At 40.3% G+C, this 133,582-nt stretch overlaps 10 protein-coding genes, 1 long non-coding RNA gene and 56 other non-coding genes across 70 annotated transcripts; 21 read left to right on the plus strand and 46 right to left on the minus strand.

Moving 5' to 3' along the window:
* Nucleotides 1-180: 180 nt before the first annotated feature.
* Trnav-aac (transfer RNA valine (anticodon AAC)) lies at nucleotides 181-253 on the minus strand. Its single transcript has one exon. It is a non-coding gene; the product is annotated as a tRNA-Val (tRNA).
* A 55-nt stretch (nucleotides 254-308) lies between these two features.
* Nucleotides 309-381, minus strand: Trnan-guu (transfer RNA asparagine (anticodon GUU)). The gene has a single exon. It is a non-coding gene; the product is annotated as a tRNA-Asn (tRNA).
* A 664-nt stretch (nucleotides 382-1,045) lies between these two features.
* On the plus strand, nucleotides 1,046-1,119 carry Trnan-guu (transfer RNA asparagine (anticodon GUU)). The gene has a single exon. It is a non-coding gene; the product is annotated as a tRNA-Asn (tRNA).
* Nucleotides 1,120-1,512: 393 nt separating this feature from the next.
* Nucleotides 1,513-1,585, minus strand: Trnav-aac (transfer RNA valine (anticodon AAC)). The gene has a single exon. It is a non-coding gene; the product is annotated as a tRNA-Val (tRNA).
* Nucleotides 1,586-1,640: 55 nt separating this feature from the next.
* Nucleotides 1,641-1,713, minus strand: Trnan-guu (transfer RNA asparagine (anticodon GUU)). The gene has a single exon. It is a non-coding gene; the product is annotated as a tRNA-Asn (tRNA).
* Nucleotides 1,714-2,377: 664 nt separating this feature from the next.
* On the plus strand, nucleotides 2,378-2,451 carry Trnan-guu (transfer RNA asparagine (anticodon GUU)). Its single transcript has one exon. It is a non-coding gene; the product is annotated as a tRNA-Asn (tRNA).
* A 394-nt stretch (nucleotides 2,452-2,845) lies between these two features.
* Nucleotides 2,846-2,918, minus strand: Trnav-aac (transfer RNA valine (anticodon AAC)). Its single transcript has one exon. It is a non-coding gene; the product is annotated as a tRNA-Val (tRNA).
* A 55-nt stretch (nucleotides 2,919-2,973) lies between these two features.
* Trnan-guu (transfer RNA asparagine (anticodon GUU)) lies at nucleotides 2,974-3,046 on the minus strand. The gene has a single exon. It is a non-coding gene; the product is annotated as a tRNA-Asn (tRNA).
* Nucleotides 3,047-3,710: 664 nt separating this feature from the next.
* Nucleotides 3,711-3,784, plus strand: Trnan-guu (transfer RNA asparagine (anticodon GUU)). Its single transcript has one exon. It is a non-coding gene; the product is annotated as a tRNA-Asn (tRNA).
* A 393-nt stretch (nucleotides 3,785-4,177) lies between these two features.
* On the minus strand, nucleotides 4,178-4,250 carry Trnav-aac (transfer RNA valine (anticodon AAC)). The gene has a single exon. It is a non-coding gene; the product is annotated as a tRNA-Val (tRNA).
* Nucleotides 4,251-4,305: 55 nt separating this feature from the next.
* Nucleotides 4,306-4,378, minus strand: Trnan-guu (transfer RNA asparagine (anticodon GUU)). Its single transcript has one exon. It is a non-coding gene; the product is annotated as a tRNA-Asn (tRNA).
* Nucleotides 4,379-5,042: 664 nt separating this feature from the next.
* Trnan-guu (transfer RNA asparagine (anticodon GUU)) lies at nucleotides 5,043-5,116 on the plus strand. Its single transcript has one exon. It is a non-coding gene; the product is annotated as a tRNA-Asn (tRNA).
* Nucleotides 5,117-5,509: 393 nt separating this feature from the next.
* On the minus strand, nucleotides 5,510-5,582 carry Trnav-aac (transfer RNA valine (anticodon AAC)). Its single transcript has one exon. It is a non-coding gene; the product is annotated as a tRNA-Val (tRNA).
* A 55-nt stretch (nucleotides 5,583-5,637) lies between these two features.
* On the minus strand, nucleotides 5,638-5,710 carry Trnan-guu (transfer RNA asparagine (anticodon GUU)). The gene has a single exon. It is a non-coding gene; the product is annotated as a tRNA-Asn (tRNA).
* A 664-nt stretch (nucleotides 5,711-6,374) lies between these two features.
* Trnan-guu (transfer RNA asparagine (anticodon GUU)) lies at nucleotides 6,375-6,448 on the plus strand. The gene has a single exon. It is a non-coding gene; the product is annotated as a tRNA-Asn (tRNA).
* Nucleotides 6,449-6,842: 394 nt separating this feature from the next.
* On the minus strand, nucleotides 6,843-6,915 carry Trnav-aac (transfer RNA valine (anticodon AAC)). Its single transcript has one exon. It is a non-coding gene; the product is annotated as a tRNA-Val (tRNA).
* Nucleotides 6,916-6,970: 55 nt separating this feature from the next.
* On the minus strand, nucleotides 6,971-7,043 carry Trnan-guu (transfer RNA asparagine (anticodon GUU)). Its single transcript has one exon. It is a non-coding gene; the product is annotated as a tRNA-Asn (tRNA).
* Nucleotides 7,044-8,174: 1,131 nt separating this feature from the next.
* Trnav-aac (transfer RNA valine (anticodon AAC)) lies at nucleotides 8,175-8,247 on the minus strand. Its single transcript has one exon. It is a non-coding gene; the product is annotated as a tRNA-Val (tRNA).
* A 55-nt stretch (nucleotides 8,248-8,302) lies between these two features.
* Nucleotides 8,303-8,375, minus strand: Trnan-guu (transfer RNA asparagine (anticodon GUU)). The gene has a single exon. It is a non-coding gene; the product is annotated as a tRNA-Asn (tRNA).
* A 664-nt stretch (nucleotides 8,376-9,039) lies between these two features.
* Nucleotides 9,040-9,113, plus strand: Trnan-guu (transfer RNA asparagine (anticodon GUU)). The gene has a single exon. It is a non-coding gene; the product is annotated as a tRNA-Asn (tRNA).
* A 392-nt stretch (nucleotides 9,114-9,505) lies between these two features.
* Trnav-aac (transfer RNA valine (anticodon AAC)) lies at nucleotides 9,506-9,578 on the minus strand. The gene has a single exon. It is a non-coding gene; the product is annotated as a tRNA-Val (tRNA).
* Nucleotides 9,579-9,633: 55 nt separating this feature from the next.
* On the minus strand, nucleotides 9,634-9,706 carry Trnan-guu (transfer RNA asparagine (anticodon GUU)). The gene has a single exon. It is a non-coding gene; the product is annotated as a tRNA-Asn (tRNA).
* Nucleotides 9,707-10,370: 664 nt separating this feature from the next.
* Nucleotides 10,371-10,444, plus strand: Trnan-guu (transfer RNA asparagine (anticodon GUU)). The gene has a single exon. It is a non-coding gene; the product is annotated as a tRNA-Asn (tRNA).
* A 393-nt stretch (nucleotides 10,445-10,837) lies between these two features.
* Nucleotides 10,838-10,910, minus strand: Trnav-aac (transfer RNA valine (anticodon AAC)). The gene has a single exon. It is a non-coding gene; the product is annotated as a tRNA-Val (tRNA).
* Nucleotides 10,911-10,965: 55 nt separating this feature from the next.
* Trnan-guu (transfer RNA asparagine (anticodon GUU)) lies at nucleotides 10,966-11,038 on the minus strand. Its single transcript has one exon. It is a non-coding gene; the product is annotated as a tRNA-Asn (tRNA).
* A 664-nt stretch (nucleotides 11,039-11,702) lies between these two features.
* Nucleotides 11,703-11,776, plus strand: Trnan-guu (transfer RNA asparagine (anticodon GUU)). Its single transcript has one exon. It is a non-coding gene; the product is annotated as a tRNA-Asn (tRNA).
* A 393-nt stretch (nucleotides 11,777-12,169) lies between these two features.
* Trnav-aac (transfer RNA valine (anticodon AAC)) lies at nucleotides 12,170-12,242 on the minus strand. The gene has a single exon. It is a non-coding gene; the product is annotated as a tRNA-Val (tRNA).
* Nucleotides 12,243-12,297: 55 nt separating this feature from the next.
* Trnan-guu (transfer RNA asparagine (anticodon GUU)) lies at nucleotides 12,298-12,370 on the minus strand. Its single transcript has one exon. It is a non-coding gene; the product is annotated as a tRNA-Asn (tRNA).
* A 664-nt stretch (nucleotides 12,371-13,034) lies between these two features.
* Trnan-guu (transfer RNA asparagine (anticodon GUU)) lies at nucleotides 13,035-13,108 on the plus strand. Its single transcript has one exon. It is a non-coding gene; the product is annotated as a tRNA-Asn (tRNA).
* Nucleotides 13,109-13,501: 393 nt separating this feature from the next.
* On the minus strand, nucleotides 13,502-13,574 carry Trnav-aac (transfer RNA valine (anticodon AAC)). Its single transcript has one exon. It is a non-coding gene; the product is annotated as a tRNA-Val (tRNA).
* Nucleotides 13,575-13,629: 55 nt separating this feature from the next.
* Trnan-guu (transfer RNA asparagine (anticodon GUU)) lies at nucleotides 13,630-13,702 on the minus strand. The gene has a single exon. It is a non-coding gene; the product is annotated as a tRNA-Asn (tRNA).
* Nucleotides 13,703-14,834: 1,132 nt separating this feature from the next.
* Nucleotides 14,835-14,907, minus strand: Trnav-aac (transfer RNA valine (anticodon AAC)). Its single transcript has one exon. It is a non-coding gene; the product is annotated as a tRNA-Val (tRNA).
* A 55-nt stretch (nucleotides 14,908-14,962) lies between these two features.
* Nucleotides 14,963-15,035, minus strand: Trnan-guu (transfer RNA asparagine (anticodon GUU)). The gene has a single exon. It is a non-coding gene; the product is annotated as a tRNA-Asn (tRNA).
* Nucleotides 15,036-15,699: 664 nt separating this feature from the next.
* Trnan-guu (transfer RNA asparagine (anticodon GUU)) lies at nucleotides 15,700-15,773 on the plus strand. Its single transcript has one exon. It is a non-coding gene; the product is annotated as a tRNA-Asn (tRNA).
* Nucleotides 15,774-16,167: 394 nt separating this feature from the next.
* Trnav-aac (transfer RNA valine (anticodon AAC)) lies at nucleotides 16,168-16,240 on the minus strand. Its single transcript has one exon. It is a non-coding gene; the product is annotated as a tRNA-Val (tRNA).
* A 55-nt stretch (nucleotides 16,241-16,295) lies between these two features.
* On the minus strand, nucleotides 16,296-16,368 carry Trnan-guu (transfer RNA asparagine (anticodon GUU)). The gene has a single exon. It is a non-coding gene; the product is annotated as a tRNA-Asn (tRNA).
* Nucleotides 16,369-17,032: 664 nt separating this feature from the next.
* On the plus strand, nucleotides 17,033-17,106 carry Trnan-guu (transfer RNA asparagine (anticodon GUU)). The gene has a single exon. It is a non-coding gene; the product is annotated as a tRNA-Asn (tRNA).
* Nucleotides 17,107-17,500: 394 nt separating this feature from the next.
* Nucleotides 17,501-17,573, minus strand: Trnav-aac (transfer RNA valine (anticodon AAC)). Its single transcript has one exon. It is a non-coding gene; the product is annotated as a tRNA-Val (tRNA).
* Nucleotides 17,574-17,628: 55 nt separating this feature from the next.
* Nucleotides 17,629-17,701, minus strand: Trnan-guu (transfer RNA asparagine (anticodon GUU)). Its single transcript has one exon. It is a non-coding gene; the product is annotated as a tRNA-Asn (tRNA).
* Nucleotides 17,702-18,833: 1,132 nt separating this feature from the next.
* Trnav-aac (transfer RNA valine (anticodon AAC)) lies at nucleotides 18,834-18,906 on the minus strand. The gene has a single exon. It is a non-coding gene; the product is annotated as a tRNA-Val (tRNA).
* A 55-nt stretch (nucleotides 18,907-18,961) lies between these two features.
* Nucleotides 18,962-19,034, minus strand: Trnan-guu (transfer RNA asparagine (anticodon GUU)). Its single transcript has one exon. It is a non-coding gene; the product is annotated as a tRNA-Asn (tRNA).
* A 663-nt stretch (nucleotides 19,035-19,697) lies between these two features.
* Trnan-guu (transfer RNA asparagine (anticodon GUU)) lies at nucleotides 19,698-19,771 on the plus strand. The gene has a single exon. It is a non-coding gene; the product is annotated as a tRNA-Asn (tRNA).
* Nucleotides 19,772-20,165: 394 nt separating this feature from the next.
* On the minus strand, nucleotides 20,166-20,238 carry Trnav-aac (transfer RNA valine (anticodon AAC)). Its single transcript has one exon. It is a non-coding gene; the product is annotated as a tRNA-Val (tRNA).
* Nucleotides 20,239-20,293: 55 nt separating this feature from the next.
* Nucleotides 20,294-20,366, minus strand: Trnan-guu (transfer RNA asparagine (anticodon GUU)). Its single transcript has one exon. It is a non-coding gene; the product is annotated as a tRNA-Asn (tRNA).
* A 664-nt stretch (nucleotides 20,367-21,030) lies between these two features.
* On the plus strand, nucleotides 21,031-21,104 carry Trnan-guu (transfer RNA asparagine (anticodon GUU)). Its single transcript has one exon. It is a non-coding gene; the product is annotated as a tRNA-Asn (tRNA).
* Nucleotides 21,105-21,497: 393 nt separating this feature from the next.
* On the minus strand, nucleotides 21,498-21,570 carry Trnav-aac (transfer RNA valine (anticodon AAC)). The gene has a single exon. It is a non-coding gene; the product is annotated as a tRNA-Val (tRNA).
* A 55-nt stretch (nucleotides 21,571-21,625) lies between these two features.
* Trnan-guu (transfer RNA asparagine (anticodon GUU)) lies at nucleotides 21,626-21,698 on the minus strand. Its single transcript has one exon. It is a non-coding gene; the product is annotated as a tRNA-Asn (tRNA).
* Nucleotides 21,699-22,360: 662 nt separating this feature from the next.
* Nucleotides 22,361-22,434, plus strand: Trnan-guu (transfer RNA asparagine (anticodon GUU)). Its single transcript has one exon. It is a non-coding gene; the product is annotated as a tRNA-Asn (tRNA).
* Nucleotides 22,435-22,827: 393 nt separating this feature from the next.
* Nucleotides 22,828-22,900, minus strand: Trnav-aac (transfer RNA valine (anticodon AAC)). Its single transcript has one exon. It is a non-coding gene; the product is annotated as a tRNA-Val (tRNA).
* Nucleotides 22,901-22,955: 55 nt separating this feature from the next.
* Nucleotides 22,956-23,028, minus strand: Trnan-guu (transfer RNA asparagine (anticodon GUU)). Its single transcript has one exon. It is a non-coding gene; the product is annotated as a tRNA-Asn (tRNA).
* Nucleotides 23,029-23,692: 664 nt separating this feature from the next.
* Trnan-guu (transfer RNA asparagine (anticodon GUU)) lies at nucleotides 23,693-23,766 on the plus strand. Its single transcript has one exon. It is a non-coding gene; the product is annotated as a tRNA-Asn (tRNA).
* A 393-nt stretch (nucleotides 23,767-24,159) lies between these two features.
* Trnav-aac (transfer RNA valine (anticodon AAC)) lies at nucleotides 24,160-24,232 on the minus strand. Its single transcript has one exon. It is a non-coding gene; the product is annotated as a tRNA-Val (tRNA).
* Nucleotides 24,233-24,287: 55 nt separating this feature from the next.
* On the minus strand, nucleotides 24,288-24,360 carry Trnan-guu (transfer RNA asparagine (anticodon GUU)). The gene has a single exon. It is a non-coding gene; the product is annotated as a tRNA-Asn (tRNA).
* Nucleotides 24,361-25,024: 664 nt separating this feature from the next.
* Trnan-guu (transfer RNA asparagine (anticodon GUU)) lies at nucleotides 25,025-25,098 on the plus strand. The gene has a single exon. It is a non-coding gene; the product is annotated as a tRNA-Asn (tRNA).
* Nucleotides 25,099-25,620: 522 nt separating this feature from the next.
* Nucleotides 25,621-25,693, minus strand: Trnan-guu (transfer RNA asparagine (anticodon GUU)). Its single transcript has one exon. It is a non-coding gene; the product is annotated as a tRNA-Asn (tRNA).
* Nucleotides 25,694-26,952: 1,259 nt separating this feature from the next.
* Trnan-guu (transfer RNA asparagine (anticodon GUU)) lies at nucleotides 26,953-27,025 on the minus strand. The gene has a single exon. It is a non-coding gene; the product is annotated as a tRNA-Asn (tRNA).
* Nucleotides 27,026-28,579: 1,554 nt separating this feature from the next.
* Nucleotides 28,580-36,739, minus strand: LOC130687841 (vitellogenin-1-like). The gene is made up of 30 exons (XM_057511000.1): nucleotides 36,670-36,739; nucleotides 36,468-36,608; nucleotides 36,340-36,363; nucleotides 36,102-36,250; nucleotides 35,862-36,008; nucleotides 35,593-35,775; nucleotides 35,280-35,519; nucleotides 34,541-35,049; nucleotides 34,315-34,483; nucleotides 33,912-34,226; nucleotides 33,720-33,845; nucleotides 33,546-33,644; nucleotides 33,330-33,403; nucleotides 33,034-33,250; nucleotides 32,695-32,977; nucleotides 32,460-32,609; nucleotides 32,274-32,382; nucleotides 31,903-32,212; nucleotides 31,598-31,826; nucleotides 31,373-31,515; nucleotides 31,092-31,280; nucleotides 30,894-31,034; nucleotides 30,646-30,816; nucleotides 30,252-30,549; nucleotides 30,002-30,147; nucleotides 29,757-29,924; nucleotides 29,495-29,578; nucleotides 29,242-29,435; nucleotides 28,951-29,161; nucleotides 28,580-28,848 (listed from the first exon to the last, which is right to left on the minus strand). Exons 1-30 carry the CDS (start codon nucleotides 36,737-36,739, stop codon nucleotides 28,675-28,677), a joined length of 5,463 nt encoding a protein of 1,820 aa, XP_057366983.1. The 3' UTR covers nucleotides 28,580-28,674.
* Nucleotides 36,740-37,363: 624 nt separating this feature from the next.
* On the minus strand, nucleotides 37,364-38,422 carry LOC130687833 (tax1-binding protein 3 homolog). Its single transcript, XM_057510989.1, has 5 exons — nucleotides 38,264-38,422; nucleotides 38,030-38,158; nucleotides 37,915-37,951; nucleotides 37,813-37,853; nucleotides 37,364-37,546 (listed from the first exon to the last, which is right to left on the minus strand). The coding sequence occupies exons 1-5, from the start codon at nucleotides 38,309-38,311 to the stop codon at nucleotides 37,436-37,438; spliced, it is 366 nt and encodes a 121-aa protein (XP_057366972.1). The 5' UTR covers nucleotides 38,312-38,422; the 3' UTR covers nucleotides 37,364-37,435.
* Nucleotides 38,423-38,439: 17 nt separating this feature from the next.
* Nucleotides 38,440-63,630, minus strand: LOC130687834 (dedicator of cytokinesis protein 3-like). The gene is given in 29 exon segments (XM_057510990.2): nucleotides 38,440-40,759; nucleotides 40,860-41,453; nucleotides 41,556-41,755; nucleotides 41,831-41,993; nucleotides 42,092-42,109; nucleotides 42,235-42,320; nucleotides 42,394-42,561; nucleotides 42,654-42,797; nucleotides 42,879-43,157; nucleotides 43,250-43,684; nucleotides 43,759-44,011; nucleotides 44,086-44,186; nucleotides 44,262-44,452; nucleotides 44,548-44,856; nucleotides 44,917-45,079; nucleotides 45,662-45,714; nucleotides 45,717-45,775; nucleotides 45,935-46,067; nucleotides 46,160-46,475; nucleotides 46,592-46,673; nucleotides 46,813-46,970; nucleotides 47,063-47,098; nucleotides 47,192-47,276; nucleotides 57,293-57,441; nucleotides 61,377-61,461; nucleotides 61,663-61,715; nucleotides 61,794-61,834; nucleotides 62,199-62,285; nucleotides 63,406-63,630. Coding segments are annotated over 29 exon segments (6,117 nt in total). The 5' UTR covers nucleotides 63,443-63,630; the 3' UTR covers nucleotides 38,440-39,120.
* LOC130687830 (innexin inx2-like) lies at nucleotides 48,975-50,423 on the plus strand. Its single transcript, XM_057510985.2, has 2 exons — nucleotides 48,975-49,956; nucleotides 50,099-50,423. Exons 1-2 carry the CDS (start codon nucleotides 49,000-49,002, stop codon nucleotides 50,396-50,398), a joined length of 1,257 nt encoding a protein of 418 aa, XP_057366968.1. The 5' UTR covers nucleotides 48,975-48,999; the 3' UTR covers nucleotides 50,399-50,423.
* Nucleotides 50,731-52,177, plus strand: LOC130687832 (innexin inx3-like). The gene is made up of 2 exons (XM_057510988.2): nucleotides 50,731-50,849; nucleotides 51,058-52,177. Exon 2 carries the CDS (start codon nucleotides 51,062-51,064, stop codon nucleotides 52,142-52,144), a length of 1,083 nt encoding a protein of 360 aa, XP_057366971.1. The 5' UTR covers nucleotides 50,731-50,849; nucleotides 51,058-51,061; the 3' UTR covers nucleotides 52,145-52,177.
* Nucleotides 53,291-56,416, plus strand: LOC130687831 (innexin inx3-like). Its single transcript, XM_057510987.2, has 2 exons — nucleotides 53,291-53,478; nucleotides 54,623-56,416. The coding sequence occupies exon 2, from the start codon at nucleotides 54,651-54,653 to the stop codon at nucleotides 55,842-55,844; it is 1,194 nt and encodes a 397-aa protein (XP_057366970.1). The 5' UTR covers nucleotides 53,291-53,478; nucleotides 54,623-54,650; the 3' UTR covers nucleotides 55,845-56,416.
* A 1,582-nt stretch (nucleotides 63,631-65,212) lies between the features above and the next one.
* Nucleotides 65,213-72,855, minus strand: LOC130687829 (uncharacterized). The gene is made up of 4 exons (XM_057510984.2): nucleotides 71,671-72,855; nucleotides 71,191-71,598; nucleotides 65,682-71,101; nucleotides 65,213-65,593 (listed from the first exon to the last, which is right to left on the minus strand). The coding sequence occupies exons 1-3, from the start codon at nucleotides 72,821-72,823 to the stop codon at nucleotides 65,682-65,684; spliced, it is 6,981 nt and encodes a 2,326-aa protein (XP_057366967.1). The 5' UTR covers nucleotides 72,824-72,855; the 3' UTR covers nucleotides 65,213-65,593.
* Nucleotides 72,856-83,973: 11,118 nt separating this feature from the next.
* Nucleotides 83,974-91,556, minus strand: LOC130687808 (uncharacterized). Its single transcript, XM_057510968.2, has 4 exons — nucleotides 91,491-91,556; nucleotides 90,011-91,191; nucleotides 89,521-89,940; nucleotides 83,974-89,417 (listed from the first exon to the last, which is right to left on the minus strand). Exons 2-4 carry the CDS (start codon nucleotides 91,161-91,163, stop codon nucleotides 83,974-83,976), a joined length of 7,017 nt encoding a protein of 2,338 aa, XP_057366951.2. The 5' UTR covers nucleotides 91,164-91,191; nucleotides 91,491-91,556.
* Nucleotides 91,557-98,556: 7,000 nt separating this feature from the next.
* LOC130687810 (uncharacterized) lies at nucleotides 98,557-99,735 on the plus strand. The gene is made up of 2 exons (XM_057510969.1): nucleotides 98,557-99,611; nucleotides 99,672-99,735. Exons 1-2 carry the CDS (start codon nucleotides 98,557-98,559, stop codon nucleotides 99,733-99,735), a joined length of 1,119 nt encoding a protein of 372 aa, XP_057366952.1.
* Nucleotides 99,736-107,838: 8,103 nt separating this feature from the next.
* Nucleotides 107,839-109,905, minus strand: LOC130687825 (uncharacterized). 4 transcript variants are annotated; one of them, XR_009000272.2, is made up of 6 exons: nucleotides 109,686-109,905; nucleotides 109,437-109,581; nucleotides 108,924-109,378; nucleotides 108,652-108,854; nucleotides 108,129-108,593; nucleotides 107,839-108,059 (listed from the first exon to the last, which is right to left on the minus strand). It is a non-coding gene; the product is annotated as an uncharacterized LOC130687825 (long non-coding RNA). The 4 variants fall into 4 exon arrangements; XR_009000274.2 differs by having other exon boundaries at nucleotides 108,924-109,136; nucleotides 109,194-109,378; nucleotides 109,437-109,905; XR_009000273.2 differs by having other exon boundaries at nucleotides 108,924-109,141; nucleotides 109,194-109,378; nucleotides 109,437-109,905.
* Nucleotides 109,906-113,593: 3,688 nt separating this feature from the next.
* On the plus strand, nucleotides 113,594-115,914 carry LOC130687811 (prolyl 4-hydroxylase subunit alpha-1-like). Its single transcript, XM_059494106.1, is given in 11 exon segments — nucleotides 113,594-113,685; nucleotides 113,762-113,913; nucleotides 113,969-114,139; nucleotides 114,198-114,362; nucleotides 114,420-114,561; nucleotides 114,632-114,742; nucleotides 114,804-114,993; nucleotides 115,051-115,161; nucleotides 115,228-115,341; nucleotides 115,416-115,475; nucleotides 115,540-115,914. Coding segments are annotated over 11 exon segments (1,509 nt in total). The 3' UTR covers nucleotides 115,741-115,914.
* Nucleotides 115,915-133,582: the final 17,668 nt, after the last annotated feature.

Consider the following 133,582-nt stretch of genomic DNA (forward strand, 5'->3'; position numbering starts at 1 on the left):
GCCGATGGCGTTCCACTTGGGTAAACCCCGAAGAATCTTCAGCGTGTGAGGCTGACGTGATAACCGCTACACTATGAGGACACGTTTGTCTACCAAAGCACTCATTTCGAAAACAGATTTTAAAGCCATTACGACAAAAAGGTTGCAATTTACGAGCTAGCACGAGGTTTACTAGCGTCTTGTTCCCACCCAGGATCGAACTGAGGACCTTCAGCGTGTTAGGCCGACGTGATAACCACTACACTATGGGAACTGAACCTCGCATATCGTTTTCAATTTATGGGAACAACTTTTATTTAGAACATTGCCGCCCAACGTTGGGCTCGAACCCACGACCCTGAGATTAACAGTCTCATGCTCTACCGACTGAGCTAGCCAGGCACATGTACGTTTTTCAGCAAGACTTGAAACACCTGTTTTCCAATACAAAAAGATGATGCCTCACACCATGAAGTACACCAGGAGCAGTACCGATTTCAAAATCAGCTAGCTACACCTGTTAGTCTCCAGAAATGGCATTGCGGCTCATGAATTTGGATATTTTGAAGGAGAGATGTGCTGATAGTTTGGAAAATAAATAAAGTAAACGAATGTTTTCGTGTAAAATCGGACTGAAAAATAAGCCCGACAAAATAAGCCCGACTTTTCGGGATTGTTTTTTTCTTTCACAGACATATATAAAACAATATGAACTAGATCTCAAATTAAACGAGAAAACACGAAAATCAAATTTACTTTTAGATTGGGCTTATAGTTTTTCAAATAAATGGGAAAAAGGAATGACACATTTTTTGAGGGATGTCTTCAAGAAGCAATACGAAAGGTACGTTTTCTCGGTTTGTTTCCGGTTTCATTTAAACAAACTATTAATAATTGATTTACTTATACATTTTTACTCTGTCCTTGGTAGAAGCCTAATTACAAAGTTGACAAATGGCGTCCAACTGACTTTTCTCACATTATCAAAAGGGTTGAATAATGTTCAAGGACGTTTCTTCCAGTCCTGCATAGCCGTTGAATTACCTTTCCCCCTTGGACATTACATGCCTTTGTGGCGCAATTGGCTAGCGCGTTCGGCTGTTAACCGGAAGGCTGGTGGTTCGATCCCACCCAGGGGCGAAGGCCATGTTTTTAACGATTTTTCGTTTCCAAAGAGATGCTTCCAGTTTTTTAAAAACCTCCCTCGCTTTCAAGTATACGTCTTTGGCTAGTCGTCAGTGGTGAACAAACTTGGTGACTCTTCACAAAAACATATTATGGTACCATTGCTTAGTTTTAATAACTTACTCTACAGTCATTGATAATTAATACAACTAGTGGTTTCACCGACAAGCCGATGGCGTTCCACTTGGGTAAACCCCGAAGAATCTTCAGCGTGTGAGGCTGACGTGATAACCGCTACACTATGAGGACACGTTTGTCTACCAAAGCACTCATTTCGAAAACAGATTTTAAAGCCATTACGACAAAAAGGTTGCAATTTACGAGCTAGCACGAGGTTTACTAGCGTCTTGTTCCCACCCAGGATCGAACTGAGGACCTTCAGCGTGTTAGGCCGACGTGATAACCACTACACTATGGGAACTGAACCTCGCATATCGTTTTCAATTTATGGGAACAACTTTTATTTAGAACATTGCCGCCCAACGTTGGGCTCGAACCCACGACCCTGAGATTAACAGTCTCATGCTCTACCGACTGAGCTAGCCAGGCACATGTACGTTTTTCAGCAAGACTTGAAACACCTGTTTTCCAATACAAAAAGATGATGCCTCACACCATGAAGTACACCAGGAGCAGTACCGATTTCAAAATCAGCTAGCTACACCTGTTAGTCTCCAGAAATGGCATTGCGGCTCATGAATTTGGATATTTTGAAGGAGAGATGTGCTGATAGTTTGGAAAATAAATAAAGTAAACGAATGTTTTCGTGTAAAATCGGACTGAAAAATAAGCCCGACAAAATAAGCCCGACTTTTCGGGATTGTTTTTTTCTTTCACAGACATATATAAAACAATATGAACTAGATCTCAAATTAAACGAGAAAACACGAAAATCAAATTTACTTTTAGATTGGGCTTATAGTTTTTCAAATAAATGGGAAAAAGGAATGACACATTTTTTGAGGGATGTCTTCAAGAAGCAATACGAAAGGTACGTTTTCTCGGTTTGTTTCCGGTTTCATTTAAACAAACTATTAATAATTGATTTACTTATACATTTTTACTCTGTCCTTGGTAGAAGCCTAATTACAAAGTTGACAAATGGCGTCCAACTGACTTTTCTCACATTATCAAAAGGGTTGAATAATGTTCAAGGACGTTTCTTCCAGTCCTGCATAGCCGTTGAATTACCTTTCCCCCTTGGACATTACATGCCTTTGTGGCGCAATTGGCTAGCGCGTTCGGCTGTTAACCGGAAGGCTGGTGGTTCGATCCCACCCAGGGGCGAAGGCCATGTTTTTAACGATTTTTCGTTTCCAAAGAGATGCTTCCAGTTTTTTAAAAATCCTCCCTCGCTTTCAAGTATACGTCTTTGGCTAGTCGTCAGTGGTGAACAAACTTGGTGACTCTTCACAAAAACATATTATGGTACCATTGCTTAGTTTTAATAACTTACTCTACAGTCATTGATAATTAATACAACTAGTGGTTTCACCGACAAGCCGATGGCGTTCCACTTGGGTAAACCCCGAAGAATCTTCAGCGTGTGAGGCTGACGTGATAACCGCTACACTATGAGGACACGTTTGTCTACCAAAGCACTCATTTCGAAAACAGATTTTAAAGCCATTACGACAAAAAGGTTGCAATTTACGAGCTAGCACGAGGTTTACTAGCGTCTTGTTCCCACCCAGGATCGAACTGAGGACCTTCAGCGTGTTAGGCCGACGTGATAACCACTACACTATGGGAACTGAACCTCGCATATCGTTTTCAATTTATGGGAACAACTTTTATTTAGAACATTGCCGCCCAACGTTGGGCTCGAACCCACGACCCTGAGATTAACAGTCTCATGCTCTACCGACTGAGCTAGCCAGGCACATGTACGTTTTTCAGCAAGACTTGAAACACCTGTTTTCCAATACAAAAAGATGATGCCTCACACCATGAAGTACACCAGGAGCAGTACCGATTTCAAAATCAGCTAGCTACACCTGTTAGTCTCCAGAAATGGCATTGCGGCTCATGAATTTGGATATTTTGAAGGAGAGATGTGCTGATAGTTTGGAAAATAAATAAAGTAAACGAATGTTTTCGTGTAAAATCGGACTGAAAAATAAGCCCGACAAAATAAGCCCGACTTTTCGGGATTGTTTTTTTCTTTCACAGACATATATAAAACAATATGAACTAGATCTCAAATTAAACGAGAAAACACGAAAATCAAATTTACTTTTAGATTGGGCTTATAGTTTTTCAAATAAATGGGAAAAAGGAATGACACATTTTTTGAGGGATGTCTTCAAGAAGCAATACGAAAGGTACGTTTTCTCGGTTTGTTTCCGGTTTCATTTAAACAAACTATTAATAATTGATTTACTTATACATTTTTACTCTGTCCTTGGTAGAAGCCTAATTACAAAGTTGACAAATGGCGTCCAACTGACTTTTCTCACATTATCAAAAGGGTTGAATAATGTTCAAGGACGTTTCTTCCAGTCCTGCATAGCCGTTGAATTACCTTTCCCCCTTGGACATTACATGCCTTTGTGGCGCAATTGGCTAGCGCGTTCGGCTGTTAACCGGAAGGCTGGTGGTTCGATCCCACCCAGGGGCGAAGGCCATGTTTTTAACGATTTTTCGTTTCCAAAGAGATGCTTCCAGTTTTTTAAAAACCTCCCTCGCTTTCAAGTATACGTCTTTGGCTAGTCGTCAGTGGTGAACAAACTTGGTGACTCTTCACAAAAACATATTATGGTACCATTGCTTAGTTTTAATAACTTACTCTACAGTCATTGATAATTAATACAACTAGTGGTTTCACCGACAAGCCGATGGCGTTCCACTTGGGTAAACCCCGAAGAATCTTCAGCGTGTGAGGCTGACGTGATAACCGCTACACTATGAGGACACGTTTGTCTACCAAAGCACTCATTTCGAAAACAGATTTTAAAGCCATTACGACAAAAAGGTTGCAATTTACGAGCTAGCACGAGGTTTACTAGCGTCTTGTTCCCACCCAGGATCGAACTGAGGACCTTCAGCGTGTTAGGCCGACGTGATAACCACTACACTATGGGAACTGAACCTCGCATATCGTTTTCAATTTATGGGAACAACTTTTATTTAGAACATTGCCGCCCAACGTTGGGCTCGAACCCACGACCCTGAGATTAACAGTCTCATGCTCTACCGACTGAGCTAGCCAGGCACATGTACGTTTTTCAGCAAGACTTGAAACACCTGTTTTCCAATACAAAAAGATGATGCCTCACACCATGAAGTACACCAGGAGCAGTACCGATTTCAAAATCAGCTAGCTACACCTGTTAGTCTCCAGAAATGGCATTGCGGCTCATGAATTTGGATATTTTGAAGGAGAGATGTGCTGATAGTTTGGAAAATAAATAAAGTAAACGAATGTTTTCGTGTAAAATCGGACTGAAAAATAAGCCCGACAAAATAAGCCCGACTTTTCGGGATTGTTTTTTTCTTTCACAGACATATATAAAACAATATGAACTAGATCTCAAATTAAACGAGAAAACACGAAAATCAAATTTACTTTTAGATTGGGCTTATAGTTTTTCAAATAAATGGGAAAAAGGAATGACACATTTTTTGAGGGATGTCTTCAAGAAGCAATACGAAAGGTACGTTTTCTCGGTTTGTTTCCGGTTTCATTTAAACAAACTATTAATAATTGATTTACTTATACATTTTTACTCTGTCCTTGGTAGAAGCCTAATTACAAAGTTGACAAATGGCGTCCAACTGACTTTTCTCACATTATCAAAAGGGTTGAATAATGTTCAAGGACGTTTCTTCCAGTCCTGCATAGCCGTTGAATTACCTTTCCCCCTTGGACATTACATGCCTTTGTGGCGCAATTGGCTAGCGCGTTCGGCTGTTAACCGGAAGGCTGGTGGTTCGATCCCACCCAGGGGCGAAGGCCATGTTTTTAACGATTTTTCGTTTCCAAAGAGATGCTTCCAGTTTTTTAAAAACCTCCCTCGCTTTCAAGTATACGTCTTTGGCTAGTCGTCAGTGGTGAACAAACTTGGTGACTCTTCACAAAAACATATTATGGTACCATTGCTTAGTTTTAATAACTTACTCTACAGTCATTGATAATTAATACAACTAGTGGTTTCACCGACAAGCCGATGGCGTTCCACTTGGGTAAACCCCGAAGAATCTTCAGCGTGTGAGGCTGACGTGATAACCGCTACACTATGAGGACACGTTTGTCTACCAAAGCACTCATTTCGAAAACAGATTTTAAAGCCATTACGACAAAAAGGTTGCAATTTACGAGCTAGCACGAGGTTTACTAGCGTCTTGTTCCCACCCAGGATCGAACTGAGGACCTTCAGCGTGTTAGGCCGACGTGATAACCACTACACTATGGGAACTGAACCTCGCATATCGTTTTCAATTTATGGGAACAACTTTTATTTAGAACATTGCCGCCCAACGTTGGGCTCGAACCCACGACCCTGAGATTAACAGTCTCATGCTCTACCGACTGAGCTAGCCAGGCACATGTACGTTTTTCAGCAAGACTTGAAACACCTGTTTTCCAATACAAAAAGATGATGCCTCACACCATGAAGTACACCAGGAGCAGTACCGATTTCAAAATCAGCTAGCTACACCTGTTAGTCTCCAGAAATGGCATTGCGGCTCATGAATTTGGATATTTTGAAGGAGAGATGTGCTGATAGTTTGGAAAATAAATAAAGTAAACGAATGTTTTCGTGTAAAATCGGACTGAAAAATAAGCCCGACAAAATAAGCCCGACTTTTCGGGATTGTTTTTTTCTTTCACAGACATATATAAAACAATATGAACTAGATCTCAAATTAAACGAGAAAACACGAAAATCAAATTTACTTTTAGATTGGGCTTATAGTTTTTCAAATAAATGGGAAAAAGGAATGACACATTTTTTGAGGGATGTCTTCAAGAAGCAATACGAAAGGTACGTTTTCTCGGTTTGTTTCCGGTTTCATTTAAACAAACTATTAATAATTGATTTACTTATACATTTTTACTCTGTCCTTGGTAGAAGCCTAATTACAAAGTTGACAAATGGCGTCCAACTGACTTTTCTCACATTATCAAAAGGGTTGAATAATGTTCAAGGACGTTTCTTCCAGTCCTGCATAGCCGTTGAATTACCTTTCCCCCTTGGACATTACATGCCTTTGTGGCGCAATTGGCTAGCGCGTTCGGCTGTTAACCGGAAGGCTGGTGGTTCGATCCCACCCAGGGGCGAAGGCCATGTTTTTAACGATTTTTCGTTTCCAAAGAGATGCTTCCAGTTTTTTAAAAAACCTCCCTCGCTTTCAAGTATACGTCTTTGGCTAGTCGTCAGTGGTGAACAAACTTGGTGACTCTTCACAAAAACATATTATGGTACCATTGCTTAGTTTTAATAACTTACTCTACAGTCATTGATAATTAATACAACTAGTGGTTTCACCGACAAGCCGATGGCGTTCCACTTGGGTAAACCCCGAAGAATCTTCAGCGTGTGAGGCTGACGTGATAACCGCTACACTATGAGGACACGTTTGTCTACCAAAGCACTCATTTCGAAAACAGATTTTAAAGCCATTACGACAAAAAGGTTGCAATTTACGAGCTAGCACGAGGTTTACTAGCGTCTTGTTCCCACCCAGGATCGAACTGAGGACCTTCAGCGTGTTAGGCCGACGTGATAACCACTACACTATGGGAACTGAACCTCGCATATCGTTTTCAATTTATGGGAACAACTTTTATTTAGAACATTGCCGCCCAACGTTGGGCTCGAACCCACGACCCTGAGATTAACAGTCTCATGCTCTACCGACTGAGCTAGCCAGGCACATGTACGTTTTTCAGCAAGACTTGAAACACCTGTTTTCCAATACAAAAAGATGATGCCTCACACCATGAAGTACACCAGGAGCAGTACCGATTTCAAAATCAGCTAGCTACACCTGTTAGTCTCCAGAAATGGCATTGCGGCTCATGAATTTGGATATTTTGAAGGAGAGATGTGCTGATAGTTTGGAAAATAAATAAAGTAAACGAATGTTTTCGTGTAAAATCGGACTGAAAAATAAGCCCGACAAAATAAGCCCGACTTTTCGGGATTGTTTTTTTCTTTCACAGACATATATAAAACAATATGAACTAGATCTCAAATTAAACGAGAAAACACGAAAATCAAATTTACTTTTAGATTGGGCTTATAGTTTTTCAAATAAATGGGAAAAAGGAATGACACATTTTTTGAGGGATGTCTTCAAGAAGCAATACGAAAGGTACGTTTTCTCGGTTTGTTTCCGGTTTCATTTAAACAAACTATTAATAATTGATTTACTTATACATTTTTACTCTGTCCTTGGTAGAAGCCTAATTACAAAGTTGACAAATGGCGTCCAACTGACTTTTCTCACATTATCAAAAGGGTTGAATAATGTTCAAGGACGTTTCTTCCAGTCCTGCATAGCCGTTGAATTACCTTTCCCCCTTGGACATTACATGCCTTTGTGGCGCAATTGGCTAGCGCGTTCGGCTGTTAACCGGAAGGCTGGTGGTTCGAGCCCACCCAGGGGCGAAGGCCATGTTTTTAACGATTTTTCGTTTCCAAAGAGATGCTTCCAGTTTTTTAAAAACCTCCCTCGCTTTCAAGTATACGTCTTTGGCTAGTCGTCAGTGGTGAACAAACTTGGTGACTCTTCACAAAAACATATTATGGTACCATTGCTTAGTTTTAATAACTTACTCTACAGTCATTGATAATTAATACAACTAGTGGTTTCACCGACAAGCCGATGGCGTTCCACTTGGGTAAACCCCGAAGAATCTTCAGCGTGTGAGGCTGACGTGATAACCGCTACACTATGAGGACACGTTTGTCTACCAAAGCACTCATTTCGAAAACAGATTTTAAAGCCATTACGACAAAAAGGTTGCAATTTACGAGCTAGCACGAGGTTTACTAGCGTCTTGTTCCCACCCAGGATCGAACTGAGGACCTTCAGCGTGTTAGGCCGACGTGATAACCACTACACTATGGGAACTGAACCTCGCATATCGTTTTCAATTTATGGGAACAACTTTTATTTAGAACATTGCCGCCCAACGTTGGGCTCGAACCCACGACCCTGAGATTAACAGTCTCATGCTCTACCGACTGAGCTAGCCAGGCACATGTACGTTTTTCAGCAAGACTTGAAACACCTGTTTTCCAATACAAAAAGATGATGCCTCACACCATGAAGTACACCAGGAGCAGTACCGATTTCAAAATCAGCTAGCTACACCTGTTAGTCTCCAGAAATGGCATTGCGGCTCATGAATTTGGATATTTTGAAGGAGAGATGTGCTGATAGTTTGGAAAATAAATAAAGTAAACGAATGTTTTCGTGTAAAATCGGACTGAAAAATAAGCCCGACAAAATAAGCCCGACTTTTCGGGATTGTTTTTTTCTTTCACAGACATATATAAAACAATATGAACTAGATCTCAAATTAAACGAGAAAACACGAAAATCAAATTTACTTTTAGATTGGGCTTATAGTTTTTCAAATAAATGGGAAAAAGGAATGACACATTTTTTGAGGGATGTCTTCAAGAAGCAATACGAAAGGTACGTTTTCTCGGTTTGTTTCCGGTTTCATTTAAACAAACTATTAATAATTGATTTACTTATACATTTTTACTCTGTCCTTGGTAGAAGCCTAATTACAAAGTTGACAAATGGCGTCCAACTGACTTTTCTCACATTATCAAAAGGGTTGAATAATGTTCAAGGACGTTTCTTCCAGTCCTGCATAGCCGTTGAATTACCTTTCCCCCTTGGACATTACATGCCTTTGTGGCGCAATTGGCTAGCGCGTTCGGCTGTTAACCGGAAGGCTGGTGGTTCGATCCCACCCAGGGGCGAAGGCCATGTTTTTAACGATTTTTCGTTTCCAAAGAGATGCTTCCAGTTTTTTAAAAACCTCCTCGCTTTCAAGTATACGTCTTTGGCTAGTCGTCAGTGGTGAACAAACTTGGTGACTCTTCACAAAAACATATTATGGTACCATTGCTTAGTTTTAATAACTTACTCTACAGTCATTGATAATTAATACAACTAGTGGTTTCACCGACAAGCCGATGGCGTTCCACTTGGGTAAACCCCGAAGAATCTTCAGCGTGTGAGGCTGACGTGATAACCGCTACACTATGAGGACACGTTTGTCTACCAAAGCACTCATTTCGAAAACAGATTTTAAAGCCATTACGACAAAAAGGTTGCAATTTACGAGCTAGCACGAGGTTTACTAGCGTCTTGTTCCCACCCAGGATCGAACTGAGGACCTTCAGCGTGTTAGGCCGACGTGATAACCACTACACTATGGGAACTGAACCTCGCATATCGTTTTCAATTTATGGGAACAACTTTTATTTAGAACATTGCCGCCCAACGTTGGGCTCGAACCCACGACCCTGAGATTAACAGTCTCATGCTCTACCGACTGAGCTAGCCAGGCACATGTACGTTTTTCAGCAAGACTTGAAACACCTGTTTTCCAATACAAAAAGATGATGCCTCACACCATGAAGTACACCAGGAGCAGTACCGATTTCAAAATCAGCTAGCTACACCTGTTAGTCTCCAGAAATGGCATTGCGGCTCATGAATTTGGATATTTTGAAGGAGAGATGTGCTGATAGTTTGGAAAATAAATAAAGTAAACGAATGTTTTCGTGTAAAATCGGACTGAAAAATAAGCCCGACAAAATAAGCCCGACTTTTCGGGATTGTTTTTTTCTTTCACAGACATATATAAAACAATATGAACTAGATCTCAAATTAAACGAGAAAACACGAAAATCAAATTTACTTTTAGATTGGGCTTATAGTTTTTCAAATAAATGGGAAAAAGGAATGACACATTTTTTGAGGGATGTCTTCAAGAAGCAATACGAAAGGTACGTTTTCTCGGTTTGTTTCCGGTTTCATTTAAACAAACTATTAATAATTGATTTACTTATACATTTTTACTCTGTCCTTGGTAGAAGCCTAATTACAAAGTTGACAAATGGCGTCCAACTGACTTTTCTCACATTATCAAAAGGGTTGAATAATGTTCAAGGACGTTTCTTCCAGTCCTGCATAGCCGTTGAATTACCTTTCCCCCTTGGACATTACATGCCTTTGTGGCGCAATTGGCTAGCGCGTTCGGCTGTTAACCGGAAGGCTGGTGGTTCGATCCCACCCAGGGGCGAAGGCCATGTTTTTAACGATTTTTCGTTTCCAAAGAGATGCTTCCAGTTTTTTAAAAACCTCCCTCGCTTTCAAGTATACGTCTTTGGCTAGTCGTCAGTGGTGAACAAACTTGGTGACTCTTCACAAAAACATATTATGGTACCATTGCTTAGTTTTAATAACTTACTCTACAGTCATTGATAATTAATACAACTAGTGGTTTCACCGACAAGCCGATGGCGTTCCACTTGGGTAAACCCCGAAGAATCTTCAGCGTGTGAGGCTGACGTGATAACCGCTACACTATGAGGACACGTTTGTCTACCAAAGCACTCATTTCGAAAACAGATTTTAAAGCCATTACGACAAAAAGGTTGCAATTTACGAGCTAGCACGAGGTTTACTAGCGTCTTGTTCCCACCCAGGATCGAACTGAGGACCTTCAGCGTGTTAGGCCGACGTGATAACCACTACACTATGGGAACTGAACCTCGCATATCGTTTTCAATTTATGGGAACAACTTTTATTTAGAACATTGCCGCCCAACGTTGGGCTCGAACCCACGACCCTGAGATTAACAGTCTCATGCTCTACCGACTGAGCTAGCCAGGCACATGTACGTTTTTCAGCAAGACTTGAAACACCTGTTTTCCAATACAAAAAGATGATGCCTCACACCATGAAGTACACCAGGAGCAGTACCGATTTCAAAATCAGCTAGCTACACCTGTTAGTCTCCAGAAATGGCATTGCGGCTCATGAATTTGGATATTTTGAAGGAGAGATGTGCTGATAGTTTGGAAAATAAATAAAGTAAACGAATGTTTTCGTGTAAAATCGGACTGAAAAATAAGCCCGACAAAATAAGCCCGACTTTTCGGGATTGTTTTTTTCTTTCACAGACATATATAAAACAATATGAACTAGATCTCAAATTAAACGAGAAAACACGAAAATCAAATTTACTTTTAGATTGGGCTTATAGTTTTTCAAATAAATGGGAAAAAGGAATGACACATTTTTTGAGGGATGTCTTCAAGAAGCAATACGAAAGGTACGTTTTCTCGGTTTGTTTCCGGTTTCATTTAAACAAACTATTAATAATTGATTTACTTATACATTTTTACTCTGTCCTTGGTAGAAGCCTAATTACAAAGTTGACAAATGGCGTCCAACTGACTTTTCTCACATTATCAAAAGGGTTGAATAATGTTCAAGGACGTTTCTTCCAGTCCTGCATAGCCGTTGAATTACCTTTCCCCCTTGGACATTACATGCCTTTGTGGCGCAATTGGCTAGCGCGTTCGGCTGTTAACCGGAAGGCTGGTGGTTCGATCCCACCCAGGGGCGAAGGCCATGTTTTTAACGATTTTTCGTTTCCAAAGAGATGCTTCCAGTTTTTTAAAAACCTCCCTCGCTTTCAAGTATACGTCTTTGGCTAGTCGTCAGTGGTGAACAAACTTGGTGACTCTTCACAAAAACATATTATGGTACCATTGCTTAGTTTTAATAACTTACTCTACAGTCATTGATAATTAATACAACTAGTGGTTTCACCGACAAGCCGATGGCGTTCCACTTGGGTAAACCCCGAAGAATCTTCAGCGTGTGAGGCTGACGTGATAACCGCTACACTATGAGGACACGTTTGTCTACCAAAGCACTCATTTCGAAAACAGATTTTAAAGCCATTACGACAAAAAGGTTGCAATTTACGAGCTAGCACGAGGTTTACTAGCGTCTTGTTCCCACCCAGGATCGAACTGAGGACCTTCAGCGTGTTAGGCCGACGTGATAACCACTACACTATGGGAACTGAACCTCGCATATCGTTTTCAATTTATGGGAACAACTTTTATTTAGAACATTGCCGCCCAACGTTGGGCTCGAACCCACGACCCTGAGATTAACAGTCTCATGCTCTACCGACTGAGCTAGCCAGGCACATGTACGTTTTTCAGCAAGACTTGAAACACCTGTTTTCCAATACAAAAAGATGATGCCTCACACCATGAAGTACACCAGGAGCAGTACCGATTTCAAAATCAGCTAGCTACACCTGTTAGTCTCCAGAAATGGCATTGCGGCTCATGAATTTGGATATTTTGAAGGAGAGATGTGCTGATAGTTTGGAAAATAAATAAAGTAAACGAATGTTTTCGTGTAAAATCGGACTGAAAAATAAGCCCGACAAAATAAGCCCGACTTTTCGGGATTGTTTTTTTCTTTCACAGACATATATAAAACAATATGAACTAGATCTCAAATTAAACGAGAAAACACGAAAATCAAATTTACTTTTAGATTGGGCTTATAGTTTTTCAAATAAATGGGAAAAAGGAATGACACATTTTTTGAGGGATGTCTTCAAGAAGCAATACGAAAGGTACGTTTTCTCGGTTTGTTTCCGGTTTCATTTAAACAAACTATTAATAATTGATTTACTTATACATTTTTACTCTGTCCTTGGTAGAAGCCTAATTACAAAGTTGACAAATGGCGTCCAACTGACTTTTCTCACATTATCAAAAGGGTTGAATAATGTTCAAGGACGTTTCTTCCAGTCCTGCATAGCCGTTGAATTACCTTTCCCCCTTGGACATTACATGCCTTTGTGGCGCAATTGGCTAGCGCGTTCGGCTGTTAACCGGAAGGCTGGTGGTTCGATCCCACCCAGGGGCGAAGGCCATGTTTTTAACGATTTTTCGTTTCCAAAGAGATGCTTCCAGTTTTTTAAAAACCTCCCTCGCTTTCAAGTATACGTCTTTGGCTAGTCGTCAGTGGTGAACAAACTTGGTGACTCTTCACAAAAACATATTATGGTACCATTGCTTAGTTTTAATAACTTACTCTACAGTCATTGATAATTAATACAACTAGTGGTTTCACCGACAAGCCGATGGCGTTCCACTTGGGTAAACCCCGAAGAATCTTCAGCGTGTGAGGCTGACGTGATAACCGCTACACTATGAGGACACGTTTGTCTACCAAAGCACTCATTTCGAAAACAGATTTTAAAGCCATTACGACAAAATGGTTGCAATTTACGAGCTAGCACGAGGTTTACTAGCGTCTTGTTCCCACCCAGGATCGAACTGAGGACCTTCAGCGTGTTAGGCCGACGTGATAACCACTACACTATGGGAACTGAACCTCGCATATCGTTTTCAATTTATGGGAACAACTTTTATTTAGAACATTGCCGCCCAACGTTGGGCTCGAACCCACGACCCTGAGATTAACAGTCTCATGCTCTACCGACTGAGCTAGCCAGGCACATGTACGTTTTTCAGCAAGACTTGAAACACCTGTTTTCCAATACAAAAAGATGATGCCTCACACCATGAAGTACACCAGGAGCAGTACCGATTTCAAAATCAGCTAGCTACACCTGTTAGTCTCCAGAAATGGCATTGCGGCTCATGAATTTGGATATTTTGAAGGAGAGATGTGCTGATAGTTTGGAAAATAAATAAAGTAAACGAATGTTTTCGTGTAAAATCGGACTGAAAAATAAGCCCGACAAAATAAGCCCGACTTTTCGGGATTGTTTTTTTCTTTCACAGACATATATAAAACAATATGAACTAGATCTCAAATTAAACGAGAAAACACGAAAATCAAATTTACTTTTAGATTGGGCTTATAGTTTTTCAAATAAATGGGAAAAAGGAATGACACATTTTTTGAGGGATGTCTTCAAGAAGCAATACGAAAGGTACGTTTTCTCGGTTTGTTTCCGGTTTCATTTAAACAAACTATTAATAATTGATTTACTTATACATTTTTACTCTGTCCTTGGTAGAAGCCTAATTACAAAGTTGACAAATGGCGTCCAACTGACTTTTCTCACATTATCAAAAGGGTTGAATAATGTTCAAGGACGTTTCTTCCAGTCCTGCATAGCCGTTGAATTACCTTTCCCCCTTGGACATTACATGCCTTTGTGGCGCAATTGGCTAGCGCGTTCGGCTGTTAACCGGAAGGCTGGTGGTTCGAGCCCACCCAGGGGCGAAGGCCATGTTTTTAACGATTTTTCGTTTCCAAAGAGATGCTTCCAGTTTTTTAAAAAACCTCCCTCGCTTTCAAGTATACGTCTTTGGCTAGTCGTCAGTGGTGAACAAACTTGGTGACTCTTCACAAAAACATATTATGGTACCATTGCTTAGTTTTAATAACTTACTCTACAGTCATTGATAATTAATACAACTAGTGGTTTCACCGACAAGCCGATGGCGTTCCACTTGGGTAAACCCCGAAGAATCTTCAGCGTGTGAGGCTGACGTGATAACCGCTACACTATGAGGACACGTTTGTCTACCAAAGCACTCATTTCGAAAACAGATTTTAAAGCCATTACGACAAAATGGTTGCAATTTACGAGCTAGCACGAGGTTTACTAGCGTCTTGTTCCCACCCAGGATCGAACTGAGGACCTTCAGCGTGTTAGGCCGACGTGATAACCACTACACTATGGGAACTGAACCTCGCATATCGTTTTCAATTTATGGGAACAACTTTTATTTAGAACATTGCCGCCCAACGTTGGGCTCGAACCCACGACCCTGAGATTAACAGTCTCATGCTCTACCGACTGAGCTAGCCAGGCACATGTACGTTTTTCAGCAAGACTTGAAACACCTGTTTTCCAATACAAAAAGATGATGCCTCACACCATGAAGTACACCAGGAGCAGTACCGATTTCAAAATCAGCTAGCTACACCTGTTAGTCTCCAGAAATGGCATTGCGGCTCATGAATTTGGATATTTTGAAGGAGAGATGTGCTGATAGTTTGGAAAATAAATAAAGTAAACGAATGTTTTCGTGTAAAATCGGACTGAAAAATAAGCCCGACAAAATAAGCCCGACTTTTCGGGATTGTTTTTTTCTTTCACAGACATATATAAAACAATATGAACTAGATCTCAAATTAAACGAGAAAACACGAAAATCAAATTTACTTTTAGATTGGGCTTATAGTTTTTCAAATAAATGGGAAAAAGGAATGACACATTTTTTGAGGGATGTCTTCAAGAAGCAATACGAAAGGTACGTTTTCTCGGTTTGTTTCCGGTTTCATTTAAACAAACTATTAATAATTGATTTACTTATACATTTTTACTCTGTCCTTGGTAGAAGCCTAATTACAAAGTTGACAAATGGCGTCCAACTGACTTTTCTCACATTATCAAAAGGGTTGAATAATGTTCAAGGACGTTTCTTCCAGTCCTGCATAGCCGTTGAATTACCTTTCCCCCTTGGACATTACATGCCTTTGTGGCGCAATTGGCTAGCGCGTTCGGCTGTTAACCGGAAGGCTGGTGGTTCGATCCCACCCAGGGGCGAAGGCCATGTTTTTAACGATTTTTCGTTTCCAAAGAGATGCTTCCAGTTTTTTAAAAAACCTCCCTCGCTTTCAAGTATACGTCTTTGGCTAGTCGTCAGTGGTGAACAAACTTGGTGACTCTTCACAAAAACATATTATGGTACCATTGCTTAGTTTTAATAACTTACTCTACAGTCATTGATAATTAATACAACTAGTGGTTTCACCGACAAGCCGATGGCGTTCCACTTGGGTAAACCCCGAAGAATCTTCAGCGTGTGAGGCTGACGTGATAACCGCTACACTATGAGGACACGTTTGTCTACCAAAGCACTCATTTCGAAAACAGATTTTAAAGCCATTACGACAAAATGGTTGCAATTTACGAGCTAGCACGAGGTTTACTAGCGTCTTGTTCCCACCCAGGATCGAACTGAGGACCTTCAGCGTGTTAGGCCGACGTGATAACCACTACACTATGGGAACTGAACCTCGCATATCGTTTTCAATTTATGGGAACAACTTTTATTTAGAACATTGCCGCCCAACGTTGGGCTCGAACCCACGACCCTGAGATTAACAGTCTCATGCTCTACCGACTGAGCTAGCCAGGCACATGTACGATTTTCAGCAAGACTTGAAACACCTGTTTTCCAATACAAAAAGATGATGCCTCACACCATGAAGTACACCAGGAGCAGTACCGATTTCAAAATCAGCTAGCTACACCTGTTAGTCTCCAGAAATGGCATTGCGGCTCATGAATTTGGATATTTTGAAGGAGAGATGTGCTGATAGTTTGGAAAATAAATAAAGTAAACGAATGTTTTCGTGTAAAATCGGACTGAAAAATAAGCCCGACAAAATAAGCCCGACTTTTCGGGATTGTTTTTTTCTTTCACAGACATATATAAAACAATATGAACTAGATCTCAAATTAAACGAGAAAACACGAAAATCAAATTTACTTTTAGATTGGGCTTATAGTTTTTCAAATAAATGGGAAAAAGGAATGACACATTTTTTGAGGGATGTCTTCAAGAAGCAATACGAAAGGTACGTTTTCTCGGTTTGTTTCCGGTTTCATTTAAACAAACTATTAATAATTGATTTACTTATACATTTTTACTCTGTCCTTGGTAGAAGCCTAATTACAAAGTTGACAAATGGCGTCCAACTGACTTTTCTCACATTATCAAAAGGGTTGAATAATGTTCAAGGACGTTTCTTCCAGTCCTGCATAGCCGTTGAATTACCTTTCCCCCTTGGACATTACATGCCTTTGTGGCGCAATTGGCTAGCGCGTTCGGCTGTTAACCGGAAGGCTGGTGGTTCGATCCCACCCAGGGGCGAAGGCCATGTTTTTAACGATTTTTCGTTTCCAAAGAGATGCTTCCAGTTTTTTAAAAAGCCTCCCTCGCTTTCAAGTATACGTCTTTGGCTAGTCGTCAGTGGTGAACAAACTTGGTGACTCTTCACAAAAACATATTATGGTACCATTGCTTAGTTTTAATAACTTACTCTACAGTCATTGATAATTAATACAACTAGTGGTTTCACCGACAAGCCGATGGCGTTCCACTTGGGTAAACCCCGAAGAATCTTCAGCGTGTGAGGCTGACGTGATAACCGCTACACTATGAGGACACGTTTGTCTACCAAAGCACTCATTTCGAAAACAGATTTTAAAGCCATTACGACAAAATGGTTGCAATTTACGAGCTAGCACGAGGTTTACTAGCGTCTTGTTCCCACCCAGGATCGAACTGAGGACCTTCAGCGTGTTAGGCCGACGTGATAACCACTACACTATGGGAACTGAACCTCGCATATCGTTTTCAATTTATGGGAACAACTTTTATTTAGAACATTGCCGCCCAACGTTGGGCTCGAACCCACGACCCTGAGATTAACAGTCTCATGCTCTACCGACTGAGCTAGCCAGGCACATGTACGTTTTTCAGCAAGACTTGAAACACCTGTTTTCCAATACAAAAAGATGATGCCTCACACCATGAAGTACACCAGGAGCAGTACCGATTTCAAAATCAGCTAGCTACACCTGTTAGTCTCCAGAAATGGCATTGCGGCTCATGAATTTGGATATTTTGAAGGAGAGATGTGCTGATAGTTTGGAAAATAAATAAAGTAAACGAATGTTTTCGTGTAAAATCGGACTGAAAAATAAGCCCGACAAAATAAGCCCGACTTTTCGGGATTGTTTTTTTCTTTCACAGACATATATAAAACAATATGAACTAGATCTCAAATTAAACGAGAAAACACGAAAATCAAATTTACTTTTAGATTGGGCTTATAGTTTTTCAAATAAATGGGAAAAAGGAATGACACATTTTTTGAGGGATGTCTTCAAGAAGCAATACGAAAGGTACGTTTTCTCGGTTTGTTTCCGGTTTCATTTAAACAAACTATTAATAATTGATTTACTTATACATTTTTACTCTGTCCTTGGTAGAAGCCTAATTACAAAGTTGACAAATGGCGTCCAACTGACTTTTCTCACATTATCAAAAGGGTTGAATAATGTTCAAGGACGTTTCTTCCAGTCCTGCATAGCCGTTGAATTACCTTTCCCCCTTGGACATTACATGCCTTTGTGGCGCAATTGGCTAGCGCGTTCGGCTGTTAACCGGAAGGCTGGTGGTTCGAGCCCACCCAGGGGCGAAGGCCATGTTTTTAACGATTTTTCGTTTCCAAAGAGATGCTTCCAGTTTTTTAAAAAACCTCCCTCGCTTTCAAGTATACGTCTTTGGCTAGTCGTCAGTGGTGAACAAACTTGGTGACTCTTCACAAAAACATATTATGGTACCATTGCTTAGTTTTAATAACTTACTCTACAGTCATTGATAATTAATACAACTAGTGGTTTCACCGACAAGCCGATGGCGTTCCACTTGGGTAAACCCCGAAGAATCTTCAGCGTGTGAGGCTGACGTGATAACCGCTACACTATGAGGACACGTTTGTCTACCAAAGCACTCATTTCGAAAACAGATTTTAAAGCCATTACGACAAAATGGTTGCAATTTACGAGCTAGCACGAGGTTTACTAGCGTCTTGTTCCCACCCAGGATCGAACTGAGGACCTTCAGCGTGTTAGGCCGACGTGATAACCACTACACTATGGGAACTGAACCTCGCATATCGTTTTCAATTTATGGGAACAACTTTTATTTAGAACATTGCCGCCCAACGTTGGGCTCGAACCCACGACCCTGAGATTAACAGTCTCATGCTCTACCGACTGAGCTAGCCAGGCACATGTACGTTTTTCAGCAAGACTTGAAACACCTGTTTTCCAATACAAAAAGATGATGCCTCACACCATGAAGTACACCAGGAGCAGTACCGATTTCAAAATCAGCTAGCTACACCTGTTAGTCTCCAGAAATGGCATTGCGGCTCATGAATTTGGATATTTTGAAGGAGAGATGTGTTGATAGTTTGGAAAATAAATAAAGTAAACGAATGTTTTCGTGTAAAATCGGACTGAAAAATAAGCCCGACAAAATAAGCCCGACTTTTCGGGATTGTTTTTTTCTTTCACAGACATATATAAAACAATATGAACTAGATCTCAAATTAAACGAGAAAACACGAAAATCAAATTTACTTTTAGATTGGGCTTATAGTTTTTCAAATAAATGGGAAAAAGGAATGACACATTTTTTGAGGGATGTCTTCAAGAAGCAATACGAAAGGTACGTTTTCTCGGTTTGTTTCCGGTTTCATTTAAACAAACTATTAATAATTGATTTACTTATACATTTTTACTCTGTCCTTGGTAGAAGCCTAATTACAAAGTTGACAAATGGCGTCCAACTGACTTTTCTCACATTATCAAAAGGGTTGAATAATGTTCAAGGACGTTTCTTCCAGTCCTGCATAGCCGTTGAATTACCTTTCCCCTTGGACATTACATGCCTTTGTGGCGCAATTGGCTAGCGCGTTCGGCTGTTAACCGGAAGGCTGGTGGTTCGATCCCACCCAGGGGCGAAGGCCATGTTTTTAACGATTTTTCGTTTCCAAAGAGATGCTTCCAGTTTTTTAAAATACCTCCCTCGCTTTCAAGTATACGTCTTTGGCTAGTCGTCAGTGGTGAACAAACTTGGTGACTCTTCACAAAAACATATTATGGTACCATTGCTTAGTTTTAATAACTTACTCTACAGTCATTGATAATTAATACAACTAGTGGTTTCACCGACAAGCCGATGGCGTTCCACTTGGGTAAACCCCGAAGAATCTTCAGCGTGTGAGGCTGACGTGATAACCGCTACACTATGAGGACACGTTTGTCTACCAAAGCACTCATTTCGAAAACAGATTTTAAAGCCATTACGACAAAATGGTTGCAATTTACGAGCTAGCACGAGGTTTACTAGCGTCTTGTTCCCACCCAGGATCGAACTGAGGACCTTCAGCGTGTTAGGCCGACGTGATAACCACTACACTATGGGAACTGAACCTCGCATATCGTTTTCAATTTATGGGAACAACTTTTATTTAGAACATTGCCGCCCAACGTTGGGCTCGAACCCACGACCCTGAGATTAACAGTCTCATGCTCTACCGACTGAGCTAGCCAGGCACATGTACGTTTTTCAGCAAGACTTGAAACACCTGTTTTCCAATACAAAAAGATGATGCCTCACACCATGAAGTACACCAGGAGCAGTACCGATTTCAAAATCAGCTAGCTACACCTGTTAGTCTCCAGAAATGGCATTGCGGCTCATGAATTTGGATATTTTGAAGGAGAGATGTGCTGATAGTTTGGAAAATAAATAAAGTAAACGAATGTTTTCGTGTAAAATCGGACTGAAAAATAAGCCCGACAAAATAAGCCCGACTTTTCGGGATTGTTTTTTTCTTTCACAGACATATATAAAACAATATGAACTAGATCTCAAATTAAACGAGAAAACACGAAAATCAAATTTACTTTTAGATTGGGCTTATAGTTTTTCAAATAAATGGGAAAAAGGAATGACACATTTTTTGAGGGATGTCTTCAAGAAGCAATACGAAAGGTACGTTTTCTCGGTTTGTTTCCGGTTTCATTTAAACAAACTATTAATAATTGATTTACTTATACATTTTTACTCTGTCCTTGGTAGAAGCCTAATTACAAAGTTGACAAATGGCGTCCAACTGACTTTTCTCACATTATCAAAAGGGTTGAATAATGTTCAAGGACGTTTCTTCCAGTCCTGCATAGCCGTTGAATTACCTTTCCCCCTTGGACATTACATGCCTTTGTGGCGCAATTGGCTAGCGCGTTCGGCTGTTAACCGGAAGGCTGGTGGTTCGATCCCACCCAGGGGCGAAGGCCATGTTTTTAACGATTTTTCGTTTCCAAAGAGATGCTTCCAGTTTTTTAAAAACCTCCCTCGCTTTCAAGTATACGTCTTTGGCTAGTCGTCAGTGGTGAACAAACTTGGTGACTCTTCACAAAAACATATTATGGTACCATTGCTTAGTTTTAATAACTTACTCTACAGTCATTGATAATTAATACAACTAGTGGTTTCACCGACAAGCCGATGGCGTTCCACTTGGGTAAACCCCGAAGAATCTTCAGCGTGTGAGGCTGACGTGATAACCGCTACACTATGAGGACACGTTTGTCTACCAAAGCACTCATTTCGAAAACAGATTTTAAAGCCATTACGACAAAATGGTTGCAATTTACGAGCTAGCACGAGGTTTACTAGCGTCTTGTTCCCACCCAGGATCGAACTGAGGACCTTCAGCGTGTTAGGCCGACGTGATAACCACTACACTATGGGAACTGAACCTCGCATATCGTTTTCAATTTATGGGAACAACTTTTATTTAGAACATTGCCGCCCAACGTTGGGCTCGAACCCACGACCCTGAGATTAACAGTCTCATGCTCTACCGACTGAGCTAGCCAGGCACATGTACGTTTTTCAGCAAGACTTGAAACACCTGTTTTCCAATACAAAAAGATGATGCCTCACACCATGAAGTACACCAGGAGCAGTACCGATTTCAAAATCAGCTAGCTACACCTGTTAGTCTCCAGAAATGGCATTGCGGCTCATGAATTTGGATATTTTGAAGGAGAGATGTGCTGATAGTTTGGAAAATAAATAAAGTAAACGAATGTTTTCGTGTAAAATCGGACTGAAAAATAAGCCCGACAAAATAAGCCCGACTTTTCGGGATTGTTTTTTTCTTTCACAGACATATATAAAACAATATGAACTAGATCTCAAATTAAACGAGAAAACACGAAAATCAAATTTACTTTTAGATTGGGCTTATAGTTTTTCAAATAAATGGGAAAAAGGAATGACACATTTTTTGAGGGATGTCTTCAAGAAGCAATACGAAAGGTACGTTTTCTCGGTTTGTTTCCGGTTTCATTTAAACAAACTATTAATAATTGATTTACTTATACATTTTTACTCTGTCCTTGGTAGAAGCCTAATTACAAAGTTGACAAATGGCGTCCAACTGACTTTTCTCACATTATCAAAAGGGTTGAATAATGTTCAAGGACGTTTCTTCCAGTCCTGCATAGCCGTTGAATTACCTTTCCCCTGGACATTACATGCCTTTGTGGCGCAATTGGCTAGCGCGTTCGGCTGTTAACCGGAAGGCTGGTGGTTCGATCCCACCCAGGGGCGAAGGCCATGTTTTTAACGATTTTTCGTTTCCAAAGAGATGCTTCCAGTTTTTTAAAAACCTCCCTCGCTTTCAAGTATACGTCTTTGGCTAGTCGTCAGTGGTGAACAAACTTGGTGACTCTTCACAAAAACATATTATGGTACCATTGCTTAGTTTTAATAACTTACTCTACAGTCATTGATAATTAATACAACTAGTGGTTTCACCGACAAGCCGATGGCGTTCCACTTGGGTAAACCCCGAAGAATCTTCAGCGTGTGAGGCTGACGTGATAACCGCTACACTATGAGGACACGTTTGTCTACCAAAGCACTCATTTCGAAAACAGATTTTAAAGCCATTACGACAAAATGGTTGCAATTTACGAGCTAGCACGAGGTTTACTAGCGTCTTGTTCCCACCCAGGATCGAACTGAGGACCTTCAGCGTGTTAGGCCGACGTGATAACCACTACACTATGGGAACTGAACCTCGCATATCGTTTTCAATTTATGGGAACAACTTTTATTTAGAACATTGCCGCCCAACGTTGGGCTCGAACCCACGACCCTGAGATTAACAGTCTCATGCTCTACCGACTGAGCTAGCCAGGCACATGTACGATTTTCAGCAAGACTTGAAACACCTGTTTTCCAATACAAAAAGATGATGCCTCACACCATGAAGTACACCAGGAGCAGTACCGATTTCAAAATCAGCTAGCTACACCTGTGAGTCTCCAGAAATGGCATTGCGGCTCATGAATTTGGATATTTTGAAGGAGAGATGTGCTGATAGTTTGGAAAATAAATAAAGTAAACGAATGTTTTCGTGTAAAATCGGACTGAAAAATAAGCCCGACAAAATAAGCCCGACTTTTCGGGATTGTTTTTTTCTTTCACAGACATATATAAAACAATATGAACTAGATCTCAAATTAAACGAGAAAACACGAAAATCAAATTTACTTTTAGATTGGGCTTATAGTTTTTCAAATAAATGGGAAAAAGGAATGACACATTTTTTGAGGGATGTCTTCAAGAAGCAATACGAAAGGTACGTTTTCTCGGTTTGTTTCCGGTTTCATTTAAACAAACTATTAATAATTGATTTACTTATACATTTTTACTCTGTCCTTGGTAGAAGCCTAATTACAAAGTTGACAAATGGCGTCCAACTGACTTTTCTCACATTATCAAAAGGGTTGAATAATGTTCAAGGACGTTTCTTCCAGTCCTGCATAGCCGTTGAATTACCTTTCCCCCTTGGACATTACATGCCTTTGTGGCGCAATTGGCTAGCGCGTTCGGCTGTTAACCGGAAGGCTGGTGGTTCGATCCCACCCAGGGGCGAAGGCCATGTTTTTAACGATTTTTCGTTTCCAAAGAGATGCTTCCAGTTTTTTAAAAACCTCCCTCGCTTTCAAGTATACGTCTTTGGCTAGTCGTCAGTGGTGAACAAACTTGGTGACTCTTCACAAAAACATATTATGGTACCATTGCTTAGTTTTAATAACTTACTCTACAGTCATTGATAATTAATACAACTAGTGGTTTCACCGACAAGCCGATGGCGTTCCACTTGGGTAAACCCCGAAGAATCTTCAGCGTGTGAGGCTGACGTGATAACCGCTACACTATGAGGACACGTTTGTCTACCAAAGCACTCATTTCGAAAACAGATTTTAAAGCCATTACGACAAAATGGTTGCAATTTACGAGCTAGCACGAGGTTTACTAGCGTCTTGTTCCCACCCAGGATCGAACTGAGGACCTTCAGCGTGTTAGGCCGACGTGATAACCACTACACTATGGGAACTGAACCTCGCATATCGTTTTCAATTTATGGGAACAACTTTTATTTAGAACATTGCCGCCCAACGTTGGGCTCGAACCCACGACCCTGAGATTAACAGTCTCATGCTCTACCGACTGAGCTAGCCAGGCACATGTACGATTTTCAGCAAGACTTGAAACACCTGTTTTCCAATACAAAAAGATGATGCCTCACACCATGAAGTACACCAGGAGCAGTACCGATTTCAAAATCAGCTAGCTACACCTGTTAGTCTCCAGAAATGGCATTGCGGCTCATGAATTTGGATATTTTGAAGGAGAGATGTGCTGATAGTTTGGAAAATAAATAAAGTAAACGAATGTTTTCGTGTAAAATCGGACTGAAAAATAAGCCCGACAAAATAAGCCCGACTTTTCGGGATTGTTTTTTTCTTTCACAGACATATATAAAACAATATGAACTAGATCTCAAATTAAATGAGAAAACACGAAAATCAAATTTACTTTTAGATTGGGCTTATAGTTTTTCAAATAAATGGGAAAAAGGAATGACACATTTTTTGAGGGATGTCTTGAAGAAGCAATACGAAAGGTACGTTTTCTCGGTTTGTTTCCGGTTTCATTTAAACAAACTATTAATAATTGATTTACTTATACATTTTTACTCTGTCCTTGGTAGAAGCCTAATTACAAAGTTGACAAATGGCGTCCAACTGACTTTTCTCACATTATCAAAAGGGTTGAATAATGTTCAAGGACGTTTCTTCCAGTCCTGCATAGCCGTTGAATTACCTTTCCCCCTTGGACATTACATGCCTTTGTGGCGCAATTGGCTAGCGCGTTCGGCTGTTAACCGGAAGGCTGGTGGTTCGATCCCACCCAGGGGCGAAGGCCATGTTTTTAACGATTTTTTGTTTCCAAAGAGATGCTTCCAGTTTTTTAAAAAACCTCCCTCGCTTTCAAGTATACGTCTTTGGCTAGTCGTCAGTGGTGAACAAACTTGGTGACTCTTCACAAAAACATATTATGGTACCATTGCTTAGTTTTAATAACTTACTCTACAGTCATTGATAATTAATACAACTAGTGGTTTCACCGACAAGCCGATGGCGTTCCACTTGGGTAAACCCCGAAGAATCTTCAGCGTGTGAGGCTGACGTGATAACCGCTACACTATGAGGACACGTTTGTCTACCAAAGCACTCATTTCGAAAACAGATTTTAAAGCCATTACGACAAAATGGTTGCAATTTACGAGCTAGCACGAGGTTTACTAGCGTCTTGTTTCCACCCAGGATCGAACTGAGGACCTTCAGCGTGTTAGTCCGACGTGATAACCACTACACTATGGGAACTGAACCTCGCGTATCGTCTTCAATTTATGGGAACAACTTTTATTTAGAACATTGCCGCCCAACGTTGGGCTCGAACCCACGACCCTGAGATTAACAGTCTCATGCTCTACCGACTGAGCTAGCCAGGCACATGTACGATTTTCAGCAAGACTTGAAACACCTGTTTTCCAATACAAAAAGATGATGCCTCACACCATGAAGTACACCAGGAGCAGTACCGATTTCAAAATCAGCTAGCTACACCTGTTAGTCTCCAGAAATGGCATTGCGGCTCATGAATTCGGATATTTTGAAGGAGAGATGTGCTGATAGTTTGGAAAATAAATAAAGTAAACGAATGTTTTCGTGTAAAATCGGACTGAAAAATAAGCCCGACAAAATAAGCCCGACTTTTCGGGATTGTTTTTTTCTTTCACAGACATATATAAAACAATATGAACTAGATCTCAAATTAAACGAGAAAACACGAAAATCAAATTTACTTTTAGATTGGGCTTATAGTTTTTCAAATAAATGGGAAAAAGGAATGACACATTTTTTGAGGGATGTCTTCAAGAAGCAATACGAAAGGTACGTTTTCTCGGTTTGTTTCCGGTTTCATTTAAACAAACTATTAATAATTGATTTACTTATACATTTTTACTCTGTCCTTGGTAGAAGCCTAATTACAAAGTTGACAAATGGCGTCCAACTGAATTTTCTCACATTATCAAAAGGGTTGAATAATGTTCAAGGACGTTTCTTCCAGTCCTGCATAGCCGTTGAATTACCTTTCCCCCTTGGACCCTTATTACCTTTGTGGCGCAATTGGCTAGCGCGTTCGGCTGTTAAAAATCAGGCTGGTGGTTCGATCCCACCCAGGGGCGAAGGCCATGTTTTTAACGATTTTTCGTTTCCAAAGAGATGCTTCCAGTTTTTTAAAAACCTCCCTCGCTTTCAAGTATACGTCTTTGGCTAGTCGTCAGTGGTGAACAAACTTGGTGACTCTTCACAAAAACATATTATGGTACCATTGCTTAGTTTTAATAACTTACTCTACAGTCATTGATAATTAATACAACTAGTGGTTTCACCGACAAGCCGATGGCGTTCCACTTGGGTAAACCCCGAAGAATCTTCAGCGTGTGAGGCTGACGTGATAACCGCTACACTATGAGGACACGTTTGTCTACCAAAGCACTCATTTCGAAAACAGATTTTAAAGCCATTACGACAAAATGGTTGCAATTTACGAGCTAGCACGAGGTTTACTAGCGTCTTGTTCCCACCCAGGATCGAACTGGGGACCTTCAGCGTGTTAGGCCGACGTGATAACCACTACACTATGCGAACTGAACCTCGCATATCGTCTTCAATTTATGGGAACAACTTTTATTTAGAACATTGCCGCCCAACGTTGGGCTCGAACCCACGACCCTGAGATTAACAGTCTCATGCTCTACCGACTGAGCTAGCCAGGCACATGTACGATTTTCAGCAAGACTTGAAACACCTGTTTTCCAATACAAAAAGATGATGCCTCACACCATGAAGTACACCAGGAGCAGTACCGATTTCAAAATCAGCTAGCTACACCTGTTAGTCTCTAGAAATGGCATTGCGGCTCATGAATTTGGATATTTTGAAGGAGAGATGTGCTGATAGTTTGGAAAATAAATAAAGTAAACGAATGTTTTCGTGTAAAATCGGACTGAAAAATAAGCCCGACAAAATAAGCCCGACTTTTCGGGATTGTTTTTTTCTTTCACAGACATATATAAAACAATATGAACTAAATCTCAAATTAAACGAGAAAACACGAAAATCAAATTTACTTTTAGATTGGGCTTATAGTTTTTCAAATAAATGGGAAAAAGGAATGAAACATTTTTTGAGGGATGTCTTCAAGAAGCAATACGAAAGGTACGTTTTCTCGGTTTGTTTCCGGTTTCATTTAAACAAACTATTAATAATTGATTTACTTATACATTTTTACTCTGTCCTTGGTAGAAGCCTAATTACAAACTTGACAAATGGCGTCCAACTGACTTTTCTGACATTATCAGGAAAAAATACAACTACAATAGAACGTAACAGAAAACAATTGGCATAAATGGAATGAATCCATCTCTAGGAAACTATTAGAAAAGAATTTCTCGATTACCACAAATGCCAAATCCACATTTAAATGTTTCACACAAAAATCTTTTTGTTGGAACACAAAAGTCATTGCTCATAAAACATAAACAAACTCCGGTCGAACGAAGAATGTTCAAGGGAAATTGCCATATCCCGCAGATTCTGGAAAAAGTAAACTAAATTGCCATCCCTACGAATGCTCAGCATACCATAGAGCGATGTCAAGAAACAAAAGTAAATAATTTGTGAGGCGGAAAGGAAGGCCTGTGATAACCGAATGGAGGATGTTGGAATAACAAGCCCAAAGGATGCAGGAAATCTTTGTAACGCAATGCCAAGCCTTCCCATAAAGATTCTCAAATCCAATCAATTTATGCTCTCAAGCGTTGATCAGGAGACTAACTCGAGGGGAATAGCCAAAATAGCGATCATGGTGATCATGGCCCTACATAGTGATTGTGGTTTAGATAGCAAAGAATTTTGCTTAAGATTCTCGGGCTTAAGATTCACATATGTTGTTCCTTTAGGTTCAAAATTATTCTTCACAGGGTGAACGAGGTTGTTTGTTTGAGTTATCAGAACGGTAACCTGCGTTAGATAACTTAATTAATTTTTTTTTTCAATCTGGAATCAGTTATCCTTGTAATTTTTTTTTTCACATTGAATGAGAATTCTACTTTAGGAAGAGAACCTTTTTTTTACTGTTCCGAAATTTTTGTTTTTATTTTGTTTTTCCTATTTGCTTTTGGTGTTTTTTTTGTTTATTTGATTTTTTTTTTCAATACTAAAAATATATTGCTTAATGATTAATTATAAATTTGGATGAACCTGCACTGACTTAACGCACCATCTTATTTTGTACCTGAGCTTCGATTACAAATAGATTATGCAAAGCGTCCAAGCGTTTTCATTGTATTATATGGTACTGGGTATGAGTATCAGATTAGAAGAAGGCAAAAAATATGACAATCCGAGACTGTAACTGAAAAATTTAGGTTAACAGGGTAGGATCGACCTGTTCAGCATTCGGCCGACAAAGTGTGGGCAAATAGAGCGTAGTGCGGATGTCCTCTTTCTTGCCTAGCATAAATGTCAAGACTTTGTGCTTAGCCTCCTGCTCCAACTCTTCACCTAATTTTGGGTTCGTAACGCAGTGGAACCCAACCTTTCAAATGAAAGTTGCTCTTAGTATTGTAAAACTTAATTATACAAATTAACGAAACTAAGGTCACGTGTAAAAAAAATAAATATATATTTATTCTCCTACTATGGTTGGCTTAAAGTGACCGTATAATCCGTAGCATGATGGTCGGCACTCCTTCACAGTACTAGTTGAGAAACATTTGGCTTCGTCGGAACTGCGCACGACAACCAACGTACGTCGTATGATGCATCCATCACTGGGTGGGGAGCTAGGAGGCGAAGGCACGGGGGTAAGAGGAAGATCGTGTTTGTTGTGGCAGGTATTTTGTTCCTCGCTGGGGAAAAAAAAATTAATAAAATACAGGGAACACAGCTGTATTGTAAAACAAAAACGACACTGATGATGATCGTTTACCGTAGCTGGCCTCGGACTTTGTCGGGGAGCCCGAAACATTGCTTTCCTTGATGGCCGTCGTTCAGTTGGTAAGAAGCGGCCATCAAGGTGCCGGACGAGAGAATACAGCGTTGAGGATCACGCAGTTCAGAAACGGTTTCTCCGTCCATGTTACCGCAAAGGCCAATCATCTTTCCTTGGAACGACCTGGGTGCCTATCAATCAACCAATGTCTACTCAACGTCATTAGGAAACGTCATTAAATAAAACATACTTTGACAGTGACGCTACTCGATGCATCAGTTATGATATGGATATCATGTCCGTGCGACGAAAGCTTGAAAGCAGCTGGTCCGACCTTAAATAATCGAAAAACGAAGAATGAAATTAACTACTTTAAAAACCATGCAAAACCTAAAGAGGTGGCATTAATAGTTACACGCAGCTGACATGGAAGGACTATTACAAGCCAATAAATATTGGACACTGGACTTGAACAAAATCATTGCTCTAGGATTTAGTGGAATAATCTTCACCTTATAGACTCCAATAGAAGGTCGAGAGCTGGATTGGTAAGTCATATCAGCGTGGTGGACTTCCAGTGGTTGATCCTCGGTGACGACCACATCGATTTCATTATAGCGAATCTTAAGAGTGGCCGCTGCCACTTCTAATTTGTCTCGACCAACTAATAGGGTCACAGTCTATGAAAATTTATATAGAAAAAAAAAAGTTCTTACACAAGCTAACTGGCAGTCTAAGGTAAATCAATACCACAAACCTTGTTTTCACCGTCTTGACGCATTAACACGGCTAGTGTCTCAATGCCCGGTACAGTCATGACAACGTGTTCACAGTCATTGATGTGCGCGTTGTACTGCACTTTGTCAAATGTTGTGATGCTATTCCTCTCCAGGCGACAGATTGCTATTTTGTTTAGTAAACATGTATGTGTTTCAAATGAAATTCTCTCGGCAAACTTCGTCGTCAAAATTTTTTTTTAAATGGGAGAGTTTGAAAAACATTCTTACGAGCAAATCCGTCACTGATAGTGTTATCAATCAATCGTTCCATCAATGAGCTCTTAGCGCTGACCGGGAATATCACGTTGGCTGTTTCGGAAAGCGGTAAGTCACGGAATAAGGTGTTGGATTGCGGTTTGTGGAACATCAGGTCAACGGCCGATAAGGATGGCTGAACTTTGGCAGAGATTCGTAACTGTTTGTTGGCGTTGTTCACTTCCACCCGATTTTCTGACAAGTGGGCATAGAATTTGCTTTTAAGCCAGCCTTCCACGCCCAACGTGGCGTTCATCAAAATGGGTAGCATCTTCATGAATGAAACGGAAAAATTCAAACGTTTAAAAAGCTGGATTTTCGAACGGCGAAAATCCAAATTTTGTCAGAGGAAGCATTTGTAACATACATAACCATATTTGACGACGGCGTTGTATTCGTCCAGAACAGTGGCAAGCTCTTTGACAGCCAAGCATTGCTCATGGCTAAATTCTCCTCGGGATTCGTGCATGATACAGTCACGATTTGCCGTTGAGTCCTCGACATAGCGAATAAACGCATCGCTGCGTTTCATACTGACCTATAAAAAGAATAATTTCGTAAGTTAAATCCTTAGGTTTCAACCAATAATTTCGCAAAGGGGCTAGAAAAACGTACATCAACCGCGATTTGATGTTCCGAACACGAGTCTCCGAAACCGATATTTGCGTTCCAGGAGGCTTCCATCGGAGTATCGATCATTGTGCGACGATCCAGTGAGGGTAATCGCGGATAAGTTCCACCTCCTTCAATGCACAACTGTCAAAAACTGTCGTTAAGTTTCAAATCAACACGAATTCCGGTTAAAAATCCTACCGTAAACGGGTCTGACACTTCTTGATTGATGGGCAATTCGAGCTGAGCATTGATGGCGAGTTTGGTGCCTTCCGTTCCGTAGGCCCCGGCGAAAGAAGCACCGTAGATTTTGGCAGGCAAGCCGACCTTCTCCATAATGAGTTTAGCATCAACGTGAATGGCCGATCCTTTTGGCACGGGACCTAAAACCTTCATAAAAACGCATAGTTATCTCTACGAATATTCATTCGTAGCTTTCATCAACTTGAAAATCATCCAGCCAGAAACAGGGTGGAACGCACGGTACTTTGTTCAGTTTTTTTTATATGAGGCTCCATGTTGTTTGATAGGTACTGAATGCGGTTAACTGGCTCCTTAATGGCGGCCGGTGATTTTGAACCTGTGCTGTACACTTGGGTGCCTCTATCCAACTTGTCTGCCGCATCTACCATACGTGAAACAGACACGTTGCCATCGTTATTTTTGGTGACTTCCATTTAAGAATTCGCCGTCCCCAGTTTACTCACCGATGTTTAAGAAGAACACAATTTTCGTCGTTTCCGAGGCGATTGGGTCCAGTGTGACGCGATACGATTGAAGGTGTAGCGAAGCAGGTAGCAAAGCAAAATTGGCGTCCATGAAAAATTTGGAGGGTGATTCCTGCCAAACAGATCGATGATTGGCAGCAGGGGGTAATTCTTTTTTGCTGGTCCAGTTCAGTTTTAATCCAGATATACCACCAATTGGGTGCTGATGCTGGAAATTGTCAGAACGTTAAAAAAAAACATTTGTTTTGTAGAAAAATATCGCATTTTTTTTTAAATTCCGCTACCGTCTGAGCGGCCACACCAAATGCGTGGACATCTCTCAGTTCACCAGGACTAGGATACGTTGGTAGGTCAGCACTTATGGCCTGTAGGGACGTGAATGGTTGGACGCGGTAATGAAAGAGGGTGGTAAGTCCAGCGGGTCCTGACGAGGCTGGCTTCCAAGCCGCTATCAATTTCCAGTTGTCCAATTCGACACCAAGGGTCAATCGGCCAGGAAGACTGACAGTCGCAAGCGTAGCAACACCCGAAACAGGCAGAGCTTTGGTGAATTCCACATTGACGCTCATACTCGCTGCTAATTTGACAACTACCCTGTGGGCGCCAACACAATTTTACTTACGTAATTCAGAAATCATTCAAACATTTCACGTACGTTGGCTTGACGTCTAGCTCCAAACCGAGATTCTTTGTAGAAGTAGGAGTCGACCATTTCTTTAGATCCGTTAAATCATCAGCACCGCCGCTGACAATTTGAATGTCACCTGGCAAAGGAGGTGTGAATGAGTCGAACAGGCAAGAAAATGTGATCATTATGTTTGTGTGTTTTAACACATAATACCTTTAAATGAAGACAACACCTGTGTTTGAGTTCGTGTGCTAATCATGAAGCCGAGGGTGCTCGGCACCAGAACTTCAGCATGAGTCAATGGCATCCACCTTCGACGTGAAAATTCTCGCTTCACAGAGAGGCTATTTGACGTCCAAAGACCTATCGCCATTTCCCAAAATTGATTCGTACAATTTTTATCTACTAGTAAGAGACGCACGTGTAAGAAAACAAATTGATTAGTCACTTTGTAAAAGGTCGGTGATGCCGGCTTCATCGAAGGACGTGAAATGATGGACAGCCTTCATCAAGCTCAAATGCAAAAAGGCGTCTGCCGAACCGGCATCCTGTGCGGGGATGGGACTCTTGGCGTTGAGCTGCTTCTTCATGCGACGTAGGTCGGGATGCAGGTCAAACTCTCGAAAACGACCGTTTCTTGACTGTGAAGTGTCTACATTCTCGGAGGAGGGGTTGAACTTGGCCAGGATTCTGTCCCAAGCACTTCTCCAATTCTCCCCATAAGCCTCGAGCTAAAGTATTTTTGCAATTAAAAAACGTGTCACGCTGTTTAATCAGTAGACGTTACCTCGAAAATGTCAAAGTGATACGGTCCGAGGGCCCAGCTGAGCCGGCCGTAAAGGCTTTTGGGAAAGATGGATTCTTCGGAATTGAACATTTCGCTATGAAACTCTGCGCCAGCGTTACTTTCCGCCGCCACATGAGACCGTTTCAAATTGTAGGAATATTTTAGACCTAATGGGACGCGTTTGGCTAACGGCAATACGATTTGCGCCTTCTCCGATCTGTTTAATCGGTAGAGGAAAGTATTAATCACGAGTTTTTAACAAGTGAAAAGGGTCTAAAAAAAAAAAAAAGACTTACAACTCTTTTAAGTTCTCGACTGGTTCAATGTTGCTGGCCAGGCTGTGAAGAGTAGTATAGACAAAAGAGGCTACCTATAATCGCAAATGACGAGTTTTCTTTATCCAATAGAACTCTGATTTGTTAAATTCATCTAATCAAGCCTGTCATTTTGCGCTTGATCATTAACGTGACGAACGAAGACGTGATTTATCTACTATTAAATTGTTAATAAACCTGTGCACTGTGTTCAAACCAAGTTGACACGGCAATCCTTTGCCAACGGTAAGCTGGAGGGTTGGCCAAGATGAGCAGCGTAAAAGCCGCCATGCGAACCTACGTAGAAATAAAAAGACAATTATCTCTTTCGTCATATTGCAGTTTTCCTTCGCTTGTTCGCTTGTTACGCACTTCGCTGCTCTCGGTTGGGTTCTGAAAAGTGGTGGACAGTAGTTGTATAGCCTTTTCATTGGAATCGTGAGCGATCTTGTGCAGACTTATGACAGCCTTTGTCCTGATGAGTGGAGAATAGTCTCCCTGAAAGTGGATGACAAAAGATGAAGAAAATCAGACACCGCTCGGCTCCCATCTGTATTTATTTACTTTAGCCTTGATAATGGGGAGGACGACAGACAGGATGGAATCGTGGCCGATTTCTCCAAGGGCCGTGAGAGCAGCCATTTTGTCTTCGATGGAACCGGCACCGTTGATTTCTTTGTACAAAAGCGGTACCAGCCTGCTGGTGATGAACGGGTCGTTAGGTTGGCAAAATTCGCCATAGAGACCACTGGGGAAACGAGTGCGAGCTTCGCTCACATTGACGCAGGCCACGTGCGCCAATTGGCAGACTGACATCATTGCCGAATGGTAGATGGGTCGTTCAGAGCCCGAAAAAGTGCTTGTAGCTTTCAGCATGCTCTAATAGATGTATAATAAAATCACTATTTATATGATCACGTCCAGCCCAGCGATGAGAATCATTAATAAAAAATCGTAGTATTTTTACGAAAAGTTCATTCAGAAGTTCGGCGGTTGGCGTGCGGACGTACAGCGGTAAACTGGAAATGGCTTGAAGGCTCTCCGACTTGCTAAGACGGCGGTTCAAAATGGATTCCTTCAAAAACGTGACGGTAGGATTGCTGCCAGCAGCGATCATTGCATCCAACAAGATGCTCCTGTTCAAATTCCATTAGACGATTCTAGTGTTTTTTAGCTGGAAGAGGCTCAATTACCTCTCGAGGTTGGTGCGATGGCCAACGTCGCCTACCAACGTGCTGACTTTCTGATAATCCATGTGACGGATGTAATGGGAAATGGCGGAGATCGTATCGATCGCTGCTTCCTCTTGGCTTTCTTCTATCTGGTCTACGGCCTTGGCCAGCAGTCGTTCTACCTCATCCAACATGTTCTCAACACCTTGGTGAAGTTGGTCGGCATCGCGCAGAGGAGGCATCCGCATTAACCCGTCCGAAAGCCAATGATTACCACTGGCATTCGTACCTGGGAATGAATAGACAAGCGAGCCGATAGAAAGTCCAGTGTCCAATTCCTTGGGTGGCCACGCCGATGACGACGAAGCGTGGCGGACGGCCTGAAGTATGAGCTTCATCAACGAAAGGGACCTCAGCTGTTCCGTGTCGTATGCGTATGGACTAGTCCGCACTTCGCCTTGATGCGTCATCTTCAGCAGCGTAAAGGATTCCAGGCTACCGCACCCAATGTAACGGGTGACGGATGAACGCTGCGTTTGATAATTTCATTTTACAACACGATAAATCATTGCCTTGGACATAGCGTAATACGTAACTAGTTGTCAACAACTAACATAATACGCAATGCAATGTGCAACAGTAGACAAAAACTATAGTTTAGCCGCTAAAATATGCGCAGTAGGTTTAGGTATAGCATTCGAAAACACAAGTGAAAGGGCCCATTCATTAATTTTAAACGTAGAGTACGTTACTGACTTACCGAACGAGCTGTTCCGCAAGCGGCAGCACCCGGTTTGCATTGCCATCCGGCAGGGGCGATGACCGTATAGACGGGCTTGCTTAGTCGGCACTTGCTGTAGTCCTTGGTCTTGACCACTTGGAAGAAAGTGCCTTCAACGCATAGCTTGGGCATGGGGTTGAGCTTACTGTCGGAGCGGATGAGTGCATCTGATAATGGAGCGATTTCGTAGAGCATTTCACACTCGCCAGTAACGCCACTCTACACATGGCGGCGTAATTTTGTGAATTTACAGTACACGTCACTTTCGGTAACTCCATTCTGATGAACCTACCTCCAAGACTTTAAAGACGGTATTTACGTCTTCCGTTGAGTCTTCGGTCGGCAGGCCGAAATTGCGTGACGCTGATTCGACGCTTCGACTTCCAGAGACGTGCAGCTGCAGTTTCGACGCCACGGCTTTTTTCATATTAATGGACCAAAATGGTTCATCCTGACTTACCACCAACGCCTCGAACTGCATTGAATTTCAGTCGTTGTGTTACCAAGAACGATGCCTCATTAATTAAGTAGCGGACATTTATACAAGCACGCAATGATTACCAAGCCTTCACGGTGACGGATGATGAACGGTTTCTCGAGGAAATGTTTGCCTTCGACGACGACCTGTGTGCCAATCAGGCTGGACTCGAGTTCGCTCCAACTTTCGCTGACATCTGTGTGGAAATTTCTCGCTGTCACGTCTGCCAGCTAATTGATTTCAAACTCCATTTAGAAAAAAAAAAAAGAGAGAGAGAGACACGGTGGAATAACTTGACACGTTGCCCGATGACTCTAACTTACCTTGACGATGATGGAGCCAGCATCACGGCACTGCACCATCAGCTGAGAGTCGTACTTGACACCGGCCGCCTGTGAGCCAAGTTCGGGGATGTCGTTGACCGAGAGAGCGTGCAGTCGGTAGACATATTCACTGCCTGCCGCCCACGGTGCTTTTCATTGGCAAAGACAAGTACAAATGTGATGCCGTTTGTCATATCGAAAAAAAAAAAAATAAAATAAAAAATGTATCGGAACTTACTGTATCGAGCAGACGACACCGAAGCTGTTGGCGGAATGGCAGGTGGTGGTGACGAAATATGAAAAACATGATGAGAATATCCGTCACGAATTGCAAAGCGCTGACACGAAACACTTTGAAGAACTTACCGAGACACAAGACCAGTCCCAAAAGGGCGGCCAAACGAGTTTTCATGCCCATCCTAGTGAAACTTGAATCCAGTAGTTCATCGACGTATTTATAGACTGACGAGCGCACGCGAGCACTGGCAAATACGACTGTCGGATGGGCTAGAATGTGTGGCGAGTGAATGTCTCATCATTATCGATTGATTATTGCGAGGGGGGAGGCCAGTAGACAGTCCATTCACGGCGCCGCAGGGGCCACGGACTTGTGCGGTAACAGCGAAAAGTAACACCATTTTTCCGTTTGACCTGAGGGAGCCTTGGACTTTGGTGCAGGGCGATTTCACGCAGCCAATTCAGCAATCGACGGCAGGACAGACTTTTATCTGCTCATGATTCAGCTTCTTGCAATTTTCCCTGACACGGTCGTGTATTTTGCGCCATAATAATCATGACTGCGACTTCAGCTATTGAAACAATAATCAGCAAAATTGGTCGGTCACGACCAAACGATTCGGCTGGTTTTATTCAGTTTTTATTTGAAAGCAAGTCTTAAAGACAGAAAGATGACAAGTTCAATGATCGACTCCAGTCAGTCAGCAAAATAACGCGTGCAATTTGTCCCTTCGCGAGAAAAACAAAAACCAAAAAAAGGACAAAAAAAGAACAAAAAAACAAAAAGAAACAAAAAGCGAAAAAAAAAAAAATAATCCCATTTCACGAAAGGGGTACAATATCTAAGGGAACTTTGGCACTGGAACGACATAACACAAAGTACTGCGACTTTTTTTTTTTTTTTTTCAAATTTGGATGATGTGTTAGAAAGATAAATGAGGGAAAAGCGCGCTAACTAGAAACGAAAGCCAGATAGTGAAAAAGCAAAATAGACGTCATTTGATGTACCAAAGAATTTGTCGAAATTTCCCCACGAATAATATATAAATATCTATGTAAAGCTGATTATGGTCCACGTTTTCCGAACGATCCGGCATTCAAGAATGTGTTACGCCTTTACGCGCAACTAGCATGTTCAAGACAGGATATTTCTTGATGTAGTCGACAGCCTTTTTGTGGGTGCACATGGTCAAATCGTAACCGTTACACTTTAAACAGATAAAAAAGAATAATAATAATAGTGATAACGTAAAATGAAATCAGGTCAAAAAAGAGCCAAACTGAAAAAAAAAAACAGGATAAAGCTAGACCAACTGGAAATGTAGCTGATAAAAAACTATTTTCCATCTAGCATTTTTTTTTCATTTAAAAACAAGGTTATTCAGGTACAAATCAAATTTTCGAAAGGCTTATAAAAACTTCAAACAGTAAGGAGCATGATTAACTTTCATACTAGATCCACAGAGGTAAATACCTGCAATATTTTGTCGTTCACCCGGAGGCCAGCTTTTGCAGCTATAGTTGTAAACAAACATTAGCACTAGTTGTTGAAAAGAATTTAAAAATGTGTTGGTACCTGGACTATTTTCTTGCACTTCAGTTACATAGATTCCCTAATTGAAATGTAAAAATAAAATCCAGAAACAATGAAGGCCTCCTAATTAGAGGGACTGCTAGAATGAGACACTCACATTATCCGAATAGCTCTGAGGGCTCTTTCTGAAATCCTGGTCAATCCCTCCTCCTATTTTGAAGCCACACCTATGCACTTCTCTCCCTTCATGGTCCAAGACAGTTTCCTTATGTAGGGTGATGGGAATCTAAATAAATAACAGTGCTCATATTTTTAGCTTTTATTTATAGGTGGCTACTTGTTTGGGCTAATCAAATGTGACAATGACGCATCAAGTAGGAAGATGGCTTACACTGAGGCACTCCATTGCCGTCCCCGCTTGATGAAAAAAAGTAGACATTTGATTACAAATTCCTAGTTGAACTTTTTTCTGAGAGGACAGTGTAAATGTTCCAATAACAATTCAGTATTTTTCCCGTTGAAGTCAGTCGAATGAGCTGTCAAACGATAAAATAGCCAATCATAGGCGATGTTGCCAAATCTCGCAGAAGTTCAAGGTTTGTTGTCATCGTTTATTTTTAGCCTACATTTCTAAATGCACATCTACATAAAATCTTTCCGATAATAAGCTGTTTGGGACACGTGAGTCGCGACTGGATCTCAAGCCGCGACACAAATGGATTTCAACCTTGACCTGCACGAAATATCCGATTTGGCGTCTATCGTTCATGCAGATTTGTCGAAATTCAACTCGCTACAATACAAGAAAAATATGCAAATGCTATTTGAGGAAACTCTTCAGTCGTTGATTTCGTCTAGATGTTCAAACAACTGCCGAGAATATATAGAAATGGAAGACTACACTCAGACATTGTGATATGTCAAACACACAAGGACAGGAACTTACATTCTTCCTTAATAATACTCGATGGGGCATAATAATTAGACACAGCACTACATACGTTGGAGCCTAAACAGGACGCAAAGTCCGATACGGAACGTCAAGGAATATTTTGATATGAGTATAGTCATTTTGAAAAATAATGCTAATAACCTAAAGGTAAACATAAAGACCTAAACAACGCAGGGGATTTCTTCTTTGGATAGACGTCGGGGAGGGGGGGGGGGCTAGGAAATACGGCAGATCCTGTCCTTTGTTAAACACCACGATAAGGTGTGTACCGACTCATCCCGGCCTGCTTACAAGTTTTAGGCTGTTTCTACAGAATAGAGTGATTCATCAGGAGGTGGAAGGACTGGGAGAGGGGGCGGGGTTGATGCGGGAGGACTAGGGCTTTTGTTATTGCCATTGGACATCATCTGGCAGCCGGAAGCAGCCAATAAACTACAAACTTCGTCGACCAAACTGCCACTTCCGCTGCCGAGATCCAGTGGATTTGAAAATGACGTGCTGTTGTTTATCGCTGGACGACCGTGAGGCGGTACCGGAGGAGGGCCCGTCACGGGAGGGAGGCCTAACGTTCCCGGTGTCGGTGACATCGGAGGCGCGGTGTACCCCGATTTAGGCGGCAGAGGCGGGGCGGGAGGTGGCCGATGATGCCGCATCGTACCGCATTCCAACGCTTCCGGGGACATAACAAGCGACGACGGGATGATGGCTGGCTGACCTTTTTTTGGCACTCGCTTCGGGTGGATGGGAGGCGGAGACGCACAATCGCCGCCAACAAACGACTCGTCGAACGACGACTTCGACGATCGGGGAGGCAGCGGCGGGGCGATCTGACGGGGCGGAGTTCGGCTCAACGTCGCATCGACGGTGTCGTGCACGTTCGGCGAAGAATGCGTGTGGCGCGATTGCTGAGTGAGGCTGGTCGGAGGAAGTTTGCTGCTCAACGGAGTCCTAGTTATCGTCGGCGTCGTGACCGGGTTATTCGAGCCCAACGAATCGCGATCCGTACCGAAACCGGAATCGCGCAGAGAAGCTGGACTGAAGAAAATGTACTCATTGGCCCAGCGCGGAGATTTGGCCCGGCTCAAAGTTGCAGCGCTGCCTCCGGCTGACCTCGGTGTCGTCGAATTCGTTGAATGAACGGGTTGAATTGGCACAGAGCCGGCCGTATTGGCCGCTTGTAGTTTCTCCAGGATTTCCGACGGCTTGCAGTACAGATCTTCCTCGTCCTCGCTGCCCACTTCGCCGACGGTCAGGTGGCCGTACAAACTGCTGCTGGAACTCGATGAACGATTGCTGGGCGGGCCGCCGGCCATCAAAGATCGCTGCGCTTTCACGCGGTCCGAAGCCGTCGGTAGCGACGTATTGAGCAACGCGTTGCTGTTGTTCAACTTGGCCGGGCTGTACTCGATCCCGGCGTCGCTGTCGGCACGTCGGTGATGATGGCCCAAAGGCGTCGTCGTTTGACTATTGGCGTAACGGGCTGCGCCCGTGTCCGGGGAAGGGAATCCCCACTCTTTCAAACGCTGTTTCATTTGAGCTAAACAATCGACCAGCCTCTTGTGCAGTGGCTGCACTTCCGGCGGTGCCAGCTTGCCGTGCAAAGTGAGACCCGCTTCGAGGATGCGCACCTGTTCGACGATGCACTGGCGCAACTGCAGGACGTGTTCCAGGTGGGTCGGATGGCTGGCCAAGAAATCCGAATTGAAAAAAGCTTCTTGATATTTTGCTATTCCACCCATGACGCAGGCGTCAATAACGCCCTGGAGTCGCATACTGAAAGGGTTGATGTTACGGCGCGGCTCGGCAGCATGCAGCGAGGCCAGCTGCTGCAGTTCCCGATTTACCGATAAGACTGTTTCGCAAGCATATTGAACTGGGGCAATCTCTTCGACATGACGTTCAATCACCTGGAACCACCGCAAAATGCCCGGCAACCTAAAACAAACAATTTAAAAAAAAAAAAAAAAATTTAATGAAACAAAGGAGTTTGAAATGAAGTTGTGAACAAATCAAACCAAAATTAAAATGGACTTACGGATGCTCGCTAACGAGCCAAGTGCGTTCAATCCAAAGGCTCTTGAACTCGTTGTCTCGATCGACCGGTCCTTTATGGACGGGCCGGTCCAATTGAAAACGACGGACGTCGTTGACGCGGTAATAGCTGCGTATCTTCTCGTGAAAGCCGACGAGTCCGGCGTCGAAGACGGGGTGATCCTCGGCCACGGGTTTCACGTTGCAGATCTGGATGTGCTGGCCCTCCGACGTCAGGATGGCGTCACCCGGTGGCGTGTTCTTCGTCAAAATGTGGGCAGTGGGGAACTCGGTCTGGAGCCTCTGCGTGAACGCGCCGATCCGCTCGTACTCCAAACCGCGGTAGATGAACAGCCGATTGCGCAAGAACAGCGGAAAACCCTGGCCATAGAAACCAACGCGAAAGTATTCGGGTTCGGGCCGCAACTGGGTCAGGATATGGTCGTAGAATGCAGCTTGCATGCGCAGTACATGAGACAGTTTGCCATAGTCGTATAGGCGCGTCTCGTAAAAATCGGCCAGCTCTTTGCACAACGGAATGCCCTTTTCCCAGCACTTGCCACGGTCAAAGTACGCGATGCTCTTCATGTAAAGTTGCCTGGAACGAAACGGTAAAAAAAAAAAAAAAAAAAAAGGAATAAATTAATGTCCTTTGGTTGGGGTGGGGAAGGGAGGGATCCAATTGAAAAAGGTTTTTTACTCTTTGCGTTGCCATTCCATTTGCGATGAGTGATGACCGTCGGCCAGCATCGTTTGACTGGACCAGCCCATTTGGCCGGCGTGCAACTGGAGCGTGAGGGCCGCTTCCGTGTAGTTGTCCGCCGATAAGTGGAGGTCGTGCAGTTTGTAAATGTAACGTAAGTACATGTCACGGCGATCCACTTCGTCTTTGTAGAAATTCTAAATAATAGAAAAATGGCAACAGTGAGCGACAAACAAGAAGAGAATCGTTTTTGTTATGACTGATCATCTTGCCAATAGATTAAAGGTGCAGCTCATTCGCTTGTCTCGATTCTCTTCTCCTTCCATGACGTTGCGATAGTCCAGCAGTCGTTCCAGAAGCCGCGTAATGGAACCGATGAACGCCTTGCCGTGTTTCTGCCACGTCACGTCGCACGATTTCACCTTTTCCAGCAGTCTGATTTTTGGTCAAATCAATTAAAAAATTATACGACGTGAACGTCAGTGCCATTGGGGTTGTGTACGCAAAACTGTTTGAATTGCGCCCATACTTACATCGAGCTCAACATTTCCCTTTAATTTTGTTACGAAGCATTAAAGAAAAAAGATAGAAAAAGTTCAAATCACACGAAACGGCTAATTGGGAATCGGCCAGCCCAGCGAAAAAGAAAATATATTTAAAAAAAAAAGATACTTACATGGTATTGAAAAGTTCCTTATAATTATCATCGCCCTTATTCTCTCCCACCAGGACGTCCAGTTTATCAATCAACTCCGATTCCACCTTTTTTCCACATTAGAAATGAATTTTAAACACACACACAAAATCAGATGGCATTTATCATTGCGACAATCACCTGTTTGAAATTGCCGCGGTGTCGATGCTCGCAGTCGAGCATGTCGAAGAAAATGGGCAACGTAGCCCGACGTAAAGTCGGTTCGGGTACCAGGGTAACTTGCAGAAAGGGACCCACCATCGACGGTATAAAATGGATCTTGTAATCACCGATGGCATTCCACATGGTCTACATGGGGGGGGGGGGGGGGTGGCGAAGCAAAACAAAAACATTAACACACTTTCGAACCTTACAAGATTGAGAAGACGTGTGTTTCCTACAAGGATTTGGAAACCCATTTGAACTCGCATATCACCGCCCTGAGCTCGGACCATTTTCAACCGTTGTCCAGCTGTGCGTTTCTCCAGCTGCAAGTTGGGCTGCGTCAAGAACGAGACGGCCAGGTCGAAATAATTGCTCCACAACTGCACGAAATTGAACCTCCCATTTAAAACGCATTCAAACGAAAAATTATAGCATTAAAAAAAAATTCGCGTGATGTTTACCTGACTATCAAACCATCCAGAGTCGAGAAAGTAGGCTACAAGCGGTTGCGTCATATGGTCCAGGGCAGCCAACATGACGCGGTTGACAACACAGTGCATGGTGGACCACTCCAGTGGGAAGACGTGCTCTCCCTGACGGGCCAGCGTCCGCAGCACGGCGAACAGTTGCAACAGAAAATCCTTGAGTGGCTTGCGCTCCGATAATTCAGACCACAGCCGATCGTAATGTCCCTGATCAAGCAGTTCTAACACGCTGAGCAAGCACGCGACCAGTGGACCCTGGCAAAATGATTCAAAGTTTAAAAATAAACCACCGTGAGGAAAAAAAAAAGAAAGCCAATTTTTCCGAATCGTTTAAAGAAAACCATTACCACGTTGGAATCCGTTTTCTGAGCTAATTGCACGGCTTGGATGAGAACGCCCAGCGTGGCCAACGCGATCGTTTCCACATCGCGGTACCAGACGTTGTCCTCTGTCGTGTCGTCGGCCATGCTCATGTTGCGATAGAAATTCATCATGTGGCCCAGCGTTTCCGTGCAAAACGACGTGACCAACGGCTGCGATAAGTGAAGCCGCAGCTGGCGGCAGACGGTGGGCAGCAAAATGGCACGAGCGGCCGATGATTCCGTGAACAGCGGCCCTCTGACGGTGGTGAGTACGAGCTCCATTCTGGCCGTGGCTATCAACGGATGCGGTTCTTTCGGCAGGCTGTCGATCAGCGAAGATAATAATTTGGCTGCCTCCGCTTGACTCAGAATTCGGCTCAGCTGTTCCACCACCGTGTAAATATTGCGCAGCAAGACGACCTTTTTTTTTTTAAATCAAAATTTTAAATGTTATCGAAATGATTTCAAAGTGAAAGGCGAAATGGCGCGCGTACTTGGGTGTTGACAAGCGCATCGTTGTAGAGCGAAGCGACTTTATTGAAAGTGGCAAAGAGGGACTGGAGAAATTGGCGGAAATCGTCTCCTTCGTGGTTTTCCAAGATGGCCCTGGCGTAGAGCCGCCGTGATTGGATAACCAGTTTGAAGAGAATTTCAAAAGCTCGGAAACACTGTTGGATAGGTTCGTGCTTGCAATCACTGCTCGTATGAACACGATCTGTACACTGCTGGACACAACTCAGCAGTCCCCTTGAGCATTTAAAAAAAATTACATCATTGAATTAGCCAATCGGTTGGCTTTTTCATTCAGAATATGAATCTACTTGTAAGCCAAAGCAGCCGAAAAATGATCGGTTATGTAGGCGTCCACGACCGACTTGAAATGCTGGAATTTACTATCGTCCAGCAAACTCAAAATATTCACCTAAAAATAAAAAAAATAAATTTAAAGAGTTGCAATGTTTAAAATGGATAAGAAAAACATCGGCGTTTAGATTACCAAAACTTCAAAGACCAATCCGGAATGGGGCGTTGCGTTTCCTTCAGAATCGGAGAACATGACGAAAAGCGAATCCAGCACGTCTTGGAGGAACTTAACCAACTCCTCCCCTCGCAAACGCATGACCAGGTTGAGCGTGTCGGTAATCCGTTCCGGATGAGACTTCCACTTGAGCAGCGACAGCAAATTGGCTGGAAAAAAAAAAAAAAAAGAAAAATTATAAAACGCGTCAAAGATCATTAAGTCGGGCCGTCCTTCGTTATACGCCCAAAAATGGATTTCATACCGTTCTGAGTGAGTTTCGTGGAACAAAGGTAGAAAGCCACCGTGACTGACTCACGGCTGTTGCGCTGAAACGACGCACAGGATGGAGACGATGAGGCGATGGACGCAGTGGCCTGAACGGCCGCCGATTGGACCTGCTTCGTCGAGTAGGGCAACTGCAGATAGGAGACGGACGGATCTTTCAAGCGGGCACAGTCCTCCACTTTATAAACCAACAGTTGATGCTGTCCGTCCGGTAAGACGGTTCCATCGCGGTCCATCAGCGGGATGAACGAGAAGCCGATTAGCCTTTTCTCCGTTTTATCTTTGGCTGAAAACGGGAAAATAATCAATGAACATCGATTCAAAATGGAGGACAACAATGACTCACTGCTGCAATGCCGATATTCAAGGCGTAAATGGGCACCGTAATACTTTTCGATGGGCAATGACACTTTGATCATTTCGTACCAAACCGGTCCGTTCATGTGGTAGAGAACCACTGATTGGTGTTGCGTTACTCCTTCCGCGTTCGACGCTCCGTACAAGCAGTTCTACGAGAAAAACAAAAACAAAACAAAAACAAAGGACAATATTCAAATGGATGATGAGGAAGGGGGGGGGGGATATCAATTCGATTTGATCAGCTGTTGTTTCTTAGAGTTTGATAGATTTTTTTTTTTTTTTCTCCATTGTTTCGATATAGCTAACAAGGGTGATGAATGTAACTAACAAGAAAAGATGGCACGGAGGATAATCAAGGCCATTCTTTAACAAAAAAAAAAAAAAAAAAAAACATGCATTGTGACAACGAGCGCCGGTCTGGACCGGTTAATATGCACGCATGGATTATTCATGCATTTCGCTCCACGACACGAAAGAAAAGGAAGAAAAATACATTATTGATTAGCATCGTAAAAAAAAAAAAACCCGGTTTCACCCTCCCCCCCCCTCCTTCTCTTCACCGTGACACCGATCGTGGGAAGGAAAGGAAAGGGGCGGGAGAGCGTCGTGCACTTGCGTCACATCAACGTCATTTCAACGTGAAAAAGGAAAAAATCTTTTCGAGTTCGTGCCATTGCATGTTCAATACTTGTCAAATTGCTCGACGAATCTAAATTTAACCTGAAGTTTACCTGAATGGGCCTGCCAAACTCGTCTAAAACTTGAACGGTAACCTCGACGTTTTGCTGGACGTCTTTCCTCCACGTTCGAACTCGCCCCGTTCGATTACAAAGTACAAATCGTTCCTGTCAACAGCACAGAACGGCCATTTAGAATATAAAAAAAACAAACAACGAAATAATGTACACACGCACATGAAAGCGAAAAAAAAAAAAAAAAAAAAAAAGAAAAGAAAATTTGAATAATTTGCGCATATGTGAAAGTAGTAAATGCGAATTGCAAACCTGACGTCACCAGGCATGATGACGTCGGGAAAGCCAAGTTTCTGAGTCAATGGGACATTTTTCAACAGGTGAATGTACTCGTGTCGCAAGGCGGCCAGTTCCCCACGCAACAGCCGCAGCGAGACGACCACACCTACGTAGTAAGGAGGAAGTGATTAGCAAAAGAAAAGAAAACAAAAATCCCCGAAAATGAATAGGAAAAAATACGAATGGTTGATCAATCACCTTGAGAAACTTGTCCGGATAAGAGGCTGAATTTGCTAGTCGATTTCTTGGCTATCAATTCGTGTTGCCATAGGCCGTAATCCTTCTCGTCGCTTTGATACAATTTCAGAGGGTATTCACGTTCCTCTTCGTCTTCAGGGCCAAGGCCGTTGGCGTCGGCCAGCAACTCGGCCAGGGACAGGACGGCGACGGCGTGAGGACGTCGGTACGTCTGATTGAGCGGTTTCTTCGACGACTCGGTGTAGAGCAGCCGTCCCAGACGGACCACTTGCACCACCAGATATAAATCCTTTTTCAAATCGGCGCTGCCCAGTTCCTGTAAACAAAAATTCACGACGCGTAGACCAAAAAAAAAAAAGAAAAGCTTTTAAAGCTATCGATATCGAAATGCAAAGTGGGATGATGGACGAAAGTGGGGAGGTGCGGCCGTACCGTGAAAAGCGTGGCGCTGTTGTTGGCTTTGCCGATGTAGCTGGAGAATCCCTCTTTGAAAACTTTGACTAGAAACTTTTCGCTACGAGCCAGACGAAAAAAAAAAAAACAACAAAAAAAAACAGAAAATAAATGTCAATTGTCAACTACAAGCCAACGCCAAAAACACCCAAACGAAAAGAAAGAAATACAAAAATAAAACTTGTGTTTTAAGGGTTCACCTCACGTAGCGCGAGTGTTGCATGTCGTACAAAACGAAATACACCTCGGCATCTTCGCCGAGCGAGCAGCCAAAGTGACGCATCGACAGGTACAAGTGATGAGTGGCCGGACGCGATTCCGCATTCTTGCCACCTCTGGCCGGCAGAGTGGAATTCCACTAGAATTTAATCCCGCAAAATAAAAAAAAAATGTAACATTAATTTCGTAAACGAAAATAAACAAACAATGAACTGAGAAAGCTTTGCCTACCGTGGCACTGCGGTTCTTTTCGGCACTCGTCACATGCTAGTGCAAATAATAACGAAAGAAAAAAGTGAGCATTAAAATGAGTGTTATTAATTCAAGATGAACGAAACGTATCAAGAAACTGGAACGTACGACGTTGTAGAGTTGATACACTCCAAGGGTATCGGGTCCGACGATGCGTTCGTCGATTCGCGGCACCAAGTCCAGTCCCAGTTTCCTAAACAGAAATTTAAAGAAAATATATGTGTTCAATGCCGCCCTTTCCTTTCTTTCATCTTCTGACAAGGGGGAGTTCGCTCAAAAAAACGCAACTTGGCATTGGCATGGAAATATGTGTTTCCGAACGAACGTGACACGCGGAGAATGAGACGGGCAAAATGTGACTTTATGGCATTGGAGACAAACTCCGAGTTCTTTATTTTTTATTTTTATTTTAGATTTTTACAATTTAACAAGCGCAGTATGGGGGCCCCTGGAGCCGTAAAAATGGTGTTGGCCATGTTGCTATGACCGTGCCTTTAAATCCAGTATTATACCCATTTCAATTTAAAATGCGCCAGACATACATAAAAAGAAAAGAAAAAAAAAAAAAAGTCTTCTCTCTCTCTTTTCTTTTTTTTTTCTTCTTCTTCTTTAAGGAAAAAAAAAAAAAAAAACCGGTCGAACTTGTATCCTAGACGATAAAGAATACAGACACACACAGAGAAACCCAATGGCCAAATAGGGTGGCCGTCATCGACCGCTTTTTACACGTTGGCCAAGACCGGTTTGAAATTATTCTTCATGTTGAGGAGAAAAAAGAAAAAAAAAACAGCAATGTCAACTGGTTTCCTTCTTTTCTGAAAGTATGGACAAACGCTAGCATATTTAAAAATTAAGGTTGGAAGAAAAAAAAAATGGAATAATAAAACAAAACAAAAATCTAGAAGCCGTTAAGACGGTGTCTCGTATCAAGAGTTCGAGACTACCGTTTGCAGTAGCCCGATGCCAGGTTGTCAACTTTCTTCTTTTCTTAAACAATAAAAAAAAAATAGATAAATAAATAAAAATAAAATGTTAACAAAAAAAAAAAAAAAAATAAAGAGGAAAGGAGGGGGGAGGATTGAAGGCTTAGCTCTCCGCATTCCGTGACATACGACCCGAAAAAATGAAAAAAACTTGCCGCCATTTTTTAAACCAAACGTTTTTTTTTTGTTTTTTTTAACTTAATAAAAATAAATTTAAAAAAAGAATATGCTGTTGCGATGGCTATCGCGGGTTTCGAATCTCTTCGGTCGTCATCCGACACTTGCGTAACGGCGTGACAAAATGGACGACAGGGTTAAAAGAACCCACCGACTAGAGATCTCGGCGCCCATATCTTTCAAAAAAGAAACATGGCAGCTGCTTACCCATGCACACACAGCTCATAAACAGGAATTTCGTTTTATTATTAATTTTTTTTTTGTTTGTGTTCCCTTGGAGAAAATGTGGGGGTGGGCAGGCTGGGGTATAACCAAACCCCCAAAAAAATTAAAAATTAAAGGTAAAAATAAAAAAAAAAATAAGTTGATAAAAAAGGGGGAGGAAAAAACAAAACAAACACGCTGGAAAAATGAGTAAGGATAGTCAATGATGAAGCAATGTGTTGGTTAAGACACGCACACAAAAAAAAAAAAAAACCAAACACATTGTGACATTTCCGGCCGTTCCACTACCGCTTTCGTACGTCCATAAAAGGAATTTGGCTCGTTGTCTTCCGCTCGGAATACACAAAGAAAAAAAGGACGTGACGTGACGTCAACTGCGCCGCAGAAACCCAAACGCAAAGAGAAAGAAAAAGGAAAGAACCGTGGTTTTTTTTTAGTTTTTTTTTTTAACCCCAATCAAAAAGATATAACAACTCCGTCTTAGAAATTTGTAAAGATCAGTCGAATCAAAGACACGCGAGTTTTACGATCATGTCGGTGGTCAAGCTGTTGGCCGGTATCGGCGCTTTCTTCAAAGTGCGTTACCTGCACGACAAGGCCGTCATAGACAACACCGTGTTCCGTCTTCACTACCGTTTCACGAGTGCCTTCTTCTTCGCCGCCTGCGTGCTCACGACGGCCTTCAATTTCTTCGGCAATCCGATCGAATGCATGACCGGAGAGCCGTTCTCCAGACCGGACGTGCTCAACACCTACTGCTGGCTGCACAGCACGTTCACGTTGGCCAAGCGAGAAGGCCAACGCGTTGGAATCGAATTCGCTCATCCGGGAGTCGGCCCCGAGAAAGGCGACAGCGAACATCTCTACCACAGTTATTACCAATGGGTGCCGTTCGTCCTGTTCCTGCAGGGCGTCCTCTTCTACCTGCCGCACTGGTTGTGGAAAATGAACGAAGGCGGACGCGTCAGAAAGATGACCGACAGCAGTCGGGGCGCCAGCATCGGACAAGATGGCGCACGCCACGATCATTGCACTTCCCTGTTCAACTACTTGGCGCAAACGATGCGATATCATCGCAGTCTGGTCTTCGCCTACGTTACGTGCGAGGTGCTCAACTTCGTCAACGTGGTGGGCAACATCTACTTCATCAATCGGTTCCTGAAAGGCGCCTTCTTAACGTACGGCATGCGTGTGGTTGAGCTGTCGAACGAAGACCAGGAGGACCGCGCCGATCCCATGGTCGAGGTCTTCCCGCGCATGACCAAATGCAATTTCCACATGTACGGCTCGTCGGGAACGATCCAGAAGATTGACGCCCTCTGCCTCCTCCCGCTCAACATCGCCAACGAAAAGATCTACATCTTCCTCTGGTTCTGGCTCATTATCTTGTCAGTGATTACCGGTTTAGCCCTGATCTACCGATTGGCCATGTTTATGTCCCCGATGTTCCGCCTCTTTCTCATCCGTCGCCTGGCATCGCCATCAAAGGTAAATGTCTATTGAAATGGCAGCTCATTTGGACGGGCTGAATACACGAAACAAGTCTTTTTCTCGTTTTATAGCTGAAAAATTCAAATGATGGGACAAACTAAAAACAAAACGTTTCGTATTTTTCTTTTTTTTTGGACAGGCCTCGTCAGAGTCGGTCGTCTGGCGTGTCCCTGTCGGTGATTACTTTCTCCTGCACATGTTGGGCAAGAACCTGGAAGGCTTCCTGTTCAACCGATTGATGGACGACCTGGCTAAGCACCTGACCAGTAACCCCAACGAGATGGACGAACGACGACGTGTCCCGTTCACACGCCAGACGTCCAAGTTGTCCGAGCTGATGTCGTCGGTTGGCAGACGCGCTTCGTTCAGGGCTGAACCGAAAGCGATCTACGTGCCAATGGAAGAACCATCCATTACGAAATCACAAACCATTGATTAAGTCATTTACTGTTTTTTTTCCTATTTTTTTTTTTGTTTTCTGATCGAAATCTGCGTACCGTTCGAAATTGTTGTTTTTTTTTTTAAGTTTCTGTCTACGATTCAAAAAAATACACTTGAATTTTTTTGGTTTGACCTTTTAACGCAAAGTGGGGGATTCTTTTCTGTTTTCTTTTTGTCAGATTGATCTTTTTCTTTTCTTTTTTGTTTCTTTACCCTCCCTGCCCTTTTTGTCTCAGCCCTGGGGTTCTCTACCTTTTTTGGGGAGGAAAGGTAATCAAAAATAAAAAAAAAGAAGAACGAAAAAGAAAATGTTTCGTTTTCCACATGTCTGGAATGTGTAAGCTTGTCGCTTTTAGTCTCATTTTTTTCCCCCAACAAGAACGATCGAGATCATTTCTGCTTCGAGTGTCAACTTGCAACCAAAAGGCCAAACGCTGAACATTTAACAGGTAACAAAAAAAAAAAAAAAAAAAAAAAAGAAACAAACGAGAGATAACCGAATGAGACTCTTCCCGCTTGTCAATCACGGCATTTTTTTGACGATGAAACCAACCGGTTTAGACATTTAAAAAAAAAAAAAAGAAAAGGTCTTGTTTTTTAAATGTCTGATTTTTTTTTGTTTTGTTTTGTTTTTGTTTCAACTTTGGTTATTTTCAGTGACATGTCAGTGGTTCGCCTTTTCAGTGTTTTTGCCACCCTCTTGAAAGTCAAGTTGTTGCAAGACAAACCGGTGGTGGACAACGCCATTTTCCGACTCCATTATCGATTCACGTGCGTCTTCTTCCTGGCGGCCAGCCTCCTGGCCACAGCCATCGATTTCTTCGGCAAACCCATCGACTGCGTGATCGATAAGGGCGTTCCCTACGCCAGGATTCTCAACACGTACTGCTGGATCCAGCACACGTTCACCGTCCCGCTGGACGAGCTTCAAATTAGTCCGGGTGTCGGTCCCGATTCGAACGAGAAGCGTTTTCACAGCTACTACCAATGGGTGCCGTTCGTCCTGTTCTTCCAGGGCATGCTCTTCTACCTGCCGCACTGGATCTGGAAGCGATTCGAGAATGGCATCGTTGGTGGCTTGACGGCAGGCGCCCGCCGATTCGATTTGAAAGGTCAAGACGCCACGTTTAGCCGACCGCTGCTGTCGAATTACCTGAACGAAACGATTGGGACGCACGGCCACTTGGGCGTGGCTCACGTCACTTGCGAGCTCTTTAACTTGGTCAACGCCATCGGTAATGTCTACCTGATCGACCTGTTCCTCGGTGGCTACTTTGTCGATTACGGATGGAAAGTGTTACAACAGCAAAGCCTCGACCAGGAGGATCGACGCGACCACATGATTGAAACTTTCCCGCGCGTCACCAAGTGCACGTTTCACAGTTACGGACCGTCGGGAGGCGTGCAGCGACACGACGCTCTTTGCGTCCTACCCGTCAACGTGATCAACGAAAAGATTTACGTATTCGCTTGGTTCTGGCTGGTTTTGCTGGCCATCGTTTCCCTGTTCGCCCTGCTCTATCGTTTGGTCGTCATGGTTTCGCCAGCGGTCCGCCATCTTGCTTTGAAACGTGTCGGTTTGACCACGTGCGATCAGCAATCGATGGTCATCCTGAGTCGGCGGCTTCCCTATCCTGATTGTTATTTGCTCATCTTGCTGGGCAAAAATTTGCAAGTTGCCGTGTATCGTGATTTGTTGGACGATTTGGCCCATTACCTCGATCATTCTCATCTCAACTGTTAAAAATGTTGTTTTCGGCTGTTAAATAAAACGCTTTCCGACTACTGTTTTAGGCTATTTTTTTTTTTTTTTTTTTTTTGTAAGACGGTAGCAAGCTGCGATTGGGGGCATTCTATTAAAGATTTTGGTCGGCCCACCTGGACCAAAAATAAAAAGAAAAAAAAAAAGAAAAAGGCCTCGTTATTGGGAGAGAGTCTCTTTTCTGTTGGTAAGCAACAATGGGAAAGAGAAGAAGAGAAGGGGGGGGGGGGGTAAAATGCCTCCCAGACACGGATTGAGATTTCAAGCTCAATAAAAAGAGGCCATTGAGCATGCCGCGGGATGAATAATGAGGCTGACTCTTCTTGGCCTTGGTCGACCAGCAGCGCCATACCAAATGAGATAGACAACTCGATTTTCTCTCTGCATCACCCCTCCTCCCATACGCCCATTCTCTCCCCCCCCCCTTTTTTTTTGTTCCATCTTTTTTTCCATTTTACTTTTGCTGAACTGTTCTAAAAAAATTTCATTCCAAAAAAAACAAAACAAAAAAAAAGAGCACTAGAAAAAAAATGAAAACACGAAGGGGGAAAAGAAAAAAAATATATATGTGAAATAAAGTATAACCGGCACTAAGGATGATCCATCACATGACCTCACAAGGGGGGCAGCGGCGGACTTCACAAAACCCCCTCCAACCACAACGAAAATATTTATAAATATCGTCTAGTACCCAATTGTGTACGTTTCTCTATTGGGCCATCTATTTTATGTGTGTGTGTCTGTGTGTGTGTGTGCATGTTGAAGGAAACAAATGAACGTCGGCGAATGATACGCATGTTTCGCTTGTACACACTTCAAAAGAAAAAACAAAACAAAACAAAAATGAGACACACACGCCACCGTTCAATGGACCAGTTAAAAAGACACTCATCAAACAACGGTGGGCACGCACACACACACACACACACTAATAAACATGCAATTTGTGTGTGTGTGTGTGTGTACGTCAGAATGCACCTCCATGTTCTTTTGTGCGTGTGTGTGAACGTGGTGCAAGTGGAAGAAAGAGATTTTCCAAGAGAGGAAACCTGTTTTTGGGTCTCGGTGGTTGGTGTGTGTCCAGGGGGGTCGGCTATATAACAAGGCCCTAGCTGACAGGGCTGGCTCTCACTACGAGTCGAGAGCTCCGACCATCCACAGGTGTTTGTGTTGTGTGCGTTTTGTTCTCGAGTGAATTGCAGTTTGTTTTGTTTTTCCGTTGTTGACTTGCAGTGTGTCTCATCAACCAGTGTGCACAACTCGACTGGCCAAAGAAACTCTTCGTTATTTCTCTCGGATCATCTACATTTGCTTAGGTAACACACAAAAAAAGAATGCTCAAAGAAAAAAACTAGCTGAAAGTCAAAACAGAAAAGAAAAAGAAAAAAGTACACAAACAAATTGGTCAGTGTGCTATAGGGATAGTTTTGTTTTTCCTTTCAGCTCGTAAAGACCACACCTGGTGTCTTTTGTTAGTCGTATCTTTTTCACGGCAGGTGATCTCTTCCCTTCCAAGTCGTTATGACCAACTGGCAATAACTCCCCAACGTGTTCTCTATGGGCGCGTAACCCAATGATCAAGTCATTCATCCTCCCAATCTTTTTTTTTTCTTTTCTTTTCTTTCATTCTTTTGCTTTGTTAAACAGGACGAAAAATAACAAAAGCTTTTTTTTTCCTGTCGATTTTTTTTTGTGTGGAAAGAAATAGCCGAATCAACGTCGATGTTACGTTTTTTCGATAACAAGCTGCAATTGATCTGCGACTACTGAAGTAGCTTTTTGTGCATTACAAAAAAAAAAAATATCCTTAAGGCTATTGGGAAAACATTTGAGATATTTTAGGGGAGAAATCGAAGGATGGCGATAGGGAAAAACGAAAGAAAAAGCCAAACATGGCAGAGGGAGAAAACCATTCCAAAAAAAAAAAAAAAAAAAAAAACCTCGTGCAACTGCGAATGCCGATCACGTCCCGACTCTTTTCTTTCTGTCGTTCAACACGACGACCGATTTTCAGTGTTTTCTCGATAGCCGAATAGGCCACGAGTCGTGTCACACACACACACACTTACGCATTTAAAAGTTTTTTTTCCCGATCGGCTAACGCTATAAAAACTTTTTAAGCGAAAATAAATAAATAAATAAAATAAAGAGTAAGTTTTTAACACAAGAGAGGCTCAAGAAGACATGCCCGGACAGGTATGCAGCTTAGCCTGCAGCCACGTTACACAAAAGGCAAACCGGCTATGCCGCATTCTTGGCCTCCAGTGTGTCTGTGTGTGTGTGTGTGTGCACTTGCAGATGATGCCTTCAACAACAATAACAAAAAGAAAACAAAAGAGATTGCTAGTGTGTGTCTCGCTGTTGTTGCACATGCCCACCCGTGTCGAAATCGTTAACTAGTGAGTTGATTGTGTTTCACCCTTTGTTAATGGCTTGTTTTTTTTCTTCTTTGGATTGCAGGGCTGGGATCGAGTGCAACAGGACGACAATGTCGCTGATTGGATTACTGGGCAGCTTTGCCGGATTCGTTCGCGTACGATTCCTGCACGACAAGGCAGATATCGACAATGCCGTCTTCCGTCTCCATTACCGTTTCACCAGCGCTTTCTTCTTTGCCGCTTGCGTCATTATCACTGCCTTCGACCTCATCGGCAGTCCAATTGACTGCATCACGGACGATGCCATTAGTCGACCGGAGGTGATCAACACCTACTGCTGGATCCAACACACATTCACTTTGCCCGGATCCTCGAAATTGCCTGGTGGTAAAGTCGTCCAGTATCCGCAAGCTTTCCAGGGTGTCGGCCCGGCCTACGAGGGACAGGGCGAACGGCGGATTCATAGCTACTACCAGTGGGTTCCGTTCGTCCTCTTCTTCCAGGGCATCCTCTTCTACCTGCCGCATTGGATTTGGAAGCAGTTCGAGGATGGGACGGTGCGCAACATGACGGACGGAAGCCGCGGCCTGTTGCTGGGCTGGGTGGCCGAGGACCGCAAGATGCGCTCTTCGGCCCTGTCTCACTACCTGCAAGAGACGCTGCACACGCGCGGCCGTTTGGCTCTCGTCTACATCGGCTGCGAGGTCCTCAATTTGGTCAACGTCATTGGCAACATCTTCTTTATCGATCGGTTCCTCAACGGCGCATTCCTCGACTACGGCACCCGAGTGATCCAGTATTCCAACATGGACCAAGAAGATCGTGATGACGTCCTCATCGAAGTCTTTCCTCGTATGACCAAGTGTACGTTCCATCGCTACGGCTCTTCAGGCAGCATCCAAACACATGACGCCCTTTGTGTTTTGGCATGGAACATTTTCAACGAAAAGATCTACATTTTCCTTTGGTTCTGGCTGATTCTGCTGTCCGTCCTGTCAGCCCTGGCGCTCGCCTATCGGCTGGTCATCGTCGTCTCGCCCATCGCGCGCCTCTTCGTCATGCGGCGCGTCTCTTCGCCGTCGATGGACTCGGCCGAAACGGTCATCCGACGCGTCCCGTTCGGTGACTACTTCCTCATCCACATGCTCGGCAAGAATTTGGAAGGTTTCCTCTTCAACGGTCTCATCGACGATCTGGCTCATCGCTTCACGGCCGGCAACGATCCCAACAAAATCAATTCGTCCGCCGGCCTGGAATCAGCGCCCATTCTAAGCGCCCTGTACGGAAGCCCTGGCGAACGATGATTTTATCGTTTTCTTCTTCTTTTTTTTTTCTTTTTTTAAAAAGAGATAGACCCCACATCATTTTCTTTTTTGTGTGTGTATGTGTGTGTGTTGTGAATGTGTGGGAAGGGGCATGGGGGCTCTCGTTTTATGAAAGATTTTTTTTTTTTTTTTCGTTTTGGTTTGATTTACATGAGCCAGCCAGATTCACTGTGATGTGCGCGCCACCGAGTTGTGTCAAAAAAAAAATGTGTGTGTAGCCTTTTTTTTTTCTTTGTTTTGTTTCTATTTTTAATCACTTTCTATTTTGTACTTTTGTTTTTTTTTCTTTAACACTTAACTTTGGTACTTTTTTTTTTGTTACTTTCATTCGATGTAATTCCTTTTTTTCCTCCCAAGTGTACTTGAACAGCCAGTGCCACCAAGACACACCTCATAAAATTTCTTTTATTTCTTTGCAAAATTCGCTACCCAACGGGAAAGAGTATTGGTTGTTTTCTCAAAAAAAAAAAAGAAAAAAAGAAAATGGATGGATGTAAATAACGAGATGAACAAATTCAAAAAAAGAAAAAGTAATAAAAAAAATTGAATTTAGCTGTTGAAAAATTTCCTTTTAAAAAGTCGACCGCAAAAGGATTAGAAAAATCCAAGTGACTTCCAGTGTGTGTGTGTGTGTGTGTGTGTGTGTGTCTGTGTGTTGCTGCTTCAGTACGAGCCGATCGTAAATGGAAAGGTGTCAACCTTTTCGACACGGTTACCAAGGGTTTCTTTTTTTATTTTTATTTTGCCTTGTTCAAAGCTTCAGGATGATGACCTTTTTAGTTTTTTTCTAAACCCTGAAATGCCAGTTTCGTCAGTTCGGTTCATCCAAAAAAAAAAAAAAAACTTTCAGAGGGGGGGGGGGGGGGGGGGGTTGAAAACGAGACCGGTTTTCTTGTCTTTCATCGCAAGAGCCCAAGCGAAACCCACATACATAGCAAGTTTTGGGGGAGGGGAATTTAGACGTTGGACAAATGACCCAACGTTTGATGGCCATTACAAGTGATGGCCGAAGCATGAAAACCGGGTCCTTGTTGCATCACTATGTACGCACACGACGAGCAAACCCAAATCACATTTGATATATATACAAGTAGATAGAATGTGGGTACCAGCAAAAAAAAAAAAAAAAAAAAAAAAGCCCATGGCTGGCAATCATTTTTTTTTTTTGAGGCTTCTTTAAAAAATATCAAATATGTACACGGGCTTTCAAAAGAAAACTGCCAAGATAATTGACAGCCCAAGCGGTCCCTTAACTGGGTCTAACGTCTGAACGCGCACACGCCCATAAGGAACTCTTCAATTCGAAGAAAGAAAAAACCCACACAGTTTCATCAATGTCTCCGACATCTTCCTTGTCGTTGAAAAAAAAAAAAAAAAATCCAAACGAGCAAAAAGCAAAGAAATAAAAAAATGTGAAGTGGACGTACCTGTTGCCCCAGTCGATATGGGATGTGATGCGTAGCCGCAAATCTCTGAGATGATCCAGCGTGAAGGTGCCGGTCATAAGCTGCCGACGCCAGTCCATCAGGTCCAGAATGGCCGATCGGAGCATCGTGCATTGCTCTCTCTGACGTCTCTGCATAACAGTCAAATAATATCGCCGTTAGAATGTAGAAAAGAAAAAAAAGAGACTCACACGAGATCATTATGCAAATGAAAACGAGAGAGGAAAAAAGAAAAAGAAACATGGGAGCGCCTTTCATCTCTTTCTCTTTAAAAAAAAAAAAAATATATAAGAAAATCCAAAGGAGATATAGGAAAAGAAGAGGCTGTCTATCTCTACACACAGCTAGGGCTTCTTCCCGTTTTTTTTTTTTTTTATTTTTATTTTCCCACGCCCTCGCCCGACACCGACGGGGCCGGCGTGTTTCTCCCACCTCCCTATTTCCATTCCGAAACATCCGAGATGAACGCCGATATCAAACGGAAAAGAATTATTTATAATAACGAGCGTCGTTCATCTTCAGCCAAGGAATTTCCTCAAAAGCCCCCCTGGTTTGGACAATACGGACGGGATCGATCAACGCGGAATCAATCAATGACCGAAGAAAAAACATTTTATCAGACGATTCCATCCATCACGTGTAAATCTCGAGAGGGAAAGGAAACAAGAAAAAGAAACAGAATTTAAAAAAAAAAAAACCTTTTTCCCGGATTGCAGCATCAATTGAATTGTGTGATGCAAAAAACGCTACTATATTTGATTCCTGGTTGAGTCTTTCAAACATATCGTCCCGGATGCCCCGTGAACTATTTGTTATTTTCATGTTTGGTTTTTTTTTCTTTTCACTTTCCCCCATTTGAAATCAATCAAATAGAACAGCAACTAATCCATCAACAGGTATTTTCGTGGGCGTGGTGGCCCGTTTATGCTATGCCGTAACTACTATAGGAAACATGTGTTAGCGTAGCGATGAAAACGCCCAATCGAAAGCGTTTCGAAACCGACTCGCAAACGACATCCATCTCTACCACCAAAAGTATTGACTCGCATAACTTTGAGCAACAAACCTCCGGATGTTGGACAAGAATAAAGAAAAGATCAACCCCCCCCCCACCTCCGCCATATCCTGCCCGAAAATAAGGGGAAGAAGAAGAAAAAAACAAAACAAAACAAACTTAATAGAAGGAAAAAAGAATAAAATAAAAAAGAATATATTCTTTTCTAAATCGTTGAGGGGGGATGACGATGCACATGTCGTCCAAACAGAGAGGGGAGTCTATAGGCCTATAGCGTTATGATATAGTCCTTGACCCTAGTGGGCGGCGGCGGCATAGCAGAGACGCTGTCTGTGTTACCTGTGTGTGTGTGTGACTCAGGAGTTAGAGGGGGGAAGTGGAAAAAAGCGTGAGAAACATCCCCCCCCCCTCTCATCTCAGTCTCTCTCTCATTTTTTCTCTTCATTTTCCAGCTCTATTTCTATTTGGCTTGAGGTCTCAAAAAAAAAAAAAAAAAAAAAAGTTTGTTGTGAAACAAATACGACAAAGACTACGGGAATACAGGTTTTCTTTCTTTCTTTCTTTCTTTTCAGGTTGTAAATCAACTACGTGATCGATAACGTCCGCACTAGCAGAAGCTCCTGATGCTGGGGCCAGCCGGCCCGAAAAGGCCTCTCGCTGACCCTCCACCAACTGGTCAGCAGGAGCAAAGCATAAGAGAGCGGACGATGGCCAACCGGGGGCTGATTGTGTCGGTAGCTATCCTGCTGTGAAACATCAGTCCGAAAGGAGGGCTGTCGGTAGACCTTCTTCTCTTTTTCTTTTTTTTTTTTCTTTTTCTCTCCCTAGGTATATATATATATAAATATACACACACACACCTGCATGCCTTTCAGCCTTTTGGCTTCTTGATTTTTTTTTCTTTCTCTCTCTCTTTGCCCGGAAATAAGGAAAAAAGAAAACAATTTTCAGGTATTTTGGGAAATAATGGGGGAGACCCGTGCGCGCGAGCCGCTGCTTTTTTTTTACAGTGGCCTTCACGCACGCAAGCAATCACCACACACACAAGATATACGATCTGCTACTTGTTGTTGTTGTTGTTGTTGTGGCTGCTGCTTCGAAACGAAAGATGATGCGTTCGTGCGTCCCCCCACATTGTGTAATGAAAACGACGGCGAAAATTTCCGCCCTCCCGAAAATCAAAACACGGACTGAGGAAAGCTCCCCCCTCAAAAAAAAAAATTCAAATAAAATCAAGAAAAAATTAAAAAAATAAATGAAATTAATGTGAAACCATCGGGGCACAAACGGTCACAAGGGCACAGACGCGATGACCCGATTTGGTCATTCCTCTTGGTCCTCGATCGTTTTCCAACATCTCTTTGGCCCTTTCAGTCGCAAGAGCAGCAGCTCATTGGCTCCCATCAAAGAGATTCCAATCGTCCTATTCTCTTTTTTCTTTTTTTTTTCTCCCTTCTTTTACCATTTTCTTTGTAAAGTTAAACCCGTCGCCTCGTTAAGTGAGGGGAGAAAGAAAGAAAGAAGAAAGAAAAAAGAGCCGAATCTTGTGGCATGACAAGCACCTCCAGAAACGGGCGCGGATTCGATCTGCGTGTCACGCCGAGATTCTCTTTTCTCTCTCCCCGTATTCTATTCTTATTTTATTTTAATTTTTATAAATGTGTTATTTTTTTAATTTAAAAAAAAAAACCAACGTCACGAGGGAAGAAGGCGCCGGCATAAGAACCGGCTTTTTCAAGTCCGTTGAGTTTGTTGTCTCGTAAGGTAAGGCGAGAAAAAGAAGCGGATGGCTCATTAGGACGCACACTCAAAATGAGATCATTATCGACGGAATGATACAATTCAATTGCCTTACTATCAGATGGGATATAAAAAGAAAGACGTTTTGAGTACAAAAAAATAATAATACTAATAAAGAAAGGAGAGTTTGAGTTGGCATGCGTCTTGCGCTAACGGAACTAGCAACGATGGCACAATAAACGACTACCCGTATCGCACCGGGCGGGCCTCGTTTCTTTCTTCTTCATTGTCTGAAAGAGACAGATTTTTTTTTCTTTTTTTTTCTTTTCGTGGTCTCTCTTTTTTTTTTTTTTTTGGTTTTTTTGACTGATGCAAGGAGAATTCCCCCTCAACAAAACGAGGAGGAATTGGAATGTCATTTTCTCCCCTTAAAGCTGGCGGCTTTTGTTTAACAATTCTTCTTCGCTCTATGCGAAGCGGGTACACGTATAAGTTTCGAGCAGTCAGGAGAGAAATAAAAAACGAAACAACACAACAAAAACCAAAATCTAAAAACAAAACAAAACAAAACAAAAAAATCAAAATGACTAGTTTTGTTTTGTTTCCAGAGAGTAACTCTGGCGCTAGCCTGTTAAATGACCCTGTTTGCCTGATTCCAAATAACTTTTGATTCGAAGAAAATAACAAAGGAGAAGAAGAAAAAAAACAAAACAAAAACATACAAGAAATATAAAGAGGATAGAAGAAAATGGGGATCGGACGACACGAAAAACATTCCAGAACTAGTAGGGAAGAGAGCATTATTTCGCTCCGGGCCGTAAAGCTTTCGCTCCGATATCTGCCACTCGTTGACACAAGTCATTTGTCTCATCCGGTCCGGGCTCTAGCCATCAGGTGGCTTCACTTTGTCTCCTTCGGTTCTGTCTACTTCGCCCTCCTCTCCTTCTCTCTCGCTCTTTCTTTTTTTTTGTCTGGAACAGTTACACAACGTAGCAACAACCACCGTCTGAAGACGCTACAAAACATTTCATGTTTTAACTTTAATTTTTTTCGGGGCAAACTTTCGAATTCCCATCAATAAATATGCACAAACGAGTGGTTCAATTAGACTTTGACAATTCATTCCGCCATGGAGAGGCTAAAGTAATCATAAAAATAAAATCCAAATAAGAAAACAAAACAAAAAAACTGAATTGTGCGGGAATTCACCGTTTTCAACGGGGCTTTATCGACATTACAACTTGTTTTCCGTCCTAACGCGCGCAGTCAAAAGCCATCTAACGGTAGAAAATAAAACTAAATGACACTTACCACGAACGATCGGTTCCAGATAACGCCCCATTCTCGCAACACGTTAGTGGCTTCTTCGACTACTGGATCGTCGTAATGCCAACACCTGAACGGAGAAAAGCATTAAGTAAGAATTTTTGGGGAGAAAACAAACAACAACACAGCACTCTTCCCCCTCCTCAAAAATAAAAAAAAACGTAATCCCATGAAGCCAATCAAATTTAAAAAAACACAAAAAATAAACTCATGATTAAAAAGAGAAAACCCGCAAAGGGTGACGGTAGACTTGGTAACAACAGCTGCGTACCTTTCCTGATCAGATGTAGGTCGCACTTGAACGTAGGAGCATGGGAAAATTCCCTGTAAACGAACGACAGAAACAAGATCATAAACGAAATCCGTGTTGGCGGCAAAAAGCGTATGGGAAATACTGTTTACCTGCACGCTAGGTGTGCGCAGATTCACGCCCAGATACCAATCTAGCAGGAAGAAGAAGCAAAAGCGTTCAAACAGGAAACATGTTTATCAAAGAAATCAATGAACTTTTTAGATAAGAGGAATCTCTTCGCAGCTGTTATCTTTAGGGGGCAACAACACATGTCGATGTAGCCATGACCGACATTCCCACGACCACTTACAGGGTGGGTGTTTGTGCGTGCTTTTCTGCGCACAGGCGATGATGGTGTGTGAGGAAAGAGTTTATCTCTTTCCGTTTTACGACCTTTTTTTTCTTTCTATTTATTTATTTTTTAATTTTTCTTTCTTATCGATTCCATCAATACTATATAATTGTGTAAAGAAAAAGACTTGCGACAATTCGATAAGTTGAGAATTCATTCTTACCTTCGCATATCTGAGTGATTTCCACTAGATCGCCCAGTTGCAAGGTCAATCCATGAGGTATAGAAGCTCCGTCTAAGTGGCTGATAGCTGTTGGAATAAAGAAACAAAAAAACATATTTTAAACAAAGTTTTCATTCATAAAATTCAAGTTCAAGAGTTTTCGGGGAGAGATGATGCCTTTGTTATCGCAGTCCCACGTCCCACCCAACAGGAAGTCCCCTCTCTGCCTTCGCTTTCCCTCTCTCCGCGTCTGAATGAATGGAGGGTGCGTTTCACCCAGTACGAGATGTGACCAACGGCTGGGTCCAGTCTACGCTGTTGTACACAACGGGGGGAGGAAAAACGAATGGGCCACCAACATCAACCGTCAAATGCCACAAACTAAAACTAAGCCAAACAACTACTTCCTTATTGCCACAATGAATGGGGACGATCTTTTTTCTCTTTTCTCTTCTTCTTAAGTCAGCGGGAAAGGGAGAAATCGATTGTGCGAATATTGATCTGTGTTGTAGCGTAAAAAGAAAAAAGAAATAGAAACTAAAACAAAATAGAATGGCAGATCTTTTTTTTTCTTCCTCGGTTCATCTGCTAGCGTAGGAAAAGGAAGGCGGAATGGAACGTGAGTTTGACGGGATTATAAGACACGTTTGCCATCGACACCCTTATGCCTACCTATTTCAAACCTTTTGAATACACGCTGCATGTGTACAGCGACAGCCTAAGGTTATTAAGCGGATAAAAAGACGAGGGGAAAACGGGGGATTACAACGTTGTAGGAAATTGAAAGGGGGCAGGGTAGGTAGGGAGATGGTGCGTCAGAGGCGTCCTCCAAGCTTCCGCGCGTGTAATATGCTATGCTTTGAGGTCAACAGCACTGGCTGGCGAAACTTTCCAATCAAACTTTCAACTTCTGTTGTTCTCATTTTCTCTGGTTGTGAAAATTCTCGAATGGGAAACAGCAGGCAATGCTGTGGCACACAATTCAGGTTTGACGGATGGCAAGCTTAAGGAAAAGGGAATCCCTGTGCCACGGAGCAGTTGTTCATTTTTCCTGATGAAGCAGTCAGACTGACAGCTTGTTAATTAGGCACTAGAGAAATAGCTTTTCGCCGAGGAGTATACCATTTTTCACTTTAAACCCATGTTGATGCAACAACTAGGTAAAGAAAGCACTGGCAAAATAAATATTAAACACAACATATCTTACCCACTCCGATAGTTTTCTCAGACACGTAATTCCACATGGTGGGACATCACCCGCAGTGAATAAAAACTAAGTGCTATGGTGAACTATAACACGCACAAATACGAAAGGTTTGCCAGTTTCATTATAACGAATGTTTTCAGGAGACTGTCACCAACACCAACAGAACAAACACAACACACACAAACAGCTGCCCCCTTTTCCAAGCAGTCGAAACAAATGCGAGAAGTTTACAAAGCCTATACTCACTAGCGGGAGTGCAGAGCTACAGGCCAGGCCAGCCTAGTTTTTATTTGAAGGTAAACTAAATTTTCTACGTTTTAAATATCAAAGCTATAAAAAGAAACAAAAATTTAAAAATTTAAAATAAAAGCCTGGATAATTTTTATTGTATAAGTAAATTTGGAATTTTTCAGAGTCACGGTAAAACAGAAATGAACAAAGGTGGCCCTGCTGGCATCAAGCATAATCTGGGGTTGCAGCTGCCATCTAGTAACGGGTACCAGTAGCTGCTTTCAGTATAATCTTGATTCGAATAGAGGAGCTCCAAAGCAGAAAGATCCTAAGGAGAAAAACTGGTAGGTTAAGCAAGTATTCAAGTATTTATTTGTTTTGATTCTAGAGCTTGCTTAAACTCATAATTTACAAATTTTAGGATTTTGAAACCAATTCCTTAATTGATTTAAAATAAATATCAGAACACTTTTGTTGTAAGACGTTTGAGATCTGGAAAGTTTGAGATTTCGGAAAGCAGGAGTTCATAGAGCATTTGTTCTACACAAAAAAATAATAATAATAAAACATTGAGATCACATTAAAAAATAAAACATGAGGAGAAAACCTGAACAAAGAGCCCATTATTTTTGATTTTTCATTAAGATGTATGCTGTTCGTATGCGTTAGTAATATGCATGCATACTGTGTGTGCCTTGGTGCTATCCGTATTTCTAATAGCTGCTGTGGATTTCGATTCGCGCGAATTTTTCTACCATACTCGGTTGCATATTGTCACAATTCAAATAATGTTCACTCTTTCATTTAGTTAGAAGACAACGTGAAAATATCGAGTATTTAAATGGCTTCAACTTGCTCCCATCTGAAAAATAACGAATACAATAACAGCAGCAGTTCGATAACTTACACATTTACTGTAATAAATTGTACATGTCCCTAGCAGTTAAATGCGGAAAATTAATATAGAAAAAAAATAATACGAATATAGTTCTGGATCAGGGATTGGCCCTGATTGGCTTTGAGAAGAGTACCCGACCCAACCCGCGCATCTGATTCAACTCAAAATTTAGAATCAGTAGGTCAACCACTGTTTATAAGTTGTTCAAAAATATAATTTTTATTTAGCCAAAGGCTTCGGCGTTAAGTCCCTGGTTAAACGGCAAATCCCGTGAATATCCTACGGTCGTTTCTTCGTCCCAACGCGATGTAGTACAAAAAAAAAACGTAGTATTGGAAACGGCCTTGAAACATCCATAACTAGTCCAGTTGGAGCCAAACTGTTCTAATTGAAAGGAGCTAATACGACAACTATTGGACATAAATCTGGAAATGAGTTTAGACGGGAAAGCTATACCCCGAAAATGCGATAAGCCCTCTGAGCTTTCTAATTATCGCTCTAAAGTGAGCGAAAATCCGAACGATCTAAAGAAAATGTATGGAGCACGCTCTCGCTCATCTGTCGCTCCCGACTTTTTTACATGAAAAAATATCCTTTGCAATCTATATATGTTTTGCTCGCCTATAGCAAACAATTTCATAGTAGGCCTAGTTATTTATATATGTTGAGATGTTCAAATCTAGTTCTTGATTTTATTCAATGCAGACAAAATACAGCGAATGGTGGCAACTTAAATTGATGTTTTGTAGTGCTAAGCAGTACCTAGTGGTGACAGAGCAGTATTTTGTAATTATTGGACAATTCAACCAGGTGCTCGAAGCCACCCCTTTTTGCCTAAAAAAAGAGAAGCTTTTCAAGGTATTGATTCTATTTTCCCAGTTTAAAGCAGATCTACGATAATGCTCAAATCGAAATCAAGGCAAATTCTACGAAAGTAAACATTTCTATTGCAGTCCATTCCAACGACTATGACGGCTCCGGCTAATTTTTTTTTCCACGTCGAAAACGACGTGGCTTAGTCCGATGGTAAGTTGTATGTTTCCCAGGCGAAGTTGCAATCTGTTCAGAAATATTTATACATTTATACATTCACTGCCTAAACTGCACGCAAATGTTTTGGTAAACTAAAGTGTAAAATCGCCCTTGCCTAGTGGACTTGATCATCAGTTTCTTCATTAGTTCTCGTTGGCATATTTTTAAGCTTCAATAACGCGTTGACAATCTCGTACTGGTCCGTTTCGTCATGTGTGTCTCGTACTCGCCTTTGGTGAAAGGCGTCCACGCGGAGTCGGACAGCAGGTCTGTAGCTTTGGCTATCAGATTTGTTTGATTTTAATAGCTTCCAGAGAGCCTTTCCTTCATCTGCTAAATTAATTTTTCCACTTGCACTTCTAATTCTCTGATGGGCATAGCCAGAAATGCTGATTTGGTGCTTGGATAACGAGGACGTCAATACGTAGATGATGTCAGAGAGACCGCCCATCAAAAGCAAATTTTTTGCGACATTGAACGGCAAAATTTTACTGAAGATGGTTAAGACAGCCCCAGCACTAATTGAAACAGCTCCGCCAATGATAATGAATGGTGAAAATAGGGATGTCAATACCATCTGTTTCCTAGATTTTTGGTGAACCTTCATGTACATTACATGATCAAATCCCATCAAACGAAAAAGACCCAATTCACGTTCGACGGTATTGGCTTTTACCTTGCGGATATCACCGTCGATGAAGTCCAGCGCAGTTTCTTGTTTTACCAACGACGTGGCTTCGTAAATTGCTTGTCGGCTTTTCAAAAAATCTAAAATACAGTCACGCTCAACGTCGATGTTGGTGATTCCATTCACTTTTTGTTTGAGGACGAATTCGTCCATTTCCTTTAGTCGAACCCCAGAAATGACATAGGCAGCAATCAAGTCATCTAGCATATATCGATAAGGTGTCAAAGGCAACAAGTTGATTACTTCGAGACGATTCGCATTGTCTTCACTCTTCAGCCAATGTCGTCTAACTATTTCGGCACGCAACTTGGTCCCCACTAAACGCATCACAGCGTCTTCGTACGCAGGACAATTTGGATATTTAAAACTTTGACCATCGTAATTAGGTGAGAGATTGCCAGCGTCGTCGATAATATTTTGATTTTGCAGTTCGCACATAATTGCTTTGCGTTCCGCTTGACTAATATCGACCTTACGTAAATCGTCGTCTTTTAACTGGCCAAACAGCTTCAAGTTGACTGATTTGAGTTTCGCGACATCAATTTTGGCCATCTTGTTGAATCTAAATTTATCTCCGCTACGGTTGTACTCTCGATTGCCATAAAGTTTGTCTTCGACGTAATCTTGCGAGAAAATGATTTTGTTTTCTTTTTCAATTGTGTTGCAATCAATAGGATCGTACAAGATGTAATCCTTGCCGATAAAGTCCAATTTTTTGGCCTCGACGCGATTTAATTTGTAGCTGTCGACGACGTAGTCGTCCACGACGACGAAATTTTCGTTGCCAAACAATGCTTCGCTGTCGACCAGTTTCTCCCAGAACGATTCCCTCGTACAGTGAATCAAATTGTCCTTTTTAAATTTCGTTTCCAATTGGTCTTTTAACTCCTTTTCAATGCCCTCTTTGCTTAGTTTCTTTTCCACCGCCTGTTTGATGGCGTTTTCTAAGGTCGACGCGCAGACACCGTAAGCGTTTGCTATCCGAAAAATGGCCGTTTTCCAATTGGATTCTTCAATTTGCTCGTCGGAAGAGTTCCATCTCGGTATGGTTCTGGGATTGTTCAGCTGGTGGCCAATGCACTTGGACTCGCCCTCCAATAATAGATCGAAATATTCCGCCACTTTTTCGATCGGAATAGTAGAATTCTTCAGCTCATCATTTTTATCATCTTTTTTCTGGAAAACTTTCGAGCTTTTATGAATTTCCCCTTCAATCCACTTTTCAAAGTTATTGAGATTTTTTTCCAAAAAATTCTTAACTTTTTCGGGCAGACGTCCTGCTGCTTCAAAATCTTCTATGGAGCAATCGGTGCCCAAAAAGGATCGAACTGAGCCAAGGAAATATTGAAGCAGATTAACAATGTTATCTTTTTGCTGCGTATAGCCATCAACAGCACAAAACGAATCAGGCTGATTAGTTTTCTTTTCTGTCGCCCGGACGATCGAAAAAATCGATGTTTGCATATTGATTTGCTCACTTAATACATTTTCACACGTACGCATTATTTTGATAAATTCATCTTGGTTTCTTTCAAAACCTTTCTTCAAAAAAATGAATGCGCGGTAGTAGTAAGCAGCGGCATAAAATTGGTTGTCTTTTGATTGGATGAGCTGTTCCAAAATATTGGCTGCCGTCGAATGCTTCGATTTCGTGTTAGTCATCGCCAAATATTTGGCAACGACAACTAAACGTGCTGGTGTCATCCAGTCATTTTGACTGTAATCGGTAGAATTGTGCTCGGGAATTTTGAATTTTGGAATGAATTTCGTTGAGTATGAATACTTTTTCACGTCGAACGAGGAATCATCCATTTCATCCAGCCACAAAGCCCATTGGTCCAATACACTTCCACAGATGGCACTTACTTCCTGATCCCTGTATTTTTTCTCACATAGTTGATTTTTTAGGGTAGTATAATAATCTGAGAAATTATCAAATAATTTCACTTGATCTATCGTGTCTTCAAAATCTTTTTCCAACCGAGCAATGCGTTGTTTCTCTTGGGCATTGCGTGTTTTCTCCATGCCAGACATTGATACCCAGTCCTGTGTGTCACTTTCATCAGGCGTCTTCCGTTCGCGTGAAATTGATTTGCATACAATAAGAATTCCACTTCCGGGTGCCCCATTGCGAGCTGCCCGACCCATCACTTGTTCCTCAATTCGTTCATTATCAGGAAAAAAAGTTAGGCACACATGCAGTCCTCCATTTTTGCGCAATTGTTCGCCGATTTTCATATCCGTTCCTCGTCCAGCCAAGTTGGTGGCGACGATAACATGCCCAATGTTCAGCTCGCTACTTTCAAATGCGAATTTCTCGTAATCGCGTGTGTACCGATGGAGACGACGGGTTTTACTCAACTCAGGATTGGAGCTCTTTATGCGTTGATGGACGACATTGGCAACTTTGATGGACTTGCAAAAAATGATGGAAGAACGTTCTGCCTCGATAATAGCATTACTGTCCGTGACAATGGCATCTAGCCATTCTTCTTCTGTTGACAGGATCTGGGGATCTCTTTTCTGAAATAGTTTAGGAAAAGCGCTAGGAAAGTGGCGTAAATCGCACTTAAATGTATTCTGTAGAAAAATCTGTTCTTGTTTGGACCCTAGCGTCCCTGATACACCCAATAGCCCATGGTATTTCAACAAATATTCGGCGTTTGAAATGTAAACAGCTTTGAGACTTTGTAGCGTCAATTTACACCCTTCCTTAAGTTGAAGAAACTGATGTAAGGCTCCTTCCCATTGCGACAGGGTTTGATCCGTTCCGGTGTCGGGATCAATTATAATCACTTGTGGATTGAGATCTGGACAAGTGTCTGTTCGGTCTTGGTCAATGACGTAGTCCTCGTCACGCCTTAATTCCAAGGCTTGAAAGGCGCTGTTCAGCCAAGTGTCAAGGTTTCGATCAACAAAGGTGAGCAGATGAGAAGGTATTCGGATGCGACGCAGGCGATTAGCTATTTTGCGGAAATAGAAAACCAATTTCGCGTTAAGATCCTTCCCTTCGAGTTCTGTTGGGATACAGTTAACCTTCTCTTTTGTAATTTGGCTGGCGTCAGTTATGAGTAGGTGTCCTTGTGAATCAATCATTTTTTTCTCAATTAGATGATTCCACAGTGCATCTCTCTCCGATTCGTCCAATGGCGCGTGGACATACTTCAGATCTTCTTTAGTTGTAACACCGTACAAATCGAACAAGACATCAGATTTAATTGATTTTTTTACTTGCTCTTTCGAATTGTTTTTGTAAACAGATTGGTTGCGCACTTTTTCCCAAATGAAAACGTACAAAGATTCTAAAGTTTCCATGCCGGGTATCTCGTGTGACAAATAGAGGGTGTTGTTTCCTTGGTCCAACAACAGGCTATCCACCTCGTCAATAATGGCGTATAACAATTCTTCGCTGTTACAAATATTACGGCTGTAGAATTTGGTCAATAAATAATCCCGTTGAAAATGGGCCAACTGTCCGTAAACCACTTTGGCAGTATAACTTGCTGTACGTTCATCTTCCGATTGGCTGCAGTTGTTTGCCACCGATACACCGAAATACTTATAGAGATCTCGCAATCCTCCATCAGCTACTGAGAGATTTGAATCGCGAAGTGCTAATAAATCGTTCCTGGTAATGATGTCGATTTTTTGCGTTGCCTTCTTGCCGACGAACCAACTCCGAACAACAGCAATCGCCACTGCGGCCACAATTAACGACTTGCCTTCGCCGGTAGCTACCTGAGCTAATTTTCTCTCAGCGGTTTCCTCACTATTAGGGAGCAACATCAGTATGGCCAGAATCTGGGTGTCACGGAGGCGGAAGTTTTTGTCTATTGGCTTACGAAGTTGCTGTACGGCGCACTCAAAGTCGTACAAAAATACGGCCAAAGATTTGAGATCACCGTCTTTGGTTGCGTCGACTTTTAAATTTTTTTTCCATTTCGTTGTTATATTTACTTTTTTTCCTAATGTCCTTTGATCATTGATGTAACTCAAGATGAATATTATTCGATCTTCGAGCACTTTGATTTCTTTTTGGGATTTTGTTGTCATTGCCTCTGACATCTGTTTCCAGGTGTCTGGAATGAATTTGTTTGAATTGTCCTTGAGGAAATTTTCAAATTTTTGTCGATTATCCATAGTGGCTTTGTTAAGTGTTCGATCTTTGCTAGATTCTTCCTGAGATACGCCAGAATCACCGGCAGGGCTGCCTTTGATGCCAGGCGCTGGCTTTGTGCACCCTATCTTCACTTCACCCAATTGCTGGTGGACTAGATCACTGAATTGCGCTTCATTATTTTGAATTTCCTCCACCAGTGCATCGACATTTGGCAATTCATTTTCTTCTAACGCAATATCGGACAAAAACATTTTCCAGAGCGATTCTTGCATTTGTTTCCACTCGTTTACTTTTGAAAAATGACGGTTGAGGCTATGACGAATAACGCCATATTTCTTCATGGCTTTGGCCGATGGGTTACTATACCGCTCAAATGTCGATACAATTGTCGCATAACGTTGATTCCGCGAGCCATCACTAACCTCAACGTATGAAGCAACTTCATCTTTTTGTAATTCTTCGAGCTTGGAGTAGTATTTGATTTCTAGTTTTTGGTCATTTTCAAATCCTATGTAATTTCCTTGCTGGTCCTTGTCTCCATTGTGGATGAAACCTACATCGCCATTCGCTTGTCCCGTTTTGCCGTCTGAAACAGACGCCTTATAAACAACACCACCAGTGCCCATTGCTTGATAAACTTCCATGCCAACAGGAGGGAGGCCCCGATCTTTATCCAGCAATTCCAAGATTATGTCACCGTCATAGCCACCTTGTCCGAATTTCCGACCTGTATGGAATCAAAATGACATGCGCGTAAAAACATCTTAAACTGAAATCTGATTCTGATTTATTTTTTCATGGATACAGGATGTGTACCTTGACAGAGTATGAGTGTGTGTCTTTTTTTTTTTTTATTTTCATACAACGAAAAATGGATTTCGCTACCGTCTCCAAGCGCGCCTGACCTTGCCAGAGGTTCCTGTAGCCCCGTGATCCCCGGGGCCACAAGGCCATCATACTTTTCAGATATTGTATACTCTAGTTTCTTGTAGAGTTGTTTTATTGAGGGTGACTTGTAACCTCGCTTTTCTTCTTCCTTTCTTTTTTCATTCCCATCAATTGGAAAAATGGGACTAAACACTCGTTGAAGTTCTTCCGCTGACCACTTGAGACCAGAACTTCCGTTCCCTCCATTCGAAGTGATCGTCCATTGCTCAGCTCCGATAACTTGGTTGCACTTAATATGAACATTACCACCGCTTTCGTCCGCGTTCAGTAATCTTCCTAAGTTGAAAAACATGTCAATTGGGTAACATACTATGGTTTTAACAATATATAAGTGTTATGATAGCTTACGTCTTGATTTGGCGGTAGCATGTTCTCCGGATACATCCCATACTATTTTCTGGTTCTCATTGGCGGAAACGATAAGTTTATCAGTAACGAGACCTATATTGATTCCATGCCAGATGTCATTGTCCAAATCGCAATCGATGTGAACGGAAGAATATCCGGCAATTTGTATTTCCTGTACGTCCTTATTACTGGCTTTTAATTCCCTCATTTTCCCCATAAGTTTACTAACAAAAATAGAAACGCCATTAATGGAAATAATTTTCCTTCCGTGTTCTGTTCTCATTTTGATTGTGGTTTCTGGCAGCAAGAGTTTTTTGTGTATCTCTCTGATAACTAAATTCAATTTTGATGTCCACTCTTTTCTTGGCGGCGCAGTAAACTCGAAACGCTGTATCCATTCGGGGATTGCACTTGATTCGTTATCGCTTTCTGCTGGTGGGAATGTTTTCAAGATTTTTTCAACCAGGATGTTTATCCATTGCTGCCAATCTGTCTCTCGGCTATTCGTATTTACATTGCTTTCCAGAATATGAGCTTCCAGAACGTCTTGTAATTTCTTGTCTTCATTTGCTTTTGCCAAAAAGTCAGTCAGATCCGAAATGAATTTTATAAATAAAGCACCATCAACGTCGTTGAGGATGTCTTTCCTGCACCGGAAAAAGATCTTATCGATAAAACAACTCTTCAGTTTATGGAAATTTTGGTTCAAGAGAAGGGCGAAACGGGGCGTGTTTTTGAACAGCTCTTCCTGTTGGACAATCAATTGAAAATATTGACAGCCTCCACCAAACCAAGTCCAAAGCTGTGATTCCTTTGCAATTAGTTTGGTACTAATATCTTCGAACGAATCGATGGAATCCAGCTCATCCAAGACAGTCGACATAGCTGTGCTCATGTCGGAAGTTTCATTATTCAAGTGGCTAAACGCCGTTTCTAAACTGCTCCGCATCCACATCTTCAAGAGGGTTTTGACGTATTGCAATTCCACGCAAGTTCTCTCCAATGGTTTAAGTGTCCATCCCACCTCTGATTCAATGTGACTGACGGCATTTTCAACCAGTTTTTTCGAGTCGGGATTTTTGTCTTGAATCCAGCACAGGATCTTCTCGAAAACCTTTTTTGGTGTTTCGTATTGCCGATCTCTTCCAGCCATTATGATACAGTATACCCTTGAAAATGACTAGGTAAAAAAAACAAAAACAGTTTTGTTACAAGCGACGTTACTCAAAAACCATAATGTTATTAAACTTGTTTCAATTTTCATGCAAAAAAAAGTGTTTTTTTTTCTGATACTAATCCCTTTTCGTTTCACTCTTTAATACAACAAGAGAATAACATAAATCTATTAAAATGTTCCCAGTTCTATTTTAATTTGCAAAAACTATCACGGCGCTTAAACCACATTAGCTGTTGTCCAAACAATTATGCAGTCCGATATAACACACATGTTGCAGAAAAATCCAGATGAACCAAAAATTCACTGACTAATTATCGAGATGGTATCATTTACGTGGAGGATTGCTGGAAATTCCTGGTTTTGGGGTTCAATTAGCTAATGCGCAGCTTGTTCTGTTCAAAAAACGTTCTGCCTTTTCACTTGGCCATGTCTAGGTGGCTCAATGTGGTCTGTACTAGTTTGCTGAGTAACCCTGAACTAAAAACAAACAACTTCTTCGGCTAAAGGTTTCGTCACGTTCATGTAGAAGGCTTTAACACTAGCAAATGTTGTTATGACTTTTAATCTTGGAAGGAGTCGACCCGTAATAAAAAGAGTTCTTGAGGACAAACCGATTTTCCCAGTCACAACTCTGACGAATAATGCGTCCCCTCAAGCAACTGAAGTTAGTTGGACGTGGACTTTTAGAAATTACGAATCAAAGCCGCGTCTTTTACGCTTGACGACACGCTTTAGTTACCGTAGCACCGGAGATCGGACGGACGCGTATTATTTCACGACCAGCCAGTCACATCCTACCACAGCTTGCACAATCATCAAGGACGAAGTGGTTAGCCAAACAGAGAAGTGAAGTGTTGGGTTGCAAGATTAAAGCTGTCTACGCTCGTGTCATACTCTGTTATATTTGCCAGAGATGATAAATACACGGTGTAGGCGAATCTTAAAGCAAAAACTATTTACGAAAAAAAAAAAAAAAAAAAAAAGAAAAACGGGAAACGGGGTATTAGAGCCGCCTCAATATAAGCCGATCCCCCTAACGTGGCGCGAATTTTTTTTTTGTTGCCTCGACCATTCTTGCAGAGGAATTTTTCTTACCCATCTCACTCTTCCTTGCAGAAAATATACATATTTTTTTTCATGCTACTGTAATAGTTTCAACTGGAAAAAAAATTGGAACTCCTCTAAAAGTTTTCTGCCAGTTCTTGGAGCCGACGTTCATGGTTTGTTTTGATGCCCCATAGTTTTTTATAATAAATGTTAATAAGAACGACCACAAGAGACTAGACAAAAACATAAGAACCTGGTTACTTTACTCATGTAGCAAGGTCTCCCATTGCCTTTTCCCTCCCAAAAATGGTTTTTTAACTTCCGTACATCCAGTGCCAATCCAAAACAGCGGCTGTGACGTGAACAAGTGTAGAGAACTGCGATGCATGTTTTTCCACTTTCCTTTATCAAAATAGAATTGTTGAACGTGTGTAATAACTCAAAATTAAACAAAAGATTTCCAAAAATCATCTTATTTGCAAATCTTTTCGAACATTGTAGGTCTATTAAATACTAGATGGCAACCCTGAGCTAAATCGATACTTAGATAATCGATTAACGAATTCGCTCCTTTTACAGGGACGAACCGAGACTATATTACAGTAAAATATTTGTCTTTGATGCATGAACGTCCTCCATAAATCAAATAACTGAAATCCGGAAAGATTAGAAGTTGATAACCAAAATATACCAGATAAAGTCATGGAAAGTTAATTTTGATTAAAATTTCCAGTTTATACTATCTAACCCGATCCCTATAACAATTCATCGGAATGGACCAGGCTGGTGGCGAGGCAATATGTACTACTTAGTACATAATCGCGCCTGCAGTTTTCTTTAGGGGGAAAGTGTGTGTTGTCACCCCTAGGGCTTTGATTTGGTTGCTTTAATGGCTAAACCGTTAAAGTTAAACCAGTTAAACAAAAATGCGTGTAGCGCATGTCTTAATTTTTCAAAGCGAATAATATGAATTAGGTTTATATAAATTTATATTTACAATATTGTGATAATGTACATAAATGTTACAATATAATAAATACACATATATACAGTATATTACAATTATATATATATATTTATACATACATACAATTACAATATATATATTACTATTATATATATGTACAATAGTTATGGTAATTGAAATAAACGAATATAAGAGAAACAATTTTTTAATTATTTGTCAGAAAAACTAATTATGATATTCGCTGATTTAATACATAAATAATATAAATATAATATAAATCGATAGCCCTTGGTAAGGGCTATCCATTTTTAGGTAATTGTAATCAATATTTTCAAATCGAAAAAATCTTAAACGCAAAATGCGTTTTTGTTGTTTTTCGATCTAAGGTTCTAATGGACGCAACCGATAAAACAAAAAAATTGATGTTACACTTGAACTTTTTCCTTTTCCGAAAATTTAACATAAGTTTTATAGAATTAGATAGCTCTTGATAAGAGCTATCGATTGATGCAAAATTTGTCAATTTTAACTGTTTATTTTCTTCATAAATAATTATTAAAGGATTTCATGATTTTAGAAAGGGGAGGGGGTGTGTGAAAAAGACGAAACTTTGCATTGATTGTTCGATGCTTAATCTTCGTCAAAACAGGAAACCATTATAATATTTTTGTTCCTGGTGATTCGGGGAAAAAGTTGTTCTAAACGCTTACTTTTAAGATGCTATATTTAACCCCAAAAACTACGTTTGAAAAAGTGGTTTTTGATAAACCATTATGGCGGCCATTTTTTTACCGCGCCAAGTTCAAATTTTAAAAAGTGTAAATAAGTGTAAAAAATTTTAATGATCAGTACATATTTACATTTTGTTTGTGTCTAGAAAATTTCAGCATTCCGTCTTATATTAAAAATTAACTAAGATAATTTAAATAAATTTATTTCATGGGTTCTCATTTAATTTACAATTTTAGGTGACTTTTTCCACATTCCACATGGAAAACCACGTTTTATATCGCGACTTCCGCGTGGAAAAGCTCCAAGCAGACAATATTAAAAAAAAAAATTGACTAACGCCCTGCGCCTTTATCATTTACCCCATAAGAAAAAGTGCATCTGCAACTATGTACTACTTAGTACATATGTAGTGAGACCATGTTGGAATGGACGTTTTCAGTTGTTAGATCCGAAACCGCGTCCTTCCATTCTAAACGGATCGGTACTGGAACTGTTTTTTTCTCTGTCCACGGTTCCGGAAAGTCTCGGTTCGTCAGATCCGTTGGCACCCTTACTTAAGCGGATCCGTTCTCGCAGACTGTAGCAACCGTGTTTCTTTGACTCTGCCAAGCATTAAGATCGAAGATAGGGTCGTTCCAAATGCAATCAGCGCGCTTTTTTTTTGCGAATCGGGGTTGGCATTTCAGGGCTCCGGGGCGGGGCTTTCGGGGTTCAGGTTGTTCAATACGTCGCCGCTCTGATCCCAATAGGGTTTTAACTGGGGCCGGTAAACGGGGATCCAACACTGATCGCAATCACTCGAATGATGCAATGACACAATCGAGTGCGTATCGCCTGTTACGATGATATTGCCGATGGCTTTTCCGTAGATGATCACCAATTGTTATGAAACAATTCTCAGTTGCTTATGCAATTGCAGCTCGCGAGTGATTCCTCCAACATTGTGGGCACAACTATAAAAAATAACGCAGCTAAAAGGAAACTGATACCTCGGTTAATACGGCTAATAACCTCAAAGAAAATTTAAAATACAAAATTTTTGAACAAATTTTTTTCTTTGCAATAAAAAAAGAAAAATTTTCTACCGTCAAAGGGGCATTTCATTAACGATGCAAAATTAAGTTAAGGTCTGAACAGTGGAAGTGTGGTAAGATACTTAGTCTATTAGCCGAATTGAGCTGTGATACTTTAATTCCACTTCATTTCAAATTTCATTAACCTTAGATAGGTCTACGTTGAATCGGACAATGCCATCTAGAACATACACTTAAGAATATAGAAATTATTATTCTTTATTGTTTCAAGAGTACTATATTTATTTGCAGTATTTTCCCAGGAATCTGTGAACATCAATGTGTCATTTTGCTCCCATGATTTTGAAATAGAGGAAAAAAGCCAGTATGGTAAGTTACCAAACGCGAAGTTTCAATCAGCTGAAACTGGTGAGAGCAGATAATGACGGTCAAGCATTCTCATAGACTATTAAGATAAACATTTGTACTTACTTCAATTGTTTTCTACCCCAATAAATGCTTAGGTTATTGGAAAAACAGTCAAGTCTAGCTTGCTGGATAAAGGCACCTTGTCACAGCATGAGCAGTTTCAAACCAAAATGGCAATACGTATCTTAAGCGCTGGATGAGACAAAAAGTGTTCCATTTCTTTTTATTCCGGTTGTATCTGTCTCAAAACCAACTGCTAATGTAAATGCAAGATTTCCACGTTATGCGAGTACGAGGAAAAGAAATTTTAAATAAAAAAGAGCTATATACGAATTGCACGAGTAATCGAGCAAGAAAAGGAAAATCACCGTCGGAGGAAAAGAAGGCAAGAAACGTAGTCCAGCTGTACACATGCGCCTTCAGCTTATCTCGCGTGCCTCGCGTGGGAACGTAAAAGAGTAAGTGTTATTGTGATTTCCAAGTTGGCCAAAGACCACAGTAAGATATGCTCGTGGTTATTGTCACTATCATCGGTCTAGTATTAATAGGAATAGTTCGACAGTTTTCAACGTCCGGAGAAAATATTTTAAAGTCAGTTCAAAAAAGATAAAGAGCAACGTAATTGCAGGAAGTAATTGTTAAGAAATAATTTGAAGGTAAGCACAGTAGTTTTTTAAGTAGTTAAGTAAGTAGTAGTAGTAAGTTTTAAGCAGTAGTTGCTTTTAATGGGACGTATGGCCTGGTTTAAGGCAGATTTCAGCACTAACGAATAGAGAACAATAGATAAGAAATACTCGATTTTCCGTTTAAGAGAGCAATAATTATAATAAAATCTAAGAACTGAAGGGGATGATTACGTTTTTTAAATATTTTTATTATTCCAATCAATCGCAGTGTTGGAACTTGTCGTTAAAGGAGTTTTTGTTTTTGCCTAAGGTAATGCGTATGCCTATTTGTTGTGGCAAATATCGTCCATCCGCCAATGGGTTTGTTTCTTAAACTACGGTTTAAGCGACGTCACATTAAAAAGAAAAGTCTGCTTGCTTTATCGACAATGGATTGTTTTAGAAAAAAACGACAATAGAACAATTTTTTCTTTAAACTAATTGGTTGCTTGCTTTCGGGTTGACTCCCCCATCAGCCAGATTGTTATCCAACGGGGCACGGAGGCAAAAAAAAAAAAAAAAAAAAAAAAAAAATTGCTGTCCGTAACAGCTCGCCTCAACCCAAAAACCGAAATGATCCAAGAGATGAAAAAAAAACGCCCCAATCACGCGGAACCAAGCCCTTATGGAGACTAAGAAAGCAGACAAGGAAATTTGTGTGTCTGATAGCAAGTGACGAGATAATAAAAAAAAAGCGACAATGCTACGCGGCCCATCATAAAATTAGTTGCCTTGCTGTCTGCTGCGTTTTCTGATACCTTAACCTGATATCAGCTATAACACGGACGAATAAGCTAAAACGCGAAAATTTCAAAAACTCAAAGCTACGAATGGTTTATAGCCTCGTTTTTACTTGTAAAATGAACTACAATACTACAATACTTCAAATCGCAAATTGAATTTCACTCACCAACGCAACCGTTTATCATTAGGCGATTTCGTAGTTGTGCCCATCAATTTTACACCACTTGTTTTAATTAACTTTTTTTTTTCATTTGCAAAGTGTTTTAGATGACTAGCCAACTATTAAGAACGAATGCTAACTGAACAATGGTCCTTTCTCACCACGCCGTACATAACTGCATTAGGCAAGTTAAGTACGTTTACCAACCTTTCTTTATCGCCCTCGTCATCGAAGCTCCCGTTATCTACGAACAAACAAAATGACGATATCTCAGTATCTGAGATATGAATTTTGTTGAAATTTTTTACTAAAAATTTATTCTGCAATATTTTGAGATTCTAGATTTCCAGGTACTAACTAATTATTATTGAACTAATTTTTTAAATTCTATAGTTAGCTTCAGCATAAAGTCACTAATAAAGTAAAACGGTTACTAGTATAAAGACTTAATTTTTGTAATGTCATATCTTACATGTACAACCATACATCATAATTGTTATTAATGGCAGTAACTGAATTTTGCTAATTCATTGGTCTAAACAACGTTGTAAAAAAAAATTACAACAAAAGATGTTGCAGACGATAGTTATGAGCCTGCTACCAGAAAAATGTGTCAAAGTAGCAATTTTTAAAGCAGTATTTCGCTGAATCCTGCAACGGCTAGAACCATGTTGCCAGATGCAGGAAAAGGGACATGCACACGGGAAGGGAGCAGTTGAAACAAGATGTTCCATTTGCCCCTAGCGTGGGTCTTCAGGGAATTCAATTGTTTTTAGGGTATAAAAAGGAGCTAAGTACAAAGTAACGTAATTAGCTTATAGAAAAATGAATCAGGTATAATACAAGACCCTTCTTTATTATTTCCTCCATCGTTTATGGCATGTAATGAAAAGGTTGTCTGAACAAAAACTAGAAATGTACAGTAAAAAAAAAAAACTTTTCGGGATAACTCGAAAACTTTTAGAGTAAAGCCTCAATTTTTATTAATATAAACAACCCTTATTCCTGTTACCCAAATATTTTAAACGAAATCCCTTTCATACTTTGAAAGGTAGAATTTCTTTTTTCAATTGTCACCTGTTAAATTTACACCCGCCCTCCCCCTTCGTAACTCTACAATTAGGCCTAGCTCATCACAAATCCACTGCACATTTGTTGTAACTTTGTTTGTCTATGAAGCGATTTCTCCGAGAGGTGGGAAGGTCAAACGAAAAAAATATCTGAAACGACTACTAATAAATGATACATTATCTACGATTCCGTCATGGCGAAGTAAAATGGTTTGCCAATTTTACCTCGATCATATTTCGTGCTGGGTCGTGCAACTCACAAGCATTAAGTCTGCTTTTCAATTAACCTATGAATTCCACTACGAACAGCCAACAGATCCCTGCAATTCGGTTGGTGAGAAAAACAAACGCGACTATATCTTCCATATTTTTGCAAACCGTTGGCTAAATCATTTGCGGTATAGATAATTAACAGACGCATTGGCATAATCATTTATAAAAGGCATTTCTCAGATTTGAAAAAATTTCTTTATGCCGTCACCGTATTTTTATGCTACCGGCCTACCGCACAGTATTTTTTCTGCATTCGCCTACCTGGTGATTTGTAGTCTACTGCTGTTGTCAAAAGAAGTGAAACACACACGTCGACGAATAAAATGTTGTTTGACGCGATCACTGTCCTGGGGTTGGGCAAAGCTCAAAGCCAAGGCATCTGTTTTTTTTTTGTTTCACAAACCGATCGTTGCTAGAGACATTTTGATGAATATGTTCTTTTAATTTAGATTCACTTGCTTATGTAGCAGAGCCAGTAATAATAACAGCGCCATAACTAATAGCTGTTGAATGGCCAAGGTGCTAGTCGACCTGTTTGTAGCCCCTATTTGGATTGTAATATTTTTAATCCAAGAGGCAAGAAAGGTGACGCGCGTGAAATCGTTGGCATAGCCACTGTCACAGCCTTGATTGGAACAGAACGAAACGATTCCTATTTGCTTCCAAGTGCCGTCTGCCTGTCTGAAATGCATTGGTCCTCCCCTGTCACTCTATAAATAGAAATGTGCAATTCATACTTCATCATATTTTATTAACAGATTAAGGTAATACGTGGTAAGACCTTTGATGGTCTTCTCCACTCTGCAAATCATTTCGTCTGTTATCACGCTGCCGTATTGCTCTAAACATTTCTCGTTTGTGATCACTTTCACGATCGTTTTACGAAGGACTGAACTTACTCCATCACTTTCTATGCACACATTCTGTTAATGGTAAAAACAAAAAAATGAGTTTAAGTTTCGAAAAAATATAATTTCGTTTCCATTGCATTACTTGTAAGGCCCCATCTAGTTAGTAGGACAGTGTCGTTTACATAGTTAACTGTCGGTTCGGATGGGCTATCCAGACATAGGGGTTGAATGTATCCTGAATCTGGAAATACTCGAGACATTCAACGCGATAAAAATTATAATTTTGCAACTACCTGAGAAGGAAATGGTGGCCAGAAATCCGGGCAAGTGCAATGTCAGCGTGTAGAGTCTCAGAATCCCAATTAGCATGAATAGCGTATTCACGACTGGTATATCGTTCTTAATGCACTTCGCCTTCGTCTTCGAGATCACGGGCTCCCAGTGTAATGTGAATCAAGTTGGTACTATTTGGAATCGCGACTTACATTCAAGGCCCGATTTCAGTCATCTATTTTGGTTTGGATTAGCTGCATCAAATTTCATCCATCTTTAGAGCCAACTGGTAACTTTACATCGATTAGGCGCTGGAATATGAAGTTCTGTTCCTATTACCTGTAGTACTCTACTACTCTACCACTGAACAATTGTTAAACGTATTACCCTAGAATTCCACATGCTTTAGTTTAGGAAACTACCATGGCACGGGCTTTTAATCTTCGTCCCTGTTGCAAGGACAATCGATGTCTTCATCGTTACCTTAACGCTTGGGTGCTGTAAATAAGCTTGTACCGTGCACATCTACGGACGTGGCCATGTACGATACGTATGAAGACGTTTGCATGGTTGGCAGCAGCTTGTCAAGGTCCCCCGTACTTAACTTCTATTGAAAGCATTTCGTAAAATGAATTTAGATTGCACCATTGTTCAAAAACTATGCGTTTATATCTGTGTACAGGGCAATACTATTTGATTTACGTTTCCAGTTTCATGTTCTATAACTGAGTATTTAATAACAATAATTTGTAGCGGTAATTCTTGGCAACTGCGACACAGAAAAATACCGGAGGAACGCTGAATAAAAATCAATTAAAGAAAGAAAGCGGAACAAACGGTGACGTGTGAGCCTATTGATTTCTGCATGTTAAGTTCACGAGTTTACGTGAATTGCAGTTAGAAACTTCCTTAAATTCATGTCCTTAAAACGAAAGATTGCACTTTAGTGACGCGCTATGTTTAGTTTTTGGCGTGACGGAAGTCACCACTTTATGATAAGTCGAAAGACTATAGGTCGTTGAGTTTCATCGTCAAACGTGGCCATTCCCAAACGAAACCAGAGAACAAATTCGGATAGCCAGTTACGTATTCCTTCTCCAAAGATACGTGTAGTAATAGGTAATGACTGAAAAATTATCACACATGTAAAACTTTTTTTTAAAATGAAATGTCCTAAATAGAAATTTACTGTAGTTATAATGGGTGTATTGCTACATCGTTCCCGGAAGAAAACAAAAACTAAATAATGTTAAGGAAATCCCAGGTGAAAACCTCACAGCCTTTCGACATTCTTAAGCTAAGACGTATTGGTTCAATTTTTTCAATTTATAGCAGACCTAGGCTAATGCTCAAACCAAGATCGAGGCACAAGTTCAGAAGCGATCCATCGCTAGAAACACATTTGTTCTTGGGGACGTGCCCACAAGTGGCGCCCGAGCTTCAGGGTGCGGGAACCGACCACTCACTACCCTTACCGGGGGCTTTATGCAGCGTGCAGGTGCCTCCGCTCTTAAGAGGTTCGTGAGTGAAATGGGTGCAATGGGAATTACGAGCGCAGATTTTGCTACAGGAAACGGGATCCAAAATGTTGATGATAATGACAAGTTTCAATTCAATGAAAATGCAGCTGTTGAGAGAAATTGCCGAAGAGTCTACGGGCAAGCTAATGGCTGAACTTGCCTGTCGGACGCCAGTGGTAGGACTCTTAATAAATAAATTGATTTTATCAGGTTGCTCTTGCTAAATATTGAACCTGAATACCTGAACAGATGCCAATTCCGTTAGAAGAGTAGGTCAAGCAATAATTGGCACACTGTTTGAAGTTGATGTTTCCTGTTTGACATCGGTAGAAGGAACTTGTCTGCGCATACGAGAATCGATACGGTAATTGGTTGAAGACTGTAGGGGAACCCAGTCGGCAAAGCGCTCGACGATGGTCGGATCCAGTTGGCTGAAGTAACGGCTACCACCAGCAACATCAAGGTAACGATTTTTTTCTATTTTAACAAAATTTAAATTAGGCTACAAAAAATAGCAATAACTGTAACCAGAGGCGACGTCGCAGCAGTAAGAAACAAAAACATTTTTTATGTATTGCTTTACCTGTATGTTGATAATTGGTTAAAAACCTGTGTCTGCTGCAAAGGTCGACGATGAGTTTGAGTTTCGTAAAACTTGCGTTTACTTTTATACCATAGACAGCTGCATGACATTTGATCGACGCAATCGTTACACATACCCAATCGTCTGTTGCAAGATGCTGGCATTGTCCAAACACTTGCGATTGGCAGCCTCCTCTCCAATGAGGTCACACACCAAATAGTATACAAATCTTGGTTTAGTTACGGTTACGATGCATTTCAAGCATTTTACAAACCCGTTTTGACGTTCATTAACAGATAACTGCAACTGAACATGTTTCCTAAAGCTATTGATCGTTATTGCCACAACAGTACGAGGCCACATAAAAAAACCAGAAAGAAATTCAAAAATAATAATACAAAAATTATTTACTAAATTTTGTAAGCTTAATTTATTAATTTTTTCATTTCCAGAGAAACATTATTATAGTCTTAGCGGAAGCCAATTGGTCGTAAAACAAATAGTTTCCAAAATGCTTTCTCCATGAACACAACATCAGATCTCTCCTGTAAACAAAATTGAAAGATATTGCAATAATTCACAAGAATAAAATATGTGTAATGCAGTTCATTTCAAAGACTATTACGGCACCACAGGCAAGACTTTTCCACACGTCGCAAACGACGGTTTGATACAGCGGTAAGTTGTACGTCTCCCAAACGAAGTTGCGATCTGTTAATAAAAATTTATTCATTTACATATTCACCGTCTAAGCTGCAGCCAAATTTTGTAGTAAAATAAAATATAAAGTAGCCCTTGCCTAGTGGATTAGATCGTCAGCTTCTTCACAAGTTTTCATCGGCATATTTTTAAGCTCAAATAACGCGTTGACAATCTTGTACTGTTCCGTTTCGCCAAGTTTGTCTCGTACTCGCCCTTGGTGAAAGCCGTCCATGTGGAATCGGACAGCAGGTCTGTAGCTTTGGCTATCAGATTTGTTTGATTTTAATAGCTTCCAGAGAGACTTCCCCTCTTCTACGAAATTCATTTTTCCTGTTGCACTTTGAATTCTCTGATGAACATAACCAGATATGCCGATTTGGTGCTTGGATAACGAGCACGACAATACGTAGATAATGTCAGAGAGACCGCCCATCAAAAGCAAATCTTTTGCGACATTGAACGGCAAAATTTTACTGAAGATGGTTAAGACAGCCCCAGCACTAATTGAAACAGCTCCGCCAATGATAATGAATGGTACAAATAGGGATGTCAAGACCATCTGTTTTCTAGATGTTTGGTGATCCTTCATGTACATTACATGATCAAATCCCATCAAACGAAAAAGATCCAACTCGCGTTCGACAGTGTTGGCTTTTACCTTGCGGATATCACTGTCGATGAAGTCAAGCGCGGTGTCTTGTTTTACTAACCACGTAGCTTCGTAAATTGCTTGTCGGCTTTTCAAAAAATCCAAAATACATTGACGTTCATGGTCGTTATTGGTGATTTCATGCACTTTTCTTTCGAGGACACGTTCGTCCATTTCCTTTAGTCGGACCCCAGAAATGACATAGGCAGCAATCAAGTCATCCAGCATATCTCGATAAGGTGTCAAAGGCAACAAGTTGATTACTTCGAGACGATTCGCATTGTCTTCACTCTTCAGCCAATGTCGTCTAACTATTTCGGCACGCAACTTGGTCGCCACTAGACGCATCACAGTGTCTTCGTACGCAGGACAGTTTGGATATTTAAAACTTTGACCATCGTAATTAGGTGAGAGATTGCCAGCGTCGTCGATAATATTTTGATTTTGCAGTTCGCCCATAATTGCTTTGCGTTCCGCTTGACTAATATCGGCCTTACGTAAATCGTCGTCTTTTAACTGGCCAAACAGCTTCAAGTTGACTGATTTGAGTTTCGCAACATCAATTTTGGCCATCTTGTTGAATCTAAATTTATCTCCGCTACGGTTGTACTCTCGGTTGCCATAAAGCTTGTCTTCGACGTAATTCTGCGAAAAAATGATTCTCTTTTCTTCTCCAGGTTTGTTGTACTCAATAGGATCATACAGGATGTATTCCTTGGCTATTGAATCTAATTCTTTGGCCTCGTCGCGATCTAGATTGAACCTGTCGACGATGCTGTTTTCCACGGCGACGAAATTTTCGTTATCGAACAATGCTCCGCTTTTAATCAGCTCCGCCCAGAACGATTCTCTCGTACAGGGAATCAAATTCTCTTCTTCAAACTTTCTTTTTAACTGGTTTTCAAATTCTTTTTCAATGTTCTCTTTACTTAGTTCCTTTTTCACCGCCTGCTTGATAGCTTTTTCTAAGGTCGACGCGCAGACACCGTAAGCGTTTGCTACCCGAACAATGGCCGTTTTCCAATTGGATTCTTCAATTTGCTCGACGGAAGAGTTCCATCTCGGTACGGTGCTGGCATTGTTCAGCTGATGGCCAATGCACATGGACTCGCCATCCAATAACAGATCGAAATATTCTGCCACCTTTTCGATCGGAATAGTAAAATTCTTCAGTTCCTCATTTTTATCGTCTTTTTTCTGGAAAAATTTCGAGCTTTTATGAATTTCCCGTTCAATCCACTTTTCAAAGTTATTGAGATTTTTTTCCAAAAGATTCTTAACTTTTTCGGGCAGACGTCCTGCTGCTTCAAAGTCTTCAATGGAGCAATCGGTTCCCAACAAGGATCGAACTGAGCCAAGGAAATATTGAAACAGGTTAACAATGTTATCTTTTTGCTGCGTATAGCCATCAACAGCACAAAACGAATCAGGCCGATTAGTTTTCCTTTCTGTCGCACGGACGACCGAAAAATTCGATATTTGCATATTGATTTGCTCACTTAATACATTTTCACATGTACGCAATATTTTGATGAATTCATCTTTATTTGTTCCAAAATCTTCCTTTAGAAAAATGAATGCGCGGTAGTAGTAGGCAGCGGGATAAAATTGGTTGTCTTTTGATTGGATGAGGTGTTCCAAAATATTGGCTGCAGTCGAAAGCTTCGATTTCTTGTTACCAGTGGCCAAATGTTTGGCAACGACAACTAAACGAGCTGGTGTCATCCAATCAGCTTGACTGTTACAAGGAAAGTTGTGCTCAGGAATTTCTAATTTTGGAATCAATTTCGTTGAGTACAAGTATTTTTTCACGTCGAATGGGAAATCATCCATTTCGTCCAGCCACAAAGCCCATTGATCCAATACACTTCCACAGATGGCACGTACTTCCTGATCACTGTATTTTTCCTCACATAGTTGTTTCCTTAGGGTAGTATAATATTTTGAGAAAATATCGAATAATTTCACTTGATCTCTTGTGGCTTCAAAATCTTTTTCCAACCGAGCAATGCGTTGTTTCTCTTGATCATCGCGTGTTTCCTCCATGGCGGAAATTGTTGCCCAATCTTGGGTATCGTTTTTGTCAGGCGTCTTCTGTTCGTGTGAAATTGGTTTACATAAGAGAATTCCACTTCCGGGTGCCCCATTGCGAGCTGCCCGGCCCATCACTTGTTCCTCGATTCGTTCACTTTCAGGAAAAAAAGTTAGGCACACATGCAATCCTCCATTGTCGCACAGTTGTTGGCTGATTTTCACATCGGTTCCTCGCCCGGCCAAGTTGGTAGCTACGATAACATGCCCAATGTTCAGCTCACTGCTTTCAAATGCGAATTTCTCGTAATCGCGTGTGTACCGATGGAGACGATGGTTTACACTTAGCCCAGGATTGGAACTCTCTATACGTTGATGAACGACATTGGCAACTTTGATGGACTTGCAAAAAAGGATGATCGAACGTCCTGCCTCGATAATAGTCTTGGTCTCCATGACAATGGCATTTAGCCATTCTACTTCTGTTGACAGGATTTGGGGATCTTTTTTCTGAAATAGCTTAGGGAAAGCCCTAGGAATGGGGCATAACTGACACTTAAATGTATCCTGTAGAAAAATCTGTTCTTGTTCGGACCCTAGCGTCCCTGATACACCCAATACCCCATAGTATTTTAACAAATATACGGCATTTGAGATGTAAACCGCTTTGAGACTTTGCAGCGTCAATTTACACCCTTCCTTAAGCTGAAGAAACTGATGAAGGGCTCCGTCCCATTGCGATAAAGTTTGATCAGTTCCAGTGTCGGGATCGATTATAATCACTTGCGGATTGAGATCCGGGCTACTGTCTGTGCGGTCTTGATCAATGACGTAGTGCTCGTCACGTCTTAGATCCAAAGCCTGAAAGGCGCTATTCAACCAAGTGTCAAGGTTTCGATCAACAAAGGTAAGTAGATGAGAAGGTATTCGGATACGACGCTGGCGATTAGCTACTTTGCGGAAATAGAAAACCAATTTCGCGTTTAAATCCTTCCCTTGGATTTGAATTGGGATGCAATTAACCTTCTCGTTTGTAATTTGGCTGGCGTCAGTTATGAGTAGATGTCCTTGTAAGTTAATCACTTCTTTCTTAATTAGATGATTCCATAGTGCATCTTTTTCCGATTCGTCCAATGGCGCGTGGACATACTTCAGATCTTCTTTAGTTGTAACACCGTACAAATCGAACAAGACATCAGATTTAATTAATTTCTTCACCTGTTCTTTCGATTTTTTTTTGTTAACAGATGGGTTGCGCACTTTTTCCCAAATAAAAACGTACAAAGATTCCAAAGTTTCCATGCCAGGAATCTCGTGCGACAAATAGAGGGTGTTGTTTCCTTGGTCAAGCAATAGACAATCCACCTCGTCAATAATGGCGAATAACAATTGTTTGCTGTAATAAATATTACGGCTGTAGAATTTTGTCAATAAATAATCACGCTGGAAATGGGCTAACTGTCCGTACACTACGTTAGCAGTATAACTTGCTTTGCGTTCATCTTCCGATTCACTACAGTTGTTTGCCACTGGTACGCTGAAATATTCATAGAGATCCTTCAATCCTCCTTCAGCTACCGAAAGATTTGAATCTCGAAGTGCTAATAAATCGTTACTGGTAATGACGTCGATTCGTTGGTTCGATATCTTACCGCCGTAGTAATAACCGTGAACAAGAGCAATTGCCACTGCAGCCACAATGAACGACTTGCCCTCGCCGGTAAATACCTGAGCTAATCTTCTCTCAACATTTACCATAGAATTAGGGAACAACATCAGTATGGCCAGAATCTGGGTGTTGCGAAGGCGGAAGTTATTGTCTACCGGTTTACGAAGTTGCTGCACGGCGCACTCAAAGTCGTACAAAAACACGGCCAACGATTTGAGATCATCTTCTTTGATTGCATCGACTTTAATTTTTTTTTTCCATTTCTTTCTTATATTTTCTTTTTCTCCTTCTTTCCTTTGATAATTGATGTAACTCAAGATGAATATTATTCGATCTTCGCGGCTTTCAATTTTTTTTCGGGATTTTGATTTCATTTCGTCTGACATCTGTTTCCAGGTGTCTGGAATGCATCGATTTGAATTGTCGTTCAGGAAACTTTCAAGCATTTGTCGGTTATCCTTATTGGCTTTGCTAAGTGTTCGATGTTTGCTAAATGCTTCCTGAGATACGCTTGAATCACCGGCTGAGATGCACTTGATGACAGGCGCTGGCTTAGTGCACCCTATCTTCTCTTGATTGAGTTGCTCGTAGACTAAATCACTGAATTGTGCCTCATTATTTTGAATTTCCTCCATCAATTCGTCGACATTTTGCGATTCGTTGTCTTCCAACGCAGTACTGGACAAAAAAAATTTCCAAAGCGATTCTTTCATTTGCTTCCATTCATTTACCTTTGAAAAATGACGGTTGAGGCTATGACGAATGACGCCATTTTTCTTCGTTGGTGTGACCAATGGGTGATATCCGCCTATATCAGTTATATCCATCTGCTTCTCAGATGGTGGTATAATTGTTGCATAACGTCGGTTTCCCAACTCATCACTAGTCTTTACGTATAAAGCAACCTTATCTTTTTGTAATTCTTCTTTCTTGGAGTAGTATTGGATTTCTAGTTTTTGGTCGTTTTCAAATCCTATGTAATTTCCTTGCTGAGCCTTGTCCCCATTGTAGATGAAACCTACATCGCCATTTGCTTGCCCCGTTTTGCCGTCTGAAACAGACGCCTTATAAACAACACCACCTGCGCCCATTGCTTGATACACTTCCATGCCAACAGAAGGGATGCCACGTCCTTTATCAGACAATTCCAAGATTATGTCCCCGCCATAGCCACCTTGTCCAAAATGGTTACCTGTAAGGAATCAAAATGACAAGCGCATAAAAGAAAATTTAAATATGATTCTGAAATATTTTTCGGGGTAGAATTTCTTGGGGTAGAATGTGTAGTTGTGTACCTTGACAGAGTATGAGCGTGTGCCGTATTCCTGTTTTGCTTTCATACAACGAAAACTGGATTTCGCTGCCATCTCCAAGCGTGCCTGACCTTGCAGTAGGTTCGTTTGATCCGTCTCCTTTTATTTCTACGTGACTTGTGCGCATGTAGTCATAGTCTTCAAACAGTCTATCCTCTAGACTCTTACAGAGATCTTTTATTGCCGGTGGCTTGAAAACTTGCTTACCCTCTATTTTTGTATTTTCATTCGCATCAAGTGGAAGTATGGGACTAAAAATTTCTTGAAGTTCTTCCACCGACCACTTGAGACCAGAACTTCCGTTCCCTCCATTGGATGCGATCGTCCATTGCTCAGCTCCGATAACTTGGTTGCACTTAATAAGAACATTACCACCGCTTTCGCCTGAGTTTGATTCATTTTCTAAGTTGAAAAACAATTAAATTGTGTAAGACAATATTGCTGTAACAATATAAAATGTTATATAGCTTACGTCTTGATTTGGTGGTAGCATGTTTTCCTGATACATCCCATACTATTTTCTGGTCCTCATTGGCGCACACGATAAGTTTATCAGTAACGAGACCTATATTGATTCCATGCCAGATGTCATTGTCCAAATCGCAATCGATGTGAACGGAAGAATATCCAGCAATTTGTATTTCCTGTACGTCTTCATTACTGGCTTTTAATTCCCTCATTTTCCCCATAAGTTTACTAACAAAAATAGAAACGCCATTAATGGAAATAGTTTTCCTTCCGTGTTCTGTTCTCATTTTGATTGTGGTTTCTGGCAGCAAGAGTTTTTTGTGTATCTCTCTGATAAGTAAATTCAGTTTTGGTGTCCACTTGTTTATTGGCGACGCAGCCAACTTGAAACGCTGTATCCATTCGGGAACTGCACTTATCTCGCTATCGCTTTCTGCCGGCGGGAATGTTTTCAAGATTTTTCCAACCAGGATGTTAATCCATTGTTGCCAATCTGTCTCTCTGCTATTTATCTTTATATTGCTTTCTAGTACATGAGCCTCCAGAACGTGTTGTAATTTTTCGTCTTCATTGGCTTTTGTCAAAAAGTCAGTCAGATGCGAAATGAATTTTACAAGTACAGCACCATCAACGTCGTTGAGGATGTCATTCCTGCATCGAGAAAAGATCTTATCGATAAAACAACTCTTCAGTTTGTGGAAATTTTGGTTCAAGAGAAGGGCGAAACGGGGCGTGTTTTTGAACAGTTCTTCTTGTTGGAGAATCAACTGGAAATATCGACAGCGTCCACCAAACCAAGTCCGAAGCTGTGATTCCTCTGCATTTAGTTTGGTACTAATATCTTCGAACGAATTGATGGAATCCAGTTCGTCCAAGACAGTCGACATAGTTGTGTTGATGTCGAACGTTTCATTCTCCAAGTGGATAAACGCCTTTTCTGAACTGCTCCTTACCCACATCGTCAAGAGGGCGTTGACGTATTGCAATTCTACGCAAGTTCTCTCCAACGGTTTAAGTGCCCATCCCACCTCTGAATCGATGTGACTGACGGCATTTTCAACCAGTTTTTTCGAGTCAGGATTTTCGTCCTGAATCCAGCACAGGATCTTCTGGAAAACATCTTCTGGTGTTTCGTATTGCCGATCTCTTCCAGCCATTATGAAATACCATTCAAAATTATTAATTCTAAAAAAAAAAAAAGTTTTGTTACAAACGTCGTTAATTCAAGAACCACAATGTTGTTAAACTTGTTTTGAATTTTCATGCAAAAAAAATTGCTTTTTGTCCTTATACTACTCACCTTTCCCATTCGCTTTTTTATCCACTCCCTAATACAACAAAAAAAATGCCATAAATCTCTTGAAATGTTCCCAACTCTTTTTGAATTTACAGAAAAAAGTGTCACGGCGTTTAGACTTCATTATCTGCAAACAATTATGCATTCAGATATAATACACAACGTGCCGCAGAAAAAATTCACTTACTAGTTATCGAGATGGTATTATTTACGTAGAGGATTGCTGGAAACTCCTGGTATTGGGGTTCAACAAGTTAATGCACAGCTTGTCCTATTCAAAAAACGTTCTGCCTTTCCACTTGGGCATGTCAAGGTGCTCAACGTGGTCTCTACTATTTTGCTGGGTAACACTGAACTAAAAACAACCGGCTTCTTCGGCTAGAGGTCTTGCCACATTGATATCGAAGGCTTTAACACTAGCAAATGTTGTTATGACTTCTAATCTTGGAGGAAGCCGACCCGTAATAAAAAGAGTTCTTGAGGACAAACCGATTTTCCCCAGTCACAACTCTGACGAATAATGCGTCCCCTCAAGCAACTGAAGTTAGTTGGACGTGGACTTTTAGAAATTACGAATCAAAGCCGCGTCTTTTACGCTTGACGACACGCTTTAGTTACCGTACCACCGGAGATCGGACGGACGCGTAGTATTTCACGACCAGCCAGCCACATCCTACCACAGCTTGCACAATCATCAAGGACGAGGTCGTTGGTCAAACAGAGAAATGAAGTGTTAGATTGCAAGAAGAAAGTTGTCTACGCTCGTGTCATACTCTGTTGTATTTGCCGAAGATGATAAATACGCGGTGTAGGCGATACTTACAGCAAAAACGAATTACAAAAAAAAAAAAAGGAAAGGAAAGAAGACAGATAACTTCATCAGGAAACGGGGTATTACAACCGCCTTAACAAATATCGATTCCCCCCAACATGGTGCGAATTTTTTTTTGTTGCGTCTGCTATTTTTGTAGAGGATTTTGTCTACCCCATCTCAATCTCCCTTACAAAAAATTGATGTATATTTTTCCTCCATGCTACTGCAATAATTTTAACTGAAAAAAAAACTTGACCTTTCCTAAAAGTTTTCTGTCAGCTCAAGGAGCCAAGGTTATGGATATGATTCCACATGAATTGCTATTTTTCTATACATATGAATGCAAGATGTAGTCAAATCTGTGCCTAGGCGGTGCGCGTATTGTCGCTGCTTATTTTGATGCACCATATTTTCTATAATAACCGATAATAATAACACCCACAAGAGACTATACAGAGACATAAGATCCTGGTTACTTTACTCATAGAAGGTCTCCCATGGTCTTTTCCCTCCCAAAAATGGTCTTTTAACTTCCATACATCTAGCGCCAATCCAAAGTAGCGCGTGTGATGTGAACAAGTGTAGAGAACCGCAAAGCATGTTTGCCACGTTCCTTTTCACATACAATTGACGAACGAGTGTAATAACACATCAAACGAAAAATATCGAAAAGTCATCTTGCTTCCAAATCTTTTCGAACATTGTTTTTCTATTAAAAAACTAGACGGCTAAGCTAAATCGATACTTAGATAATCGAGAGCGAATTCGCTCAATTTTCGGGGACGAACCGAAACCGAACCGAGACTTTATTACAGTAAAATATTTTTCTTTGATGCATGAACGTTCTCCATATTTCGAAAAACTAATCAGGAAAGGTTCAAGGTTGATAACCAAACATAACACATAAAGTCGTGGAAAGTTAATTTTGATTAAAATTTCCTGTTTATACTATTTAACCCATCCCTATAACAATTCATCGGAACGGACGTTTTCATTTGTCAGGCTGGTCGCGAGGCAATATATACTTAGTACATAATCGCGCCTACAGTTTTCTATATGGAGAAAGTGTGCATTGTCGCCACTAGGGCCTTGATTTGGTTGCTTTAGTGGTCACTAAAGTTAAACCAGTTAAACAATAATGCGTGTAGCGCATGTCTATTAAATTTTTTCGAAGCGAATAAAATGAATTCGGTTGATGTTAATTTTTCCAATGAGTTAATATGTACAATATAAATACTAATATAAATGTTACAATTATATATGTACGATACTATTATATATATACAATACTATAATATACTGTATATAATAATATACTATAAATTATACATATATTCTGCTTATATAATGAATATGTATACAATTGGTGTGGCAATTGAAATAAAAGAATATAAAAGAAACAATTTTTTAATTATTTGTCAGTTAAATTAATTACAATAAATAGTTGATTAATTACAGTAAATAGCCCTTGGTAAGGGCTATCTATTTTTGTGTAATTGTTGTCAACATTTTCAAAGGGAAAAAATCTTAAAGGCAAAATGTGTTTTTGTTGTTTTTCGATCCAAGATTCTAATGGACGCAACTGATAAAAACAAAAAAATATATGTTACACTTAAACTTTTTCCTTTTCTGAAAATTTAACATAAATTTCATAGAATTAGATAGCTCTTGATAAGAGCTATTGATTGATGCAAAATTTGTCAATTTTGACTGCTTATTTTCTTCATAAATAATTATTAAAGGATTTCATGATTTTAGAAAGGGGAGGGGATGTGTGAAAAAGACGAAACTTTGCATTGATTGTTTGACGCTTAATCTTCGTCAAAACAGGAAACCATTATAATATTTTTTGTTCCTGGTGATTCCAGGAACAAGTTATTCTAAACGTTTACTTTTAAGATGCTATATTTAACCCCAAAAATTACGTTTGAAAAAGTGGCTTTTGATAAACCATTATGGCGGCTATTTTTTTACCGCGCCAAGTTCAAATTTTAAAAAGTGTAAATTAGTGTAAAAAATTTTAATTATATGTACATATTTACATTTTGTTTGTGTCTAGAGAATTTCAATATTCCGTCTTAGATAGAAAATTTTAAAAATTAACTAAAATAATTTAAACAAATTCATTTAATTGGTTCTCATTTAATTTACAATTTTAGGCGTCTTTTTCCACATATCCGCGTGGAAAACCACGTTTTATCGCGACTTCCGCGTGGAAAAACTCCAAGCAGACAATATTAAAAAAAACAATTGACTAACGCCCTGCGCGTTTATCATTTACCCCATAAGAAAAAGTGCATCTGCAACTATGTACTACTTAGTACATATGTAGTGAGACCATGTTGTCATTTGTTAGATCCGAAATCGCCAGGCTGGTCGCGAGGCAATATGTACTACTTAGTACATAATCGCGCCTACAGTTTTCTTTATGGGGAAAGTGTGTGTGGCCGCCCTTAGGGCTTTGTTTGGTTGCTTTGATGGTTAAACCGTCAAAGTTAAACCAGTTAAAGAAAAATGCGTGTAGCGCATGTCTTAATTTTTTCAAAGCGAATTATATAAATTCGGTTTATATAAATTTATATTTACAATACTATGATAATATTGATAATGTATATAAATACTACATTATTATAAATACACATATATACAGTATATTACTATATATTATACATTTATACATACGTACAATTATATTTATATATTTTACATACATACAATTATAATATATATATTACTATTATATATATCAAATATATGTACAATAGTTATGATAATTGAAGTAAACGAATATAAGAGAAACAATTTTTTAATTATTTGTCAGCAAAATTAATTATGATATTCGCTGATTTAACATATAAGTAACATAAATATAAACATAAATCGATAGCCATTGGTAAGGGCTATCCATTTTTCGGTAATTGTAATCAACATTTTCAAATAGAAAAAATTTTAAACGCAAAATGTGTTTTTGTTGTTTTTCGATCTAAGGTTCTAATGGACGCAACCGATAAAATAAAAAAATTGATGTTACACTTAAACTTTTTCTTTTTCTGAAAATTTAACATAAGTTTCATAGAATTAGATAGCTCTTGATAAGAGCTATCGATTGATGCAAAATTTGTCAATTTTAACTGTTTATTTTCCTTGTAAATAATTATTAAAGGATTTCATAATTTTAGAAGGGGGAGGGGGTGTGTGAAAAAGACGAAACTTTGCATTGATTGTTTGATGCTTAACTTTCGTCAAAACAGGAAATCATTGTAATATTTTTGTTGCTGGTGATTCCAGGAACAAGTTGTTATAAACAATTAATTTTAAGATGCTATATTTAACCCCAAAAACTACGTTTGAAAAAGTGGTTTTTGATAAACCATTATGGCGGCCATTTTTTTACCGCGCCAAGTTCAAATTTTAAAAAGTGTAAAAAAGTGTAAAAAATTTGAATTATAAGCACATATTTACATTTTGTTTGTGTCTAAAAAATTTTAATATTCTGTCTTAGATATAAAATCTTAAAAACTAATTAAGATAAATTAAACTAATTTATTTCATGAGTTCTCATTTAATTTACAATTTTAGGTGTCTTTTTCCACAATTCCGCGTGGAAAACTACGTTTTATCGCGACTTCCACGTGGAAAAACTCCAAGCAGACAATATAAAAAAACAAACAATTGACTAACGCCCAGCGCGCTTCTGATCTACCCCATAAGAAAAAGTGCATCTGCAACTATGTACTACTTAGTACATATGTAGTGAGACCATGTTGGAAATCGCACCCTTCCATTTTGAACGGAGCGGTTTCGGAACTGTTATTTTTTATGTCCACGGTTCGGAAAAGTCTCGGTCATGTTCACATAAGCGAATCGTCTCTCTCAGAGTAAAGCAATCAAGCTTTTATGATTCTGCCAAGAATCAGATCGGGTTCGATCCCAATCCAATCCACTTTTTTTGCGGGTCTTTCGGGGTTCAGGTTGTTCAATAAGTCGCTGCTCTGAACTCAATCGGGTTTCAATTGGGGTCTTTAATCGAGGAACCAACACTGACTGCAACCCTTTGAATTACGCAATGACATAATCGAATGCGTGTCACTTGTTACGATGACGTTGCCGATGACTTTTTTTGTAGATGATCACGAATTGTTATAAAACAATTTTCAGTTGCTTATGCAACTGCAGCTCACGAGTGATACTTCCGAGATTGTGGGCACAACTGTAAAAAATAACGCAGCTAGAAGGAAATTGATGCCTCAGTTAGGGAACTTATTTGTTTCTTTGAAATAAAAAAAATAAAAAAATTTCTACCGCCAAAATGGCATTTCATTAACGATACAAAATTAAGTTAAGGTTTGAACTGTGGAAGTGTAGGACGATACGTTGTCTGCTTACCGAATTGAATACTGTGATACGTTAATTCCACTGCATTTCAAATTTCATTAACGTTGGAATAGGCAGACTTGCCGCGATCGCGATCAAAAATTGACGGTTAATATAAAATTGATGGAGAAAATGAATGGTTAATTTAAATACTGAAGGTGCGTAAGTGACGAAATTTTCGATTTACCGGTAGCGTTATGTAAAAAAATCTGTCAGCATATTATTGAATGTGAAATTTCACCAAAAGAAAAGAAATTTGGCTGTGAAATGACGGCATTTTCTAGAGATTCATAAAAACATATGATTGAAGGAAATAGCGTAATGATTCGAAAAGTAAAAGTTATTATTTTGCCTTTTATTATTTCACTTTTTAAAAGGTAAAATAATAGCTCAAAAACTTTTGGAATATATATATAATTTTATTATTTATATATTGAAAATACACGCTTCGAAAAAATAGTGTGACGTTGGGATTTCATCAAGCTATTGATGTACGCATTAAAAATACCGTAAAGTAAATGTAATTATTTCGAAATTCGTGAATTATTGGCTGGGGGTGGAATGGACAAAGTAGCTTGAAAAAACTGAAATAGGAAAGGCTTGTTAAGTATCAACTATTTATTTACTATCGATTGCCATTGCCAGTAGAATATAGCAGACAACACTTCGAAACTCTCAGATTTGAGCCTTTGTTTACGATTTTTCCTCGTAACTAAGCAACCTAGGCCCTGCCCCAGAAATATCGTTTGCTTCCGATTTCACCCCCAAAACCAGAGATAAGGCGATGGGACACTACCGTGTTAAAGCCGCCATAACACATTTTGGCACTACATCTAGCGGCTAATTCCCTCCCTTCCTCATTAGCAGACGAGTTGCTGCAGGTAAAGAGGCAGTTGATTCGAATTTGGCGAGGAGAGTCAGCTAATTCGCCAGATGACAACTGATAACGAAAGTTCCGTGATTCATAACGCGGAGGGGATGAAAATTCGAAGAATCAAAAGGGGTCGACTTTCAAAAATGGTTTTGCTTGGCATTAATTCCCAGGGTACCTGTAGCTTGTTATCGAATGTTAACCCTGTGAAATACACAACCTCAGTTAAGCAAGTGGTCTTAGTCCTTCTAGACGTGTTTTTCTTCTTCTCTTTGTTCAAAATTGTTGAAATGCCTCCAAACTGTAGTGCCGTCAAGTGTAATTCAAAGAGAAGTGAGCGATCAGTTTCATTTCATAAGTTTCCCACTGACGATCAGCGACTACTTATCTGGCTGAAACATTGTGCACCTGGATTTAAGCCTTCAAAATCTTCCGTGTTGTGCTCTCTTCACTTTGATCCCACTTTGTTAACTTGGATTCCTCGCCGAAAATTAAATAGGTTGTCTAACAGCAAACTTAATCCTATTGATTTAGACACACACACTGAAACTGAGCGACCACAACACCAGCATGAAAACGAATCAGATATCGTTAATCTGAATAGACCTGCCAAGGTTAATACGCAGTGTACCAGTGAATATGACATCGTTTCTGCTGACCTGAACTTCAGCGTTGAATGCCACAACTCAACCATTATTTCTTTGCCTTTTGTTCGCAGACAACTCATCGCGGATTTTACCAGCCCCGTAAAAAGACTAAGGTTAGATCAAAACTATGAAGCTCCTACCAGCCCCTGTCTACCTGCAATTGACAAAGATCTAGAAAACGATTTTAATGAGGATGGTGCGCGTTGCAATTCTGAGCTGGTTTCGTTTAATGACAATCGTAGCTCTTCATCACAAAAAAAGAATAATTCTTCATTTAAAAAAAGAATACGCAAATCAGACTCCCCACCTTGAAAAAGAAAATCACCGGCTGCGCATTAAGTACAAGTGTGAAAATGATTACCTTAAAAGAGTAAATTGCCGTCAAAAACAAAAAATTATTGTGATGTCTCTTCGTGAGCGTCAGAATTTGAAGGACCTAAACATCAAAGTTTGCCAAATTTCAATTTTAAAGCAGCAGCTAAAAAAGTCCACAAAAGAATGCCCCGATCTAAAAGAATTTAGAAAAAACGCAATAAGAAAAACAGACATGTCCGAAACAGCTTACCAACTCTTTTTGAATGAAAAATGGAATTCCGGAAAAAGAACTGAAGGCCGTAGATACTCTTCATTCATCCGGGACCTGGCAATAAACCTAAGCTATTATTCGAACGCTGCGTATGAAAAACTTAGAAAGATCTTTACCTTGCCGTCCGTTCGAAGTCTTCGCCGCTACCTTGCACCAGTCGGTTGCTCTTCCGGGATTTTAAAGAATGACTTAGCTCAGATAAAGACAGAAATTTCAGAAGGAACACACGGCCAAGATGTAACCCTTAGTCTCGATGAAATGTCTATCAAGAAGGCGTTGTGCTACGACCCGCAACTTAAGAAATATATGGGATTTACCGATTTCCCAGATGACAAACCTTTCAGTCGGGAAACAGATCACCAAATTCTTGCTACGCAAGTCTTGGTGTTCTATGTTGTAGGATTAGATGGAAAATGGAGATCGCCTGTGGCTTATTATATTACGAACCATTTAACCGGGCTGGGCCAGTCGAAAGTGCTGAACGATGTCATTATTGCTTGTCATGAATTCAACGTAAATGTAAAAGTAGTTACTTTCGATGGGTTGGCGGCAAATCTAACGATGGTCAATGCCCTTGGAGCGAACATCAGGATTCCCCAAAAACCACCGAAATGTGTTCCTAGCCGTCGCACAAATAACACTCCAGAGCAAATGAAAATCCACCGTATAAAATACGCTGCGATGAAAACTTTTTTCCTTCATCCTAAGACCAAAGAAGACATTTACCTGATGTTAGATACGTGCCATATGTTAAAATTGGCTCGTAACCTAATAGCACAGACACCGAAAGGAATTGTTATACCTGGCTTTCCGAAACCGGCAAAATGGTCGTACATTACCGAGCTCTTCGAATACCAGAGCCGTCTAGGATTTCGTCTTGGTAACAAGCTGACTAAAAACCACGTCGACATTGGCACACACAAGATGAAAGTAGTTCTGGCTGCTCAAGTTTTGAGTAATTCAACTGCGGATACTCTTCGCCATTTACGGGAGGATCTGAAACACTTAAACGTAAAGTTATATTTTCATTATGGTATAAAAATGATTTTACCTTTTTAATATGGTGTTTTTTGCAGTTTACGGGAAGTGAGGCCACTGAGGAATACTGCCGAAAGTTCAACAAGATTTTCGACATCCTGAACTCATGGAATCCAAAACAAACAGATGACAGAGCACCACTAACACTTTCCAACCTGTTGGAAAAAGAAAAAGAACTTAAAGGATTACAAAATTTTGTTAAATCTTTGACATTTACTTCCTGCAAGTTAGTAACTGCCAGTAAACGGAAGGCTGTGATTATCGGCTTCACTGCCACCATAAAATCAACAATATCACTCGCATGGAATCTGCTCACACAAGAAAAGCCTTTGGATTATGTATGCACGAGACTCACCCAACAGGATCCACTGGAGCATTTCTTTAGCATAGTCCGGTTAAGGGGTGGGTTAAATAACAATCCCACAGCCATTCAAGTGAAGTATATCATGAGAAAACTTCTAGTTATAAAAAGTGGTGTTGTTACAGCTTCCTTGTCATCTAACTGTTCACCTCTTCCGTTTGCAATATTAAAGGACCTGAATTGTGAAAAAGAAAATGATGCTATTGACACTGAGATGGAGGTAGAGATTGAGCTTTTCAGTAATGTAGTAGAGTTAAATGCGTCCAACATGAATGATACTTTTACAAACCAGTGTCTTGCCTACATTGCTGGATATTGTGTTTTAAAAATTGAACGTCTCTCCAACTGTGTCATGTGTAGAAATGCCTATTTGACTCGATTGATGATCGATTGGAAGAAGCCACAGCAAACATTTCAAATTTAAGAACGAGCAGATGGGTATGCATTCCTTCAAACTCTGTGTACACAATTGCATTATCATGCGAATCTGTTTTTCAATCAATGTTGGCCCAAGGATTAAAACTCCAGTGTGATATACTTGCCATGTTAACCCAGAAAGTCCTAAAGAAAAGTAATATTAACCAAATGTTTCCTACTCTTGCAGCTCACTCAGAAAATTGTGATGTTACTTACCTCATAGAAACTGTTGCTTATAGATTCTTAAAACTCAGATGTTTATCCTATGTCAAATTGTTCAATCAAAACATGTGTGAAGAAACTTCAAAACGTAATTAGTTAACTAAGCTCATATTATACAAAAATTTATAAAAAATTTATTGGTGACTTACTTTATTTCCGAATACCACATTTTAACTTTTAACACAAACTACAAAACACACAGATGCCTGCAGTAACCAAGTGACATTTTAAAAAACAAAACAATGTTGTCCACTATTGAAATAGAGAGGGAATTCGTCTGCTAACGATAACGGGAGGGAATTAGCCGCTAGATGGTGGACCGAAATCTGTCATGGCGGCTTTCCCTATTCAGTGTCCCATCTCCTTATCTCTGCCCAAAACTGTGTCCAATATCTCCTACCAAAAGGACATTTTTTAAAACGCTTATAAATCTTAAACTGCTTATCCTAAAATTTAAAACAAACCAGGGAATTGAAAGGGGAAGAATTAGCTTTTTTTTATTATAAGCAAACCTATTTTTCATTTAGTGGTTTTCGTGCAACATGAAAAATTGTATAAGCCAAAAAGATGAAAAAATAGCTGTATTTTTAACTTTTGCGATAACTACACGAATAGTTTTTGTATATTTTTTAAAATTTAGCCCTAAGTGTGGAATCGAATTTCCAATCAAACAATACTTTTTAAATTTTATTTCTAAAATTTCCTCTCCTAGTTATTGCGGTTGTCCAATCTGGTACGTGTCCAGTTTAGGTCCGCTTTCCCCAACATATCTCGTGCTATTTGGCTGGTTGATGCAAATACTCGGCTTCACCTAGCGTCTCATTTGGTTCCGTCGTATTCAGCCAGACATATTATCTCGGTGCATTTCATACGTAATCAAGCGAAATTGCCGTCTACCGAACGTCTTGCAGGAGATACGGACAAGATGCCTCTCCTGCTAATAGGAATTATGTTTTGGTATGTTGGATTCCCTGTTGCTGCCGTTGGGGCACATCTTTGTTATCCAAATGCGTCTCTCTTCGCGCCCAAGGCTTCATTGATTTAGTTTTTAACTTGAGTTTACACTTAAAGGATTGCTATTTATAAGGCATTGCCCAAGGATTCCGTCGGCTTGCAACGTTCTCTGGATTGACTCTGGGTCTGCTTTGAGGAGGCGTCACCTCCATAGCATAGCCATAGCAGTAGTGAACGCTGATATTAGGAGTGAGGTCATGTTCTATCGAAATTTAATTCATAAATGAAATTTTCCTTTCCTTATTTATAAACGAACTTTTCTTTTTCTTTTAAGAAAATCCGGAATGAAGAACGAACAGCCATGAATGTAAGCAAGTGAGGGTAAAATCGATGTAATTGTCTTGCTGTATTTTAAACTTACTGACTATTAATAACGAACTTATAAAGAAAGGCTTCCGTAGCCATTATGAAAACTCAAACACGTACAAGTATTTAGTTGTATTTCCAAACAGCGTTATTTATCAATCCACCAATAAAACGTTTGAAAAAAGTTTGAATGATCTGTCTACGTATTCCGTTTTTTTTCAATAGCGCTGGATTTTTAATTTCATTGATTTTCTTTCCAATTTAGTAATAGCTGCATAGAACATGCCTTTTCCTGAAATTTTATGATTGCTGTATGATACTGGCGCGCCAAAATTGCTCCCCGTTTTTCCGTTATATCAGAAATTTCTAATGTTATGAAAAATATAAAGTCAATTTTCAATTTCGACAGTTTAAAAATTTTTTAAATACAAAGAACACATATCATGCGTGTCGCTTTAGTACCGTTCGGTAGTAAGCTGTATCGCAGGTATCCCCGAGGCTTAGCCCTATCAGGGATGCATTAAATAATATATTCTGCTTTTACTTTTGAGAAAAGTTGTTCAAACATGTTTAAATAACATTTCTAAAAATTGGAAAGTAAATATCCCTGTTACTTTTGCAGCAAAAAATAATAAAGAATGACAGAATAGATTTGACGTCGAAAACCTACTTGCCAGTGGACAAGATATTCACCCTGTTGTATAAGAAAGATGAAGTTATAATGAAAATTTATAATGTGTCTTATTTGCCTTTCAAAGAGTTCTGTTACAAGAATCCAAGATGGGCAAAACGAAAACCAATAGTCAAGTCTGTACATCTTCAAGAGTCACACGAACTGTAGTAACTGAAGAGCAAGTTAAAAACGCACCAATAGTCCAACGCGTAACCGTACAGTCGATTTTACTCGAGCCCGAAGTAAGTACTGACGAAGTAAGTACGGATATCATCTATATACCAGAAGCATTATTCTTTTGTCTAATACATTTCGTTATACCGGCAGTGCGCCAATTCTTGTGCAGAAAGGGATTGATTTCAGCTACGGCAACTAATTACGACTTCGCGGAATAATGAAGATCATAAATTCCTATAACAACATCAATAATAAGTTTCTTGCCACCCCTCTCCTGCCCCATGGAAATCCGCAGCGCGATCTCTGCGAGGAACGAGATCTGCCATATCAATCTTGATGAAGTGAAAACAAACTTGTCCGACAACTTCTCAATTTGGATCAAGCTTTGTCGAAGCGTCGGTGATAGCCAGAATGCCACTGACGTACAGACTGTATACGAACGCCTCATGAAGGGTAAATATCAACGCTCAGTCGCCAAAAACCCTTTGTTTACATAATGGGCACCTACAATGAAAATGCTGCGTTCGGTCTCACCGTGCGTTTATACAGTTGTCTTGTAAGACATGTTGGTCCTTCTCTGCGGAACTTCTTGATGCAAGTGAAACACCTACCTACGTCAACAGATTTTGGCGTCTTCAGAAACTTGAAATATATAATCGAAGAACAGAGAACGGACACCAATTATCTGGCAGCAGGTGCTTCTCGAAGGACTGATACAACAATGTTGAAGAATGCTATGGATGGTAGGAATAATACGTGTCACGGTAAGTTTTCAAAAGTTTATGGGCTTTGGAAAATATATCTGCAATCGTGGATAAATCTGCTGAACACTGTAAACGCAAAAGAAGCAGCAGGAGAAATTAAGGACGTCCTGAATGCCATCGATATCTCTCAGAGACACGCTAAACCGATTCACCCTAGAAAGATCCTTTCCCGAACCTATAAGATGAAATTTTTTCTTCTATCCAACAATGTAGTCTACCAATTAATAGTTGGCTACGTCTTTTTCATGATGATAGAGCCGTACCCATCGTTTTTCGGAATATGGAACGACTACCAGTGTCTGTACCGAAAAAAAGATTTCGAACGAGTAGTTTAACTTGAATGATCCTTTTCCCAACCTCAGTTGAAATTTTTTATTTCAGTTAAACAGCTCGACTAATCCACTTCGGTGCAACAACGTAGTCTACCAATTAATAGTTGGCTACGCCTTTTTCCGGTTAACAAAGCGGTGCCCATTGCTTTTCCGGAATATGAAAAGATTACCCGGTGTCTGTTTTCGGAAAAACGATTACGACGGAGTCGTTTAACACCGTCCCGTTTGCATTTGCTGAACAGTATCGACAGGATATCATGAACGAACCGGGAGTAATGCATTAGAAGAAATTTCGAACGTTATACAGTGACCGTAGGTTTTGTTCAAAATTTTGTAAGACTCAAAACTCTATGTCGAAGAAAAAGGTTTTGGCCTTTATACATTTCTGTGTGCAATGTTGTTTATTCAATCAATGCAGCGTAAATGCTTATGGTTCGTGTTTGTAAATGTCTACCGAATTCTAATATCCATCCTCCTCCGTTCCTCCTTTCGAGACTACCACTACGTACACTAGCCTATTCTGCACAAAAAGGAGAACACCGATTTATTTTCAAAACGCCATCTTTGGGTAAAATATATCAATTTTTTACCTTTTTCGAATAGCGGTAGGGCTGTTTTGGCGCAAAACCCCTATAAGTTGGGTTGGGTAGTTTAAGTATAGACACCTTTTTCTAATGCCACTGGTGTTATAAAAATGTCTGAAAAAGGTAGTTTGTACCTTTTTTTGTCAGACCCGTAAACCTCCTCCCCCAGGCTAAGATGAAGAATATCGCACCAAAAACATTGTCAACTTCTACCCACCTCTTTGGGCAACATCGAAACCACAACACAGGAAATATTTACGCCTATTGTTGGGATTGAACCACTGTTATCCGTGTCTAATTCCGACCCTATACCACTGAGCTACAACATCTCAATACATTGTCTTATAGATATATACAATATAGTTTATTTCACGGAGGCTGAAGGGAAAATTATTTTTACTTTTTTTAAGTTATGTCATTTGCATACCATATTTGTGAACGACATGATATATAAAAGTAATCATCTATATGAATCCTTGAACACCGACCTCCCGCATCCAATACACATCGCTTACGCCCCATAATTACAACATAAATCGGCAGCATATACCACAGCTTTCTTTTGTATTCATCCTCCACATCTCCACATAAACGAAAGTATAGACAAACATAAGCAAAAGTAATAGCCCGGTGGCATAAGATCGGATTCCGATGCGGGTTGCAGTGGTTCAATCCCGATCCCGTACGAAACGGTAAGCTTGAGTTTTGGCGATGCCCAAATCCTATCTTCATCCAGCTTCCCCGTCGCTAGCTTGCAGATTTCAAGCTAGCAATACCATTAGGTAAGCTTGAGTTTTGGGGGGTGACGTCAGCGCCTTAACATTAAACTTGCGCAAGCTATGAATTCACCAGCTTGCCCTTTAGTTTACGAAAATTAAGCTATTGGAGTAAGTGTAAGCTAGAAAAATGGAAGTTAGGAATATATATATTATTTAGCATAAGAAATGCTTATAAAACAAGTATTAGTTATGATAGGACTTTAATCGCAAATAATTCATTTTCTTAAAAAAAATAAGAAATCATACTTTATACTTTCATACTTTACGTTATTATGGCAAGTTACCTAGCGTAAAGTTTTAGTCAGCTGAAACTGGTGAAAGCAGACAATGACGGTCAAGCATTCTCTTAGGTTATTACTATAACCATTTCTAATTACTTCAAATGTCTTCTATATCCCAATAAAACACTTGAGTAATTAGAAAAAGCAGTCAAGCTTAGCTTGCTGGCTAAAAGCATCTTATTACAGCATGGGCAGTTTCAAAATAAACTGGCCTAATGTATCTTAAGCGCTGTAAGCTACAAGAGTTGTTACATTTCTTTTTATTCTGGTTGTATCTAACTCAAAACCAACTGCTAATGTAAATGGAAGATTTCCACGTTATGGGAGAACGAGGAAAAGAAATTTTAAGTAAAAAAGAGCTATACGAATTGCACGAGTAATCGAGCAAGTAAAGGAAATTCACCGTTTGAGGTAAAGAAGGCAGGACGTATAGTCCAAGTGTACACATGCGCCTTCAGGTCGTCTCACGTGGGAAAGTGAAAGAGTAAGCGTTAGTTTGATTCCCAGGTTGGCCAACGACCGCAGTAAGATATGTCCATAGTTGTTATCACAATCATCGTTCTCGTGTTAATAGGAATAGTTCGACAATTCTCAACGTCCGGATAAAAGATTTTAAAGTAAGTTCAAAATACATTAACCACAACAACGTAATTGTCAGACGTATTTGTTAAGAATTAGGAATTAAGAATTGGAAGGGAAGTGTATTAATTTGTTGTTTTTAATGGGACGAATGGCCCAGTTTATGGCAGATTTCAAGACCAACGAAAAGATAAAAATGAACGAGAAATACTCGATTTTCAGTTTAAGAGAGCGATAACTATGATATAAGAATTCAGAGGGATGGTTACATTTTTAAATTATTTTTGTTATTTCAATCAATGGTTGTGTTAAGACTTGTCGTTAAGGAATATTTGTTTTAGTCTAAGGTAATGCATACTTGTTGCTGGCAAATATCGTCCATCCGCCAAGGTCAAAATGCTAACGGAAGATAAAAAGTTTCGAATGCCACTCGAGCGCTAAACAAACCCCGAATTTTCCAGCGTATCCTATTTACTACCATAACAAAAAAGACAGGAAAGGTTATGATAAGGAGGTCGGAGAAAAAGGCCCAGACGAAAAAGGCCCAGACGAAAAAGGCCCGCGAAAAAGGCCCAGACGAAAAAGGCCCATACGAAAAAGGCCCACTTTTTTCCAAATTCAAAAGTGGGCCTTTTTCTCCATTGGACTGGGCCTTTTTCTCCGCTCAATTTCCATTTTCTTACAAACTTTATGTTTGTTTCGAAAATTGTATTTCCCACCTCCTATTCCGTGGAATTTGGAATGTACAAAGGTTGCTGAAACCGTGATTTTCTTTAAGATTTGCAGAGATCAAACAATGTTAGCGTTTGTACGCTAATTAATCTTTGATTATTTATTCGGTTGCAATCTAATTTCGGATTATATTAGTATTTATATATTGCTAATATCCCGTTTAATAAAGTTCATTTTTCACAATTTTTGTTTATTGAACTACTATCGCTTTTTTAAATATAATACAAAAAATAAATGTTTTTCGCACTTAGCCTTGTTCTGTCTACCCTCTTTCATTATTCCACCAACCCCCAGTCCATCTCCCATATAGCTTCTTTTTGTCGATACTTATGCCATAGGTAAAGACCACTGATTCGTTGGGAATACGGAAACTGAATGAGTTCCGCGGGGCTTTTGTGGTTGCTGGGAACAAAAATATATGTTACCACGAAGACTAGTTTATTATCATTAACATTTGATAAATAATGTTTATAGGAATAATAGTACAAACTTAAATTATCGTCTGAGGCAAGGACCAAAACAAAGATTATGTAATTCAATATTGATTCTAATACCATTTATTCCTTGTACATTTTCAATTCTTTTAACAATTACAAAGAGCCCAATAAATATATTAAAATCATAACCTACTGCTATAAATGATTCTGTTCGTTCTTCGTGTCCTGTTTTCACCTTTTGCACATTTTCAAGCAGCTATTGATTACCTAATTACACATCACATAATACATTGAGATATGAGGAAGCTTTACACTTTACGTTAACAAAGCTACTAATAATGACAAATCAATTTTCTACCATGACGGACTTTTTTTTAAAATGAGAGTCTGTTATTAGTGAAGACACTAAACCTTTTTAAATGAATCTAAGATATTTTTTCTTCAAATTTTCCACGATCATGGAAGGCATGCCAGTGTATTTTTCTATAAAACTATCACGACATGGCTGCACATGAAAGAACAAGAGTTTAGCTCATCCATGAGTCAGTATCAGTCTTTCATACGGTAAATTTGCCTTTTTTCTTTAGTTTATTCACTTTATGTTCTTTCTTTTCAGTTTTATTTTTCTTAATGTTGGCTTTTCTCTTTTTCTGTTTTTATTCCTTTCTCTTTTCCTTTTCTTCGATTCGTTCAGCGCAATTTATGTTACTTTATGATTTGATCTCGTTCATTAATTGATTTGGCAAGCAATTCCACATAGTCTTTTACCTATTGCAATACAGAAAGGTTAAAAGTTTTGAAGATCTTACAAATATTTTTGTCAAATTGAAAGTTTACCTGAAAACCTTCAGCTATTTGCAGAGCACCATTTCATGCCTGTTTCTCTTCAATGCTTCTTGCATTCTCAGCTTCAGCTTGGCCTACCAAGATATTCATTTTTGGTTTAAGTTTTATTTTCTTTCATTTTAATCGTTGCCACTTCTGGATATAAAGTGGTCTTTTTCAGAATGGGTGAGGAATTAGATAATTCTCCAAAATCAAATTTGCTGGAAACTAGGCAGCCTTCACTGTTAAAAATTGGTGTTGCCAGTGTACTTGCTAGTCTTGGTTCAGGAATGTCTGTTTTAACAAACTCTGAAAGACCAGAGGTTGATGACACAGATACTGCCTTGGTGGCTCGAGCATGTTTGGCAATTCAGGACCTCTTCTTCTTACTTTTTCTTTTTAATTTCTTCTTCATTCCCTCTAACTTCCGTTTAAATTGGATTTTCGTTGTCTTATCAGACAATTCCAGCTTTTCCTCTGAAAATCAATGGAATAAACTGGCCGGTCTTCCTTAAATGTAAATGTTAACACATACCTGTTAAGTGTGAGGCGTTCATTCAGTTTATGTTCTTTCTTCTCAGTTTTCTTTTTCTTAATGTTGGCTTTTCTCGTTTTCTGTTGTTATTCCTTTCTCTTTTCCTATTCTTCGATGCGTTCAGCCAACTTCTTTTTACTATCTGATTTGATTTCATCTTGTTTCATAATAGATTTAGCAAGCCATTCCACATTGTTTTTTACCTATTGCAATACAGAAAGGTTAAAATTATTTAAGATCTTACAAATATGTATGTCAAATTGAAAGGTTACCTGAAAACCTTCAGCTCTTTGCAAAGCACCTTTTCATGCCTGTTTCTCTTCAATACTTCTCACATTCCAACTTCAGCTTGGCCATCCAAGATTTTCACTTTGGCTTTGAGTTTTTTTTTATCGTTGCTACTTTTCAATCTAAAGTGTTCTTGTTCAGAATGGGTGAGGGATTAGATAGTTCTCCTAAATCAAATTTGCTAAATACTAGGCAGCCTTCGCTGTTGAAAATTGGTGTTAGCGGTGTACTTGTTGGTCTTGGTTCAGGAATACCTGTTTTGACAAACTCTGTGGGATCAGAGGTTGATGACACTGATGCTGCCTCGGTGGCTTGTGCAAGTTGGGCAATTCAGGACCACTTCTTGTTATTTTTCTTTTTTAATTTCTTCTTCTTCAATTTTTCTAACTCCTTTTAAGTTTGGTTTTCATTGTTCTATCAGACAAATCCAGCCTTTTCCCTGAAAATAGATGGAATAAGCTGGCCCGTCTTCCTTAAACGTAAAGATTAACACATACCTGTTAAGTGTGAGGTGTTAGCTGCTAGACATTCTTCCTGTTCAACACCAACCTTATTGCTATTGAGATCGTCAACTGTAGATACACTTTCAATTGCAATGTTGGTCAATAAGCTAGAAATCATGATTTTTTGGGTCCTCATTTCCTATAAATTTTGTTTAGACGACACTTTCAAGTTCTTGTTTTCTCTTTTTCCATTTACAAAAACTGCCTCTCATATTATAACCTTTAAACTTTATTATTATATACCTTGATTTCTCAACATTATCACTGATCACTCCATAGATCAAACTATACGAAACAAGTCTATTGTTATTTTCTTCAGGGAACGGCATTTTCAAGTCAAATCTAGCGTCAGGACGCCACAAACAATGGCGGACGGTTTTTAACATAAAATTTTAAAAATTTTTAATTCTTTTATTACAAATTCAACAAAATTTAGTTCCTTTGTACAACAATAATAATGAATTATAATAATAGAACAATAACAAAGGAACTAAATTTTGTTGAATTTAATAAAGCTTTAGCTAAAAGTTTTAATAACAGCTTTCCACCGTCCGCCATTGTTTGTGGCGTCCTGACGCTAGATTTGGCTTCAAAATGCCGTTCCATAAAGAAAATAACAATAGACTTATTGTTTCGTATAGTTTGATCTATGGAGTGATCAGTGATAATGTTGAGAGATCAAGGTAAATAATAATAAAGTTTAAAGGTTATAATATGAGAGGCAGTTTTTGTAAATAGAAAAAGAGAAAACAAGAACTTGAAAGTGACGTCTAAACAAAATTTGTAGGAAATGAGGACCCTAAAAATCAAGAGCCTTATAAAACGCGAGGGTCCATTGACATCGTCGCTCTTAAAAAGCAACTCTCTCCTGAAGAGTTTTTCATTGCTAGCTTATTGACCAACATTCCAACTGAAAGTGTATCTACAGTTGACGATCTCAATAGCAATAAGGTTGGTGTTGAACAAGAAGAATGTCTAGCAGCTAACACCTCACACTTAACAGGTATGTGTTAATCTTTACGTTTAAGGAAGACTGGCCAGCTTATTCCATCTATTTTCAGGGAAAAGGCAGGATTTGTCTAATAGGACAATGAAAACCAAACTTTAAAAAAATTAGAAAAATAGAAGAAGAAGAAATTAAAAAAGAAAAATAACAAGAAGTGGTCCTGAATTGCTAAACTTGCACAAGCCACCGAGGCAGCATCAGTGTCATCATCCTCTGATCCGACAGAGTTTGTCAAAACAGGTATTCCTGAACCAAGACCAACAAGTACACTGCTAACACAAATTTTCAACAGTGAAGGCTGCCTAGTATTCAGCTAATTTGATTTAGGAGAACTATCTTATCCCTCACCCATTCTGAACAAGACCACTTTAGATTCAAAAGTGGCAACGATAAAAAAAAAAACTCAAAGCCAAAGTGAAAATCTTGGATGGCCAAACTGAAGTTGTATGCGAGAAGTATTGAAGAGAAACAGGCATGAAAAGGTGCTCTGCAAAGAGCAGAAGGTTTTCAGGTAAACTTTCAATTTGACAAACATATTTTTAAGATTTTAAATAATTTAACCTTTCTGTATTGCAATAGGTGAAAAACAATGTGGAATTGCTTGCTAAATCTATTAAGAAACAAGATGAAATCAAATCAAATTGTAAAAGAAGTTGGCTGAACGCATCGAAGAATAGGAAAAGAGAAAGGAATAACAACAGAAAACGAGAAAAGCCAACATTAAGAAAAAGAAAACTGAAAAGAAAGAACATAAACCGAATGAACACCGCACACTTAACAGGTATGTCTAACATTTACATTTAAGGAAGACCGGCCAGTTTATTCCATTGATTTTCAGAGAAAAAGCTGGAATTGTCTGATAAGACAACGAAAATCAAACTTTAACGGAAGTTCGAGGGAATGAAGAAGAAATTAAAAAGGAAAAGTAAGAAGAAGAGGTCCTGAATTGCCAAACATGCTCGAGCCACCAAGGCAGCATCTGTGTCATCAACCTCTGGTCTTTCAGAGTTTGTTAAAACAGAAATTCCTGAAGCAAGACTAGCAAGTACTCTGCCAACACCGATTTTTAACAGTGGAGGCTGCCTAGTTTCCGGCAAATTTGACTTTGGAGAACTATCTAATTCCTCACCCATTCTGAATAAGACCACTTTAGATCCAGAAGTGGCAACGATTAAAATGAAAGAAAATAAAACTTAAACCAAAAATGAAAATCTTGGTAGGCCAAGCTGAAGTTGAAAATGCAAGAAGTATTGAAGAGAAACAGGCACGAAATGGTGCTCTGCAAATAGCTGAAGGTTTTCAGGTAAACTTTCAATTTGACAAAAATATTTGTAAGATCTTGAAAACTTTTAACCTTTCTGTATTGCAATAGGTAAAAGACTATGTGGAATTGCTTGCCAAACCAATTAATGAACGAGATCAAATCAAATCAGAGAGTAACAAAAATTGCGCTGAACGAATCGAAGAAAAGGAAAAGAGAAGGGAATAACAACAGAAAAGGAGAAAAGCCAACATTAAGAAAAAGAAAACTGAAAAGAAAGAACATAAAGTGAATAAACTAAAGAAAAAAGGCAAATTTATCGCATGAAAGACTGATACTGACTGATGGATCAGCTAAACTTGTGTTCTTTCATGTGCAGCCATGTCGTGATAGTTTTTTAGAAAAATACACTGATATGCCTTCCATGATCGTGGAAAATTTGAAGAAAAAAAATCTTAGATTCAATTTAAAAGGTTTAGTGTCTTCACTAATAAGAGACTCATAAAAAAAAATCCGTCGTAGTAGAAAATTGATTTGTCATTATTAGTAGCTTTGCTAACGTAAAGTGTAAAGCTTCCTTATATCTCAATGTAGTATGTGATGTGTAATTAGGTAATCAATAGCTGCTTGAAAATGTGCAAAAGGTGAAAACAGGACACGAAGAACGAACAAAATCATTTATAGCAGTAGGTTATGATTTTAATATATTTATTGGGCTCTTTGTAATTGTTAAAAGAATGGAAAATGTATAAAGAATAAATAGTATTAGAATCAATATTGAATTACAAGTCTTTGTTTTGGTCCTTGCCTCATACGATAGTTCAAGTTTGTACTATTATTCCTATAAACATTATTTATCAAATGTTAATAATAATAAACTAGTCTTCGTGGTAACATATTTTTGTTCCCAGCAACCACAAAAGCCCCGCGGAACTCATTCAGTTTCCTTATTCACAACGAATCAGTGGTCTTTACCTATGGCATAAGTATCGACAAAGGGAAGTTATAAGGGAGATGGACTGGGGGTTGGGGGAATAATCAAAGAGGGTGGACAGAACAAGGCTAAGTGCGAAAAACATTAATTTCTTGTATTATATTAAAAAAAGCCGATAGTAGTTCAATAAACAAAAATTGTGAAAAATGAACTTTATTTAACGGGATATTAGCAATATATAAATACTAATATAATCCGAAATTAGATTGCAACCGAATAAATAATCAAAGATTAACTAACGTACATACGCTAACATTGTTTGATCTCGGCAAACCTTATAGAAGGTAACGGTTTCAGCAACCTATGTACATTCCACTTTCCACGGAATAGGAGGTTGGAAATATATTTTGAAAATAAATATAAAGTTTGTGGGAACATGGAAATTAAACGGAGAAAAAGGCCCAGTCAATGGAGAAAAAGGCCCACTTTTGAATTTGGAAAAAAGTGGGCCTTTTTCGTATGGGCCTTTTTCGTCTGGGCCTTTTTCGCGGGCCTTTTTCGTCTGGGCCTTTTTCGTCTGGGCCTTTTTCTCCGCCAATCTATGATAAACGCCAAGTGTAACGATCGTATCCAACACCGATTCACACCTTTCATACGTTTGTCTACATTCATTGTAAAGCCAGTAGCTGCATAAAATACAATCTGAAAAAGTGCATCGTAATAATGCCAACCAACTCGATAATAAAGTATAAAATGCAAAATTTTTGAAATACGGGAAATTACTGCAATTAAGCAAGTCTCTTACTTAACCTATTACAAGTCAGCTTACCGAATTTTATGTTAATACAAGTAGATATTGTCATGCGCATTACCTGTTTCTCCACCATTCTTCTCATCCTACAGTACATCCAAATGTTATTATTGGTGAGATGTTTGCCTCCCTGGCAGACATGGAGAGCCTTATATCAACTGAAATGGAGCTCGCAAGGCATCTTGAAAATTACATTCAAGAAGAAGAAATTAGACTTAAACAACCAAGAGGGTAAGAAGAAGCTTTTTCCTGCTTGTGTTTATGAAAATAATGTCATATGTTGTTGCATGCTTTTTGGTTGCCATAGATTCCTGGAAAAATATGAAACCATGTATCAAGAAGCAAGTGAAGACGTGTCTAAGTATTTGGCTAATCCAGTCAATGCTTACTTACTAGTCAAACGCCTCACCTCTGATTGGAGGCAGGTCGAAGGAGTTATGGTGCAGAATGTTGCCTCTGGTACGCGTTTCGTAATATTCTTCTTATTTCACGCTGTAACACAATTTTTTACCAGCCATCGTACAAAACATCACGCAACATCGTAATGTGTTAAGCTTCCCTTCTGATGAAGATTTAAACGGAACAGCTGTGGCATTAATGAGGCTGCAAGATACATATATGTTAGACGCTCATTCTTTAGCTGAAGGGAAGCTCTTAGGGAAGAAGTATTCCCGTCAGCTTACTGGTAATTTAATATGCATACATTCACCACAGCGCCTCTGTTGATTGGTGTTTTCCTCAAGCTGGAGACTGCTGGGAACTTGGCCGCCAGTCCTACATGAATGGAGATCATTACCATACCGTTCTGTGGATGAGCGAAGCTTTAAACAAGTTCATAGTCGATTCCAATGAAGCAGTAAAACGTGAAGAAATTCTCGAGCATTTGGCATTTTCTACTTATAAACAAGGTACAGAGTAAGATATGAATTAAAATTTCACAGTTTAAAGTTTCGTTTATATTGTAGGTAATGTAAATGAGGCCTTACAACTAACTCAAGAACTGCTAAGAATTGTCCCGTACCACGAACGTGCGCTTACCAATGTGAAGTATTACGAAGACATGCTTCATCAAGAAGAAGAGACGCAACCCCGCCAAGAACGCGACGAGTGTGTGATTAGCTAATTTTCCTTGGGTTTCGAAATATTGTTTCAATTTAAAGTGTTTGAATTTTGTTAGCAGGATTTAAAAAATGGAAAATTTTGATCCTACTATGTTAAAACTAAAGAAACACCCAGGTACCGCAGGAATACCCACCGATCACTGGGAGAACTATGAAAAGCTTTGCAGGCAACATTTTCGTAGATGTTAACGTAGAAGTTTCTCAAGTGAATACGCGTGATTTTTGCAGAGGTGAGGAACTAATCGATCACAAAATCGCAGCCCGTCTACGATGTCGTTTCGTTACCAATAACGTCCCGTTCTTCCTCATTCAACCCGTTAAGATGGAAGAGGCTTCGCTGAAACCATGGCTAGTTCTTTTTCACGATGTTATCACCGACGAGGAAATTGAAACTGTTAAAAAGCTGGCGCAACCCAGGGTAAGCATCATCATAACAATAACTTAGCAAATCTCCTAATAAGTATTATACTCACAGCTACAACGAAGCACGGTGCAAAAAAGTTTGACAGGTGAAAGTGAACTAACTAAATACCGGATCGCCAAAGCCGCCTTTTTGCAAAACAATGAACATGACCAGGTATACAAGGTAGGTTAAAACCGATTATTAGCGCACAAAGTTTCTCACCATTATGCTCTTCATGTTTTTAAGCAGATGAATCAACGTATTGGTGATATTACTGGACTTGACATGGCTATGGCTGAAGACCTCCAAGCTTGTAATTACGGCATTGGAGGGCATTATGAGCCACACTACGATTTCGCAAGAGTACATAAGAAATTGCATTTAAAATTTACCTTATCCAATTCCTTTACTGATGGGTTTTCCTTTCTCGTCGACAGAAAGGTGAGATTCAAAAAGATTTCGGCTGGGGTAATCGAATCGCTACATGGTTGTTTTGCGTAAGTTTACATGCACCCACGAGATTCCGATTGGATTACTGATAAACGTTTTTAATTACCACAGATGAGTGACGTTGAGGCAGGAGGGGCGACAGTTTTCCCAAAAATCAATTTGGCTGTTTGGCCTCGAAGAGAACGTGCAGCGTTCTGGTATAACCTTCACCCGAACGGTGATGGTGACGATTTGACCCAGCATGCTGCCTGTCCTGTTCTAATCGGATCTAAATGGGGTACAGTGATATTTAATTATGGAATAACAATTTAGCCTTAAGTTTTGGCTTACGTGAAACTCGTTTCACTATCAAACAAACGGATTCATGAACGCAATCAAGAATTCCGCCGACCTTGTGGTTTGCAGTTCGACAGCGGAATGTGATATACTTATAATTGCCAGGTGATTGGAAACTTCTCATCTCATTGGTGTCCTCTCAGAAGATAAAAGGTGTTTTAAAATGGATTACGGTAGGCCATAACCCAAAACTCGTAGTCCTTTATTTGTTCAAAAGACTAGTTATTTTGGGTTTTCCGTTTGTTGACGTCATCATAGTAAGCGGTACTAAAGTACTGTTGCTGCTATCTATCATGATACTATTTGTTATGTTTTCGTTTCGAGTCAAATGAGAATACCTGTTTTCCTTTATTTTCCACATTGTACATGTTGACGAGATCTTTTGTTTGGTTCCGATTGCCTCGCTCTTTGTATATTACCTTAATTTTTCTTCGAGAATAAAATCTAAAACCAGCAATTATAGTCGGGATACAAAAAAAGATAGAAAACAAAATATGAATAAATCAACATGATGGGAAACAAAAACGATAAAATCGGAAAACAAAAAGGCACACGTCAGGGTTCTAAAACTTTCATCATCACCAAATTCCTACATTATTTTTTTCTTATCCGGAACTATTTGTAAAAATTTACAGACGTTATCGTTTAACTCCAGAGCGCAGAGATTGCGGTGTTATTTTGACGTGAACTTCGAGTTCAACTTTTAAGTAATTTGTGTTTTTGCGTCAAATGTCCGTAGATGAGTAAACTAGGTGACCATTTTGGTGGCAACTGCAAGGTGAAATTGAACTGGAAAGTTGAACTTTTTGTCGTAGAGACCAACAGTAATCCGTTTTGTGAACGGAACCGATGACGATTTTTATACCCATTTCGATGCCCTTCACACAGTGGGCACGCCTATTGTCTATGTGTCTTTACAGTCAAATAGGGCACTTTCCATTTTGGTAGCAACAGTAATCATAACCAGAAACTACAGGCCCTAGTTGCTAATAAGGGAAGAACATTAAAGCCTTGGCACGTAAAGCGTCTTAAATTATCTTTTTTAAATAATGAGTTATTCCGTTCTTGGAGGAAAAATAAGACTTTTAGTTTGATAATCAATGACGGTAGGCTATAAACATCTCATGTCGCGTTTTAGTATTGTTTCTTTAACTCTAAAGATCTGAGGAGACGACGTTCAAACGTTGAAAAAATGAGAAACTTAATTGTTGCTATAAAATGGCCTATCTTGATTTATAAATAAGTAGCCAATGCGGAAAACCTTTGCCATTGCTGTAAACAAAAAAATATGTTAGTAAACGTTTCGACAATATATCTCGGTTAGCGCTCGGTTGCGATTACCTGAAACCCGAAAAACCGCATGTACCTATGCGAAAAATTGCCAATCTGTTACTACCCGGTTAGGTTAAATACGTAAAATTTTATGAGTAAGAATCGGGGTAGTAATAGGATAACCGGGTAAGAAATAGCTGTAATCGGGGTATGTAAGCGGGTTTTTGAATAAATTTATTTTGTTTTTTCATGTTGCCCCAGTTATGCCGGAAGCAACCTCAAATGCTCATGGGCAGGCATACCAAAATCCGAAAGAACCGCATTGAATCCCAAAACAACCTAATCGATCGGCCAAAAAGCTACCCGATTGACGTTGGGCCAAGTCCTATTCTCGGTAGGCAGTCGGCATATTTTTATCCATATGCTTGTCACTTTTTGAAGGCTGGACTGGAATCCGATAACCCATATCGTATTTCCCTTAAAGTAAAAAACCCTTAATTTTATTTGCGGTTTAAAAGGGTTAAACAAAAAAAAGTATTGTCAGAGGCCTTATCTAATAATACAACAAGCCTTTAACCGTACATATGATTGACTTTTTGATTTGCATTATTCATGGAAGAAAGAGGTGCATAGGAAATATATCAGTAATATACATTTAAAACGATAAACCTTTTTTTCTTCTTTAATTCGGAATTATCTAAATATTTCAACATGCTTAATTTCAACTTTGTCAATAATCTGCACATTTTTTTTACATCAATGATTATTATAGTGCAAACAACACATACCAAACAAATATAGCATGCAAACGTCTGGCGTTGTCAGTTTTACGTATGCAAAAAAACCTCATTGTATACCGACGGGCCGTGAACGCGATCATTTTTCTGATCATTTTACCTTGCCATCTAGGAGCAAATATAGAAGCAATCAAATAAAAATTCCTGTCCCCATTTTCCCACTAAATAGTACTGAAAATGTATTGGCATGGCCCTGTAGTCTGCAGCCCTCCACTGTAAAAAAATGATGAGGACACTGCCAGGAGTGACAGAATGAAACTCCTCTTTAGCTTATGTTTTCGAAGAATAGCACGATTTTTATTAAAACTTACTAGTACTTTTAGTGCAGTAGTTTTTATCAAAAGTATTAATTGTTACTGCGTCTATTTTGTACAGTACATACTTGCTAGGTGCATAACACAAGGCAGTGGTGTGATACGTTGTATTAAAAATTTGGCGAATTTCGATTGATGCTTTTCTGTACAGTTTATTCTAGAGGAAACTGTAAAGCATCTTCCTCGTGGGAAGACTGACTTTACTGTATTAAGACAAAAGGAAATAATAACGAGCTCGGAGGCGTATTTCCCACAATGATGGATTTATTATCCCAGATTAAGCATACTACATTAAGCAAGAACATAAAGAGAAATAAAGATACAGTAGGGAAACTAAAGAGAGAAAGAGAGACAATTATAACCAAGTCTTACCGTGATCACACGAGTGGGTAGCGGAAAGATATCGACACGGAAGCGAACGAGATAACCTCACGCTCACGAAGTCAATTCACAATCAAATAGATTGAACAAGTGTTTAAGAAAAAGGACAAATGCACTGTCCAAGAATAACTAAGTTCGAACAGATGCAATTTAAAGCAAGTTAAGCAAATAAAGTTACACGAAAGAGTACAGTTTACTACGCAATACTATTAACCAAAAGATAAGAGCAACAAGAATAAATTCAGGCGACTACCTTACTCAGCTGCAAGTTCTTGTCTGATCTTTATCATATTTTGGGTTCACGATTACACTTCGCATATTGGCAAATTGGTGAGTTGCTGTGCGAGTATTTGCAACCAATCAAAGATGTTTAAAATGGCGTGATAATGGTGCGATGATGGGCGCCAATCAAAGATGTTTTATAAGTGACGTGATGCTGATGACACATGGATGCGTCAGCTAGCTAGCAGGTGTTCATCTAGGTCACCCGTGTTGCGTATGTATATTGTTGCCATGGACATGTTTTATACTAATTACTTATTAAAGATACTACAGAAAGGGCATATAAGTTGAAGATGTATATTGGCTTCGTTACATCACTCCCGGCGGCGTGAGATTACGTCCCGTAATCAGACTGCATGCATGGGAATGGATTCGGAAGCTGGTTGCCGTGATTTGTAGGTGGGACGGCAGCATACGACCCAGCTGGTTGCCGTGATTTGTAGGTGGGACGGCAGCATACGACCCAAATGACGGTGAAAAGGCCGCAACTATAGCAAATACGTAAGAAAAGAAGCACTAAAAGGCATAATATGCCGATGAAGAAATAGTTCTTGATCGTCTCCCACCAAGATGTATAACTTCCGACACCAGATGCCGTTACAAAAATATTTGTCGCACTAGGTCGTTGACGTAAGGTATATTCCGATGGCGGGTGTTCGTTGATTGCGGCAGCAATATCGGCCATGATGTTCACGTGATTGAGCATGTTGTCGGTATATGCCGGATTACTTTGATGCACGTAGTCGAAAAACTCGACGTTTTCGTAGCGAAAAGAGTGGGCGAGCGTCTGCTCCGGCAACACGATTGTGGCTTCAATTAATTGCCAGGTGTTGTTGCGGAAAGCGTAAGGTTTGTCGTTAAAGTTTACAAATCCGTTTGTCCAATAGCAAGGGGAATATTTTACAAGTTCCCAGCCATCGAGGTTAATTGTATAATTTTGAAATTTTGGTTGCGGTCCGCAAGAAGTCAAAATAGTATCAAATGTGACATTTAAGGCTTTACACTGTATCAGTACGGCCGTTTTACCGAAAGCTTGTAATTTTGTGCACTTTGGTAATTGTAGTTGAGAGGCTGCTAACCATCCATTATATTGAGCAGTTGTAACGGCTCTTTCATGTTTGGCTTTGCCACAATCGCACTGTAATAATTGAATTTGACTTGCCAATTCGTTTTCATGATCGGTTAGTTGATCCCGAATATATTGAATATTCGCCGGTATGTTTAAATCTTCAGCGCTAGATGGCACCGAAGAGTTGTGACTGGCCACGGATTTCAAAGGAAGAAGTCCTATTGGAGCAATTTTTCTGTACTGAAAAACAACGTGATATCGGCAACAAGTGAAAGTCTAGTTGATTTCGGTCGTCTTGAAGTCTGAAAATTTGTTTTATTCCAGGTAATTGCATCAACTTGCCGATACCTTCTTCGACAAGCCGGGTAATTGCTTTAGTTTTCTGTGTGTAGGTTTTGTCCCAAATCAGAGTTAAATGATTATGTGACAAATTTCCCGACGTAGCGGAAGCAATTCCGATAGGTGTTGAAAAATCCGCATTCTCCTTTTGTTGGAAAAGTTGAATTTTATCGAGAACACAGTTTAATGTTTCGGAATCGATTGTTTGCAACCAATATCCAGAAATATCGGGTTCATCGTCGAACACAAATTTGCCATCCGAAAAAGTCATTCGTTGATTGTCGCACCTTTTATTGTTTATCATTTCGTTGCACTCGGCAGGTGTTGTATCGATGGAAATTTTATCTGGCACGATCACTGTTTGTCCGAAAAAATTCATTGTGATACGTCTTATATTTTTCCAGCGGGCACAAATATATCCCGGAAACTTGATTGCAGCACGTTCTTCACTATATACGGCATATTTTACACTGATGGCACGATTTTCGGCAGATTTCGGCTGACAATTCGCGTCAGAGAATTGAAGAATTCCCATCTTCGACGGCTCCGAACAATCGCACACGGTTGCTTCAAATGCTCGGGAATGTAACCCGTGAAGGCACAATAACAGCAGAAATGGAAATAGAGACATTTCTAAATACGGAAGAATATATATAAAAAAAACATACAAGAATAAAAGAGAACAATGTAACTGACAAACATATATAACTTTATCATGTGGGTGTTATAACATAGAATCAAACACGAGAAGAAAAGAAGTAAGAAAAACGAAAGTGAAAAATAGTCTACGGCTTTTGAAAGGTCAACTTATTTTTCCGTCGGCTTTTCCTAGTTAGCTACGGCAAAAGGGAAGAAAAATATAGGGCACTGGAATATAACTGTGTTTTCGGGGGGAAGAAAATTTTATCCATCATAATAACTAGTATCGTTGGAAAGAGGAGAAGATATGCTTAATTATCGAAAAGAGAAAACAATAAAATATAATATAGTTTAGCGGGGAGGACGAGAAGAAAAACGTTTAAAAGTTTGCGGCGGAAAAAGTTTTTGCCGTGAAAGGTCACGCGCAGTGTTCGAATTTTTTCCTAAGTTCTAACAATGCGGTCGGGATAGCGCATAAATGAAAAAGTATACTACGGCACACAAGGAAAGATGCAGTTAACGGGAACAATCGGTATGTTTCGCAATCTTTTACGCCAGGTGTAAAATATTAGCTAATAGCTCAATGATAGCGCTCTCAGCTGTGACGCCAAAGGTCTGAGGTTCGAATCCCCAGTTTGACTAGACAACTCATCATTTGCAAAGTAGCTGCTATATAAAGCTACAAGAATGCGTGCGTATAATTTTGGCAAATATATATATATATATGATGAAACAGAAAGATGCGAAGTTAGATTTTTTCCTAAGTTCAACATAGTGAGAAAGGAAGAGACAAAGAGAATGGAAGGAAGAGATAGAGAGAAAGAATGTGATATATGAGAAGAAATGGAAATTATCGCTCAAGGCGTGAAACAAGGCCATATGCTCCAGACATATTGTGTTGAAAATGAGACATGTTACTTGCCCTGTGGCAAAATGTAGCGGCAATATTAACGCGTATAAATGGGGCGTATATTGTTTATGGAAAAGAAGGAATAGAAGGTAAAAAAAAAATTCTACCTGGCGCGAGAGAGAGAAAGAATAGTAATAGGGGAAATGGAAAATGCGAGAATGCATTTTCGGCTACTTGTGTCATTTGCCTGAAAGAAGTCTTTCGCGGATAACGTGTGGCGAATAGGCAGACAAAATTTTACTTTTTTTTTATTTTATTATAAGGATGGAAGTTGGGCTGTTTCCTAACCGGACAGATGGACAAGTTATGCATGTAGCATATACTTATTCGTCTTTTTGCCTAAGGTAATAAGGTTCTTTATAACCTTTATTTTATTTTGGTTGTTTTAATTATAATGGTTCCCTCCCTATTCTTAGTTTTTATCTACTGAAGAGATGGGACGGTTTAGCTACGGCCTATTTTTATTGATATGTAACGTGAAAGGAAAACAGATTACATAGCATAGGTAACGACTACATTGGTATAATTAAAAACTGGTGTTGGTGTTTTTCTTCTGCTTTCTTTTTCTTCAGTAGGCTGGTGGATAGCGATGTTCATTGCAATGGAGGCATAGGTCGTCATCCGCCCAGCTTTCGGCTGCCCATCCAAAAAGCGGTGGATGTCGATTCGCGGCATCCAGATCCAGTATTTCTTTAAAGCGTTCCGTCGCTTTTCGCCATTTTCCAAGTTCGATACATCGAACTAATCCTAGAGTGAGCGAGCGTGTTACGTCGTCTAGTTCCTCCTGAAGTTCCCTGATGCGTCTCTGAAAGGCTTCCACCGGATTTAGTTCAGGTGCGGCTGGTTCTGCTGCGGCTGCGGCTGGTACGGCGGCTTCCTGTGGTGGCACGATTGCAGCGTCAGGATCGATTGCTGGTTCTTCGGCAGCGCGAACCTGTGGCTGATTGTGCCGGCACGCCCGTTTCACGGCGGGTGCTCCCGAACGGTTGCTCTGGTTTTCGGCCATTGTGGATATTTTAACTTTCTTTGGTTGTTTGTTCAAAGCGTCTCTTAGCTGAGGATAGCTGTGAGTGTAGGTTTGCGAGGAGATGTGCCCTGACTTTTATAGTCAGAAAATCCTCATCGGCTGTTCACACCCGTTTTTGAGTTTGGTTTATGTTTTCAACATCTTCATCATTCCTTGGTGTCAGTTGAATTGTTTCTTAATGTCTCTATTTTCGCTTATTTGGCGTAAAAGAAACAGCGATTGGTTTTTTCTTTCCCACCGTTCGAATCGTGATTCGTTTCTTTCCGCCACTTGGTTGGTTTATTGGATTATTTTAGTGTGTTAAAGGTAATAGAGAAATAAGAAAAAGTGAAGGAAGACAACAATACAGGTGAGGTTAATTGTTACAAGGTTTTAAAGCTGTCATGTCGAATACGTATTTAGAGACTTGTCGGCATTATCTTGGATAGATATCGATTGAATGGCTTATGCGCATAGCCTGCGACGGCGACTCGGGAGCACCGCGCTCCACACCCGTTACCACCTTAACTATTACAAATCGCAAGGTAAGCTTTTCGGTTTACCATTCACGAAGTTTGATTAACTTCCAGGTAATAAAGGTGACCTGATGTCACTAAACATTTATTTTTCGTGTTTTATCTTAATTATTTTTTTTTTCTTCCAAACGGATGGGGTTTTTGTGTGGCCTCGAGCGTTGGCTAGGTGGCTCAGTTGGTATAGCCTCTGCCTACGACTCGGGAGTCTCGAGTTCTAGACTCGCCAACGTCTCTTCTTTTTTCTTTTTCTTGGTGAGTGCTTAACGCTCCCATGATTTATTTTTCCTTTTGCCATGGCGCATATTCTGCCTTCGGCATTTATTTTCGATGTTTTATTTTTCGTCAAATGGCGGTTTTTAACACAGCCATTTCTCATTTGTTTGGTTGTTTACTTGTTGAAAACCCCAAAATTTTTTGTTGCATATTTCTACTATGTTTATTCGATTGATTTGATTAACATAAGAAGGGAAAAAGCACAAGCGCGTTCTAAACTATTGACAACATATTGACTACGTTATTAGGAAAAACAAAAGTGTTCTTCCGTTTCCTTCTTTTCTTCTTCCGCCTTACAATTGGTCGTACCAATCGCGCCTTGGCCTTTTGTTAGCTGTGTTCCACAGCTCTGACGGCCAGTTGTATAGTGGCGGATGGCGTTTAGCTGGGTCTAGATCCAGAATTCTTTTCAAGGTGTAGACTGCGCTGCCCCAATCTTCAGCGAAGAGGTCGGCGTTAAGTCTTGTGGTGAGTATGTTGGTTTTCTCGTCGAGACGTCGCTCGTAGGTGCGATGGGCCTGATCCCACGAGTCTTGGCTAGTCTGGTCTGGGGATTGAGTTGTTTGGTTGACCCCCTCGGCCGTGTTTTCTGCCATTGGTTCCCAAAACGAGTCAGCAGTGGGCTCCGTTGTTGTCACCACTTCGTTAGCTTGCACCTCGTCACAAATCCCTTCGACGGTGACTTGTTCGTCTTGAACGGTCGTTTGCTTTTCCATCTTTCTTTGATGATGCTTTACGATGTGTAAAGAGTCTTGTCAGAGTTGTTACTATAACGAGATGTCGGAAAGATGTGGCGCTCTTCGATCTACTCGCTGTTTTATACTTTCGAGTTTTTTTGTTTTTTTGTTTTTTTGTTTTTTCTCTGAAAAGCGATCAACAGAATTGCATGCGGATGAGTTATCAGATTTAATCTCTGAAACGCATTGGCAATTGTCTATTTCTTTGCGGGCGTCCGGTTGCGTTTTGTGGTATCGTTGTTGCTGATGGAACGACATCAGACGCTATCTGCTGCGTTTCATAATTATCCTTGGAATCATCTTCGGCAATTGGTGTGAGATTGAGGTGATTGCCAAATCCCAGCCTCGTTGTTTCTAACTCCACGGTGTCTGACACCATGTCTTCAGTTTCCACTGTTTCGGATTCCATATTTTCCACATCCACGCTATCTGGATGCTCTTTTTCTGGTTCCACATTTCCTACTTCGCTTGTTTCTTGTTCCAGTTGTTCCTCACTTTCCATTGTTTGGGTCGAGATCGATTTACGGAATCGATTCTCGAATGTTGAAGGCGACTCGATAGGGGGACAATGTTCATCTTTCCATAACATTGTTTCATATAGGGGTTTTAAACGGTTAACGTGCGTACGTGTGCATATATATGAATTGTCGGCTATGTCGACAGTATTATTGGAATATACTTTTACAATTCTATAAGGGCCTTTATATTTGGAAGTAAATTTCCTACTATCGCCCTCTTTTACAAATCTAATATCTAATAAGACTCTATCTCCTACCAAATATTGTTTTACTTTCGCCCTTTTATTATATTGCTCCCTTTGACGTTTTCTGGCTTTTTCGCTCTCCTCACGGACGCGTTGGAAACTATAGCGCAAGCGTTCGGCTAAGTTACCTACGTAATCCGATGCGGATATAAATGTTTTTGGGGAAGCGTCAAGAAATTCATTGATCGGTAAATTAGGGTCTCTACCGTGTAATAAGTAATAAGGGGTGTCCAGCGTAGAAGAATGGACAGAACTACGATAAGCAAACAAAACATCATCCATGTTCACCGTCTTTTAATTCTTTCCTCAACATTGTTGTTAATGTTCTATTGAACCTTTCGGTTTCTCCGTTACTAGCTGGATTATAAGAAGTCGTTAGTCGTTGATCAATTTTCAATTTTTTACAAAAGTAACGGAATAATTTCGACGTGAAATTAGTTCCGCGGTCTGAAAGAATAGCTTTAGGCATACCGTGTCTAACTATTATTGTTTTGTACACACATTCTGCTGTTGTCTGCGCAGTCTGATCCTTTAAAGCAACAGCTTCTACCCATCGGCTAAAATAATCTGTGATAACTAAAATGTAACTGTTTCCATTGGGCGAAGCTGGTGTGATAGGGCCTAGAAAATCCATGCCTATAACTTGAAAAGGGGCCTTTGCAATTTCATGAGGATGCAATAATGCTCTGTAATTTGACGAAGTGTTGGCAATGCATACCTCACAAGCTTGACAATATTCTTTTATGTCTTTCCTCATATTTGGCCAATAATAATGATTCTTTACTTTTAAATAGGTTTTATAAAAGGCTAAATGTCCACTCATCGGTGCATCATGTAGTTCTTTGAGCACTAGATGACGTAACGATGTAGGTAAGACCAACTGATGGTGAGTTTCGTTTCTTTTGCTATCAGAAGATGGCAGCACGTGCCGGTAAAGCGTACCGTCAATAACTTCAAAATAATCAATTTCTTTTACCCAATCTGGCTTAGATTGGAGAAAATGTTCTTCAAGTTCACCGTTATCTAAATAATTTCGAATAGCTATGCAAAGTTCGTCTTCAAATTGTTTTTCACAAATTAATTTAATATTACGTTCGGTTTGGATACTAGCTATTTTTAAGCGTGACAAGCAATCTGCGTTTTGGTGAATACGTCCCGGTCTGTATTTTAATTCATAATTTGTTGCGGCTAACAGTATAGCCCATCTTCCTAATCTCCCATTGTTATCTTTCTGATTTTTAAGCCATTGAAGTGGACGATGATCACTAATGATCTCAAAAGGTTGGTCTAAAAGGTAATGTCGAAAATGCTTAATCGCATCGATAACCGCAAGTGCCTCTTTTTCGGTCGTACTGTATTTAGCTTCTGCCTTCGTTAGCTGTCTACTGGAATACGCGATTGGGTGCTCGTGACCATTTTGAATTTGAGACAGTACCGCGCCAATGCCATAATCGCATGCATCGGTAAAAAGGAAAAATTTCTCGTTGAAATTGGGGTAAGCAAGCACTGGTGGAGTCACTAAAGATGTACGCAATGTTTCGAAAGCACTATTTTCTTCGTTTCCCCAATTAAAAGGTTTTCTGCTAAGATCTTTATGGGTTAATCTGGTTAACGGTTTAGCGATTGATCCAAAATTTTTAATAAATCGTCTGTAATACCCAGCTAGACCCAGAAATGATCTGACTTCATCTACCGAAGCTGGCGTTTTATAATTAACTATTTTCTCAATTTTATTCGGATCAGGTTTAATACCATCAGTCGAGATGACATGGCCTAAATAATTGACTGAACTTTTAATGAACTGGCATTTTTTAAGTTTTAATTTTAAATTGGCATTTTTTAATAACTCAAAGATTTCGCGAATATCGTTTAAGTGATCGTCAAAAGTGTCCGAAAAGATGATTACGTCATCCAAGTAAACTAACGCCTTACTTCCCAAAACGTCTTTCAGTACGTAATTCATTAGTCTTTGAAATGTCGCAGGTGCATTGCACAATCCAAATGCCATACGTTTAAATTCATAAAGGTTATTTTCTACTACAAATGCTGTTTTTTCAATAGCCGGCTCATCAACTTGAATTTGCCAGTAACCTGAAGCTAAATCAAGAGTGGTGAAGAATTTCTTCCCATACAGTTTGTCCAATGTTTCATCTATCCTCGGCATAGGGAATGAATCTTTTTTAGTAATACTATTCAATTTCCTATAGTCAACGCAAAATCTTACTTCCCCACCCTTTTTTTCCACTAAAACCACAGGTGAAGCCCATGGCGAATGTGAATATTGGATCACATTAGCATCCAACATTTCCTGTACTTTATCTTCCAATATTTTTCTTTGATTATTTGTAACTCGATAAGGGCGTTGTCGAATAGGGCCTCTTCCTTGTGTATCAATTGTATGTTTAATGAGATTAGTGTTCCCTAATTCTGAATCTTTTGCTGCGAACAAGTCGTGAAAGTCATTTAATAGTTTTGAGAGCGGAGCTTGAAATTCAGCGTCGACTTCTGAAATTAAAACGGGCTCACTTTTAATAGTAGGCTTTTCTTCTAATTTACTTAAAGCAATTTTCCCAATTGCGTTGTGAATAATCTCAATTACGCCTAATGTAGTGTTCCTAGGAAGTATGACTTGATTTAACGAATGATTCTCGACCATAATTTTATATTTCCCATCTTTAGCTACGTTTCCAATGAATTCCTCAATAAAAATACCGTTCGGCAAATCCTCTGCTGGGGTAAACATAAATGTGGTATTAGGGGGGACATACGGAAATGAACCTTTCATTTGCGTTGCAATTACTAGCGAAGTCTGACGAAATAACGTCGTCTTTTTGACCGTCGTAACTGCCATGTCTGGTACCCTAGAGATGGCTGATCCCTGCTCATCCCTTGCTAAATAAATACTTCTGGCTTCTCCGTCAAGCCGAAAACCGTGCTTCTGGATTGCATCCCATCCAAGGATACAGTCTTCAGAAACACCATTTGTAACAATAAACTCTTGTCTTAAAACTGACTCTCCGTATCGTACGGGCAATGTAACTCTTCCCAGCGTATGTAACTTTTTCTCCCCTACATCATACAAATCGAAATCAAGCTGACTGCAGATCGCCTGACCTCTCGGGGGTAACTTATGAAATATTCTCTCGTGAATAATGCTTTTAGACGCGCCTGTATCAAATAATGCTTGCAACGGTATCTGGAAAATTTTTAATGGAATTCTAGGGGTCGATTCATTTGTTATAGTTGTTAATTTTGCGACTTGTCGGGATTTTAACTGAGGCTCCCTATCAACTGACCCGAAGTTACAGTTGATATCTATTGGTTTCCCTGACGCTGAGGAGGACCTGGAATATTCGGTCTATCGGAGCTCCTGAACTTAGGACAGTTATTCGATTTGTGTCCGATTTCACGACAAGAATAACAAATTGGAGGCTGTGCTTGTTCTAAATTATGCCGTTGGAATTTACGGCATTCCGATTGTGTATGCCCACGAAAACCGCAGAAATTGCAAGTTATTCCATTTTGTGGAGGTCTATTTCTCGAATCATTAAAAGGTCTCGAAAACGAAGGCGTGAACTGTGTAGGTCTATTGGAAAATCCCGGATTTTGGTAAGAATTGGTGTTATTATTGGGTCGATGAGGAGGAGGTCTCCAATTTCTGTCTTGATTGCCGCTATTGGTTTGGAACGAAACTTGTTTCTTATAAGGGTTGCCTGTTGGAGAAGAAGAATAATCTTTCTTGTCCATTTGTAGCTGTTTTACTGCTTGCGTGAGTTCATGAAGAACATCCCTAATGTCTTCCCTGTTTTCTTTCGGGCTTTCCACTTTTTTATTCCCCTGATTGATATTAGCAACGACATTATTGACTATTTCCTTCTGGTCGATTAACATTTGCTTGAGTTCCGTCAACTCCGAATGTTTCGTGTCACACGACCCATCGATTGCCCTAACGAATTCATGTTTTTCCCGATCTGTCTCTAAAGCTTCCAGACGAACGGCATAAATACGTGTTGACGCAACAAGCTCGGTAAAGTTGCGAAATTCCTTATAACGAACTTTGGCCTGCAATTTGGAATCCAACCCCTCGATAAATTTTTGCATAAGGATGATTGTGAACGATTTCTCAGCATAACCTTCTGGATACGCCTTCTTAAAAATCTCGTGCAAGCGGTGCGCATAGTCGACAATTTTTTCGCCTGGTTTACGTTTAGCCTTATTGAATTTTTTAATATAGACATCGACGTTTTCATCCCCATGGAAGTGATCAAATAAAGCTTCTTTAATAGCCGCATAATCATACGGATGTTGCCTTATAATGTTTTGGAGTACTGAAAAAGCCTTATCTGACATTTTAGCTCGCAGCATCTGAATAATCTTTTCTTCTGACCATGATGCCCCATCAACTATGCTTTCAAAAGATTCTAGCCAAGAGTCGAAGCGAGAAATTGGACTTCCCGTAAAGGAAGGAAGCAATTGTAGGCGCGAAAAAGTGTGTTGGTTTGTCTGAAAGTCATTTAAGTCGTTGACTGTGGCTGCGCGTGAAGGGGAACAAGATTTGGCCATTTTGGGATCGAATATGGGAGGATTCAACGTCTTCCGCCTTGGATTCGGAGGGTGTCCTGAAATGCTGTTCGTAATCGCCTCAGTTGCGCTATCAGATCTTCCTGCTGGCTGGATTGCTGGGCTTGAGGAGGGTGTTGAGTGCGTGACTGGCTGGAAGGCCGATTTCTTTGGCGTGCTCGCCTTCTCCTCAGAATGCGTTCCGACAGCGGCGATTCCTGCGGACTCGGCGTGGTTTGCTGTTCTTCCTGGGTTCTCGGAATGTATGATAGCAACTGTCTCAATTCGTAGGTAGCCGGGATGAGTGTTTCCAAGATTTCCTTCGCTTTCCGCTGTCCGTCCGGTTGCACCGACGTCCGGAAGTTGTTGAATTTGGTCTGAAGCGATGTTAGTTCCGGCAATAATCCCTCCAAACTGCTTATGGACTGAACTTTTCTTAGGTAAGGGACCAGACGGAGGATGTCCTTGAGGAACTTCAGCTGGTACTCCCGCAGGGTGTCCTTTAGGTAGGTTGAGAACTGCGATATCTCGATTGCTAGACGGGAATATGTCTTGTCCTCGAGGTTGTTGAGCAAGCTTTCCTTGGGGGCAAAGTTGAAGAGGTACTTGTCCTTCGCCGGCGTGAATGTCAGCAACTCGACGATGTTGTAAGTCTGTCCTAGTAGGTAAATCGTAAACTCCCTCGCATAGGTTGTGAAGATTGCTGTCAACGTGGCCACTTGGTTCTCCGCAACCTGTGCCGTTGTCCTGGTTTGTCCAATTGCTATCGTTTCCAGAATTGTTCCCAAATCTTTCAGGAGTGTCTTCGGGTTTTTCAAATCCGTTGTCACGTTGGCTTGGTATTGGTACCGCAGCCGGATTGTTTGCATCAACGATCGTAGTTGTTCCCAAATTAACGGATTGGTTGATTTGAAATCCAATTCCCTCTCCTTGAGGTACCTGAGCGTCAGTAGTAGGGACGGTAACTGACTCGTTGGTGCCGGGAATATTCTCGATTGGTTGGTCGTGATCTCGTGGTATAGGTGATGGAGACTCACTTTGGGTTGACCGTCCATTCACTGGGCTTTTCTTTTGGAAAAAGCTTAAAAGAGTGCTCGAGAGAAAACTGGTCTTTGATGTGTTTCCCACAGGTGATTTTATGGGAGAAAAACGAGACGCTAACCTTGCATAAACTGACGGTGCGGGCTGAGTAGGTGTAACGGAAGCTTTGCTACGGCCCCAAATTTTCTTAGTGGGAGTTTTAACTAATGGGGCTACGGCCTCATACGCGGTGTTAGACCTCAATTTCTTCAACTGGGTTTTATCTGTCTGTACTTTAGGAGTTAAAACGGGAGAGGTAGATGGTTTAATGGCTTCTGTCTCTTTATCTGAAATCTGACTGCCTTGAGATGACTGTGGAACGGTCGCGGTAGAAGCTGACAATTTTTCAAAACTAATCAATTTAGCAATCGTTTCGTCATTGATTTGCACTACGGGTGTTACAGGAATAAGCGGAGTGTTCAAAGGTGTACGAGAAAGTTTATGCCCACCTGACATAACATCGTCCATCATTGTGGTAGAGCTCTGAAAAACGCTGCCACCATTATGTAAAGCATCTTCCTCGTGGGAAGACTGACTTTACTGTATTAAGACAAAAGGAAATAATAACGAGCTCGGAGGCGTATTTCCCACAATGATGGATTTATTATCCCAGATTAAGCATACTACATTAAGCAAGAACATAAAGAGAAATAAAGATACCGTAGGGAAACTAAAGAGAGAAAGAGAGACAATTATAACCAAGTCTTACCGTGATCACACGAGTGGGTAGCGGAAAGATATCGACACGGAAGCGAACGAGATAACCTCACGCTCACGAAGTCAATTCACAATCAAATAGATTGAACAAGTGTTTAAGAAAAAGGACAAATGCACTGTCCAAGAATAACTAAGTTCGAACAGATGCAATTTAAAGCAAGTTAAGCAAATAAAGTTACACGAAAGAGTACAGTTTACTACGCAATACTATTAACCAAAAGATAAGAGCAACAAGAATAAATTCAGGCGACTACCTTACTCAGCTGCAAGTTCTTGTCTGATCTTTATCATATTTTGGGTTCACGATTACACTTCGCATATTGGCAAATTGGTGAGTTGCTGTGCGAGTATTTGCAACCAATCAAAGATGTTTAAAATGGCGTGATAATGGTGCGATGATGGGCGCCAATCAAAGATGTTTTATAAGTGACGTGATGCTGATGACACATGGATGCGTCAGCTAGCTAGCAGGTGTTCATCTAGGTCACCCGTGTTGCGTATGTATATTGTTGCCATGGACATGTTTTATACTAATTACTTATTAAAGATACTACAGAAAGGGCATATAAGTTGAAGATGTATATTCAAGTTTATCTTAAAATATATCATTCAGTCAAAAAACAATTTCCATTTTTTATTTCAATTAATCGGAATTTTATTTCATTTTATAATAGTAAGAAATGTTAATTTACGAGCGCTCTCCTGCCAACTCTGATTGTTTTACAGTCGCTATTGGTGCGCGTTAAGAGATTGAAGCCTGACCAGTTATCCGGAGTCCAGAACCTGCCCTGAAACCAATTCCGCTCCATATATTCCATTAGTGCTGGAAGTTCGCTAGGTGCAGAGCTCTTAAAGGCGTCGAACGCTCCAGGAATTTTACCAGATAAACAAAATGAAAGTTCACAAATGTTACATATGACCATTGAATTGAATAATTCTTTGCTATTTACCAAAAAGATATGCAAGGCATAGCAGGCAAAACACAGTAGAAGTCTCGAACTGGATTCGGTCCGTTGTTTTTGTAGAGGGTGGCAAGAAGAAGATCCTTGACGTTCTTATCAAAATGGCAGGGCACCAGTGAAAATTGCAGCCAAAGTGCTTGCCATCCACAAAGTGTTGGGGACAGCAATAAATATATCGCATTTGAAGTCGGTCACGATACGCTGAACTAGAAAGCGGGATAATATCCTATACAATTAAAAATTTAGTATTTTTACATAATATATTATTTGAAGATGAGATAGTGGTTATACCTTATTCTTCTGGAATACAGCAGGCTGCTCTTCTCCGCAAGAATACTTGTTTTATTTCATTCTTATGATTCTTGATTAACCCATTGACTGTGAAGAGCTATGTAGAGATCAATAGTTTATAGTTAAGTTTCATTACATTGCCAAAGTAATTAAATGCACCTATCTGATGGGTTGATGCCCAAAATGGAAGGTTGCGTCCATAAACCATGTTTTGTAGTCTTCCAGTTGGCGATTTATGGTAGGCGTGAAGAATAAAAGGTGCAGGGCACGGTTTCCGGCCGTTCCAGCGAAAATGGCACCGTGAAACCAGTCCGTTGGGGAAAAATAAATCTCTACTACAGGAAAGAAAGGGTCATCGTTACTGGGGTTGGCGGGAATAGCCTTCACTCTTTTGAAGCTGGAATATGGACTTTAAAAATTAACCCTAATCCTAACATTTTACAAAAATATATTTTACCATAAACGACCTGAGTCCAAATCAGAATCCGGCATGTTTCTTCCTTCTATGGAATTCCGCTTTTTCAATTCAGCAAATAAAATCTCCCTGGGGTCCAGAAATCTTTGATCGGCATAGGTTTTCTTCGTTTCTCTGAAGATTTCAACCTATAAAGATGTGCGACACTCTAAGTGCATAGTGTGGCACAGAGAAGGATGATGGAGATGAGGGTGATAGAAATGCAGATGAAACGATGATAGTTTGGGGACGTGACTAGGCTTTATTTCTTTGTGAAAATTTGACTGGAAACAAAAAGACTTGGGTGGACTTAGGAGAAAAATAACTAGCTTACCTGGTTTAAGGCTTTCTTTAGAGGTGAATAGTTCGTACTGCAACGTGCATTCTTCCAAAGTTTAAGCCACTAAGTCTCACACCTCACGCCACACATCTCACT

This window comes from Daphnia carinata, chromosome 2 (genome assembly GCF_022539665.2).
Source record: "Daphnia carinata strain CSIRO-1 chromosome 2, CSIRO_AGI_Dcar_HiC_V3, whole genome shotgun sequence".
NCBI classification, from domain to species: domain Eukaryota; kingdom Metazoa; phylum Arthropoda; class Branchiopoda; order Diplostraca; family Daphniidae; genus Daphnia; species Daphnia carinata.

Excerpts from the sequence above, each read along its gene's own strand:
- LOC130687841 (XM_057511000.1), bottom strand. The coding sequence starts at position 36,739 with ATGGTGTTACTTTTCGCTGTTACCGCACAAGTCCGTGGCCCCTGCGGC. Across the intron at positions 32,213-32,273 it reads GAGCTAGACGTCAAGCCAAC|GGTAGTTGTCAAATTAGCAG; the intron begins GTACGTGAAATG and ends TGGCGCCCACAG. Across the intron at positions 31,827-31,902 it reads TTGGTGTGGCCGCTCAGACG|CATCAGCACCCAATTGGTGG; the intron begins GTAGCGGAATTT and ends GACAATTTCCAG.
- LOC130687833 (XM_057510989.1), bottom strand. The coding sequence starts at position 38,311 with ATGTCTACTTTTTTTCATCAAGCGGGGACGGCAATGGAGTGCCTCAGT. Across the intron at positions 37,952-38,029 it reads CTCAGAGCTATTCGGATAAT|GGAATCTATGTAACTGAAGT; the intron begins GTGAGTGTCTCA and ends CATTTCAATTAG. Across the intron at positions 37,547-37,812 it reads TGAACGACAAAATATTGCAG|TGTAACGGTTACGATTTGAC; the intron begins GTATTTACCTCT and ends ATCTGTTTAAAG.
- LOC130687830 (XM_057510985.2), top strand. The coding sequence starts at position 49,000 with ATGTCGGTGGTCAAGCTGTTGGCCGGTATCGGCGCTTTCTTCAAAGTG. Across the intron at positions 49,957-50,098 it reads GCCTGGCATCGCCATCAAAG|GCCTCGTCAGAGTCGGTCGT; the intron begins GTAAATGTCTAT and ends TTTTTTGGACAG.
- LOC130687832 (XM_057510988.2), top strand. The coding sequence starts at position 51,062 with ATGTCAGTGGTTCGCCTTTTCAGTGTTTTTGCCACCCTCTTGAAAGTC.
- LOC130687831 (XM_057510987.2), top strand. The coding sequence starts at position 54,651 with ATGTCGCTGATTGGATTACTGGGCAGCTTTGCCGGATTCGTTCGCGTA.
- LOC130687829 (XM_057510984.2), bottom strand. The coding sequence starts at position 72,823 with ATGGCTGGAAGAGATCGGCAATACGAAACACCAAAAAAGGTTTTCGAG. Across the intron at positions 71,599-71,670 it reads TGCTACCGCCAAATCAAGAC|GAAGATTACTGAACGCGGAC; the intron begins GTAAGCTATCAT and ends TTTTCAACTTAG. Across the intron at positions 71,102-71,190 it reads CACACTCATACTCTGTCAAG|GTCGGAAATTCGGACAAGGT; the intron begins GTACACATCCTG and ends GATTCCATACAG.
- LOC130687808 (XM_057510968.2), bottom strand. The coding sequence starts at position 91,163 with ATGGCTGGAAGAGATCGGCAATACGAAACACCAGAAGATGTTTTCCAG. Across the intron at positions 89,941-90,010 it reads TGCTACCACCAAATCAAGAC|AAAATGAATCAAACTCAGGC; the intron begins GTAAGCTATATA and ends TTTTCAACTTAG. Across the intron at positions 89,418-89,520 it reads CACGCTCATACTCTGTCAAG|GTAACCATTTTGGACAAGGT; the intron begins GTACACAACTAC and ends GATTCCTTACAG.
- LOC130687810 (XM_057510969.1), top strand. The coding sequence starts at position 98,557 with ATGTCCGAAACAGCTTACCAACTCTTTTTGAATGAAAAATGGAATTCC. Across the intron at positions 99,612-99,671 it reads CTGAAACACTTAAACGTAAA|TTTACGGGAAGTGAGGCCAC; the intron begins GTTATATTTTCA and ends TGTTTTTTGCAG.